The sequence below is a fragment of the Grampus griseus genome, assembly GCF_964374135.1.
Source record: "Grampus griseus genome assembly, chromosome: 5".
In the NCBI taxonomy this organism is placed as follows: domain Eukaryota; kingdom Metazoa; phylum Chordata; class Mammalia; order Artiodactyla; family Delphinidae; genus Grampus; species Grampus griseus.
This window is the reverse complement of record NC_138998.1, coordinates 19,040,800-19,184,978: the sequence shown is the minus strand read 5'-3', so window position 1 is coordinate 19,184,978 and position 144,179 is coordinate 19,040,800. Positions and strand designations below refer to the sequence as shown.

The window sequence follows — 144,179 nt, the reverse complement described above, 5'->3', positions numbered from 1 at the left end:
AGATGATAGTTCCAGCTCTCCCTTTGAGCCATTCCTGGCTCACAGATCAGTAATTCATTTCTAAGGGGAGATGCAAATGAGAAGATAGGACACCAGCTAAGGTATCTGGGTCCATAAAAATGCATGTGCGAAATACGTGCTGAGAAAGACTCAGCACACCCACCCACACCTCCAGCCATAGCTCAGCATCTGCATTTAGCAAAGTAGTCTAGGGCTGAAATAGCCACATAAATGAGCTGGTCTTGATAACAATACTATGTGCTGCAGGAATCAGTGTTTTCATTTTGCATGAGATCATACTCCAACACATAAAATCTTGGTAACTTCGGTAGACAGCTCTAATGTTGTGCATTTTGTTGGCTTAAATATTGTTCTCCTGTGTTCCAAGTGCTATTGGAATCTGATTCCTCAAGTTAATTTGATACTGAAGTTAAATAAAATGCACCTTCGGAAGCCTCGTTCAATGTGCTGGGTGACTAATATATGCAAACAAAGCTCAAGGCTGATGAAAACAAGGATCTAAGGACTTCAACCATTCCTCTCTCTTTGTTAATGTCAATGACAAAATAGATTCACAACTAGACGTGAAGTTAAGGTTCATTCAACAAATATATTGGAGCACCTGGTACTCTTAAAATTTTTGGATATATAGCACTTAAGAAACATTAAAAAAAATAACCTCTGCAATCCTAGAAATTACATTCTAGAAGAAGGAAGAATATAATGAATGGGATAGATAATTAAAATAAGTAAAATATAAGTAATAAATAAAATATATAGACTATAAAGGTGGTAAGTGTTTAGGAGAAGAATAAAGCAGGAAAAAGGACAGTGATTTTCAGGTTTAGGGAAGGGGGCAGGGATTCAGTTGAAAATAGGGTAGTATCAGAGAAGACCTCAATGTGACGGGTGACCTTGAGCAAAGGTGATGAGAAGTCAGCCACAGTAATATCTCGGAGAAAAGCATTACAGGCAGAGGGAATGGCAAACACAAAGTGGGGAGGATGTGCAGGTTTTGCAGTGATTAGATAGGTTATTGTAAGACTTTGTTAATGTAATGAATGAGACAAATAGTCTGTGAACAAATAAAACTGGCCTCCTAGATAGGCTAAGGGAATTGATTCAGAGACAAGACTTACACTTGTCTGGATTCATTCAGAGACAAGATTTATGCTTCTACACAAATAAGAAAAATCCTATAGACAATACATCCGTTTCCATGTCTCTTATCTTCACAGAATATTAGAAATAGCAGTGAGTTTGGGATGCTCACCAAACTCCCCTATTTTTAAGTCAGAGAAATTAGATGGTTTCTCAAGGTCACAGCCTTATCTGGTGGCAGAGCCAGGGCTAGGTCCAGAGCACCAGTGCTCGTCATACCAGAATTTTTTCTTACTTGAATTTTCATAGTAGACACTCAGTATTCATTCTGAATTGTGGTAGGAAATCATTGAAGTATTTTAGGGAGAAGAGTTCATGATTTGCTTTACTTTTACAAAGGCTCGTTTTGGCTACCATGTGGAGAATAAACGTTAAGGAGGGCACAGGTGGACACAGAAAGACCAGTTAGGAAGCCACTGAGGTGTCCTCCACACCTAGAAAAACATCTGTCAAATGAACGGATGAGTGCAGATAAGTGCCTCACAAGAGATCAAATATTGTTTCCTAAAAAGTGCTTGGTACTTTGTATACGCATTTGGAACAGTTAGAGATACCAAAGGAATAATAAAAATAGAGCCCCTGGGGATTTCCACTTCTGTAAAGAGAGAGCAGAGGCACTTTTTCATATTCCCCCCACTGAGTACAACTAAAACCCTGAACATTATATATAAAATAAAAATAAGAAGACTCTGAAAGATGGTGAGAAGGTGGCAAACTAGCTAGGGACCTTAGGACCCTAGGACAGACAATAGTGAGTTTCTGGGTTTTCTTTCTGCTTCATACATACGCGACTCGGAGTTAAATAATATGACAACCCCAGGACTTCTCCAGCGGTCCAGTGGTTAGGGCTCCATTCTTCTGCTACAGGGGCACAGGTTCGATCCCTGGTCGGGGAACTAAGATCCTACATGCCACACGGCACGGTCAAAACATAAGAAGAATATGACAACCTAGAAACACCAATGGTCACAAACAAAACTAAGCCCCAACAGAAGTCTGCTCTCTCTAGCCAAAGGACAAGGGAAGGTGCAACCTAAAAAGACAGAATGCTTTTAGATAGTAACTGCTCCACTGTAGACAAATACCACAGAAAAAATTGTGGCCTCACCCATACGCACACCCACACCAGCAAAAGCCAAGAGTGGAGCCTAGATTTCTACCCTCATGAGGCTGTAATGAGGTGCCCCAACACCTCTGCCGGGGTGGTGCCAGACAGTATCAAGTAGTGAGCTGGGACTTTCATCTCCTCTGGCCGGGAAAAAGCTTCTCCTGCAGTGTCGATGAAGACCACTGGGTGCCTGGAATTCCACCCCCTCCCAGCAATAACGAGGCACCCCTCCTCCTTTCCACTGCAGTAATATCAGAGGGGGCCTGGTAGAAGGTCAGGAGTTTCACTATATCAAGACCGCCCCTACTGTGGTCTCAATAGAGATGACACAGTAAGCCAAAACTCCCACCCCTGCCTAGCAATAAGAAAGAGTCTCCCCACTCAGGTGCCAAAAGAGGCTTAAGAGGAACCTGAACTTCTAACTCCATCTGGTAGCAATTGGTGCAATCCCTTCCCCTGCCACAGCAGTGTCAAAGAAAGCCAGATGAAACAGAAGGCTTAAATAAGAGCCAGAGTTTCATAATATAAAATGCAAAATGTCCAGATTCCAATCAAAAAAATCACTCATCACACAGAGAATAAAAACATTTGAAACTGAATTTTAAAAACTAGTTGCTAACACTGAGATGATAAAGATAACAGAATTATCTGACAATGGTTTTAAAGCAGCCTTGATAGAAATGCTTCAATGAGCAGTATTCAGAGGGAATGGCCAAGATGGTGGAGTAGGAAGATACTGAGCTCACCCTCTCCCATAAACACCAAAATTACAAATATTTACGAAGCAACTGTCAGTGAGGACAATCTGAAGACTAGCAGAAAAGACCTTCTATAACTAAAGATATAGAAAAAGGAACCACAAAGAGATGGGTAAGAGGGACAGAGATGTGATATAGTCAAGACCCATACTACAGGGTAAGCAACCTACAAATGGGAAAATGATTACAATTGCAAAGGTTCTCCCCAAAGAGCAAGTGGTCCAAGCCCCACATAGGGTACCCAGCCTAGGGGTCCTGCACCAGAAAGACAAGTCCCCAGAATGCTTGGCTTTGAAGGCCAGTGGGGTTTACTTTCAGGAGAGCCAGACGGCTGTGGGAAATGGAGATTTCACTCTTAACAGATGCACACAAAATTTCATACACTCCAGGACCCAGGGCAGATGCACACAAAATTTCACACACTCCATGACCCTGGCTCAGGCTCACTTGCTGATCTTCGAGATCCTCCCAGAAAGGCAGGAGGCAGCTGGGACTCAGAATGGGGATACAAACACAAGTAGCAGCCATTTTGGAAAGCTCATCTCATCAGGAGGACACAGAGGAAAGAACCAGAGAAATGGAAGGTAGAATAATAGAACTTGCCCAGTATGAAAAACAGTGAGAAGTTAGACTGAAAAAAATATTAAATAAACAGAACCTCAGGGGGCTGGGAGACTAGTACAAAAGATCTAACATCTGTGTCACCAGAGCCTCAGAAGGACACAGGAGAGAGAGGGCAGAGCTGAAAATGTACTCAAAGAAATCATGGCTGAAAACTTTCCATATTTGGCAAGAGTTATAAACTTATGGGTTCAAGAAGCTGAGCAAACCCTAAACAGGATAAACCTAAATAAATCTATGCCAAAAAGCATCATTAAACTTCTGAAAATTAAAGACAAAGAAAAATCCTTGGAAGTAGCCATAGGGGGGAAAAAAAACATACCTACGGGAAAAACAATTTGAATGACAGCAGATTTCTCATCAAAACCCACAGAGGCCAGAAGGAAGAGGTACAACATTTTTCAAGTGCTGACGGGAAAAAACTGTCAGCCTAGAACCCTATGCCTATTGAAAATATCCTTCAGAAATGAAAGGGAAATCAAGGCATTGCCAGGTGAAGGTAAACTAAGAGAATTTGTCACCAGCAAAAAACCTACTCTAAAAGAATGGCTACAGGAGTTTCTCTAAACATAGAGGAAACATAAAAGGAGGAAACTTTGGAACCTCATGATAGAAGAAAAGACACAATAAGCAAAAATATGGTAAATACAATAGCTTTTCTTTCTCCTCTTAAGTTTTCTAAATTATGATTGACTGTTTAACGTAAAAGTGTAACACTATCTGACGTGGTTCTAAATTTATGTAGAGGAAATATTTAAGACAATTATAAATGGAAGAGGGTAAAATGACAATAGCAGTAGACTGAGAAGTAAGGTATACATAGTAAAATGCTTAGAGCAATCACTAAAAATGGTTATCTAACGTGATACTCTCAAAAACACTTTATACAAATAAAATGCAATTCGTAAAAAGTATTCAAATAACCCACAGAAGTCAGGTAAAGAAAACAGAGAAATGAAAACAAAGAGAGCGAACAGAAGACAAAAAAAAAAAAAAAAAAATGAAACCATCCCTAATATACCAATAATAACAAGTAAGTGTTGGATTGGTTTTCCATTGCCACTGTAACAAATCATCACAAACTTGGCAACTTTAAAACACAAATTTATTACGTTACAGTTCTATAGACTAAAAGTCTGACACAGGTCTCACTGGGATAAAATCAAGGAGTTACCAAGTCTGAATTCTTTTATGAAGGCTATAGAGGATCTGTTTCCTTGCCTTTTCCAGCTTCTAGAGGCTGCTTGCATTTCTTGACTTGTGGCTCTTTCCTCCAACTTCTAAGCTAGCAAAGGTGAGTTGAATCTTCTGACATTATATCACTCTAACCTCCTCTTCTGCCTTTCTTTTCCACTTTTAAGGACCCATGTGATCACACTATGCGCACCCAGATAATTCAGGTATCCTCATGTCAAAGACAGCTGATTAACAACTTTAATTCCAGCTGCTACTGTAATTCCCCTTTGCCATATAAGATGACATATTCACAGGTTCAAGGGATTAGGATGTGGACATCTTTGTGGGCCATTATTCTGCCTACTGTAAATGTAAATGGTCTAAATACACCAATTAAAAGAAATAGCAGAGTGATTTTTTTTAAATATGACCCAACTATATACTGTGTACAAGAAACTCACTTCAAATGTGATATAGGCAAGTTGAAAGTAAAAGGACAGAAAAGGATCTATCATACAAACACTAATCAATAGAAAGCAAGAGTGGCTATGTTAATATCAAATAAAGTGGACTTCAGAGCATAGAAAATTACGAGACAGAGGGGGACATTATATAATGAGAAAAGGATCAATTCACCAAGAAGATGTAGCAATCCTAATTCTGTATACACCAAACAACAGAGCTACAAAATATGTAAAGCAAAAACTAATAGAACTGAAAGCAGAAATAGATAAGTTCATAATTATAATTGTAAACTCCAATACCCCTCTCTCAACAACTGATAGAAAAAATAGGCAGAAAATCAGTAAGGATAGAACTCAACACCATCAATCAAAAGAATCTGACATTTACAGAACACTCCACCCAACAGCACAAAGCACACATTCTTTTCAAGTGCCCACAGAATATTTATCAAGATAGACCATATCCTAGGCCAGAAAATAAAACTCAACAAATTTAGAAGAACTGAAATCATATACAGTATGTATTATGGACTGAAATGTATATCTAAAAATTCATATGTTGAAGTCCTAACCCCCAATGTGACTATATGTGGAGACGGGGCGTTTAAAAAAGAGGTAATTAAGGTTACATGAGTGGGGCCCTAATCCAGGTCATAAGAATGGGGCCCTAATCCAATATGACTGGTGTCCTTATGGAAAGAGGGAGAGATGCCAGGAATGTGTGTGCACAGAGGAAAAACCATGTGAGGGCACAGTAAGAGGTGGCCACCTGTAAGCCAAGGAGACAGGCCTTGGGAGAAACTAAATGTTCCAGGACCTTGATGTTGGACTTGTAGCCTCCAGAACTGTGAAACAATAAATTTCTGTTGTTTAAGCCCCCCAGCCTGTGGCAGTTTTTTTTAAGGCACTGCTAGTAAACCAATAGGGTGTGTTCTTTGACCACAATGGAACCACACTAGAAATCAATAACATTAAGATAACAGGAAAATCTCCAAATGCATGCAGGTTTGGAAACTAAATATACTTCTAAGTAATCTATGGGTCAAAGAGGAAGTCTCAAAGGAAAGTAAAAAACACACTGAACTGAGTGATAATGAAAATATAATATCAACAGGATATAGGTAGCATCAAGAGGGAAATGTATAGCACTAAATACATACATTAGTAAAAAGGAAAACTCTCAAATCAATAATCTAAGCTCCCATTTCAAGAACCTATAAAAAGAATAATTAAAAAAAGCAAATATAAGGAAGGAAACAGAAGTAACTAAAAAAATTACCCCAGCTTTCTAGAAGTTTATAGCTGATATTTAGAGATAACATTTATATACAACACAAAACAAGGAAGAACCAGAGCCTGTAAAATTCAAGAAGATCAAGGCCACTTCTATTTTTAAAAGTCCCAATGTACTAAAAAATAAAGAATGCCAAAACAGAGTTTTTTGGTATTGTGGTATATTTTAAAGCTCTACATTTAGTAAATGGATACTTATAAGACCAAAGAAATGCAGTAACTGTATTATTCACAAGATAATGACATAATCTATAAACATATGAATTTAGAGTGTACTTCAAAAGTCTAGTAATGGTACACAAGGTAAACCTGTATAATAAATGTATTCTTCATTAAGCCCGTCTTAGTACACATGACTATACCTATAGTCATATTAAGAAATAATATCACAAACCTGCATTAGAGAACTTACAGATCAGAAAACATAAGATGAACCACCAATTACTCTATTCTAATATTTCTGTGGAAGATGTCTCAACCAATAATAAGCCACTGAAGGTCACATTTTTTTTCCTTTGCTGCTAATTAAGTATTTGCAAAACTCTGCACACAGCCAAAAGGGCTTACCATTTGTGGTATTATCATAAAGCCATCTTCTGAAATTGCATCAGTCTTCTTGAGTATGACAGTCACGTCTGTTACACATAAAAATGTCAGGATGTCTATTATGCAAATTGAGCAGCTAAACACTCAATTACCCAATACACATGCACAAAATGCAGGCTCTGCATGTGAAAACAGTATCAAAAGTGTACTGTGGTAGAACCTAATAGAATTGTCCTGGAGGGAAACCCAAGGCATCTGAATATATAAATCAGGGATTTATAACCTCTACTTCTACTGTCTCATCTGCCACTGGTTACCTTGGAAACATGCAGCCCCCATGGAGACTTTTGCCAGTGGTCCAGTCTGTTCCAGAACCACATGGAAACAGTTTCTAAGTGGGTCAAGGTAAAAACCTGCCATCAGATCAGGGGTCTGCCTCTGCAAATCTGCCATCTTAGCTAAATACCCAAGATCACACGGCAGCAAGGCCAGAATTTAAACCAGGGCTTTGCTGATACTGTAACAGCAGCAATATTTCTGGGGAGTCTACCAGATGCCAGGCACTGAACTAGGTACCTGCTATCTCAGAACAACTAAACTGGTATAATTTTCTTATTTTCACAGATAAAATTTGAGTCGATAGTTATGGCAATTACATGAGGCCAGTTCACTAGTAAACTGGCAATTCAGGATTTGAATCCATGTCTTTCTGTCTCCAAAGTCCACGCTCTTTAGAAACACCCCAGATGATTCCCTTGAGCCTCCGTCTACTATTGTTCTCTTCACTATTCTATAGTTTCTTGCTTTTACCCAAGTAGAATATGTTTCCCAAGATCTCATTTCGCAACTGGAGTTTACAGATCTCAAGATGGAACAAAGACATTCCAAGGAACAAAAATTGTATCTAAGATTTTCTCCTTTATCCAAGTATATCTAGTATTACTTGTTGTAAGTTATTATATTTTTCCCTCGGAGAAAAATGCTCCCACAGATCTTAGAGTTTGTGAAATGCTCATGAAGAGCCAAAACCTTATATTAGGTGTTCTCTAGCTCGAAGAGGAACTATCTCACAAAAATGCAAATTTGGTGAGTATTTGTATTAAGATATAAGGAACTGGAGAAATGATTCTCAATTTGAAAGATGAGAAGAGAGAATTTTGAATATCTGGTAACTTTTTATAGTCTCACTATAAAGTAATAGAATATTCCTGCTCCAAAGGTACCTTCAAGATAATCTATTCCAGTCCTCATTGTATTTATTCAGGCTTGCTTATTCAGAAAAAAAGATTTGAAGGAACATTTAATTAAAAGACATATGAACTGGAACATTTAAAGTAAAAAGATAAATAACCATATAAAAGAAGGAAACAGATCATTCCATTTGGAAACTAAAGGGAGATCATAATTGTACTTGGGTATCAATTCCATTTGCAGCTTGTTGGCAGCAAAGGCAAAAATGGAAAATGTTATTTGTCTATAACAATTTATACTATGTAATAATGTTAATAGCTAATATATATAAGAAAGGATGAGGTAGTACCTAGCACAACGTAAGTTGCTCACTAAGTGTTCCTGCCTCCCCTTTTATAAAAGAGCCATTTTTCTTTATTTCACATAAATTCCAGTTAGAGAGTAGCATCCCTTTCTAAAATAACATGGTTTTGAAATTACTTTCTCCTGGGCACAGTTCTTTCCTTATTAAATAAATAAACAACTCCTATATTGTAAGATAAAATTCAACAAATAAGTGATAAATTCTTCATAACCTTAAATTGCTCAAAGGACTAGATTTGAAGAGAAAGAGGAAAGGAAGAGAAGGGAAGGGGAGGGGAGGGATGGGGGAGAAGAAGACTGGAGAGAGGCGAGGAGGGGGGAGGGGATAAAACCAGCATCTAATATGTATGCATGTTTATAAAAGTTTAAGTAAATTTCCTCTAGATCTCAAGATTCAGCTGACAATATTTTCCCTTAATCACTCAAGGCAACTCACCCACCAGCACCCAGTGATTCCAGGAAAGCCACACCCATTCATTTATAAATGTTGATGAGAACTACTGACAGGTAGGTGATGGCCATTCTTAAGAGCTATATGCATTTGAGGGTTTGCTTACTTAATCAAATAATTTTATCATTTTAAGTGTGGGTTCACTTATTCAAAAGTGTTAACTTTTAGTAAGTGCAAAAGTGGCTAAAGCATATGAGAACTTTGAGACCCCATAGACAAAATCCTAATAAAATAGAGACAACATGGAATAATCCAAGGCTTTCCAATTGGCAGGCCACTGCCAAGGGTACAGGTGTGCTAAGAGGAAACAGGTGATCTGAGATAGTGCTCTCTCTCTCTCTCTCTCTCTCTCTCAGCCTCGGGGGGCTCGGGAGCAAGTAACCTTGCCTGTTTACCCCAGTGTGTAAAAATAGTATCATTTTCTATGCGTAAAAAGAAGGGGAAAGCACCAAAAGAGACTATGAAACAACAGCAATGAATATGGAGAGAGAATGTTGATGAGAAGAATGATTTGAAACAGAAGAGGAAAATAAAGGCATTGAAAAACAGGTCACAAATGGTTATAGAGATGTAGTCAATTCAAAAGAATATAATAATTAGAAATAAGAGTTACAGTTGTGAGCATTTCCAGGCAAGATACTATGGTTAAGAGTTAAACAGGCAAAGAAATATATTAAATGCTCTAACGATGGTAGTGACTGAAACAACCACTTTATTATAAAGTCTGCTTCTGGGATACCACAGGAGAGTAAATAAATATTTTGTTTTGTTTTGTTGTATTTTTCTTAAAGCTATACAACTCAAAATTGCATTCCCTTCAGTGTACACTAAAATGAAATATCCCATTGAACACAGTCACTCAGGTTTTAAATACACAACTGGTTTTAAAATGCATAACTTTTCATTGGTAACTATAAAAATCTGAGTACAAATATATGTGCTATTCCACGAACTAATAATTAGTAGTATTTTCTGTTTCAGTGAGTTTAAAATTCAAAATTTAGTACTTGGTGCACTAAGAAAAACAAAGATTGGCTAAGTTACAAAGTTTTATTTAAACTTAACTTAGATAATCATATGAAGATTGTTTCTTATTAATATTCAATTCAAACTCAAGTGATAAAATCCCTTTGAGAATGCTCACAACGGTTTGAAATCAAAGTACCTTATTCACTCTCAAAACTTTTTATTCAATCCCAAATGTAGGGAAAATTACAACTAAACCTCCTAGAAATTATTTTTACTTTTAAGGCACAGCTAGTCAAGACATGTTGTTATTATAATTATTCGAGGAATTCTATGGTTTAGGAATGTTTGTCAAAGTTACTTTTCTGTTATCTCTACAGAAAATAAAATTAATTCAATAATAATCCCACAAACCAGAGACAATTACCCCTAACATTCTAATATATTCTTATAGACATTTTTCTTACACGTTATTTTTATTTTTTTACATAATCCTATAGTTTTGTATCACGCTTCCTAATCTAATATTATATTTTAAGCATTTCTTATCTACCTGATATTTCAATCACATTATTTGTAACAGTTACATACTACTCCATCGTATAACTACATTATAATTTATTCCAGCAGTGTTAACTATTGTTAAACATTTAAGTCATTTGCAAAATTTTATTACTAGAAACAATACAGACTTCCCTGGTCAAACATTAAAATGTGCAACAATGTACAACCAAAAAAATCAAAATAAAAAACGATTTTAATATATAGCCAAGTAAGAGAAAACTAAAAGTCTTAAGGATAAGTAAGAGATTAAACCACTCATCAGCAGTATTAGAATCAGATAGGCCATAGGTGCTGGAGGCTGCAATTTAACGAAGTTAGGAAACAGGAGACGAGATGTCATACCCATAAGAGTCAGTCTGCATAAAACTGGGAGTGTGAAGGACTGTGCATTCTATTTTACAAGCTCTGGTCGCCAGCCTTGGAAAGCTATAAAGAAACTGAGCATGTACATAGGGATAAGGTTGAAAAAGAATCACCTGTAGGAAAACAGAGCACCAAACCAGTGCCATGGGTTAGAGGGTCATATTCCCTGGGTATGGAAATCCCAACATGAGAAACTAATAGAACTGTTTGTCCAAATCAGTAAAACTCATAAATCCCTGGAAGAGGCAAGTACAAAATCATTCCACAGGAATGACTCCACAGAGACAATTCCAAAACCCAGGACACTGGGACTTCTGTGGTAAACAACCCCTACTGAAGAACTGCTCACAGTAAAAACTTGTAAGCCCTACAAAAAAGTGAGCTACACTGAAGCAGAGTGAGTAGATGCAACTAATGGAATCATTTGAACCCTAAGAACTGAAGATAACAGAGCAGTCCAAAAGAAACCTGCAAATAAATATGAAAGTAAATTTCAAATGATCAAAGAAATAAAGAACAGAATCGCAATGTCAAGAATAGAGAACAGAATCTCAATGTCAAGTTGAGATGTACAAATGTGATTTTAAAAGAAGAAATTCTATAAATAAAAATAAGTGATCAACATAATTTTTAAAATTTAAATGTTTTAATTCAAAAGCCATTAAGTGGAGTTGAGTATGATGGTGTCCATGCAAGCTCAATAAGTGGGGGACAAAGATGCAATGAGAAATGGGCCACATACAGGTAGGACTGATGCAATAAATATATCTAGAATAATGGAAGTCAGTTTCCTCATGTTAGAGAAAGGAGTGGCAAATACAAAAAGATCAAAAATAAAGTGGATTGGAATTGAAGGTATTAGGGGAACTCATGGGTGTCAATATAGATGGTTTGGGAAGTAAATACAGAAGTATATATATGTTTATGTATTTATGTGTATGTATCTAGATAGATACATACAGAAGGAGAGAGAGATAATGTGAGAGCGATTTGAGCATAACAGCAACGACTCCACCTAACACTCAGGTCTTACTTTCGAAATAACCACTCTCCGCTAAAAGGAACCACAGGGCTCCTTGGAGAAAGGCTGCTTCCTGAGCTAGGGTAAGGAAAGTATAAGGTGAGCCTGAAACATCTTTGGGCCAAAAAGTAATAAAATGCTCAGGGAATCATGGGTAAATATCAAAGACACAGACATCAGTGTAAAGGGATTCCCAGCCAATTTTTGGAAAATTTGAGCATCAAAATAAATAATTATTTCAGTGGATTATAATCCATTGAATAAAACAGAAAACAGAAATTCATGAGTCCATACTGACATAAATAAATAAGTGAATATCTAAACATGGAGAACAGAAAGCTTTTCCTTACAGCAGACTACAAGTGAATAAATGGAAACAGAATAAAGAAATCAGGAAATCACAATCTGACAACCATCAGAGAAATAATTAATTCAGCCAAGAAACACCAATGGATGCTAGAGCTACTTGGTGAAAGTTTAATGAGAAATGGCATATATAGTTAGTTTCAAAGTACTTCTTCTCAAAATCCTTATTAATTACAAAGGGACAAAGAGCACCTTTACTGTGGAGAATCCTAACAGATACCACTTTAATCATGGTTATGACAATCAGGGATGGGACAAATCAAAACCATGTGCCACCTGATAGGATGCAATGAGAAGAATATGGTATCACTTCTGTAATATTCCTATCAAAATACACAAGCTGAATCTAACCATGAGGAGATATCAGAGATATGAAAACTGAGGGACATTCTACCAAATAACTGGGCTGTAATCTTCAAAAGCTTCAACATAAAAGTCAATGAAGACTGAGGAACTGTTCCAGACCAAAGGAGCCTAAAGAGACAGCTACACACAAGGCATAATTCTGTGCTAAATCCTTTTACTAAAAAGGGCAATGTTGAGACAACTGGCAAAACCTAAATGGAGTCTAATTAGATGGTAATGTAATGTACCAATGTTAACTTCCTGATTCTGATGATTGTAGTTATGTAGGAGAATTTCTCTGTTTATAAGAATTACACACTAGAAGCAAGAAAAACTACAATCCTGCAGCCTGTGGAACAAAAAACACATTCACAGAAAGATAGACAAGAAAAGGCAGAGGGCTATGTACCAGATGAGGGAACAAATAAAACCCCAGAAAAACAACTAAATGAAGTGGAGATAGGCAACCTTCCAGAAAAAGAATTCAGACTAATGATAGTGAAGATGATCCAGGACCTCGGAAAAAGAATGGAAGCAAAGATCGAGAAGATGCAAGAAATGTTTAACAAAGACCTAGAAGAATTAGAGAACAAACAAACAGAGATGAACAATACAATAACTGAAATGAAAACTACACTAGAAGGAATCAATAGCAGAATAACTGAGTCAGAAGAACAGATAAGTGACCTGGAAGACAGAATGGTGGAATCCACAGCTGCGAAACGGAATAAAGAAAAAACAATGAAAAGAAATGAAGACAGCCCATATAGGATAAACCCAAGGAGAAACTTGCCGAGACACACAGTAATCAAACTGGCAAAAATTAAAGATACAGAATAGTTATTGAAAGCAGCAGAGGAAAAATGACAAATAATATACAAGGGAACTCCAAGGAGGCTAACAGCTGATTTCTCAGCAGAAACTGTACAAGCCAGAAGGGAGTGGCATGATATACTTAAAGTGATGAAAGGGAAGAACCTACAACCAAGATTACTCTACCCAGCAAGGATCTCATTCAGATTCGATGGAAAATCAAAAGCTTTACAGACAAGCAAAAGCTAAGAGAATTCAGCACCACCAAACCTGCTCTACAACAAATGCTAAAGGAACTTCTCTAAGTGGGAATAACAAAAGAAAAGGACCTACAAAAACAAACCCAAAACTATTAAGAAAATGGTAGAGGAACATACATATCAATAATTACCCTAAATGTGAATGGATTAAATGCTCCAACCAAAAGACACAGGCTTGCTGAATGGATACAAAAACAAGACCCATATATATGCTGTTTACAAGAGACCCACTTCAAACCCAGGGACACATTCAGACTGAAAGTGAGGGATTGGAAATCAAAAGAAAGCTGTAGTAGCAATACTCATATCAGATAAAATAGACTTTAAAATAAAGAATGTTACAAGAGACAAGGAAGGATACTATATAATGATCAGGGGATCTATCCAAGAAGAAAATATAACAATTATAAATATATATGCACCCAAAATAGGAGCACCTCAATACATAAGGCAACTGCTAAGAGCTATAAAAGAGAAAATCAACAGTAACACAATAATAGTGGGGTACTTTAACACCTCACTTTCACCAATGAACAGATCATACAAAATGAAAATAAATAAGGAAACAGAAGCTTTAAATGACACAATAGACCAGATAGATTTAACTGATATTTATAAGACATTCCATCCAAAAACAGCAGATTGCACTTTCTTCACAAGTGTGAATGAAACATTATCCAGGATAGATCACATCTTGGGTCACAAATCAAGCCTCAGTAAATTTAAGAAAATTGAAATCATATCAAGAATCTTTTCTGACCACAACGCTATGAGATTAGAAATCAATTACAGAGAAAAAAATGTAAAAGACACAAACACATGGAGGCTAAACAATACGTTACTAAATAACCAAGAGATCACTGAAGAAATCAAAGAGGAAATCAAAAATACCTAGAGACAAATGACAATGAAAACACGATGATCCAAAACCTATGGGATGCAGCAAAAGCAGTTCTAAGAGGGAAGTTTATAGCTATACAAGCCTACTTCAAGAAACAACAAAAATCTCAGATAAACAACCTAACCTTACACCTAAAGGAACTAGAGAAGGAAGAACAAATAAAACCCAAAGGTAGCAGAAGGAAAGAAATCATAAAGATCAGAGCAGAAATAAATGAAATAGAAACAAGGGAAACAATAGCAAAGATCAATAAAACTAAAAGTTGGTTCTTTGAGAAGATAAACAAAATTGGTAAACTATTAGCCAGACTCATCAAGAAAAAGAGAGGGCTCAAATCAATAAAATTAGAAATGAAAACGGAGAACTTACAACAGACATCGCAGAAATACAAAGCATTCTAAGAGACTACTATAAGCAACTGTATGCCAATAAAATGGACAACCTGGAAGAAATGGACAAATTCTTAGAAAGGTATAACCTTCCAAGACTGAACCAGGAAGAAATAGAAAATATGAATAGACCAATCACAAGTAATGATATTGGAACTGTGATTAAAAATCTTCCAACAGGGGCTTCCCTGGAGGCGCAGTGGTTGACAGTCTGCCTGCCGATGCAGGGGACACGGGTTCATTCCCCGGTCTGGGAAGATCCCACATGCCGTGGAGCGACTAGGCCCGTGAGCCATAGCCGCTGAGCCTGCGCATCCGGAGCCTGTGCTCCACAATGAGAGAGGCCACAACAGTGAGAGGCCCGCGTACCGCAAAAAAAAAATATTCCAACAAACAGAAGTCCAGGACCAGATGGCTTCACAGATGAATTCTATCAAACATTTAGAGAAGAGCTAACACCCATCCTTCTCAAACTCTTCCAAAAAACTGCGGAGGCAGGAACATTCCCAAACTCATTCTATAAGGCCACCATCACCCTGATACCAAAACCAGGCAAAGATACAACACAAAAAGAAAATTACAGACCAATATCACTGATGAACATAGATGCAAAAATCCTCAGCAAATTACTAGCAAACAGAATCCAACAACACATTAAAAGGATCTTACACCATGGACAAGTGGGATCTATCCCAGGGATGCAAGGATTCTTCAATATACGCAAATCAATCAATGTGATACACCATATTAACAAATTGAAGAATAAAAAACGTATGATCATCTCAATAGATGCAGAAAAAGCTTTTGACAAAATTCAACACCCATTTATGATAAAGACTCTCCAGAAAGTGGGCATAGAGGGAACCTACCTCAACATAATAAAGGCCATATATGACAAACCCACAGCAAACATCATTCTCAATGATGAAAAACTGAAAGCATTGCCTCTAAGATTTGGAACAAGACAAGGAAGTCCACTCTCACCGCTATTATTCAACATAGTTTTGGAAGTCCTAGCCTCAGCAATCAGAGAAGAAAAAGAAATAAAAGGAATTCAAATTGGAAAAGAAGATATAAAACCGTCACTGTTTGCAGATGACATGATACTATATAGGGAGAATCCTACAGATGTCACTAGGAAACTACTAGAGCTAATCAATGAATCTGGTAAGGTTTCAGGATACAAAACTAATGCACAGAAATCTCTTGCATTCCTATACACTAATGATGAAAAATCTGAAAGAGAAGTTAAGGAAACACTCCCATTTTCCATTGCAAAAAAAGATTAAAATACCTAGGAATAAACCTACCTAGGGAGACGAAAGACCTGTACACAGAAAACTGTAGGACGCTGGTGAAAGAAATTAAAGATGATAACAACAGATGGAGAGATATACCATGTTCTTGGATTGGAAGAATCAATATTGTGAAAATGACTATACTACCCAAAGCAATCTACAGATTCAATGCAATCCCTATCAAATTACCAATGGCATTTTTTACAGAACTAGAACAAAAAATCCTAAAATTTGTAAGGAGACACAAACGACCCCAAATAGCCAAAGCAGTCTTGAGGGAAAACAACGGAGCTAGAGGAATCAGACTCCCTGACTTCAGACTATACTATAAAGCTACAATAATCAAGACAATATGGTACTGGCACAAAAACAGAAACATAGATCAATGGAACAAGATAGAAAGTCCAGAGATAAACCCACACACCTGTGGTCAACTAATCTATGACAAAGGATGCAAGGATATACAATGGAGAGAAGACAGTCTCTTTAATAATTGGTGCTGGGAAAACCGGACAGCTACATCTAAAAGAATGAAATTAGAACACTCCCTAACACCATACATAAAAATAAACTCAAAATGGATTCGAGACCTAAATGTAAGACCAGACACTGTAAAACTCTTACAGGAAAATACAGGAAGAACACTCTTTGACATAAATCACAGCAACATCTTTTTTGATCCACCTCCTAGAGTAATGGAAATAAAAACAAAAATAAACAAATGGGACCTAATGAAACTCCAAAGCTTTTGCACAGCAAAGGAAACCATAAACAAGATGAAAAGACAACGCTCAGAATGGGAGAAAATGTTTGCAAATGAATCAACAGAGGAAGGGTAATCTTCAAAATATATAAACAGCTCATGCAGCTCAATATAAAAAAAACAAACAACCCAATCAAAAAATGGGCAGAAGACCTAAATAGACATTTCTCCAAAGAAGACATACAGATGGCCAAGAAGCACATGTAAAGCTGCTCAACATTAATCATTAGAGAAATGCAAATCAAAACTACCATGAGGTATCACCTCACAGCAGTTAGAATGGCCATCATCAAAAAATCTACAAACAAAAAATGCTAGAGAGGGTGTGGAGTAAAGGGAACCTTCTTGCACTGTTGGTGGGAATGTAAATTGATACAGCCACTATGGAGAACAGTATGGAGGTTCCTTAAAAAACTAAAAATAGAATTACCATATGATCCAGCAATACCACTACTGGGCATATACCCAGAGAAAACCATAATTCTAAAAGACACATGCACCCCAATGTTCACTGCAGCACTGTTTACAATAGCCAGGTCATGGAAGCAACCTAAATGCCCTTCGACTGACGAATGGATAAAGAAGATGTGGTACATATATACAATGGAATATTAGCCATAAAAAGGAATGAAACTGGGTCATTTGTTGAGACGTGGATAGATCTAGAGACTGTCATACGGAGTGAAGTAAGTCAGAAAGAGAAAAACAGATATTGTATATTAACGCATATATGTGGAACCTAGAAAAATGGTACAGATGAACCGGTTTGCAGGGCAGAAATTGAGACACAGATGTAGAGAACATGTATGGACACCAAGCGGGGAAAGCGGTGTGGTGGTGGTGGTGGTGTGATGAATTGGGCGATTGGGATTGCCAGGTATACACTGATGTGTATAAAATTGATGACTAATAAGAACCTGCTGTATAAAAAAATAAATAAAATTAAATTTTAAAAAAAAGAATTACACACTAGAGTAATCAGAAGTGATAGGGCATCACATCAGCCACTTACTCTTAAATATGTCAGGAAGAAAAGTTCTTCATCCTATTCTTACAAGTTTTCTCTAGGTTTGAAATTATTTCAATTTAAAAGAATAAAAATGTCAAGCAATAGAGCAGGCACAGCTAACAGTGAATTATTTAGAACCTAGAACAGAAATGATTTTAAAACAAGGGGACTGTCCAGTAGAAACTAACACAACATTGTAAAGCAACTATGCTCTGATCAAAAATAAATAAATAAAAATTTAAAAGATAAAACAAGGGAATTAAAATATGGGACAAAAACTAAGAAAATGAGTGGGAGAATTCAGAATTAAGGATTTGCAAGGGCCTTACATTGGTTCACAGGAAGATATAGATGTACTGTTTAACTTTAGAACTTAAGAAGGCACACAGAAATTTAAAGGTAACATAAGGTAGATATAGAATTAAAAATTTCCAAATTAAAAAAAAACAAAACAACAAAAAAAAAACTTCCAAATTAGTAGAGAAAAATATGAGAAAAACATGATCAATCTTATAGAAAGCTGGATAAAGAATAAAACCATAGAAACTGAGTAAGTATGATTAAAAGAAAGTTATCAATACTATAATAAACATTCTTGGATATAACCTTCTTTATATATATTTAATCATATCCTTAGAATTCCCTAGAAATGGAATCACTGTGTTAAAATTTATGTCCACAATTTTATTATAGATGCAATAAGTTTTGATACATCAACAAGTAAACTAAGGTTTTATTTTACAAACTACCAGTTTTTAATAAAAAGTTTTAACCGCATATCTCTTAAACTTCACTTTGCCATGATCCACCCTGTTGATGATGTCCCAGCCACACTATTCTTCTACCTGCTCCCAGAACATGGCACGCTCTTTCTCACCTTAGGGCCTTGCAGATGCTGTTCCCTCTGTCTGGATGGCCTCCCACTTTCCCTCACAGCCCACGATCAACACGTTCCCTTTGGTCTTCCCACCATTTCCACCTTCCCAGAGAAGTCTTCCCGTAATTCTCCTTTAGCCCTTCCTACGAGATCATCTCCCAGGGAATCCACAGACACATTCTGCAGAAAACTTTCCACAACTTTCTCTCCTAAAACTGAGGAGTGCAGTGTCACCTTCTTATATTAATTTTTCTAGAGCAGTCTTTCTCTTTTGACACACTATATTCAATTTTTTTCTTTCACAAATCAAGCTGCTAAGTGCTAATAAAACATGTAATAAAAAGGTAAATGGCCTCTATTAATCTTAAGTACTGCCGCCTGTAATATGATTTTTAAAGCTATATTCTCAAATTATATAAATCCCGTGGGGCTGATTGTCAATGTCTTTCATACATAAGAAAGCCTCATTGTGGCTGTCATGTAACTTATGCCAAATCTGTTTTCTTCTCAAAAAAAAACCTTGTTATAAGAGACTTCTGTGAACTTAATGCTAGTGAAAGGAGTCACACTAACAGCTCATGACCTTGGCTAAACCACAGGAGAAACACCCTCTTAGATCACTGATATGCCTCACCTGCACTTCAACAAATCCACAGTTTCCCTATTAACAATCATCAAATACTGGTGAAAGTTTTTGTCATTTTAGTTTTTTCCATTTCCATAAGGAAATGATTTGGACTACCGCAAGGCGACTGGCTTTAAGGGTCTGGTGATGGCCGCCAGGAATGAGCTGGTGAATTATTAACATTACTAGACCTGTCTGTAGCATTTAGGATTTTCAGAGTGTTTTGCAATCCCTTTTCTCAGTCATAACTCACAGATTTGTGAAAGAGGCAGCTCCTGTCATTTTTGCTTTGCAATTTGGATGCTGATCCATGGAAAGGTTAAATACCGTTTCCAAGGTCACCAAGAGCTCTCCTGACAGAGCCTACTTAAGCATTCATTGCTGCTGACATAGGGCTCTGGGGAGAAGGAAAGAGACGAGGTGAGGAAAAGCCCTAGGCTAAGATGAGAATGCTACACCATAAGCACATCCTGGAGATAGCCTTTCTCATAAACTACTAAAGACAACTACACCAGGAAATATCCGATTTTGTCCAATTCTTGTTAATATTAAATAACGTTATCCTTAGAATTCCTGGGAACAGCAAAGCTATAAACTGAAATAGAATGGGAAGGGGATGAGAGTACGTTAACTTTTTTAACACCTCCAAGATATACTATTTATTTTCTACTTATATCATGTTGATGCTAATACACGTAGCTTATATTTACAAAGACTAATGTAGTCTGTCATATGTGCTGAAAGCATTAATTTTTCTGTCTAAGGGTCACAATGGGATCTTAGTGTCAAAGGAACACTCTCATTACTGACAGTAGTACACTGTCTTCAGAAAAGTTAAACGGCTCCTCCAACATCACACACCCTGTCCCCAAGCCATGCTATCTCCCTCTGGCCTTCCTCTGATAGACACTACTGATACCCTCAAATATGTAGAAAACAACATCCGTGAGGACATTTTAATTGGGGGGAGGCCATGAGTGGAGGGAATCAATTAGCAACAAGAGCTACTAATCAACTGGATTTGGATGAAATACTGAAAATACTCCAAAATCACATGATCTGAAGTCCTTTAAGAAGAGGAACTCACCATTGCTCAGTAATCATCAATCCTTATTTACTGCTTATCCTAAGAACACGGACAAAGAGTTGGAAACCCAGATGAGCTCTGGAAGCAGGCTGTGCCTCCAATCCTAGCCTCCTACTCCCCATAATCACTAGTTTAATCAGACTACCTGCTGCACATAGAAGGGTGCCGTTACGGCTATTTCTCACAGAAAGCAAAGTAACAGTGTAAGAATCAAATCTCTAGTCTTTTCTCTGTTTATTCCAAATACGAATTTATTTCCGTCACGCTGTGGTTCATGAATACATTTGACCATAAAACCTTGGCAGCTCTTGGGAGCTGATGTTGTCTAACCTGGAGGAGAATGGATGCCAAGGCAGGGCCTAGAGCAACTAAACAGAACTGGACCTTCAACAGATTTCCTTCATTCACACCATCCTCTAAGCAGAGTCCAAGCATGGCCCTCTTACTCCTGCCTTCAGCAGCAAACCAAAGACTTTTCACTGTGGGATCGGGAGACTTGGTTTGTTTTCCCTTAGCCCCGTGACCATGACTTTTCTAGTGTGTGAGCGAGTGCACTGTCTCTCTGCCGAGCTCCCCAATTGGTCCCCACAGAACAGACTTGGCGCCCAAGGCAACATAGCTAGGCAGGCCACAAAGTCTCCAGAATGAGAAAATGTTGGAAGCTGATAATATATTCAGCTGAGCATTCTTCCTGGCAGTGTGAGCAAGAGCCTGATTTAGGACCTTAAAAGCTAAGTGGCAACAACAAATGAGCACTGGCCTGGAAAATCTACTTCCTTTTAGGCAAGATAAGGTTGGTAAGGGGAAAATAAGTTTAGGTATTTGCAGAATCTCCCTGTATTAAAAAAAAATGTTCACAGTCATATACAGGCTACTTTCATGGAATCATTCAGCCCTACATCCCTTGTGTGTAATCCAAACCTCTTTGCATCTCTGACTGCATCCCAGTACCTGAGGGTCAAGTATCCCACTGAGAGCTTGGAGAGAGAAGCCAAAAAGATCTGGAGCTGATACGGGTGACTGTAGAGCACAGATGGTCAGTTACCGATGTAATCTGTGTATCTGGGAGGCATGTGCTGTAAGGAGGCAGCTGCTAAACCAAATGAATTAAGCCACAGTTTTTAAGAAGAGCGGGTGGATTGGAAAAGGATAAAAGTTTTGAATGTATACAGCTGTGGATTTTCCCAAAGTGCAACCCTATGGAAGTCAGAGGGATGGTCCATTTTACTGTGTGGTCAGCGGAGCGGGGGAGGGGGAGGCGGGAGTAATCATTTTGCAAGCTCATCTTTAACTCTCTCAGTCCATTGTTTTCCTGGTATGCTAGATGTGTTATATTACCTTGGTTGTCTGTGCTCTGGGATAAGACAGTAGGTCCAAGTTTAAAAGAAGGTATTGGCCTGCCATTTTCCTATGGAGGGAGAGCAGGGAATGCTTTTACTCCATTTATTGGTCACTTAGACGTGTGGCTTAATCTGTACGGCTAGATAAATTCTGCATTTTCTATCCATGGTGTAACCCATAATGTTAGTGGAAAGTGAGCCACCATCACTTTGTTCTGGCAATGTGAGCAGCACTGAATTCTAATTTTGTTGCTCTATCTAAGCCCCAGAATGGAAACTGCCAAGGTCAATTCATTTTGATAAATCAACTGTTTCAGATGGCCCTCTACGCTGAACTACAGCTGCTGTTCTTTTTCTTTTTTCCCTAACAGAATGATTATGAAGCAAGCATGTTCCAACTATTACATTGTTTTACTGAACTAATGAATTGCTCTGGGAAGACTGCTATGAAGACTTTTGATCAATTATCGTATACAAACTAGTTAAAAGGAAATACATCATAATTAGGCCAACAAAGCTGCTGTGATGCCACCTCTCCTGACGAATGAATTCCTTTGAGACCAAGTGGGCACACAGGGGTACTAATGTGTGTTTTTTCTGTTTATGGATTTTCATACTTTATAATATGATAGATTAACCAACACTGGCTCACAACTGCTCTCTGTCCAGAGTTTAATGGAGGAAAAAAATACCTTTTGGTCTCTTTAAAAAATCTTCTCCTAGATGTGTGAGAGGAATAAGCATATGGTCTCCAGCAATACTACTGAGAACATGCACCTAGATCAAAACGAGGAAACACATTTCAGCTGTCACCACCATGTCATTACAGCCCCTCCTCAACTGCATTTATGTTGCCAACAAGAATCCTCACCAGATCAAAATGATTGGAATCAGGCCCAAGACAGCTGTAGCCTAGATAAAGAAAACCAAGTGATTTTCAGTCTCCTGGATACCAAGAAACGGAATATGTCACCGATGGCCAGTTAGTGATATTATTCTACACCTCAGTACTGCTCATCTGAGTGTGACACTTTCTGTATAGTCCTTGGACCATCACTGTTTGTTACAGTTTAAAAAGAAAAGGACTCCATTTACTTTGAAGCCTTTTACTGCAAAGTTGGGAACTCAGCAAGTGATGCAGAGAAAACTTCAGGAGTCCATGCAAAGAAGCAACCATCCAATCAACGACAATGCCCTTTATTCTAATAATTTTATTGTTCAAAAACTGAGGAGAAATTGGCATGTATACAGATTTTAGATTGGAGAGTACCAAATGACATATGGAGTATGACTCTGGATTTATTAGAATTTGACCTTATATATTACTTAAAAGGAAGAAAATGACTACATGAAGGAAAAGTCATCAGTCAAGTCCCAGGCATTGAGAAGTCTGGGCACTGAGGAGAAATTAATCCTTTTACAGCTACCCATATTTAAAGACACTGTTAGCATTATGCTCTATGAGATGAAATTTAATGAATTAAAATTTTGCAGGTCAGATATGAATGTGGGCAAGATCAAAGTCATTTGAACTTTATGCCCAAACAAATAGAAGAGAGTCTCTGGAACTCAGGGGTAGTACATTTCTTAGGAAGAATCCATGTACCATCTTCCCCTGTTCCACGGAAGAAGCCAAAAGGAGTCCCTTTAATGGGCCTCCATTTTCCCTGGTGAGTGACCTTGCTCTTGTCTGAGGGGTTCTCCCCCACAAACTCGAGCCTGCTAGTTCATAAAGCTTCTTGTTACTCTAAGCTCTTCCTCCCCTCTGTAATCAACCCTCACTTTCCCTGAAATAAGAGCATAAATATCTCAGATATACTGTAAGCTGTTCACGTGGGAAGCTTTACTGTTCAGCAGAGGATCTTAACCTTTTTTGTGCCACTGACCCCCTTAGTATCTGGTGACGCCTACGGATCCCTTCTCAGAATAATATTTTTAAATGCATAAAATAAAATTCGTAAGATTAAAAAGAAAACTGATTATACTGAAACAGTTTAAAATATTTAAAAACCAAATATAGTATATGTAGTATAGTATATGTGCTTTTTTTATTAAAGCATGAAATAAGAAGATCTAGTGGCAAGTCTAGTAATGACCATATTTCAAAGTAGTTGTGAGGATAGTTAATATTTCAAGATATCTGCAACAATTACACTGTAACATGAAAACATTTGTTATTTCTATTAAAGACAAAGTCATGGGTGTTGCTAATATGACAGTGGTTTGTAGCTTAAATTCATAGTTGAGGGATATGTCAACTTTTGGTTAGAAGTGAGAGGAAATAATCATGTAATTTTGTCAAATCCCAACTCACAAACTCCCTGGTTTTTCTCTGTGGATCTCACGCTGAGAAGCCTGCTTTAAGAGAAGAAAGCTACAGGAAAAAGAGTCTTCTCTGCTGCTTTGTATTCCTCCCTTTCCCCAGACTTGTCCTAAATCTCTTAACCCCTTTCCCGTCCCCTTTTCCTGCGGTTTCTCGCTATTTCTTCCTGTATCTGTCTTTCCTTCACTCTTTCCTTACTTCCTCCTCCCATTCTCTTCCTTCACTTCATTCTCTTTTCTCACTTTCCGGAATCCCCCTCTTGACAAACTGAGCACATGAGCAGGCCGATCAGGACAGGCCCTTGAATTGGTCCGTCCATGGCACACAGTGGAGGTTTGGGCACAGAGGGAAATGCATCATGAAGTGAGGCCAAGGTATGAGACGGATGCAGCTTGGTCCAGGCCAGGCTTCTCTGTCACAAGTGAAAGAAAGAAAGTAGTCTCCACAGCTCAGAATGAAAATGGGCAATTATTTGCTAACTTTAGTCAATATACAGTCACAAAAGTCATCCAATCTCCAAAGTAGAATATTTGACATAATTTTTATCATTTAAATATCAAGTTCTTCCTATAGAAACTAAGGTTACATTAGTTAATCCCATATTGTTACAGAAATTAGTATTAACAAAACCCTAAAAATATTTCTGGATACTCAAGAAGATTGTAAGGAAATTCAAGCATTTAAAATTGTTATTCACATACCTCAAATACACAGCACTCAAAAGTGTAACAATACTACACACACACACTTATCACCCTCCTCCTCAAATAATATTCTAGAAGCATCTTACATGATTATTCTCTTAGAGACCAATGAATTTTCTGGTTGGCCTTCTGGACCACGGCTGAGTAATCCAGAAGATGGTTAAATCCCCGAGGAATTAGTTAATAAAAGATACTGAATAAATATGGAAACAATAGGAAAACAAGAGACTCATAAATAAAATTTATTTTTAAATTGTGCCAGATAGATTAGACTTACCAGTGAGGAAAGGGAATTCATTAAATGTTAAATATTTCATTTCAGTAAAGCACATGTAACAACATTTAACATATTTTTGTGAGACCATGTGAACTAATTCTGCAACAAAAAACTCAGCCACCTGTGTAGAAAACTGTCTGAAAAAAATAATGATAATTTATAAGAATGCCAGTTGGGAGAAAGCACTTAATACTACGTTGTCTAGCCAAAGAAAATGAGATCTATTCCAATTACTTCAATATTCTGACATGAAGTTTTTGTGTTATTTTGTTCTTAATTCACCATGGAGAAGACTCAATCAAGAGGCAGGTGGAAGCATCTGTGTGAAAGTCACACCTGTTCACACTTTTTTTTTTTTCCAGATGACTCTCCCCTTTCCAGACTTACAAAGGTCTGCCTTCCTGTTCTTTCAAGTACAAATAAACATAATGTCTCTGATTCAGTTCTGGGCTCCCTGACCAATCGTGTGACCTTGAACAATTACTTTTTTCTAAGTCCCAGTTTCTTCAAATATAATATAGGTGTACTTCATAGAACAAATATGAAAACCAAAATAGACAATCTATGGTAAGTTGTTAGTACTGAGCCTGGCACAGAGTAAGGTCTTCATAAATAATACAGTGATGGTCTTTAACTGATCCATCCAACTGATCAGATAATATTTCAAACTAGGGGGAGGAAGAACAGTTGAATTTTGTATACTGTGGAATGCCTTTTACCTGTTTAGGAATCTATTTGTTCTCCTTATATTTTGTGAAACATATACCAATGTGTGCCAATGCTGTACCATTTTTTACACACCAAAGTTGTTAGAAGTATAATTTTAACTTCAAGTGTAAGCAGCTCATATTATGCCCGGGACTGAGTCTTCTGCCTTGATACAACATAAAGAAAACTCACATCTGCCTAGACAGAGAGAGAGGACAGCTATAGCATTGCTTCTATTTGGGAGAACAAATAAAAATTTTGTGATTTCTGTACTCTGATATCCAAAGTACACCGGCTTAGCCTGGGGATTTCCAAAATAATAATTTTTTTAAGTAATAATGATCTTTAAAACTAGGAAAATGATTACAAATCCATCTCCTTTATTCAGTCCATTCAAATATATCTATAAAAGCTTTGTGTTGTATTAATCCCTTACCATTTCCTCTCTCTGCTTGGTCTTTTCATTTATTCATTTCCCATTAATCGTAAAATTGAAATAAAAAGAGAATGAATTTTTTAAAGTCACTTTCCATTCTGGAGCTTGGCTAATTTCTTCTAAGTGCACTTTAGTGCTGTTTAATTTGTACCTAGGGGTAGCACACTGTTACTGCACTATTCGCTTGTTCCTCCAGATAAAAGCAATTAGTGGGGCTAGCCAAACCCTCCACCTGGCCACCATCCGCATATGCATAATACCAGGAGAAAACAGGAGGCTGAGTGTTCCTTAGGGCATGCTTCCTTGGATAGTCAAAATCCCCACTTTCTCCTGTGGGCCTGTGGTAGTGAAGGCATATTTATGGAACTCAGATCATCTCTGATCTAATCCCGGCAGACGACAAACATAGGTTGTATTCCTATTCTGATAGTTCAAAACCAAACACAGTTTTTTCTACTTAAAAGCTATTGCACTGGGCTTCCCTGGTGGCACAGTGGTTGAGAGCCCGCCTGCCGATGCAGGGGACACGGGTTCGTGCCCCGGTCCGGGAGGATCCCACATGCCGCGGGAGCAGCTGGGCCCGTGAGCCATGGCCGCTGAGCCTGCGCGTCCGGAGCCTGTGCTCCGCAACGGGAGAGGCCACAACAGTGAGAGGCCCGCGTACCGCAAAAAAAAAAAAAAAAAAGCTATTGCACTAACAAATAGAGAATCTTTAAATTGCACTTACTAATTTGGCACTGGTTGATACTTCTGGTGTGTGTGTGTGTGTGTGTGTGTGTGTGTGTGTGTGTGTGTGTGTGTGTGTGTGTGTGTGTGTGTGTGTGTGTGTGTGTTTAATACCACCAAGCAACTTTCTGCGACACCAGCAGAAATAACTCAATTCTAACACTATCTACCTGGAGATAGCATCAGATCCCACACGTTAAGGGTTCAGACCCACAAGGCTTGCTCACCCCACCTCCACTGCTTCAAGATGCCAATCACAAGTCCAGATTATCACCTGTGTTTCTGACTGCCCAGCTGTAGACCAGTGGTTCTCACCACCCAATTAATTTGCTAGAGTGGCTCAAAGAACTCAGAGAAACACTTTATTTACTAGATTACTGCTTTATTATAAAAGGATATAGCTCGGGAACAGCCAGATGGAAGAGATGCATAGGGCAAGCTATGTGGGAAGGGGCTGGAAGCTTCCATGTTCTCTGGGTGCAGCACTCTCCCTGAATCTTCGTGCTTTCACCAACCCAGAAACTCCAAACCCCGTCCTTTTGGAGTTTTGTGAAGACTTCATTACACAGGCACAATTGATTAAATCACTGGCCATCAGTGACTGATTCAACCTCCACTCCCTCTTCCCTCCCCAAAGGCAGGCAAGTGGGACTGAAAGTTCCAACCATCTAATTACACAGTTAGTTCTCCCGGGAACCAGCCCCCATACTTACGTGCTTTCCAAAAGTCACCTCATTAACATACACTCAGATGTGGTTGAAAGGGGTTTATTATGAAAATCAAGACGCCTTTATGGCTCTTATCACTTAGGAAATTCCAAGGGTTTTAGGAGCTCTGTGCTAGGAATGGGGACAAAAACCAAATATATATTTCTTATTATAAATCACAACGTCACAATACTGGAACTCAGTGTTTTGTTAATGTTATATAAGAAAAGTCTAGAGAGAAACAAGAGTGACCCCGGTATGACTCAACCAGTATTATGGATGTCCACACTTTGGAAAATGTAGTATAGATGTTGGACTACAGTGAGATTGTCTTTGTAGGGTCACTGGACAACTCCATATCCCTATGAATTAGAATTTAATAAATTTGAAGTGTAACTTGATACATGCCTGTGTTGAAAATGATTTTTCTCTTAGATGACAGCATCATTAGTTTCTAGGCTTTCTTCCCAAAACTTAGGATAGCATTTTCTCTAGTTTATAAGAAGTTTCACTCCCTAGATGTCACCTGATGAGTGCTCATTTTGATGCAGAAAAGTTTGAATTTAAAAATTAAATCATGCTTCATCTGGAAATTAATCTGGGAATCTGGTACCCAAGAGAGCAGTCATTTTTAACCAAGGATCTATTGTGTCATACTCAACTGAAGCAAACATTAAGCATCTTGTACAAGATCAACAGTGTAAAGAAATGTGCAAGAATTTTAGATGAACAGAACACAGCACATTTTTATTCTGTGTTGAGATGCCTGTAATTAATCTTGCATTTTTATTTTTGAACAATATTTATATCTTTCTCCTTGGGTTTCAACAAGAGACACAGGGTTCAGAAGGCCTCATCTTGGAGGTCTTGGAATTTTCAATTTAGAGAATGATTCTTCTTGTCCTTGGTCATGTCTTGCCTGATCTTAGAAGCTGCTCAGTACCAAATTCACAGGTGATTTAGGAAAAATGCCGACCAAGCTATTAAATCAAAGAGCTGAAGGGAAGCCCCAAGGATCTTTAAACCAAGTAACTCAAAGTTGCAAATTTCTTCTTCCAAAGCAAATTAACTCTTTTTTTAATTAGTTGGGAAAGCCATCTGCTAAATAGTTTCTTTCTTTACTATGTACAATTTAAACTGCTGTTCACAGTTGTAATCAGGGTGCCTAGCTCAGTGTCAAGCACTGGGAAGATGCTAAATAAATACGTGTAGAAATAATAAAAGTCTAGTTTAATGAATAGATGAATCAATGAATGAATGAATGACCATATTATAAGTCTTATTCTATCACTACCAACTTAGCTGAAATGTCCTGAGAAGTGTTATTGTTAACATTACTTTAACATTCATCATCATCACATTTTCCCTATTCATACTGTCAAAAATATGCAAATGTAGAACTGGACTCTAGATTGCTCTGCAGTTGTAAGAAGCCAGAGAACAGAGCAAATCAAGGTAGGGGAAATTTTCTAACCTCTTAAGTTCTCTGGCAAATTAATAAACTATCTTGCATGTTGTTCTGGATTTGAAAAGGTTTTAAAACAAATAACATTTTTCCTCTTAGCCCCTTTAAGAATCAATTAAATCCCAGTTGTCAAATGTAAAATGTCCTTCAAACATAAAGGGACAAAAAAGGGAGGAGGTGAAATGATACATTCAAGGACACAGTTTTAAAGAATTAGATTGCTACATTGCCTCAGAGCAGTCTGGAAATGAAAATTGCTAGGCTTTTTGGTGGTATTAGCAGAGTAGTAAATATAATGTATGTCATTTTTATTCCAGACAGGAAGACTGGAGGTAGTTACTAGTGAATGACAGTAAATTGTACCAGATGCCAAGTAAATTTTAACAGCCTTTTAGCTGCACTTCTCATATTCACATACTCATTAGTATTTTAATTTTTAGGTATATAACTCAAGATTTCAATACAACCCCATGTAAAAACGAAAATTGCAGGGGCTTCCCTGGTGGCACAGTGGTTGAGAGTCCACCTGCCGATGCAGGGGACACGGGTTCATGCCACGGTCTGGGAAGATCCCACATTGCCGCGGAGCGGCTGGGCCCGTGAGCCGTGGCCGCTGAGCCTGCGCGTCCGGAGGCTGTGCTCCGCAACGGGAGAGGCCACACACAAAAAAAACAAAAATTGCAAAGATGTCTATAGAATATCCTGCTCTTGAGACAAGAACACATAGTTTAATCAAGATATTATTCTGTATCTACCCAAGAGAAATGAAAACATATATCCACACAAAAACTTATATGTGAATGTTCTTATTATTATTCATAATACCAAAAACACCCATGAACTGGTAAATGGATAAACAAAATGTGGTCCATCTAGACAATGAAATATTATTCAGCAATAAAAAGGAATGAACTACTGATAAATACTACAACATGGATGAACCTCAAAAAACATTGTGCTAAATGAAATAATCCAGGTCATTCAATTTATATGAAATGCCCAGAAAAAAATCTATGGACATAGAGAGCAGATCAGTGATTGCTTGGAACCGGGGATGGGAGCAGTGATTAACTGCACAGGGGCCTGAGAGATCTATTTGGGGTGATCGAAAGATCCTAAAATTTGGATTTTGGTGATAGTTACACAGCTGTATAAATTTACATCCTCATTGGTTTCTCATCAATCCTCAGATTACATGATCTCTCGGGAGTGTGCTTTTCCGCCTTAGAGTTGATGCTGTAAAGGACTGAGACTTTGAGGAATGTTGGGATGGGTGAATGTATTTTGTACCTTCACCTTTCCAAAGGTCCAGACAATCACTTCCAACTGCCTACTGCACATTTCTACTTGGATAACACATTGGCAGTGTAGATTCATATATTGTATTTCATCAAATCTAAGTCACCATCAGTTACAAAATAAACCATTACTTTACATACCATTAAGAAAAAAAGTCACCAATTTGATTATGATATGCTATTCATTGTAAGAATCACAGCAAATTAGGACACATTAACACGGGGAGAGTTCCCTGGTGGTCCACTGGTTAGGATGTGGCGCTTTCACTGCCATGGCCTGCTTTCAATCCCTGGTCAGGGAATTGAGATCCCAAAAGCTGCGTGGCTAGGCTGAAATTAAAAAAAAAAAAAAAAAAAAATGGGGAGGGGGACACTGTGCCTTGGATTCAAAGAACTGTGGGAAGGAGGTGAAGAATTTTCTCAGCTTGGCTTCAGAAAGAAAGCTATTTCAAGCAGCTGGCAGAGCACAAGCAAACGCATGGGTGTCTGAAAATGCCTGGTGTGTTTGGGCAACTACGGCACCTGGAAAGACCAAAACTAACTTGAAACAGCCTGTTATCAAAAAGATCTGAGCAACTAAGCAGGCTTTCAACAATCACCCATAATCCCCTACCTCTGAAATGTACTCAGCATCCACATTCAAGCTCTCACTGAAGCACAATCTCACTTCAAAAGAAGATGCACCGTTCACTTCAGTCTTGAAACCACCCTCTTTTAAATCACCCAGTGGGCAGCTACACATTTTTAAGAATTCTATAACTTACAAATCAGCAAATTACACTGGTTCTTTAGAATTCTAAATAAACGGAATATACCTTTAAAACTTTAAAAATATGTGTTCAATGTAAAATTAAAAAACATAAGTAAGGAAGGATGTCTGGTGCTTACACAGATTTTAACTAACAGCATTAGGTAGGCTGAAGTTCAGAGTGTGCTATGGGGAAATGTCAAGGATAACAAACATCGTTTAATTGGATCATGGAGACAAGAATTAACAAGAAATGGGCCCCTCTTCTTTACTTCATTCTGGGGCGGCAGTATCATAACTAAAACAGAAAGAAATTAGAAGTACTCAGCTCCTAGTTGCCCCTGCCCCAGCTTGTCTTCACCTGCAAAGGGTAGAAGGAATCAAGCCCAAGAAATATGGGGAATAGTGAGAAAGCATCAGTCTGTTTACTGCGGTCACAGGCTCTAGGCCCAGCTGTACTGTGCATGGAACTCAAGTTCCTCTGGGGGACTCGAAGTGCTTGCAGATGTTCAGAAGAAACAAATGCCAAGGAACGTTAAAGAATTCAAGTTACCTCTAGTCAAGAAAAGCCTCCCACACTCAGTAACTGCCACCCTCTTTGTAGGCAACGGCTGCTGAGTTCCAACTTGTCACATCTGAGCTTCGACTCCTCAGGCCATGTTTCAAGGCTTCTTTTGCCCTGGGTACAGTTGTTCCACTTCACCTCACAAAACCGCAGCTGCCTACAAGGCCACCAACCTCTCTGCACTGCTCAGTTCCAGAAAATAATCTATTGGAGCAAGCATCGTTTTCATGCTGGCATGTAAGTACCGCACTGTCGCTGATGTTGTCTCGTGATGTAATGCTCTAATAGGTTCTTACGGATGATGATGGAGCCATAAAAGGCATGACTGACGTCTAATCTAAACATACTACACGAATACCTTCTTCCTGATTTGCCTCTCCATCTGGGTCTACAGTCTTACTAAAGTTCAGAAGCCTTAGCTTGACTTGGAAGCAAGCTAATCCTACCGGTGGAGCAGTGGTTCTCAACAGGACAGGTTTAGCCCCGAGGGAACATTGAGCAAAGTCTGAAGACACTTCTAGTCGTCACAACTCACAGGGCATAAGGGGGTTACTACTGGCATCTAATTGGTAGGGTCCAGGGATGCTGCTAAACAGACTAAAATGCACAGGACAACCCCCGAACAAAGAATTACCAGACCAAAATTTCTATAATGTTAAGATTAAGAAACCCTGCAGTAGCCTAACGAAATATCATTAATTCCATGACTTTAAGCTCATTTCTCATTTGTCATGTATTTTTGGAGTACAGAGTTACAGTACTTGCCTTCGAAGACTGAACTAGAATACGAAACTGTTCTGCATACCTACCATGCATCCATTTAAACCATATTCAGAGATCACCAGCATCAGATAAAATAATGCATGCCGAAAACATTGTTAACTCCTTTTTTTAATTTCCAAAATACATGAAGCTATTAATATGCATAAATCATTAACAATTCATTTAATAAGTGCATGAAAGAGCAAAGTCCTGACAGTTTCTATGCATCATTTTCACTTATGAACCTGTCTCTAGACTCTTCCTCATCCCCATTCAAGTCTTACCTGCCTTAAACATAATATCCCCTACTATAACCAGGAAGAATACATGGAGTCCATCTTTCATATCAGCAGATTTGAGCCACACACCTGACCCTGCAGGGCAGGAATGTACATTATATTCTGCATCTGCCTGATGCCATTATGATACTCTCACTGAGGTATCAATATATATAAACATTCCATTTGATGGACAAAATGCTAAGCAGAAATAAGCAAATGAATGAGTTTAAAAATGGGTATGAGTTAGAGAGTGAAAAAGAAAGAAGACTGGGAACAGAAAAAGAGAGTGAGAGAAAGAGCTTTTCAGAAAAAGGAATCATCAAGGCTTATGCCAGAGATGTTGGGGATAATTACTTCAGCTACATCCTTCTCTCAGCTTCTGAAGCACTGCCATTGTCCACAGTTTGTGACTTGGTCCTGTATTATTCTTGATCAACTTGTCCGTCTGTCGGTTAGAATTTGCCATCAAACTAAACTTTTACCAGCTGCTACCCTTATGCCCATTGGACTTAAACCAGCCACTCTTTCCCACATTTTATACTCTGAACTAAATTGTGTGTGAAAATTACCTTTTATTGACTTTAGTGAGAGCCTTATACAAACAACTGAGGGCAGATTTCAACTGCCCACTGCCAAAATAGCCCTCTGTCCCATCTGTTGGATACACATATCATTAAGACTTTTATTAGCCTCGGAAATGGAGAGCTCATTTTATGGTGTTAGCTAAAAATCTACAAAAGTCCTTGAAAAGCAGTTCTTAATGGTCCTGGTAACCACTGCAACTGAGCAGATGCTCTTAAAGAGCCAGACTGGGAACAGATATTGAAAGATAAGAATGCCTCTAAATGATAGCACCAAACTGTAATTTCATGTCTATAAACTCATACTTTACATTAAACTGCTCAAAGAAAATGTACCTATTGTCCTTCCAAAATGGAGACTTTTTATAATTTAAGTTTTGAAAGAAAATAAGAAAAATGCCTCAGAAACATTTGGGAAAACATGATTTCTTAAAGAAACCACTGTGAAGGAAAGACACAGCATAAGAGTCACCATCAGAAGAAATCAAGAACTTTCTTGGAAAAGTTATAAAAGGCTTAACCATGAGGGGCCCAGGGAGAAGTAATGATCTTTTACCAGAAGAGGAGAATAAAATCATGGAAGCCTAATACGGCTTTTTACAGTTCTGCTTACAATTACACATTAAACAATTTACCCCTTGTGGATGAGTTCCTGAAGCCTGCTGAGATGTGGCACTCAGAGAAACGAGTACATGCTGTTTTTCTTCTGTTGAGGTTTATTTTTATTAAAACAAAAAACTTACAACAACTAAAAAAAATTCATTTTTGCTGAATTTTACTCTTTCTAAGAAGACTGACAGCATGGGTGAACATTTATCCAATGTTTGTAGTAAGTCCAACAATAAAAGACAATGGCTTATACATTCATGCCCAGTCAATGTCCTATGGGCTGGAATTCATAAAATAAAGGCAGCAGATGGCATACCTAAATTTAATTTGCTATTTGACTCATCCTTGTGTTACCACTCTGAAATGCAGACACTGAATGTTTATCTAACACTGTTAGAAAACACAAGACCATGCTTTGAGCAAGTTTATCATGTAATCTGATGCTGGATCATCAATCCTGAGAATGAAAACAGTAGCCATCCACAGAGGCACTCTCTTCAGATTAAGAGGGACCAATATCAAGAGTAATTAACAGTATTATCAACAGCCAATACTCCATGTATCAGGGATGGCATTTCATACAGTGTGGAATCACTTCTCATGACAGTAAAGCAATACCAGAGACCATCAAGAAGAACGTGCTTTGATTCTGCTGTTCTAATTTGAAATTAAAGAGGATATTTTTGTGTGTTTCGGCCTTATCTCCCAACGTTCCATTAATGTTATTGCTTTTCCTTATGGGTTCTTCTCTTGAATACTGTGCTACTGTCTTTGCCCATTAGTATGTATACATCAGACCAATATTCTAGACCACCACACTCTAAAATGAATACTTTTTGAGACTTACGTTACTGCTTCTGGCAGCTGTCAAAATAATTCCTGCTGACATCATGTTTAACAGACTTGCCTCCCAGTCAGATCAATGCTGGGGAGCAGCATGCAGTGCTACAAAATTAGGTCATTAATTGTGAAGCAAGCTCACCCCTGCTTGCATTTGGAGACCAAAAAACTCTGAAGTTAAAAAAAAAAAACTGAACAATCCAAGATTCTGGAATCTTCTTTTAAATCTCAATAAAGGTGTCAATTTAGCTATTTAATTCTCAGAGTTCTTAGGAAGAATTTTATTATTTAAAAGTATGGTGATATAATACCTAGTCCTCCAAAGGGACCTGAAAACATTCCAACATTAAAATATACACCACTCCTAAAGGGTGAAAATCCAAGTGCTAACACCCATTGTACTGACCATCTTTCTGAGCACTCAAATGTTAACTTTTTCAAACAACTACAGAAGAATCTGTTGTTAACCTGTTACTCTCAAGTGTCAACCTGAGTGGGCGTCATAGTATTTGGCTATAAAATTACCTCATAATAATATAAAAGAAACACAAGAGTCTCAATGACTTAGAACCTGGGAAGAGAAAAAAACCAATCTGGTAGTTAGAACCAGATTGCCAAATGACAGCATCAGCTGCATTATCTGTGTGCCTGGAGGCTTCCCTTCCAAACCAATTTTAAGAATAAATTGAAATTGAACTGGAGCCATGCAAAGTAGAACACAGACCTTTCTGAAGATTCGTATCAGGTAAAGAGTAAACAGGTTGTCAGAGAATACTGACATTTTCTTTTCAGAATTGATTTTATGCTTTTATTTTTCTACCCATATGGCATTTTATATTATTAACATTTATTTATTAAAACACTGCCCTTTCCTCAAAAGGTTTTAAGGAGTTTGAATGTTCTGTTACAGCATTTTAAGATAAAAATAGCTCGCCATTATCTTACAAACTAGAATAAAACAAATATTTCTATTTGAATTAAAGGTGGAAATGTACACCTTCTTACAAGTTTGTTTCCAAAGCTGTTAAGATGGAAATACAAAAAAGGTCATTTATTAATTTAAAAATTCAAAATACCTCGAATCTTTCCCTAAAATCTATCATCCAATACACAAATCAAAGATCAAAATATTAAGATGGTCTATAAGAATTAACAAAGATAAATCTTTTGTAGATCCAAAAACAGGTTGATTTATTTGGCATCATTCCAATTTACCTCCCTACTCTTCTGTCCTGATTAATTGCCCTCAGCAAGGAGCTGTAACCTAGTTATGCTGTTTTCTTAATTCCTATTGATGGGGTGTTGATATAAGGATAAAACAAGAACCAAAAGCCTTTTAACTAACCCATTCTTCATGAGTTAATCAATCATAACTTGTCCATTTTAATTATGTTCCAAATTCCTAATAGAGATATGCTTGCAGTTTCCAAATATTTGCATGATTAAAGATGTTTTCCTTGTTTCAATAAGGAACCTCAAATTGATGAGTCAGGTGGCAAGATTTATGGGATGCAGTTGTCCTGTTTATCTCCCAGCTTTCAAAAATACTGGTCTGCAATTCAGTAACAAAACAACATTCCCACCAGAGATATGCAGACTATGCCCATTAATGATGATGACATGTTTAAAAAAATACATGCATGTACCAAAAGCAGTAGATGCCAGAGAGAAAAGCCTCCAAGAAAATGTTTACTAGCCTCCCTCTTCACATCCATAAAAAGGCAGTCTATCTGAATATTAAATATAATTACACAAAGCTAACAGGCCATTGGTACACCTGGATAACATTTTCAGGTCGTTTTTGCCCTCCTTGGAGGCATACCACAGACTGTGTCATCAATCAGTTATACCACTCAAATTACATGGAAATGCTGGCTGCCTCACAAACAACTGGACAGTTCAGTTATGACAAAACGTGAGCAGAATTTTCATTGCAGAAACAAAAGCTAACTTTTTTCAAAAATAACTTCCCATTTAGGAACTTCCCTCTTCTATCACCTAAAATCCTATCATGTTTTAAACATCAGAATTGAAGTAATACTGTTCCTCTTTCATAGTAAATGGTCTAGCAACTGATGATAGAATATGATGGTGATGACGACAACAATGATGATGATACTGGGTTTCTGAGAGAATAATTTTTATATAAAATGTTTCCTATTCAATATCCAATAGACACAAATATATGTATAAAGTAATTGAACGCCTCCAAGTCATTAGAACTGTTTTCTCTGACTTAACAGAAATTGCACATTCCCTGATTTATCTCTCTTCCCTTGAATCATCTGGTCCTTTAACAGTAAAGTGCCCTCTATTTACTTCTCACCCATCAGTTCTAGGTAGCACTCAAGTTGAGAGAATGGTTTGCCCAGAATCATCAATTGACCCAATTGTTAAACCCACACTCTACAAAAAATAAGAAAGATGTCAAGAAAACCACTTCCTTAAAATTTGTGTCTAACCACTAATATACCTGGCACAGCAGGGCTTGAAGAGCAGAAATCAAGCCCTTTTCATCTCTGAATACTCAGAGTCACTTTGAGTCACTCCTCCCAGGAGGGGTGATCAGTACTTGCCCCTCCTGAGAGGAGGAGTGACTTATCTGCCTAGTGAAACTTGGGAGAGCCTGACATCCATGACAACATCATCCTGGAGGCAGGGTACTGTTTAGAAACATAGAGAGTGCAGGTCCATCTCTCCTTCTCTTGGACCTGTCTATCCTTCAGTGAAGCTTTATTTATACAGCTCCAAAAACAAGTTATACTTCAGTATCATAAATCATATAATTAAATGTAATCAAATGTAACTATATATACATTTGTATATATTCATTGAACTTCCATCTAAACAGTATAACTTATAATCCAAGGTAGGTGTTCAAAACATGCCTGTAAACATTCTTCTGAATATATTTTTAGTATTTTACAATCACACTGATAGCACTTAGCCCACTGAACTTAACACTGAAGTCACAATAAACTTTTTGGCCTTGAACAAAACAGACCAAGAATCTACAAGTTAATGTCATTCCCTTTGTTAACTCAGTCTAGAGTTTCCCAAAATGTGTTCCCAAAATCACTGGTCCTAAGTGATGCTTTTGAGGAAAACGTTCCACAACCAAACACAATGATCTAGCAATAGTCCTAAACCTTCTAATTTAGCTGGACTTAACCAACCTGGCACTCTACTGTGAGATAAGTTTGGGAAATGCTGTATCAGAGCCCCTCTTTGATCATTTACGATACATATTAACAACTCTAAAAAGCCCTACACTAAATGAGTTTGTTTACTTTAGTTTAAAGCAAACATGTTTGACCTTAGAACCCTTTCCTATTTAACACCATGGAATATGCTTGGGGAAGTGCTCTTCCAGAAAGTGAGACATCACATAGGATGAATCATAACTCCATGGGGCAGTTTACAGCCTCTCCCAAATCTCATGCTGTTACATGAAACGCAAACAGACACAAAGGTGCCTCTTGGCTTATTAATCACCAAAGCTGTGCATAAAAAAGAAGAATTTAAATATATAAACATGAGATGGGAAGCAGCAATTTTAATATCTATGAAAAATTATTGCAACTAACAAAAACAAATGTTAATTACTAACTGAAAATCCTAATTGCCCTCCACTTGGATTCACAAAGCACCAATTGAAATAAATTCTCTAGCATGTTTACCATCCCAAGTACAATACCACAAGTCATCCACAAATGATTATGTCATTCTTTTTTTTAGCCATCCAGATCCGAACCCCTACTCTAAGTTATCACACATGACAGAGTTGCTCTAGACTCCCTTCTTTCAGGCGATGGTGGAGTTTATACAATAGCTAATATTTCCTGTTGTAACTGTATTGTTGTCTCAGTGGAACAGTCAATACTGAAATTTAAGAAAAAAGCTACCTGACTTTCTAAAGCAGACACTGATGTTTTATGGAATTTCTTCAGCTGGTTAGATCTGGTACCCTAGGGGAGGCATGGCTGAGGTCAATACTACAGATTAGTTTCCTCATACTGTTGGGAGCCCTGTTGATATTAACCTTAATTAAATGCCATATTAGGCAAATTGAATGGATTTGGTCCCAGTCCCTCTCAGTCAGATTAGTAAGAGCGACCAACAGAGTAGCACACTCACGGAAAAATTCACCAGAAGTCAAGAGTGTATAGAAAGAGGTAGGAACTGTTGAGAGACAAGTCTTCATGGATCCCTCTGTTTCTGCATGTCTTGGGACAGCTTTTATTTTGGACTATCTTTTCAAAGATGTTTGTACAGCAAACAACTTGAAAGACAGAAATGACATCCCCCTCTAGGGCAAAGGAAAGTTCTGTTTGCCATTCAGGATATTAAAGCTAATGTCTCCTCTGGGGTAAAAGTTGGGCAGATTGGCTAGCAGCTCCCTTATAAGATTGAGAGGTTCCTAAACTTGGTATACCTCAATTGTGACACGAACTTTTGCACCCAGCATCTACCTGGGCCCACCTCCACATCATCCTCATAGGACTGGGGAGTAAAAGGACTGAAACAAACATAAAGCTTATGCTGTCTGCTGTGCTTGCATAATAAAGTCCTTCAATTTTGATCCAGGAGTTTTGTCTTCTGCCAGCATCTATGAAACTGTGGCTGGATAACGTTTTATCTTGTATGTAGGATAGTATCTCAGACCCTTCATACTTTTTGACCAAGACCCAGATTAATGTACAGAGATAACAGGCTTATAAGTTGGCAGACTCAAAAGTATAATTATATCAATTCTCCCCAAACGGATCTATAGATCAGTGCAACACCAATCAAAATTCCAGCAGGATTTTTCTATTTTCATAGAAATTGACAAGTGGACACTGAAATATATATGGAAATGTAAAGTACTTAGAGTAGCCAAAGCAATCTTGGAAAAGAAGCTGAAGGATTTATATACTCTCTGACCTTAAGACTTACTATATAGTAATTAAGACATTGTGACAGTTGTATGAAATTAGAGAAACAGATCAATGGAACACAATATGAAATCCAGAAATTACCCCACACATATACGGCCAAATGAATTTGACACAGACATCGACTGTAATTCAATGGGGAAAGAAAAGCCTTCTCAACAAATAGTACTGGATCTACTGGATACCCATGTTTTTTTAAATGTGTTGATCCGTAACTTACATTGTGCATAATGACCTAAACTACAAAGCTCCCATAAGAAAACATAGGCAAGTATGTTTGAGGCCTTGGGATAGTCAAAGACTTCTTGGGAAAAAATGTAAAAGACCCAAATTATAAAAGAAAAACAATAATAAAAAGGCAAACAATTAACTTCTTTTAAAAGGCAAAAGACTTCAATAGATGCTTCACAAAAGAGGACTTACAAATGGCCAAAGAATTCATTACAAGATGTTTAATGTCATTGGCATCAGGGAAATATGAATTAAAACCACAATTAGATACCACTGCACACTCACTAAAATTACCAAAATTAAAGACTATAACACCAAAATGTTAGGGAGAATGCAGAGCAACTAGATACTGGGGGAAACTTAAAATGATACAACAACTGTGGAAAAATGTTTGGCAGAATCTTAATAGTGTGAAACCCTCCTACATTATTGTTTAGCAGTTCCATTCTTATATTGACCTCCCTCCAAAATGAAATCATGTATCTACAAAAGGTCTTGTATACAAGGTTTATTGCAGCTTTATTCATGATGACACAAAACTGGAAACAATCAAATATCCACCAACAGGAAAATAAACTGGGGTATACAATAGAATACCACTCGTTAATAAAAAGGAACAAACCAATAATACAAACAAACACTAATAAATCTCAAAAGTGTTATCTGGAATGAAAGAAGCCAGACACAAAGAACTATATACCATATGACCTCATTTATATGAAGTTTTAGTACAGACAAAATTAACGCATGCAGCTAGAAATGGGAATGGTGGTTGCCTGAGGGGAGTACAGAAATAGACTGGAGAGATGCTCAAAGGAACTTCTTAGGCTGATGAAAATGTTCTACACCTTGACTGGGATGTCAAATTCTGTAGACTTTGTTCTATATAATTCTCAAATCAAAAAAATGTTAAAGGCTATAAAATAGATTTTATTTAAAACTCCTTTACCTCCAGACTATTCTAGGTCTGACATCCAAATCAGACAGGCTGAACTTCAGATTATTTGCTGTTTCCACAGGTGTTAAGAGAGATATACTCGCAGACTTTACGCAGCTACCAGGGCAACAATGCCAGGAAAACCTTTAATCAAGACTTGATAGTGCCTATTTGCAATCCGGAGAAGTAAACAAAGAACACCCCAATTATAAAAGCAGGTGAAACCCACCAAAAGACCTAATCAGGCACAATGTTGGCGTTCTGGATTCTCGTGACTGTGACCCTAGCCTCTGCTCACAATTCTGGTGAGCACTTTGAAGGGTAAGTGACTGACACCTTAAATGAGAAGCACTTCTTTGCTAGCCAAAAAATTTGAACACATTACCCAATTTTAAATTTTCTCTCCTTCCTCTGTATTTCACCATTCAGGGAGAAGGTGTTCCGTGTCAGTGTTGAAAATGAAAATGACATCAACTTACTCCGTGAGTTGGCCAGCACCAGGCAGGTAAATAACAATTCTATGCTATAGGGTTTCCTTCACACTTATTTTAAAATCTTAGATTACACTATGATTCCATCAAAGGAAGAATGACATGAAATATTAACTATAGCGCTTTTGTAGCAAGAAATAAAAACTTGAAAAACATTTAGTGCCCCCATGCCTTCTTTTTCTGCCTAAATTAGATTGCCATAAGCCCTATTATAAATCCAGGGTAACTTTTAAACAGCTTCCAGAGCATGACAACTGAATGAGCTGAAACTGTTGCAAAGGTCATAGAACATTTAATGTACAGTAACTTCCCTTCTAAGGCAAAAGAGAAAAATGATGAGCTTGGATATTACAGAAAAACTGGGCTTTTGTCCAACTTGATATTCATTTCCACATCCCATGTATCATCTGTTCTCTTTGATTTTCTTTCATTCCAAATCAAACAGCTTGAGTTTTCATGACCTTGATTCAGGCCCTCTTAATGATATGGCATGAAGGAGGTAAAGAAGGTAAAAAGCCAGGAGTGATTTTCATATTTTACTTTCAAGAAACCAAAATCTCTAGGCTACTTTATTTTAAAAAATTCACTGTATATGGGATGAAAACTGACAGTTTTAATTTTATATATATAGTGTGTCAGGAAGCTATTGCTGACCACAATAGTTTACTTGATCTAATGCTGTCTTTTCATGAATACAGAAACCAAAATATTCTACTAGCTCCTAAGTATCTATCTATCCATCCAACCATCTATCTTTCTATAGTTATCTTTTTAGCTTTTAAGGTGTGGAGGAAAAAAGAAGGTAAAGAGTGTCATAATCTGAAACAAATTCAGAAGGTTAGAATTGAAAGATAATATAAAGTCATCTACTGCAGCCTTCCACTCAAATTTGAACTTCCTCAGTGGAAACAGCATCCCTGGTTACTAGCCCTGATAAAAACTGTTTGAGTATTTCCGAGAATAGTAGGAATACTGCTTTTTCAAGGTAGCAAATTTGCCTTACAAATCTTTTTTTTTTTTTTTTTTTTTTTTTTTTTGCGGTACGCGGGCCTCTCACTGTTGCGGCCTCTCCCGTTGCAGAGCACAGGCTCCAGACATGCAGGCTCAGCGGCCATGGCTCACGGGCCCAGCCGCTCCACGGCATGTGGAATCTTCCTGGACCGGGGCACAAACCCGTGTCCCCTGCATTGGCAGGCGGACTCTCAACCACTGCACCACCAGGGAAGCCCTTACAAATGATTTTAATCGTTATACTGAGCTGAAAGCTACCTTCTCTATCTTTGACCCATTGGACCTAGCTGAGTCAAATACTGTCTCACTTCTAAGATTTATCTTTTCCAGGCCTTCCATCATTTCTCTTAGCACTGATCATTCTGGTCACCTCTGAATATAGCTCAATCTTTCTGTCTATATTTCTTTTTTAAAATGCAGCTCTCAGAATTGACAATGGACCTCCAGGTGTGCTCTGATTAATACATACTGTAGGACCATTGCCTGCTTTCATTTGTAAAGCAGACACTTATTAATGGGGCCTAAGATTCTTTTCAGCACCTTGAACAGTTAGAATGCTCTTAGCTTACAGAACACCTATTGCCGATCAAAACTATTAGGCTATTTTTTTCTCACATGAATCACCCTCAAGCAAGGTATTTTCCTTCTATACTTGCCTAATTGATTTTTTAACCTAAATGCAGGACTTTAGATTTACTCTGTTAAAAATTATCTTGATAGCATATTGAGACAGTTTTAAAAATTAACTCACTCATCCAAATAATTCTTTGCCCTAAGTTTGTATCACCAGCAAGTTTGATAAACATGCCTTCTTGACTTTTATCTTTGTCACTGATAAAGGAAAAACATTAAGTAAGTCAGGGGTCAGCACAGAATTAGAGGCACCCTTCATGGTTCATTCATTTAATACCTATTTATCATGAGGCTCCAATATGCCAGACACAGTGTTAAGTAAGCACTGAAAGTGGTTCATTAACCAACTCTCCTTGGATTAGTTTGCTCTACTACCCAAGTTACTGTGGTGTTACCTACAGCTAACACTGTGCTTTCCAGCTTGTAAAGAAGAATATAAATGCACAGACTTGGTCAAAAGCTTTGCTAAGATCCAGATTCAGCATCCTATCAGGCTAGTGGTCTCTTTCAAGAATAACATGCAGTTAATTGGGCTTGACTTATTCTTTTTTTTTTTTCTTTTTTTTGGCTTGACTTATTCTTGCTTTAAACCGTGCTGGCTCCCAAGGATCATGGCTTCCTTTTCTGAATATTCACAGTCCATCTGCTTCCAGTTTACTTTGCCAGTATCCATGCCAGGCCCCTGGAGCTCCCGCTCCTGGTATTCACGTGTCTTCCTGTTCACAAAATCCAAGACATGCCCCCTCCACTCCTCAGTGATCCCTTCAAGCTCTGATTCCTCCAAGATTGCTGAGAAAGTTCTGCAATCACATCCTCAGTATTTTTTTAGTTACCTAAAATTCAGCATTTTCTGTTGGCCAAGAGCAGAGAATCCGGACTCAGACTTCCTGGGTTCGATTCCTGGCTCTACCACTTGCTAGCTGGACCTTGGATGCCTCTCCGGGTCTCAACTTTCTCATTTGTCAAATAAGGAGAATAAGAGCATTTACCTTACAGGATTGTTGTGAGATTTAAAAGAATTAATATAAGTACTCAGAAAGAACTTACACAGTAAAAACTATGTAAGCGTTTGTTATCATTACTGTCATTAGATCCAGGATTTTGAATGCAATTTACATTACCAGACTAATCCCCTCTCTGCTTATCTATCCTGGGCCTCAATGTTCTCTTTCCAAAGAAGGTTTTTCTGCTAAAATCATAATATTTGAAAATTTCTTTACTTATGGTAATTTCATCTCTCAGTAGAAGTAGAAAAAACAAGAGATAGTATAAAACTCCTTAGAAAAGACAAAAGCCAAACAAGAGGTCAATCTGGCTACTTCCTCTCTTCCAGCTGCAAACATACTTTAGCTCCAAGCAGTGAGACTGCGTGTTTCTTCTTTATTCATTTTATTTCCAACATGATTGAAAAAGAGATTTTTAATCGACAGATGAACGGATAAAGAAGGTGTGGCACATATATACAACGGAATATTACTCAGCCATAAAAAGAAACGAAATTGAGTTATTTGTAGTGAGGTGGATGGACTTAGAGTCTGTCATACAGAGTGAAGTAAGTCAGAAAGAGAAAAACAAATACCGTATGCTAACACATATATATGGAATTTAAAAAAAAAAAATGGTTCTGAAGAACTTAGCGGCAAGACAGGAATAAAGACGTAGAGGTGGAGAATGGACTTGAGGACACGGGGAGGGGGAAGGATAAGCTGGAAGGAAGTGAGAGAGTGGCGTGGACTAATATATACTACCAAATATAAAATAGATAGCTAGTGGGAAGCAGCCGCATAGCACAGGGAGATCAGCTCGGTGCTTTGTGACCACCTAGAGGGGTGGGATAGGGAGGGTGGGAGGGAGATGCAAGAGGGAGGACATATGGGAATATATGTACACATATAGCTGATTCACTTTGTTATAAAGCAGAAACTAACACAACATTGTAAAGCAATTATACTCCAATAAAGATGTTAAAAAAAAAAAGGAAGTTTTACTCTCCTTAGCAATCTTGCAAGTGCAGCATATTCTGGACTGTAGCCTTCCTGATAAGATCATTACAAGGGCATCTAGTCTTTGTATTCATCCTTGGCCGTGTGTCCTTCCTCCTTGCTTTTGAACATGTCCTTTTAAAAGTTGAATGTATTGGAGAGACCTGTGACCACAATGGACTCTAGCAGCCTCCCTCTTTCCATATGTAATTGTATAGGAAGGGTTTCATTTTTATCTCCTTGTTCCTTTATTGGAGACATTCCCCACAAAACCTATTCTCTTTTCTCAGTACTTTCTTGAACTCTGTTTCTGTAGTTTCAGGTGCATGCCCAAGGTAACTTGGTTACAGTCTTCCAATGTTCCCAACACTTCCATTATGATTGTAAGCTTCTCCCTGCTGTCTGGAACTAGGCCTAGAGTAGAAGTCATTTCCTCTTCCAACAAGAAAGGAAAATTCCATCAAGATAAAGGAAGAGTCTATCATATGCTCAACTCATAGTCAAACGTAACGTGAAGAAACAAATTTGTGTAAATTTGTGAAGAACCAAAATTCCCCAACACAAGTATTTATTCTTTTATGAATCCTTCTTTTTCCCAAAAGAATTTAAGGTGAATACACTACTTGCTTTTGTGCTGGTTTTGTAATATATTTTAGGAAAGACTCTTTAAATATTAGCCAGCTGGCTGATTAAGTTGACATTCCCACAGTGGTATCACTTAAAGATATTCCTTTATCTTCCAACAAATGGTTGTCACTCAGGTTCCTGGATTTATAATTTTATAACCTTAGTTTTATAAATCCTTTACATATAATAATTCAATTCCCCATATCTCATATCACATATTTTACTCCACTTCCATATTTTAAACATAGATCTCATTCACAAAGTGTTGGTAATTACCGAAATTTATATTTATCTCCCTGTACCAATATTTTAAGTTCATTATTTGTGACCATACTTAATGCACTGTAAACATCTATAAGGCTATAATGTTGCTCCTGATTTTTGGCTCTGTTTCTCCTAAGAACTGGGGACTAACTACAGGTTACTAAGTCTGCATCATATTTGCCGGACTCCATAGTGTTGGATGTTGGTATGTTTGCTGACCAATTTTCTCCTTGTCAAAGGAGAGTTTTTACAGGACCTCAGGTTAGGTCTGCAAGTCTTCTGTCAAACATGCTTATGAGATTTCTCTACCCCATTTAAAAATATATATATATATATTCTTAAATGGGGTTGAGAAATTACATATATATATATATATATATATATATATATATTTCTCCCAATATTTGGCAGAACCAGGACAAACGTTTGTACAAGAGGTTAGACGATTAGGGAAGGCAACTTTCAACTTAATATCAGAAGGAAAACCATCAAAAGGCAATTAGGCTGTTCTGAAGTAGTACTAGGTATACTCAGGATTGTATCAGAACCATCACCAAGGATATTGTGCAGGTATTTGTCACTCTAAGTGGGAAGCTACCATCTTAATGTAGGTTCTTCCAGAGCAGACCCTTAGACAAAGATTCAAGGGCAAAGATTTCATTTGGAAAGTACAGGGAGCCTGGGTAGACAAGTGAGGAGTGATACAAAGAAGGGAGGGCAGCAAACAAAAGGGGCACTATTAAGCCAGCTATCACAGAGGATGACTAGAGCTTAATCCTACAGAGAAATTCCAGGAAAGGGTGCAAACCACAGGCATCAAAATTATCCCACCTGGGCTTCCCTGGTGGCGCAGTGGTTGAGAGTCCGCCTGCCGATGCAGGGGACACGGGTTCGTGCCCCGGTCTGGGAAGATCCCACATGTCGCGGAGCGGCTGCCCCGTGAGCCATGGCCATTGAGCCTGCGCGTCCGGAGCCTGCGCTCCGCAACGGGAGAGGCCACAACAGTGAGAGGCCCGCATACCGCAAAAAAAAAAAAAAAAAAAAAATTATCCCACCTGAGAAATGACAGATTTGGAATATTTAGACATCAACTTGCTAGGGTCATTGGTTAAGCACTTCTCTGGAAAGAGTTATTTCTTTGGCACCTCCTGCCTGCTGCGAGCTGTTAGGCTTTTTCCAGTTTGGGGGAGTTTTCAAGCACAGAGATGCACATCTTGGCAGTGGGGAGTCTCCTGAGCACGCTAAAAGGCTCCAGTGTTAAGTATGAGTGGGGCGCTGTCAAGTTGCCTACAGATGCTTGGAGGACTTTATGTGCTTTACCAATTCTAAACCTCTGTGTCTGTAATAAAGATACACCTCCCTCTCCCATCCCACCGTGGAATGACAGGCATTTATTAAGAACACAAATTCAGAGTTAACTTTTAAAAATATGCTTTCTCCTATAATGTGCTTGTCTTCATGGCCCTTCTCTTTACAATGCTGGCTAACTAGAATTCATCACCAGCCCTTGCTTTCTCTGTCTTTATCATGATAAGCCTTTATACTTCCTCCACTCCTTTTTTTTTTTTTTAATATTTATCTATTTATTTATTTGGCTGTGTTGGGTCTTAGTTGCAGCACGCAGGATCTTCGCTGTGCTCACGGGCTCTTCACTGCAGCGTGCAGGCTTCTCTGTAGCTGAGGCATGCGGGCTTCTAGAGCATGCAGGTTTAGTTGCTCCTTGGCATGTGAGATCTTAGTTCCCCAACCAGGGATCAAACCCACGTGCCCTGCACTGGCAGGCAGATTCTCAACCGCTGGACCACCAGGGAAGTCCCCCTCCACTATCTTTTAACCTCTCACCTTTATCCTCTCATCTTTGACTCAATAGATCACATTCTGCAGCCAATCCTTGTCAAATTATCAGTACTCTCTCTTTCCAATACCTTAGTGACAACCATACTCACACTATTTCTTCTGGAATCCCTCCTGTGTAATCCTAATGTCCCTGCCTCCCATTCCCCTGACCTTCCCTATGACCCTGACTCATGATTCAGTACCCTCTAGACATCTACAGAGGTTTGAAGATTACCAGGACAGGATATAGGCACCTGGATTCTCCACAGGTATATCTAAAATTGAGTCATCTTATTATCTTACATCATCAGTTTCTATTTCACAACCTCTAAGTGTGCCCAAACTCCCTTCTAAGTTCCAAAGCAATGGTCCTAAGTACCACCACCTGTCATATCTCCATCCTGAGACTAGCTCATAAATATCTAAACAGGTATTGAGTGAGAAACAGGGCAGAGAAAGATCCAATGTCAGGGTCACCTCAGGTTTCTAGGCCTTTACTCAGCTCAAGCAAAGAACAGAAAAACAGAGACCTGTGAGAGGCGGAATGTCATTGGTTAATATTTTCCCAAGGAAAAAGGAGATCTGAAACCACACATCCACAAAGAAAAACATTAGAATTATCAAATATGTCATACTACTTTTGTGCACAATTTCCTCTAAAATCTCCCCATGTCTGATTTGCTCACTAGTGTATTCCTAGTCTCAGGCACAGAGCCTAGCACATAGTAGGTCCTCAGTAATAGCTGATGAATAATTGAACAAATGAAAATGTCAGCACATTATTGGATCCTCAAGAATATTTTGTTTCTGGCCATGGTTCCAACATAACCACTGTGGAAAGATACATTTTTCCTCCCTGATGGATCCCCCACAGGTCAGGGATGTTCTTGGCTCCACACATTACTATGACTTGTATAGCACTGAGTTCCAAGATAAACTGATAAAATGAGTCCATTAAAAAGTAAGAGAAAGCTCAATTTCTCGCTTTTAAATTTTGTGGCTCCAGTTAATTCAGCATCATTCATTCAGCACATGCATCCACTACCACAAACATTGCTATCACAATAAGCAACTGTTCTAGAAAATCAATAAATAGAAGAGAGCAGTTATAGAATACTGCCATTAACTAGCATTATGGGAGATAATTATATGCTCTTCATGCTTGTTCATAATCAATTAATGCTATGTATGTATGTGTAAACACTTTTATTGACATCTAACTGCTTGGTCGCAACTCTTATTCATTCAAGGGAGAGATTTTTAAGAGATTTCATGGATAATTTGAGTCTGAAAATAACTCCCTGGAGTACAGCAATAGTGTGCTTGCTGGTGATAATTCGCCCATTGAATTATAGGCGTCCAGTACAATACATCTTATTCCTTATTCAGATTGACTTCTGGAAACCAGATTCTGTCACACAAATCAAACCTCACAGTACAGCTGACTTCCGTGTTAAAGCAGAAGATACTTTCACTGTGGAAGACTTTCTGAAGCAGAATGAACTACAATACGAGTAAGTTTATGTTTTATAGTTATGAAAATTCTCTCTCATGTATGCTCTCATCCTGGTCTCCAAAAAAAGCCTGAGAAGATAAAAATAAGACCAAGATAATGGCTTCCCCAGGGCCCCACAAATAGGTCATGGCAGAGCTGGCCCTGAATTCCAAGTCTTAAGATGTCAAGTCTGGTAGATTTTGTGTTTAGTTATTGCTCTAATAAAAACAGGTTTGACTCTTGAATCCCAACTCTTTAGCCAGATATTTGACCTGCTACTGGTTTACAAGTGATATATAGACTAAAGTCCAAACCGATGGATATTCTATTATCAGCCCAACACAGTTTTAGTCCCAAATCATATCAAGTCTTCTTGCCAGGTGATCACCAGACCTATTGTGAGCCATGAGGGTTCTTCATGCTCCTTTAGATTAAGGACCAGACTAGAGTCAGACTGAGTGGTCCTTCTCTCCTTTTTCCTCCCAAAGTCCCCAACTATCTCTAATGGTAGGAGAAGGCATGGAGAGAAGGACTGAAAGAAAGGAAAGTGGTTCCCCAAAGGCCTAGAGTAGAGTTGGCTAAGCTGATCACTCCATGAATCTTCCCCAAATACCGCACTGATCCATCTAAGCCTTTTAAGATGAGAATGTCCTCTAAGTGGAGACAGTTGTCCATCTGTTGATGCAACAAATAGATAGTGAGCATCTACATATAACAAATGCTGAAAAAATAGATAGGGCCCATCCCCTTCAGAGGAAAATGAACAAAGAATTACAATATGTGTAACAGATGTCAAGATGAGTAAAGAGCTGGAATTGCAGGGGAATAGATCAAGTCTAGGGATCACGGAGGGCCATAGTAGGAAAGGAGGTTTCAGCTGAGAACTAAAAGACGAGGAGTTAGCCAAACAAAGACAATGAAAAATCATAGTCTAGGTAGAGAACAGACTACATGTTAAGGCTTAGAACCTCCCTCAATCTGCATTTGAGGGAGGGAGGAAATGAGGTCTTTAGTCTAAAGCAGAGTTTTTCCTCCAGAAAGTGGATCAGCAAGGAGCAAAGAGACAATCTCACACACCAGTCTTGAACATTCAAGTGTTTATCCAACAATCCCCTACCATAAGCTCAAGTCTCCATTATATTTTGAGAAACTGTGACCTACATAATTTTAACAGATATTTTCTCTTATTTTTCACATCCTAAAACTACAGAATAGTATTTATGCTAGTAAAGATATCAGAATTGTCACCTATAAAATCTGCATCTCCATTAGAAGAAGTGGTACAGCATAATGCAACAAGCAAATGCCTTGGGAAAAAACAGACAAGGCTTAAATCCTGACTCTGCAGCTTCCTGGCTGTCTGACCTTGGATAATTTGCTTAACCTTTCTGAGCTTCCTTTGTCTTTATAAGGAAAGAATCCTTCTAACCTTACCTTCGTAAAGTGAAGATATATATAATGCCACTCTCAAAGGGCTGTTGTGAAGATGAAATAAAACAATATGTAAATAAACTTCAACTGATACTTTTATTGCTGTGAATGCTGCTATAGTTTACTCTTGTACAAAGAGGTAGATTATACATCTTTCAAAGGTCAACAGAAACTGTTTTGTTTAACCCCATTATCATGCTTCACACAGCTTAGCTATCTGCTTCTGCTTGAGGGAAGTGTCAAAATGTGACCTTAAGAATTGACCGTCTTTTTAAAACAAAGATATAATACAGTAAGTTTCAAAATGTGATTAAGAGTCACGTCTGTGATATTTTGCTCTTTTTATTACACTAGGAAGGACTTCTAAAATCCTAGCCTATAGGAGCCCTTAATAATATTCAAAAAGATGAGTTTCCTTATAGTTCTTTAAGAAAAACAGAAGGAAGACCGGTGACCATAAGCTAACCCTAGCCACCTGAATTGACATCCTAATTCTACTCAGAACACAAAGTAGTAAAACAGCTTCTAATCAGGTAACAATCTCCTTTTACCGGGAGGAAAATTCATGTCTTTTTTTAATGCGTAAACGTTTAGGGAATTGTGTATGAATGCTGTCTCACGTAGAATATAGGATGTTCCCTGAAGGCTAAGATCTTGTTAATTTTTGCTTAGCACATTTGTGGCATATAATTTCCTAAATATTAAGTAATAATAACTCCCTAGAAATCCTGGAGCAGCACACCAGCAATATGCTTGCCGGGGCTGCAAGCAGTCCCTGTGCATCCCATTATTACCTCATGTGGTAACTAATATGTATTTAGATGGTTTCCTGCTGGCAAGAATTTGCAGTTGTTTTTTCTATGTAACAGGAACCATCTACTGTACAAGTTCTACCAAAATAGCTTTTCAGATTTTTCAGTGGTTCCAACCCTCTTCACTAAGACTTTCATCATTTGGTAGTTTTAATCAGATTCTGAATTACCATGGGAAAAAATTAAAAATGTGTGCACCAAGAAAAATAACAGAATTTTTAATAGATCTTTATTGGAGTGTAATTGCTTCACAATACTGTGTTAGTTTCTGTTGTACAACAAAGTGAATCAGCCATATGCATAAATATATCTCCATATCCCCTCCCTCTTGAGCCTCCCTCCCAACCCTCCCTATCCCACTCCTGTAGGTGGTCACAAAGCACCGAGCTGATCTCCCTGCGCTATGCGGCTGCTTCCCACTAGCTACCCATTTTACATTTGGTAGTGTATAAATGTCCATGCCACTCTCTCACTTCACCCCAGCTTCCCCCACCACCCCATGTCTGCAAGTCCATTATCTAAGTCTATGTCTTTATTCTGCCCCGACACTAGGTTCATCAGTACCATTTTCTTTTTTTTTTAGATTCCATATATATGTGTTAGAATACGGTATTTGTTTTTCTCTTTCTGACTTACTTCACTCTGTACGACAGACTCTAGGTCTATCCACCTCACTACAAATAACTCAGTTTCATTTCTTTTTATGGCTGAGTAATATTCCATTGTATATATGTGCCACATCTTCTTTATCCATTCATCTGTCGATGGATAGTTAGGTTGCTTCTATGTCCTGGCTATTGTAAATAGTACTGCAATGAACATTAGGGTCCATATGTCTTTTTGAATTATGGTTTTCTCTGCGTACATGCCCAGTAGTGGGATTGCTGGGTCATATGGTAATTCTATTTTTAGTTTTTTAAGGAACCTCCATACTGTTCTCCATAGTGGCTGTATAAATTTACATTCCCACCAACAGTGCAAGAGGGTTCCCTTTTCACCACACCCTTTCCACTATTTATTGTTTCTAGATTTTTTTATAATGGCCATTCTGACTGCTGTGAGGTGATACCTCACTGTATTTTTTTTTTTTGTTTTTTTTTTTTGCAATACACGGGCCTCTCACTGCTGTGGCCTCTCCCGCTGCAGAGCACAGGCCCCAGACGTGCAGGCCCAGCGGCCATAGCCCACAGGCCCAGCCGCTCCGCAGCATGTGGTATCCTCCCGGACCGGGACACGAACCCGTGCCCCCCGCGTCGGCAGGCGGACTCCCAACCACTGCGCCACCAGGGAAGCCCCTCACTGTAGTTTTGATTTGCATTTCTCTAGTAATTAGTGATGTTGAGCATCTTTTCATGTGCCTCTTGGCTATGTGTATGTTTTCTTCGGTGAAATGTCTATTTAGGTCTTCTGCCCATTTTTGGATTGGATTGTTTTTTTGATAGTGAGCTCCATGAGCTGTTTGTATATTTTGGAGATTAATCCTTTCTCTGTTATTTCATTTGCAAGTATTTTCTCCCGTTCTGATGGTTGTCTTTTCATCGTGTTTATGGTTTCCTTTGCTGTGCAAAAGCTTTGAAGTTTCATTAGGTCCCATTTGTTTATTTTTGTTTTTATTTCCATTACTCTAGGAGGTGGGTCAAAAAAGATCTTGCTGTGGTTTATGTCAAAGAGTGTTCTGCCTATGTTTTCCTCTAAGAGTTTTATACTGTCTGGTCTTATATTTATGTCTTTAATCCGCTTTGAGTTTATTTTTGTGTATGGTGTTAGGGAGTGTTCTAATTTCATTCTTTTCCATGTAGCTGTCCAGTTTTCCCAGCACCACTTATTGAAGAGACTGTCTTTTCTCCATTGTATATTCTTGCCTCCTTTGTCATAAATTAGGTTGACCATATGTGTGTGGGTTTATCTCTGGGCTTTCTATCCTGTTCCACTGATCTATATTTCTGTTTTTGTGCCAGTACCATACTGTCTTGATTACTGTAGCTTTGTAGTATAGTTTGAAGTCAGGGAGCCTGATTCCTCCAGCTCTGTTTTCATCCCTCAAGACTGCTTTGGCTATTCAGGGTCTTTTGTGTTTCCATACAAATTGTAAAATTTTTTGTTCTAATTCTGTGAAGAATGCCACTGGTAGTTTGAAAGGGATTGCATTGAATCTGTAGATTGCTTTGGGTACTACAGTCATTTTCACAATGTTGATTCTTCCTATCCAAGAACATGGCATATTTCTCCATCTGTTTATCTCATCTTTAATTTCTTTCATCAGTGTTTTATAGTTTTCTGAGTACAAGTCTTTTGTCTCCTTAGGTAGGTTTATTCCTAGGTATTTTATTCTTTTTGTTGCAGTGGTAGATGGGATTGTTTCCCTAATTTCTCTTTCTGATTTTTCGTTGTTAGTGTATAGGAATGCCAGAGATTTCTGTGCATTAATTTTGTATCTTGCAAGCTTACCAAATTCTCTGATTAGTTCTAGTTGTTTTCTGGTGGCATCTTTAGGATTTTCTATGTATAGTATCATGTCATCTGCAAACAGTGACAGTTTTACTTCTTCTTTTCCATTTTGTATCCCTTTTATTTCTTTTTTCTTCTCTGATTGCCATGACTAGGACTTCCAAAACTATGTTGAATAAGAGCAGCAAGAGGGTACAACCTTGTCTTCTTCCTGATCTTAGTGGAAATGCTTTCAGTTTTTCACCACTGAGTATAGTATTTGCTGTGGGTTTGTCATATATGGCCTTTATTATATTGTGGTAGGTTCCCTCTATGACCATTTTCTGAAGAGTTTTTAACATAAATTGGTGTTGAATTTTGACAAAAGCTTTTTCTGCATCTATTGAGATGATAATATGGTTTTTATCCTTCAATTTGTTAATATGGTGTATCACATTGATTGATTTGCATATATTGAAGAATCCCTGCATCCCTGGGATAAATCCCACTTGATCATGGTGTATGATCCTTTTAATATGTTGTTGGATTCTGTTTGCTAGTATTTTGTTGAGGATTTTTGCATCTATATTCATCTGTGATATTGTTCTATAGTTTTCTTTTTTTGTGATACCTCTCTGGTTTTGGTATCAGGGTGATGGTGGCTTCATAGAATGAATTTGAGAGTGTTCCTCCATCTGCAATGTTTTGGAAGAGTTTGAGAAGGATGGGTGCTAGCTCTTCTCTAAATATTTGATAGAATTTGCCTGTGAAGCCATCTGGTCCTGGACTTTTGTTTGTTGGAAGATTTTTAATTACACTTTCAATTTCATTACTTGTGATAGGTCTGTTTATATTTTCTAATTCTTCCTGGTTCAGTCTTGGAAAATTGTACCTTTCCAAGAATTTGTCCATTTCTTCATGGTTGTCCATTTTATTGGCATATAGTTGTTTGTAGTAGTCTCTTATAATCCTTTGTATTTCTGTAGTGTCAGTTGTGATTTTCCTTTATCATTTCTAATTTTATTGATTTGCATCCTCTCTCTTATTTTCTGAATGAGTCTGGCTAAGGGTTTGTCAGTTTTGTTTATTTTCTCAAAGAACCAACTTTTAGTTTTATTAATATTTGCTATTGTTTCCTTCATTTCTATTGCATTTATTTCTGCTCCGATCTTTATGATTTCTTTCCTTCTATACTGACATTGGTTTTCTTTGTGTTTCTTTCCCTAGCTGCTTTAGGTATAGGGTTAGATTGTTTATTTGAGATTTTTCTTGTTTCTTGAGGTGAGACTGAATTTCTATAAACTTCCCTCTTAGAAATGCTTTTGCTGCATCCCATAGGTTTTGGGTCATTATGTTTTTGTTGTCATTTGTTTCTATGTATTTTTTTCTTCTTTGATTTCTTCAGTGATCTCTTGGTTATTTAGTAGTACACTTCAGCCTCCATGTATTTGTGGGTTTTACAGGTTTTTCCCTGTAATTGATTTCCAGTCTCATAGCATTGTGGTCAGAAAAGATGCTTGATACGATTTTCAATTTTCTTAAATTTTCTGAGGCTTGATTTGTGACCCAAGATGTGATCTATCCTGGAGAATGTTCCATGTGCACTTGAGAAGAAAGTGTATTCTGCCACTTTCAGGTGGAACATCCTATAAATATCAATTAAATCTATCTGGTCTACTGTGTCATTTAAAGCTTGTGTTTCCTTATTTATTTTCTATTTGGATGATCTGTCAATTGGTGTAAGTGGGGTGTTAAAGTCCCCTATTTTTATTGTGTTACTGTTGATTTCCCATTTCATGGTTGTTAGCATTTGCCTTATGTATTGAGATGCTCCTATGTTGGGTGCATAAACATTTATAATTGTTATATCTTCTTCTTGCATTGATCCCTTGATCATTATGTAGTGTCCTTCCTTATCTCTTGTAACAGCCTTTATTTTAAAGTCTACTTCATCTGATATGAGTTTGCTACTCCAGCTTTCTTTTGATCTCCATTTGCATGGGATATCTTTTTCCATCCCTTCACTTTCAGTCTGTATGTGTCCCTAGGTCTGAAGTGGGTCTCTTGTAGACAGCATATATATGGGTCTTGTTTCTGTATCATTCAGCCAGTCTGTGTCTTTTGGTTGGAGCATTTAATCCATTTACATTCAAGGTTATTATTTTTTTTTCTTTTCACACACACACACTGTATTTTTTTTACAACAGATAAATTGACACCAAGCATTGTAAATGGATGACCACAACAAAAGCAACAATGATTGCAATTACCAAACACAAAACACACTCATACTATGTCATAATATTGACATTCAGTCCTGTAATCCTCCACTGTAACAGCTCCTTTACTTTGCAATGAAAACTGATTTGTATATTTTTGGCCTCTGAGTCCTTGTGGGATTTTTTTTTAATTCAAACAGAAAGTCACAAAAATTATAATCATCCTCATCAGTTCACTCAGTCCCATGTAATTAATTTTTTTAATCTTGATCTTTTGTTAGCACTTTTAAGAATTCATCAGTTTTCCATTAGAGTTCTGAAAATGCTTATTCATTCAGTTCAGCAGTATAGTTACCAGAAACCTGTACTTGTCAGAGTCTTTTCCATGAATTCCTTGAAGATGAAACCCTTTTATAGGAACATTTTTGCAAAAGCATCAGAGTATACCCAGAACTATCTGTAAATGACAAAAGACTTAAAAGTGACCACGGTAAAAGATTTGATGAAAGTTCGTAATAATGCAATTGACAAGGAAATTTAGTTATTTCTGAGATATACATTTCAAATAACTAGAATTATGACTTATAACATTATACCAGAACATATAAGATTTTTAGAAATTTCATGTAATGTCTGAAACATTTATATTAACATATTTCCATACAAATAACCCAAAGAAAGTTTAGTATTATTTGTTTTTTGTTTGTTTGTGTGTTTATACTGCAGGTTCTTATTAGTCATCAATTTTATACACATCAGTGTATACATGTCAATCCCAATTGCCCAATTCAGCACACCACCATCCCCACCCCCCGCAGCTTTCCCCCGCTTGGTGTCCATACGTTTGTTCTCTACATCTGTGTCTCAACTTCTGCCCTGCAAACTGGTTCATCTGTATCAAGGTTATTATTGATATGTATGTTCCTATTACCATTTTCTTAATTGTTTTGGGTTTGTTTTTGTGGGTCTTTCCTTCTCTTGTGTTTCCCACCTAGAGAAGTTTCTTTAGCATTTGTTGTAAAGCTGGTTTGGTGGTGATGAATTCTCTTAGCTTTTGTTTGTCTGAAAAGCTTTTGATTTCTCTGTTGAATCTGAATGAGATCATTGCTGGGTAGAGCAATCTTGGCTGTAGGTTCTTCTCTTTCATCACTTTAAGTATATCCTGCTACTCCCTTCTGGCCTGCAGAGTTTCTGCTGAAAAATCAGCTGATAACCTTATGGGGATTCCTTTGTATGTTATTTTTTGTTTTCCCTTGCTTCTTTTAATATTTTTTCTTTGAATTTAATTTTTGTTAGTTTGATTAATATGTGTCTTGGTGTGTTTTTCCTAGGGTTTATCCTGTATGGGATGCTCTGTGCTTCCTGGATTTGGGTGACTATTTCCTTTCCCATGTTTGGGAAGTTTTCCACTATAATCTCTTCAAATGTTTTCTCAGACCCATTATTTTTCTTTTTCTGGGACCCCTATAATTTGAATGTTGGTGAGTTTAGTGTTGTCCCAGAGTTCTCTGAGATTGTCTTCAACTCTTTTCATTCTTTTTTCTTTGTTCTGTTCCTCAGCAGTTATTTCCACCATTTTGTCTTCCCACTCACTTATTCGTTCTTCTGCCTCAGTTATTCTGTTATTGATTCCTTCTAGTGTATTTTCCATTTCAGTTACTGTGTTTTTCATCTCTGTTTGTTTGTTCTTTAGTACTTCTAGATCTTTGTTAAACATTTCTTGTATTTTCTCAATCTGTGCCTCCATTCTATTTCAGAGATTCTGGATCATCTTTACTATCATTACTTTGAATTCTTTTTCAGGTAGATTGCCTACTTCCTCTTCATTTATTTGGTCTTGTAGATTTTTACCTTGCTTCTTCATCTGTGACATTTTTATTTTGCCGTCTCAATTTTCTTTTTCCTTTTTTTTTATAAGTGACATTGTGTTCCTGTCTTACTGGTTGTTGGGCCTGAGGCTTCCAACACTGGAGTTTGTAGGCTGTTGGGTAGAGCTGGGTCTTGGTGCTGAGATGAGGACCTCCAGGAGACCTCACTCCAATGAATATTCCCTGGGGTGTGAGGCTCTCTGTTAGTCCAGTGGTTCGGACTCAGAGCTCCCACCACAGGAGCTTCGTCCCAACCCCTGGCTCATAAACCAAGATCCTGAAAGTCGTGCAGGATGGCCAAAAAAAAAAAAAAAGGACAATAACAAAGTAAAAAATAAAATCAGACTTAGAAACTAACAGCTATGTTAGAAAACATATAAAAATAAAAATATAGACGAAACAACAACTGGAAGGTAAAACAGAGCCACAATAGTAAAAAAGAGGAGAAGGAAGAAAAAAAAAGGTGGAAAAGGCCTTGGCTGTGGAGGGCAGGGCCTAAGCAGGGGTGAGGTTTGGGTGGTGGGCGGGGCCTCTGCTTAGGACCCACAGGCCTGGAAAAGTCCGAGGGTGGGGGAGCCTTAGGCTCAACAGAAGATGCCCAGGTATGCTTCCCACCTCTAGTCTCAGAGGGCAGAGGACCCCACCTGGGAGCCCAGCAGGCTTCCTCCACTCCTCTCCTGTTCCTCCTGGAGGTCCCCTCTCACCTGCCTCTCCTGATCTCCCTCCTATGCCCCCAGGGCCCACGTGGCCTAGAGGGGACTTTGGAGTGCAGGGGACTGGCTTGGGAGCTCAGCAGGCTCCCCCAGCCCAAGTGGGTGGAGCAAACGCCCTCTGCTCCTTTCTACTCCTCTGGTCCTGGAGGACCCCTCCCACCTACCTTTCCTGTTCTCTCCTGGGCTCCCTCCTATGCTCCCAGGACCAACCCGGCCTGGAGGGGACCTCTGAGGGCATAGGACCTGGCCTGAGAGCTGGGCAGACTTCCTTGGCCGATTGGGCAGGGGAAACGCTGGGCCCATTCCCCTCCTGATCTGAGTCCCCAAGGGTCCCTCTCAGCCACCCCTCAGGGGCGCCGGTCCTGTCCAGCCTCCGTATTCCCACGTCCTACCAGTTCGCTTGGGGGGTCTTCCCGTTTCCTTGGGCATCGGTGTCCCCCACCAGCATCCAGCAGGCACCCTAGTTATGGGGAGACGTGAACTCTGCATCTTCCCACACTGCCATCTTGACTTCACCCCCCCCCCAATAACTGTATTTTTAAATGCTTATGTCACACGCTAGGTACAGAAAGACTAGGAATTGGATGGTGTAAATCTCCCACTTATGGTTCTGAAGCCAAGTTGACAGAATCTTTCGGTGGGTGGGCCTTCACAGAATTCCTTCTTACAAATTTCAGTAAGGTGGTCTATGCCTTATCCAATGCAGGAAGAGACTGATGGTTGCTATCTGCCTATAACATTTTTCTGCATATTTCAGATTCGATCAGTAAAGTGTCCTTGGATAACAATGTGTACATAGTAATGTTCTTCAATAGCAACGGGTGCGTAGTCTGGGGACTGACCTAATACTCCTTTTTCAGGAATCTGAAAAGGGGAGAAAACTAACTCATGTCTCTACTCCTCAGACATTGTGTTTCTTGCTTTGTTGGGAGTCCCATTATCTAATTTGCCTGCATGCTAAAAAAAAAAAAAAAAAAAAAAAAAGAAGAAGTGGGATAGCACTATAAAAGGAACATATAAAAGTATAAAATAGTGTACATGCCTCTGTATTTTGGAGCTGTAATGCAGTCCCTATTACATTATGAGTCATTATTTTAATCTCCTAGAATAGAAGCTCATTATTTAGTAATCATATTTTGTAATGTGGCTAAAGTAGTACTTTGTTCTAAACCTAATAAAATCATAGGGCTGGAAAGGATCATTTAAGGCCAATTTCCCACCTTCAGGCAAAAGCACCACATTTCAACCTCATTCTGATACTCTTTTGCAAGTTACTAGAGGACACTTTTGGGTGTCATCTTAAATCTAACTGGTTTTATTATGCTTCCTTGTCCTGATTATTGATGAAAATGTTTAAATATTAACATAATAATAACTCTAACAGATTGTCTCTTCTTAGTACCAAACAAAACACTAACCTCCACATTGTCACTTATTCTCCCAAATAATTCGAATTTGAGGATTGTATGCAAAAGAAGGATATTGCAATATGCTGTGAAAGCCCTATTTCCCCCCTCTACTCAGAGCTGGTTCCTGGTAGGTCAGAGATCATTATGGTTACGGTCTTAGGGACAAATGTCTACTGAATGTCCTGAGGCTGTAGAATGCCTGGGAGCAATTAACTGATGATTTCTTTTCTCTGGGCAGCCACTAAGAAGCCATGTAACCTAGGTGATTATTTTACTCGCTGTCAATGGAAAATCTTGTTAAGGTGTCATTTACCATTTCCTCTTGGATTTTTAGTTTTGCCATTCTGTCAGAGAAGTTCATCCTTGTTAGGCAGGATTTGTTCTTTCGAACTGATAATCTTGGAATACAGTTGTTTTCTTAAAGGTTTCTGCCTGTTGATTTTCAGTTTTCAATGTTTTTGTTTTACTTGTTTCGGTTTTGTTTTTAGTTTTTAGCTATATTTGACAATCATTTACCTAAACTATCTCTATTCTAGATGTTTCCCTAGAGTTTATGAAGGTGGTAACTGGCAACTTTACTGTAGTTTAATTTTTTTTCTTCATAAACCTTGGAAGACATCTATGTAAATGACCAAGGCCTAGGAATTTGAGTCAAGTCATTGCATTTTAGAACTGAAAAGGACATTGAATACCAGCTAATAAATATCCCATTATACAAATTATGAAATAAGGCCCAGAGATTAAATGACTTTGCTGAAACTAATTTACATGTTAGGCAAAACTATGACCCTGATCTTTTGATTTCTAATTCTAGATTCTTTCTAATTCCCCCCTATTCCCTAACAATCCAATTTAGGTGTTGAATATAATTAATTATAGCACTTACTATAATCATTGTTCCTAAGTATAGTCCGCAGAATGACTGTCCCTCCTAAATGTCTACATCCCAACCCCTAGAACATCTGAATATATGCTAATGACAAAGAGAAGTTAGGATTGCAGATGGAATTAAGGTTTGCTAAGCAGCTGAACTTAAAATAGGTAGATTATCCTAAATTGTCCTGAGAAGTCCAAAGTAACCACAGGGTCCTTACAAGTGGAAGAAGGAGGCAGAAGAGGAAGTCAGAGTGATGAAACATGAGAAGGACTTGAGCTGCTATTGCTGGCTTTGAAGATGGAGAAGGGCAAACAGCCAAGGAATGTGGGCAGCCTTTAAAGGGCAAGGAATCAGACTCTCCCCTAGAGCTTCCAGAAAGCACTTCACTGTTCACATGTTGATCGTAGCCCAGTGAGACCTGTGTTGGATTTCTAAGCTGTAAAATAATAAATTCATATAGTTTTAAGCCACTTAGTTTGTGGTAACTTATAGCAGCCATAGAAATGAAAGCACTAACAAAGTACTGATGGCTGCTTAATGGGAAATGTTCTTTCCACAGAATAAATATTAAACTCTTCTCCTTTTCCTTTTTTTTTTTTTAATACTACCTTAAGATAGTTAAGCCCTTAAGACAGTATTTGCCTCTTGCTAGGAAACAAATATCATTTAGTATTAATTTATGGTATTTTCCATAAACAGACACAAGTTCATGCACAGTTAAACAAAAGAAGGAGACAGCAGGAGGGAGGTTCAGAGGATGTCCCTGACATACTTCATCAGAATGCCCTTGGGGCAGCCGGAGGAGAAGTAGACTTTTGATATGCGGCTACAATTCTCTGTGTGTCAGATAAAAACATTTCAAGGCTTGACTGTGGATAATAGAAGTTTCTGTAAACTAACTACTGCCCATGATATTTACAGTCTATGATCAAGGACATTAATGCTCATAAAATTTTGTCCCTTCAGAACACACTTTCCACTCAAAAGTAGCAAAGAGAAACAAAGTCATATATACCCACACCTTCACATGTGCCTCTTATAATAAGACCTTTCACCTGAATAATCATTTTTAGAAATAAGCAAGCCTCAAAGTTTCTGTCACCAATTGTCATATTACCTTACTACAGAACCATTCTTACATTACTTTAAACCAGCCAAAAGAAAGGCAAGCAGAAACAAATACTTTAAACTCAGTATTCTTTGGTCTAAAAAAATCTTTAGCTTGTCAATAATTCTGAATTTCCACCCAGCAAGATATTTTTCTCAAAACCTAGAGAAAGGCCTCAGGTGACTGGCTGTCCCAATCTACTACTACTGGGATTGAGTAGGTTCCTGGGACATGGGACTTTCAGTGCTAAAACAAGGAAAATCTTGAGGAAGAAAGACCACTGATAGGGCTTAAGGGCATGCTTCTGTGTTGAGCCGAAGGCCCTGATGCAGAATGCCCCAGGTACCAGGGAAATCATTTTCCAAGTTTAAGGTCCAAGGACCCCCAAACAGGTGAAGTTTGGGCCAAAGAAGAGCCTGCCTTGCTCATAGTCTCCAGTATCCTTCTCAATGATTTACTTACTTTGTGATGAGTAGCTCAAGTTGAAAGGCATAATCAGAGGACAGATCTGATGACTTCATGGAGAATGTACTGTACAATTGGCTAAAGCAGAAACTCTGGGTTTTTGCTGACTGGGAAACATGCTTATGTTTACAGGAGCACCCCCTTTGATTTATTACAGGGTATTAATAAGCAACCTCAGATCTGTGCTGGAGGCTCAGTTTGATAGCAAGGTCCGTGCAACTGGACACAGTTACGAGAAGTACAACAACTGGGAAACGGTATGATGCGCACGTGATTTAGACAGACATTGCTTTGGGAATTGAACCAAGAATGTCACATTAACCCACAAATGGTTCCATTTGGTAGATAGAGGCTTGGACTCAACAAGTCGCCAGCGAAAATCCAGACCTCATCTCTCGCAGTGCCATCGGAACTACATTTTTAGGAAACACTATGTACCTCCTCAAGGTAATCCTTTTTAACCATAACCTTCCCATGTCTGAGGGCTTTAAATCAATGAATTCTAACACATTAACATCTGTTTCACAGACATATTCATCCCAAACATAGTTATAACTCTTTCCCTGCCTCAAACAGATTCCCCAGATTGTTTCATCATATGTGAATTTTTAAATCATTATTTTGATTTATTCAAAAGAAAAAATGCAATAAAATAAGAGAAGTCCTATAAATTTAACCACATTCCTGTAAGCAATGTAAATGATCATCTACCTTGATGAAATTGTCCTCTCCCAGATGTTGTTTGCAAATCCATTTGCTAAAGAGGTTCATAAACTTCATATCTATCAGACAACGGTACACAGCGTATCAACAATTTGTTTCTGTCGTCCTCTAATGCCATTTTTATCATGAAATTCTAATGAAGAAAATAGAAAGACATGGAATAAATGGGAGAGAAGGAAAACTTCTTACAAGATTAGCAACAATCATGATTACTTCTAATTACTCATCCAGTTGTCTTGGTCACGTCTCCTAATAGCAGCAGCAGAAAATAACCTCCATGTGAGTACAATTAAGCAGGGTAATCAAGCATCTTCTGAAAAATATGAGCTTGTCAAGCTTAATAAAAATAATAAACAGCCATGTAAGCCTTCAGCTCAAATACTGTGAGTGTCTAGAGGCAAGAACATACCGTGCTAGTATTATGTTTTAATTTAATCATGGAATGTACCTCTTGCTGCTGTCAGGTTTCACCTGTTGAGTCCAAAGCCCAGATGGGTAGTGAATGTTCACCCCTGAATATGATGAATCACAGTTTCCCTTTTCCTTTTGTTTGTAATAGGTTGGCAGACCTGGACCAAATAAGCCTGCCATTTTCATGGACTGCGGTTTCCATGCCAGAGAGTGGATTTCCCCTGCATTTTGCCAGTGGTTTGTGAGAGAGGTCAGTATGTAGAATGATTACTGGCAGAGGAAAGTAGAAAGTATTTTTTTTTATTTCAATCAATCCCTTGTAAACTAACTATAATAAAAGAGAATAATACCATAGAAAAATTCATAATTCCAAGGTCCAAGCTATAAAGGTCACCAAGAAACTTGATAAGGCAAAATTTTTAAACAGCTAGCAAATGGTATTTATTTGTATTTCACTCATCTTAACTTTCTTACCCACCTTTGGTAGAAAGGCTAACAGGTAGTAAATATCGTGGATAGGTCATTTAAAAGTTAATGATTGTGGAAAAACCACTAACTTGATCATTATCTCCTAGATAATAATCAATGTATACTTCAGAGTAAAAGAAAACAATACGTAGTGGTCCCTATTCTAAATGATACTGTTTTCCACTCCTTTATAATTCTAATGGTAAGATATATGTAAAAACCCTTTTAAATATCCATGAGTCCATAATGATATAGATGATTCAATAAATTAAAAAAAGGGAGAGAAGGAACAACTCTTTCTTATAGAAGAATTACAACTAATAGGTGTACAAATGAGCAAAATAGAAAGTTACCATTAGAACACCACAGTAATAACTACTTCATGAAAATCTACAGGTGGATATAAGGATTAGTGGGTAAAAGTTTAAAGAGAACTAGGTTATTTGCAGCAGCAAAGTATCTCTTAAAAAATATGTATTACATTACAAAGGCAAAATTTACAGTGGAGAAGCCTAGCAGAAACTACCTTAACCAAGTGATCAAGGTTAACAACACCTGTGTCAAAGTCACAAAGGAAAGTCTGAGGAATTGTCACAGATAAGAGGAGACGTGATGACCAACTACAATGCGGGGAAGCTGGGTAAAAGGTATATGAGAACTCCCTGTATCTGCAACTCTTCTATAAGTCTAAAATTATTTCAAAAGTAAAGTTTAAAATATTGAAATACTTTAAAAATGTAAGACTATTATTATATACAAGATAATTTCTTTTGGGTAAAGCACTTCTGTATCTATTCTTTAGGCTCCTGGTTTCTAGACATGTTATGTGTCCAATTGGCACCATTTAATTTCAGTGAGTATCTCACTATCTGCCCTCTAGAAAGAAAGACTTTCATCATTACTTTGGTTACCTCTAATCACAGACCACTAACAGAACATGGTTCTATAGCTCTTCCAACATAAAAAGCACATGCTTTACCATGTGTTATTTTAATAAACATACATGTATAAAGCCATGAAGAATATATAAAAACTGTTACTACACAGAAACCATAAATACCTTAAAAATCTCTTCAAGCAAGCCTAGGGAAGAGTTGAATGTAAATTTAATATAATCCTGGGGCTGAAGAACTGTGACTAAGAGAACATAATAAATGGGTATGAGGTCCTTCATTCATAGATAGGTATCCACATCACTTAGCAGGGAGAGCTAGACCCTTAACAGAGTTCCCTTCTCAAGTAAGAGGAATAAGACGACTTCCATCATTATGCAACTTGAGACTTGGTGAAAGCCTCTCCAAAATCCATCAGTGTGATCTCACTTCCTAGTGGGAGCCTTTTTCATTCTTCTTCTTCTACTGAGACCATCTACAGGAGGTCTCACCAAAATTAAACAAATTTCTAGATGACAGTATTAGGAACATGCAGAGCCATCCACAGACATTCCTTACTTACTAGGAATACCCTCATAGCCTACTAACTTTGAAAAAAAGTTCTTACCCTCATATCCTACTAACTTTGAAAAAAAGTTATTACAGTTACCATTTCAAAGGAAATGAGTATTCACATTCTCTAAGTCTTTAATTTTATTGAATTTTCGTTCATCTTTAAAGTAAATAGTTAAAATAAAAAGTAATAATTATATGAGGTATATATGGATGAAATAGAGCAGGGGTCCCCAACGCCCGGGCTGTGGACTGGTACCCATCCACGGCCTGTCAGGAACTGGGCCGCACAGCAGGAGGCGAGTGGCGGGTGAGCGAGTGAAGCTTCATCTGCCGCTCCCCAGCACTCGCGTTACCGCGTGAACCATCACTCGCGTTACCGCCTGAACACCCCCCACCCCCATCCGTGGAAAAATTGTCTTCCACGAAACCAGTGCCTGGTGCCAAAAAGGTTGGGGACCACTGAAACAGAGTATCCTAGAAAAAGGGAAGAACTAGAAACTATTTTAAACAAAACTGTCAGTAATATTTTGCTATTTGCTTTTTAAATATTAATAATATCTACTTCAAAAGGGGATGCCACTTTTGTTACCAAAGTCAACATTCATCTCGTCTATGTAAATTTTAGCAGCATAATGCATTCCATTTTTCCATGAAATTCTGCTTTGTAATTTACACACAGGCTGCTCGCACCTATGGACATGACAGAAACATGACAGAATTTCTCAACAAGCTAGACTTTTATGTCTTGCCTGTGGTCAATATCGATGGCTACATCTATACCTGGACCAAGGTATATGAACCAATACTGAGAGGGGCTAATGAAATTAAAACCAACCACTTTCTACTATACTTGTCCTAACCATAAACTGCACTTTTCAGTACCGAATGTGGAGAAAGACCCGCTCCACCAACGCTGGATCCACCTGCATTGGCACAGACCCCAACAGAAATTTTGATGCTGGTTGGTGCAGTAAGTATCTGGCTGGCCATTTTGCATGCATCTTTTGAAAAGCATAGGAAGAAAGTAACAGGAAAACACAATAGTGTCTAAAATAAGAAAAAAATATAAAATTTTATATTTTAGAGTTCTAACTTTCTGAAAGCACAGACAATAAACAGCTTGTTTATTCAGTCAATAAAAATGTATTGCTTATTCTATTATGTTCCCAGCTGTGCTAGACGCTGGAAACATAAGACTGAACAAACCAGACATAATCCTGCTACTTGTGGAATGTAAAATCTAGAGGAGACCATCATTAAATAATTATTTAAACAATTATTTAAATAAAATTGTGATTATAATTTTGTGATTCAACTCTCAGTAAATGATTATACTAATATAGAAATTTCTCATGGATATTAGTTTATCCCTACTTATTAATCTTCTTACACTATATTGATCTCATTGTTTAGCACTACACAGGGACATATTGGTGATTTCACATGCAACTTTTTAGCCTGTTAGCTTAAAAACACCCTACTCTTGTGACTAAATGTATGCATACTTTATAATGTACACATGCATGAGGATGATTATAAAAATTCTTGTGAAAACAACTTATTTTTTAACTCTCTAATTTGAAATTTTGAAACATGACCTGTGGGAACGTCAGCAGATGACCATTTGCCATTAACAACAATACGTTTTTCCAGCTATCGGAGCCTCTAAAAACCCCTGTGATGAAACTTACTGTGGATCTGCTGCAGAGTCTGAAAAAGAGACCAAGGCCCTGGCTAATTTCATCCGCAATCACCTCTCTTCCATCAAAGCATATCTGACAATCCACTCATACTCCCAGATGATACTCTACCCTTACTCCTATGATTACAAACTCCCCAAGAACAATGCTGAGTTGGTAAGTAGTCATGGTAGTAGATATAGTATTTCACTGTTGAGATTTTTAAATTCTATTCCTGGAAAAAATATATATATATACAAAAAATTTCGGGAAGTTCCATTCTTGATTTTCGGTAATAGAAGCAAAAAACTTACCAACACAGATTTACAAGGCATCTGAAATTGGCTACATACATTGGCTAGAAGAAATGTGATTTTGATGTAGGGAATGATCGCCAAAATGCGGTTAATTCACTAATCTTCAAAATGACAACAGTTCCACTTCCTCCTGCTTCACCACAGCACTGACACACATGATGATTTCAGACGCATCTGAGGTAATCTACAAAGTTCCTTCACCTCATACATAATCTTAATCAGAAAGTCAATTTTATCAAGTTGCCTTGAGCTAGATTTGACATGCACAGGCAGAGTATGGCAGATGTCGTTAGGAATTTGCACATTTGGTTGATATATGGTTAAGTGATAAGATCCTAATATTGCTTATTTCTAAATTGTTGGATTAGGTGAGACACAGATGTAAATCAATCAATGAACAAATGATGTGAATGGGTCCTTACTACATATGAGAAATATTGCAAAGAAAATGAACTATCCCTGACTCAAAAAATTAGCAATCTTGTTGGAGAATCAAGATACAACCACATGAAAAGTTAAATAATATAAGAGTTTTATACTATTCAAATTAACAAATACGGTACATCAATGTATAATTTTTTAAAATAAGCAGGTTTGAATCCTTCAAACAACTTTTTTTTAAATTTATGAACATCTGGCTGCCAGAAGTTGGGACCAATGATCTGAAAGAACAAGTGTAAGATTTAAAGCATTTGAGTTATGCCAAAAAAAAAAAAAAGTATTCCACCTATACAACGACATAGATATTTGGCTTACCTAAATGCATAAATTCGAAGACCCAATAACTTTATCAACTGGAAACTGTTTTGTTTTCAGATTTAGTCTTTCAGAGACCAAATAAAACATGTAATGCTGTAAATACTTTGTGAAGAGCAAAATGGAAAAATAACTCAGCTTCTTAGAAAACTGATAGCTAATAGTTAGCCAGGTCCTGTTCTTTAAAAAAAAAAAAAAAACGCTATTTTTCATTTCATTTCATTTCAGGAAAATCTTCCCATTTTCCCTATCTGTAGCCAAAAAACAAAAGAGGACATCATTAGTTGGAACCATTCAATATTTCAGTTTTCCAATTAGGCTCAGTCTGTAAGTGTTCCCAGCAGTGGGCGCTCACAGGCCTGCTGTCCCAGAGATGGGTGTGGTCAGCTCCTCATTTCAGTCCTCGATTTCCAGGGCCACCAGAGGAGAGGAGGTGGGGGTATGTTGTTTGCTTAACTCATGTGAATATGCTTAAGCTGTACCACATCAAAAGAGAAAAAGACAAAGCCATACAAACTAAGCACGAATGAGTTAGTAAGTAAAATATTAAAACTAAAATTATAAACCATATTAAATGTAACAACCAATATATCCAATTTGCTTAATAACTAGTTTTAAACATAAACACTAAAAGATTAATGCTAACAGAAAAGCTTAAAGTGTTCTTTGGAATTGAGCTGCTGCACAAAGTTTCAATACTTTTTCTTACTTGGGGAATAAGTTTAAGCCCTTTTAGCGTTGAAAACTTTGTTGCCCCACTGGCTCCATACAATAACGTAGTATCTGACTGCTCTAGAAGTCTACAAACTTTCCTTTAAAAAAAAAGAATCAAGTAAGTTCTACCTTTAGAATCTCATGAATAATTCTTGCTACTTCCTGTGGTTTCTCCAGGAAAAGACCCAAGACTCAAAGTGAGTTTAGTGGGCCAATTCAATATGTGCCCCAAATGGTGTGAAACCATTCCAGAGAATGTGATCCACTGATACTTTCCTCTAAGAATCACTTCTTCATTTAAAATCAAGGAAAGAGAGGTAATAGTAAAATATATATATATATATATATTAGAAATTCCATCCTCCAAAATTGTTTTTAAATTCTAATTAACAAAGAAGTGAAACAGAACTATATCAAAGTAAAATATTCATAATCAATTCTCAAACAAGCATAAACCACAAAATAATCTTACCTTGTTTAAATTTATACCCGCAAATCTAATAAATTCAAGGAAAAGGACATGTTACTTCTTATGTTTTCTAGAGCAGAAGATAGGTGAATAAAATACAAAAATTCTTTGCACTTATATCACACACATTGATTTAAAAGTTACTTTAATTTCCAATAGTCTTTGGAATTTTGCCTAGTATCTTAAAAGAGACATTTAAATGCCATCAGTAAAATCTAAGATGCATATTATTTGATTATTTGATTCATTTGAGATCTGAATTTAGTTTGGCACCCCAAAACAATTTTAATCATTTGAATAGTTAACTAGAAATCCTTTCAGTCTTTTTCTTATTTTGTAGGAATCCAATTCACTGACTTCCTAAGAACATTTTGCTAGAACAACTCATAACTATAGTGTTATCACAAATACATGTATAGCCAAAAGAGAATTTGAGTCTCCCAAGAAGAAAGATATTGGCTTTTCCATGGTTTTTATTTGTAATGAGGATATCACTTTAAAAAACTAAAAGTCTTGACCTAGAAAGATGAATGTTCCACCCAAATCTAGTGCCTCCATATTAATTCTCAATTAGAAAACTGTGACCCCACTGTAGAAAACAAAAGATAGTAAAAGACTAATAAGATGAATTATTGGCACCATACCACATTATAGATAACTCAGAATTTTCTTACAGGACTACAAAGCAGACTTTGTCTTATACAGATTTTAGCATATATATATGCATGTATATAAGATCATATTTGTAGCTAAAAAAATGCTTCAGTGAAATAATTGGAAGGGAATTATTCTGTATAGAAACATTAGCACTCTCTCAGTTCAAATTTAGAACATACCGTAAGTACCAATCCTTTGACATTTGAGTCGTGATGAAAATGTGTACGGCTTCATTTCTGAAAGATCTTACATGTAGATTACCTGACAATTACTTATATCAGGAGACAACCTTCAGAGGGAAGAAAGGCAGAGATGGGAATGCAAAAGACCAATGAAGTAAAAGTACAGAAGTAATAGCCTGGATTACAAAGGCTACCAAAAAATACATCTTCAGCAGATGAGTAAAAAAAGTTTGAGGAAACATAAGAGTGTCTTACATGCATAATGCTTTCCTGACTGCAAACTGTTTTTACACGCATATATTATTTAAAGAAAGAATACAAAATGCACTGTGAGCTTCCAATGACTTCATAAACGTCCAGTCCCTCAGCGTTGACTTCTTCAGTATAAAGCTATCACTATCTTCAAAGGAAGTTTTAAGATCCAGAAAAAGAATATCTTTACATTTCCAAAATTCTAAAGGGTAATGAAATATTGAGTTATAATGACCTCTTCATCATCAGAGGAAATAAAAACTAGGAGACATAATTGAAAAGGCTCCCAAACCTATCCATATCTTTGCATTTATTGAGCATGGAAAAGCTCCCAATCTTTGGTCTATCTTCCCCCCAAAGAGGCACACACGGCTCTGTTAATAATAATTATTACTATAACACTACTTCTAAATTCAAAAGCAGAAACCCAGAATAATACCAATCAACTAAGTATCTTCACCCGTTTCCCAGACTGACCAAATGGAAAGCTGATGTATACCACACAAAGATGCCGATCCAGGGCATGCGTCTATGATTACATTTCCACATTAGAAGCACAGGATTTCACAGGTGGAAGTCTTGGAATTTCTCTGGTTCTGCTTTCTCATTTTCTAGCTCAGACAATGAAGGCTCGGTTAAGCCAACACCAGTAGTAGAGGCAGCCTTGAGCATGGAGCTAGTGGATGCTGAAGAATTTCCTAAGCTGCCCCAACTTCCAACACATATTTGTGTGGCCGTGTTCTATGGTGGTGCTCCATGCAGCCGGTTTGCAAAAGACCATTCATTAAATAAAGTCTTTTATCCCACAAATATATCATTATTACCTCTGACCCCGGACATTGCTAAGGATTTACACTGGTCAAGTAAGATCCCTGACTTCTCAGGGCCCAGTCTTCATGATTCTGGCCAGTACTTGCATGGGTATACGTACATTAACCAGGAGAAATATGACAGTCTAAATATTTCTGAAAAATTATTAAACTTGACCAAAAGATAGAAATCCATTTCTAAAATCTAACACCTTCTAGTCCAAAGACACCTCACTACCTCTTAATTAAAGCTTTAGTTAGTGAGCCGCCAAAACAGAAACCCACTGCTCCACTCAAGCACGTGAGCATAAGCCGGGACTATCATTAGAGATAAACACAAAAATCAGGGGGGAAGAAATATTGTGATTAGGAGGTGGACAATTGCAGGGTCATGCGCACACTCCATCACTGCTGTCACCACGTCCTTGCCTAATAACAAGAGCAACCGGGTCACAGTCCCTGTGTCAGGCAGGCTGCCAGCAGCTTAGGCAGGACTGGAGGCACAGAACATTTGCTTCAGGAATTTTCTCAGAATTTCTAATCTCACTTATAAGACCAAAGAAATTTTAAATGACAACTGCAGAATTTCTTTGATTAGAGAGACCGGGTGCTGATTTACCATTATATATTTTAAGTGGCTTTCTGGCCTGTTAAAATTCTCCTGCAGGGCCTGGTCAGTACATGACTCATCAGGCAATTACCAGAAATTCCACTGAGCACCTATTAAGTGCTCAGCATAAACCCTGGCTCCTGCCATGAGGAAGGGAGCAGAGGGGGTCAGCCTGTTGTGAATGTTCTCTCGAAGGAAGGGTGGGAGTGAGGTAACCAGGTTACCGAGGGACTTTAATGTCAGGATGACTCCTGTGTCACAGCGGGCCCTGGAGCCAGTAACCTGGTAAACAGAATGGCCACGTCAAATACAGAACTCCCAGTTAGATCTGATTTCAGATAAACAACAAATAATTTTTAGTGTTTAAGTATGCTCCAAATATCGCATGGGACAGACTTATACCGGAAAAGCATTCATTGTTTACCTGAAATTTAAATTTAACCGGGTATCCTGTATTTTTGGCTAAATCTGGCAACCCTGCAGGTAAAGTGTGATTTTGGCAGGTGTGACCTAGCAGCGGTGCTTCAGAGACACTTGTACTATCGTCAGCAGAGGAAAACAAGGCATTCAGAGCACCTTTAAAACCAGCTGTCTTCTTTTTCAGTTTTTCTCTCTAAAATACTTTCTTCTTTAACATAATTACATCTTTTATCTGACTTTCCTTTAAGCTAATTTTGCCTCCTTCCCTTCCCCCAGAGGACATCTGGCGGGGGTGGGGGTGGGGGGCCTTTTTGATTGTTGTCACTGTGGGAATGCTCCCGGCATGCCTTGGGTGGAGGCCAGGGGAGACTGATAAACACCCTACAAAGCTCAGGACAAGCCTCCACAGCAAAGGATTATCCAGCCCACGGGTCACAAGTGCCAAGGTGGAGAAACCCTGCTTTAAGCAAAGGTAAGAAAAGTCTCATTCCTGGCCAAAGGTCCCTGGCTTTCAGGATCCTACACCTCCTCACAAAGAGCTTACAATTTTCTGCAAATGTCAAGTGTGGGAGACTACATTCCCATCATATGGCATTTATTTTTTAACATTTATTTGGAAGAAGCACCACCGCCACGGGGGGGGGGGAATTCTGGACTTTGCAACTTCAGCTGACTCATGCTTCACATTTTACCTGAATTTTAAAGAGCTTAAAAATATGTATTCAGATCAGGCAAAGAAAGAATTTGGTTTCCATCAGTGAAAGCATTGCCCCGCTCCCCATGGAGTCTGCCAGAACAGACAGGCCCTGCTCTCTAAAGCAGGCCTTCCCACACTCCTTGCCTTTTCTTCATCTCAAGGCTTTGCAACCAGAGCCTGCGCTTGTTTACTCTCCTCCTTTTTCTCAGAAACATATTTGTTTCAAAGGCTTTCTCCTCAGTCCCTGCCTCAGTAGGCCTTGGAGGCTTCTCCTTTTGCACCAAACTTATAAAAGTTCAATTCCTCATTGGTCCCTTGGTGTAAGCTACCCATTATCACAGGACAGAAGGAAGGAAACTGCTGCTAAAGATCATTTTGACGCTTCCATTATCACATGTATTCACCCAGAGGGATGGTTAAACTCAGAACTTCAAGTTAGAAGCAAAGTTCTGAAGAAAATTCCCTTTGAATTGGTATATACCCCACCGTCAGTTTGGGGCTTTCGTTTTCTTGTACGGTAATGATGGACCAGTGGAAGATTAGAAGAGGCGAGATCCCACTGTCATGACACTTGGCGGTGTACGTAGAGGTTGCAATGACAACCATGAGCACAGTCACGAGATGGGGCTTCCTGATCACATGTTCCTAAGGAATGCAGGTCAGTGGAAAAGAACACCCTCGCCTTATTCATCTCACCAGCCCCCTGGAGCTCAGAGCCTGGGGAAACGTTACACTAGTTGGTCCTTTGTCTCTTGGGCTTTGAGTTAGATGTGACATTTTAGACTCTCTCTGTCTTTTGCTCTCTGACCAAGGCCTCTTTTTAAGAAAACAGGTGACAAAAGAGAACATGCATAAGACGTGGTAGGAAACTCATATCTAAGGATTAATAAAGGCTGGCCATGTTTGGCCTTGACTGAAAGCAAAGTTTTCTCTGAGGCTGATTTATATTTAGCTTCCTTCTGTTCTTTACAACTGGTAAAACCAGCTCTAGCAACACTTCTTTTGAAGTATTCCAAGGCCACAAGGAGAAGTGAAAAAGAGCACAGGATTTAAAGCAAGAAGAACCTAGCTCAAGTCAGCCACTTATGGGGCTGCATGCCCTTGGGCAAGTTCTTTTATCCTCTCTGAGTTTCAGTTCTTTTATCTGTAAAATGGGGATAAAAATATCTAGCTCTTATCAAGAGCTCTTTGTCAAAGTCTAAGGTTTTATGTAAATGTTAGTTCTTATTTTGAACCCACTGAGCAAGGATGTAAGATCTCCCTCAAATGACAGGTTATATAGAAAATGTCATTAATTAGAGTTTCAAGACATGGATCATGCTCTCTGATGTACTATTGTTTCTGCCAGTCTTTTGTCAGCTGTCTTAGTCCCTTTTCACAGAAACATACAAGGAAAAGGAGTTACCTCTCTAATATTTTAGCAAATTCAGGAATCACCCCTCTCTCTACCATTTCTGGCAGGGGTCAGTCACCCAGCTTGGTTGGAACATTCCCACCAAGCGTGCTGCCCCCATGGCATTCCATTCTGCTAGAAAATTCTGTGTTGATGAATGTGGACAGATAATGTTAGGAAGATAAATGAGCAACATTTGTAAAAGTATTTGAACTCTTAAAAAAAAAAGAAAAGACCCACACTGATTCCAGGGATTTTTGTTACAATACTTGGAACTTAAAATATGATATTTTGGTTGATTAACGTCTGCTCTGACTTTTTTGTCCCTTGGCCTCAGAGGGGCTGAGAGAAAGGGTCTACAGACTTCACTTTTTTTTATCAAAGGAAATAAGTTAAGTGCCCAGCAGAGGTCAATGTCTAAATGTGGTAACCCATCAACCATCACTGCGTGGTACCACCACTCTCCCCACAAGCATCCTCAATCTCCACTCAGGGGGGTCACAGTCCAGCCTTTGTAGAGCTCAGCACTCTGCACCCCCATCCAAATCAGGCTCACCTGAAGCCCTAGGAAGAGACTAAATCAACCAACCAACAATGTGCTAGGTGTTAATGCAATCCGCTGAGGATACTAGATGAATAGCCAAGAATCCTCCCCCCAACAAAAAGCTCACCTAGGGGACAAACAGATGCAAAAACAAATGATTACAGCACAGTGATAGGAACTCTGATAGAGACATGTGAGCCCTCACAAAGAAGGGGTGCTCATTGCTCCCTAAGAGAGTTGGGGCAGCTTTGCAAAGAAGATGACATTTAGACTGAATTTGGAAGAACAATAGCAAGCCTCCTTGTGAACAAAGAGGGAAAGAGATTTCCTACAAAGGGAGAACGACACCCAATGTCATGGAGGTAAGGAGAGGCGGGGAAGGGTACGGAAAGTAGTTCAGGGAAACCTGGCTCGGAAGGAACATGGGGATGCACGGCAAGTGATGCAGCCTGAGAGAGAAGAGAGGGACAAGCTCACAAAGGCTCTTTATGTCAAGAAAGGAGGCCAGACTTCAACAGAAGGTGAGAGAGCCATTGAAGGATGTGATGATGAGGTGATGGTCAGAGGACAAGTGATGAGGTAGACATCAAGATGAGAGAGCAACTTAGGACAAGGAGAACCAAGGCTGAGACACAGACTAGATGCTCCTTCAGTGGGTACCCGTGACAGGAACAAAATAACAGCCATTTTAAGTTAACATCAATCTTAGATATTGCCTCAGCATCACAGGCAGAGCAACTGTTTCCAAAAGATGCCTCTGAAGGCTTAGAAAGCACTTGGTTATTGCTCTAAGGAAAGGCAAACTAAACATTTTTGTGTGGCCCTAAGGGTAGTTACGACTAAATGGATAAGTTGATAAATCAGAAGCAATAACAGATCACAAGTAAGCCCCTTCAATTTTGCCAGATAACTCAATTCTTATGTTACACCAATAAAAATATTGAGAGACTTGAAGGTCATCTGACACACAGGAGGTCAAGAGATAAAGACAATGATCTTGTCTTAAATTGTCTATAGTCATCAAAACTTCTCACATTTGGAACTAATCCTGAAGAACTTCCTTTTTTTTACAGCTTTACTGGTATGTAATTGACATATAACACTGTGTAAATTTAAGGTGCACAATGTGATGATTTGATACACGTATATACTGTAAAATGTTTACCACATTAGTTTACACACCCTCTACCTCATATAATTGTCATTTTTTGTTACGGTGAGAACATTAAAGCTTTATTCTCATTAGCATCTTTAAGTATACGACGCAGTATTGTTAACTATAGTCACAGTGCTATACAGCATCGGTCCCCAACCTTTTTGGCACCAGGGACCGGTTTCATGGAAGACAATTTTTCCATGGACCGGGGGTGGGGCAGGGGGATGGTTCAGGCAGTAATACGAGCGATGGGGGGGCAGACGACAGAGCTTCGCTCACTCACCCACCACTCACCTCCTGCTGTGCGGCCCGGCTCCTAACAGGCCACGGACTAGTACTGGTCCACGGCCCAGGGGTTGGGGACCCCTGCTGTACATTACATGCCTGGAATTTATTAGAATCTTATTTCTACTAACTAAAAGTAAGAATTCAAGGTTTAAGGGGGAAAAAAAGCAGAACAGAAGAAAAGCCTGAGGAAGGTAGCTAGGGAAGGAATAAGAGTTCTTTAGGATTAGAGGTTCTGCCTTACAGAAAAATAAGTAACTAGAAATTTCCTTGGATGAATCGCAAGTTAAAGAAATTGTAGAACAGTAGGAAACATGTTGTTTGCCTACCAAAAGAACAAGTACCTCACCATGTTTCACATCTCTAAAAGATGGTTTTAAATGTATTCTGAGCATTGTGCAATGTTTACACATTATTTCTGACTTCAACTGGCAACAGGCCTTATACTAAAGGATGGAGAGAAGACCTAACTCTAGTATGTTGGTTAGAATAAGATTAAACAACAGAAACAATACCTTTAGATCACAACAGTAAAGATTCCATACAGTATGACAAAGCACATATTAGTTTACCAGTTTGGGAAAAAGGGAAATGAAACCCTAAAATGTTCAAATTACTGTCTCAAAACTCTAAGAATAATAAGTTAGTTCCAAGAAACTGATTGCATCATTTCAGACCAGAAAGTCATGATTTAAGTTTTATAATTCCTTTTAAATTTCCAAATTTACCACTTTTTTCGATGAAGCATTGATGCTTTGGGAGCTGAAATTCTTGAAGTCTTACAGCCATGCCCTCATCAATTTGACTTAAGACTTGACTGAACTGGTTTTAATATTAGAACAAGGATTAAGGGAAGCTGCTATTTTGTAGAAACAGAAATATTCTGATGTCATCACCAACTTCAACAGTTTTCCAGGCATATGTACAAGACAATTATGATGCCAAAGTAAGAAATATAGCTAGTTTCATAGCCAGAATGAGTTATGGCTAATTCTCCTGTAGTAACAATCAGATTCACAAATCTGTGTTCTCCAGACAGAAAAGTAAAGCTTGCTTTCAAAGTGATTCAGTTAAATAGACAATTTGTCAGTGGACACTGGAGAGTTTACTGAGCAGGGAGGAGCTGAGTGCACAGCCCTTCTCCCTGAGGGGCTGGGTGTAGGGGCGGGAGGGCAGTGGGTCTGATGAGAAGGTGATGCTGCTTCTAATAAAAAAAAAAAAAAAAAAAACATAAGTTAATACTTGCTACTTTTTTTAATTCTGGAATTCAAATGTTCTGCCTTTTGAAATAAAATAAATGTTCTCTCATTTTTCGGTCTAAAAAATCTTCCATGCTGGAACTACCACTCTTCCTTGGAACTGTCCATTCTTAAACATTTTTACACTATCACTGAAGGTTGCACCGACTATCCAATCATTCTTTTGAGTGGTTTTTAACACTCCTACCCCAACTCACATAATCCTGCCATGACTTAATCTTCACTTTATAACCTGCCCTATTTCCAGGTGGTTTTTGCATTGTTTTGTTTGGAATTATTTTGTACGTTTTTGATTTTTGTTTGCCTCTAATAGGTAGACAATCTCTTTGCACAACCACAAAGACCTCCTTGCCTCCTGCTTTTCTCTCACAAGCTCCAGAGACAAGATAGATTTGCCAGACTAATCCTTAGATATAACCTAATTCTTCATACACAGTGACATTTTACTATGTCAATAAATGTGGTATCTGGGACAGTTACAAATCACTATAGCCTCATTTCTCCAGCCTGAACTAAGGTTTAAAAAAAAATGTTTAACAAGCCTAAATAAGAATTCCAGGAAAAAAACAGAGCAACTAAATTCTATGTAAATAAAAAAGAAAACAAAGTAAAAGAATAAACTCTGAATACAACAGAGTTTACAGCTAGGACCCAGATTTTACTGCAACGATCATTTAAAATAAATGTAAGGACCTAATTCTCAAATAATAGGGTAAGAAGAGTGCTAACCATCTCAGAGCTTCAACAAACATTTACTGAGTAACCACTAAGTAACGAACCCTGGGCTAGGCCCTGGGGACACAGAGATAAAGGACAGAAAAAGTCACTGAGAACTCAGAGGGCAGCTAATGGTATTGACACAATATGACACAACTCTGTGTGTGACAAAGAGAAGCTCAGAGTGAGTGCTTGAGGAGGGCATTAGGGAAGACATTCTTCCACAAGAATCACTTGGATCATATGACAAAGTTCGCTGGAAAATGGGGATGCGCACTGAATAAGTTTAAAACACTAACCCGAACTGTGACTTACATGTCTTCAACGTCTTAAAAATAATGTACACATGTTTGGTTTTTTGTCGGTGTGTGCTTTTATTTCTTCACTCACTTACTGCTGGCTCTTTTGCAGAATAGCATGGCTAAACGTGCCATGGAAGAACTTGCCACACTGTACAGGACCAAGTACAAATATGGCCCAGGAGCTTCAACAATCTGTAAGTCTTGGCGTCAGAACTGTGCAAAGAACCCACGTGCTTCAGAGGCAACAAATGGTTCCCAGCGTCTTTCCTTTCTATCATTTAAAGCATGTGACTTTTGCCTGACAGTGAATTTTTTAAAAAAATATGTAATCAGTTTCCTGTTCAGAAAAAAGGGGGAGAAATATCCCTTTCAGCCCACGGAAACATTTGCTCTCCGTAAAGATCTATTGAGCGTCTACCACTTGCCAGGCCCTCAACAGATGCTAGGAGAGAAAGGAAAGAAGGATGGAGAGAAGGCAAGAGGGAAGGGGGAAGGAAGGAGGAGGGCTGGAGCAATCTTCAAAGAACCCACAGCAGGGAAGCGGGAAGAGTAAACATTAATTGTCATACAGGAGCTAAGTGCTGCGACAGAAGGATGTCTAAGAAAAGAGCACGCCCAAAGACTAACCACCCCACTCCACAGTATCAGGAATAAGTTCCCAGGATGATGACACAGAAGCTTTATCTGGAAGGACAATTGCTGGAGGAAAGCAGTAGAGGGAAGGTTTTCCTGGCTAAACAGATGGCAGTTTCGAAAGGCTACTTCAGGCTCAAGCTATTTGCAAGGGATGCAAGCAAGTGGCAAAAGCGTTAGATAGCGGCTAGACCCCAGAGCCTTGGGGCTGCAGTTCGGATCTGCTGGGAAGGCGCATTCTGCAGGCCCCATTTTCAATTTCTACATATATTTGCCTTTGCATGATTTCTTTCTGCCCCAGGTCTTAAAGGACCAGAAATACAAGGAAAAAAGGCCAGTCCCATCATCAAGGGGGCTTCAATGCAGTTGGAGAGGCTCCAATCCTGAGGGCTTTCTAAAAGCTTCATGTAGAATACAGTTTCCTGTATTCTTGTCCTTTATTAAACTTCTCTGTATCAGATGGGGTATACTATTTTCTTAAGGGGGTTCTATCAGAAATAACCCACAGTGACATTGCACCTATTCACATATGGTGAACTTCTTGTAGGTTTTCTTCAGGCAAGTTCAATGAGGTTTCTCTTTCCATTACAGTGTAAGTCCCTGGAGGGCAGGGGCCATGTCTTTCCTTTGTCCTAGCATCTCCAGAGCTGATCGAGCACATGGCCTACTACTAAGTGAGAGCTGTACAATTGTTGACTGAATGAACGAATGAACAAATGAGTGATTGAATAAATGAATGACATCATAACTGTCACCAAATGAATAACTGAAGGAATGCCTAATCTGTGCCAGGCCATATGCTAGACCCTGAAGAAACAAAAATGAAGGCACAGCCCTGCCCTCAACTGCTCCAGTTTCATCGCTCAGCACAGTTTCAGCAGGGTTTGGAGTCCTCTCCTCTTACCAGTCATCATGCAGTTTTCCTTATTTTTCTAGGAGATACACATCCTTTTCCCAGAAACTGTATATATTTTGTAAACAGATTACACACTACATAGCACAGTTTACCTCAGCATACAAGCACTCTGAGAAGTTTATATATTACAAATTACATACTTCCTGGGGTATTAAACACATCACTCCCACTAAGCAGACTTAGAGGTAAGACTGGACAAATTTTTAAAACAGCCCCCATAGCTTTTGTGATCCAGTTTACTAGAAAATTCGCCTACCTATACTGTTTTGTGCAGTAAAACATTTGTAATTATAAAAGAAAGCTGGTGGGTTTTTTAAAATCTCCTTCCTAGATTTAAAATTTTTCTTTCTCCTGTTTGCTCATTTCAGATCCTGCTGCTGGGGGCTCTGATGACTGGGCTTATGACCAAGGAATCAAATATTCCTTCACCTTTGAACTCCGGGATAAAGGCAGATATGGCTTTGCCCTCCCTGAATCCCAGATCCGGCCAACCTGTGAGGAGACAATGCTGGCGATCAAATACATTACCGGCTATGTCCTGGAACATCTGTACTAGCCCAGAGCACTAACAGCCTTATCTTTAAATGCGCACTCTTTGTTTCTTTTCTATCCTGAATTCTGACTTTTGTTTGCCTAGATGTTCTCCAGATCCTCCTCTTTCTTTTAAGATTCTGGGTCTATTAAACTACCTGGGTCTTTAATATTGATCATAATAAAAATGAACCATTACAATTGAAAAACCTGACAGACTGTCTACTTCTTTGGGGGGAAAAAGATGTGAACGAATGACTAAGGCAAGCCATGTACAACCAATGATGTAGGTCAGCCATACGGGAGTTAAAGTCCTTGGAGTGTTGCCAACCCTGGCAGACTGCAGACATGCACAGGTTATAGTGAGGTGCTGATGAGGAAGAAGACATGTAAGGGGAAATCCAGGACTGTAAAATGTGGTATAGGTGAAACGATCCAATCATGGTTTAGCTTTCATCTCGGCTCACTCAAGTTATTTTCTGAGCTGTGTACCACATGCCAAGCACTTTGCTAAGCAATTGAGGACAGAGCAATGAAAAAGAAAGAAAACATTTCTGCCCTCAATGGTTGTATAAGCCACTTGAGAAGATGGACATGAAACAAATAATTTAACTAATTATGTAATAATTAGTGATTTAATTTATATTACCTATCTGACGTAGAGGAGGAAGCTCTTCTCAGGAAGTGCTAAAGCCTGAAGAATGATTCCCAGTTAGTTCGAAGAAGGGAGCACCCCTTCCAGGCCCTGCAACTATGCAGAAGCTGTAAGAAGAAAGCAAGAGAGGGTGGAACTCAAAGAACTGAGGGAACACGGGCATGTGAAAGGGCCGAGGAGGGAGTTGGGGATCATATCAGGCAGGGTTAGAGGTCATGTTAAGGATCTGGAACAACTGATCTAAGAACAATGAGAAGCCTTAGGAGACGGATCCAAAAAAATATTGCTGCGATTTGTGCCACAGAGCGTCCTGCCTATGGTTTCCTCTAGGAGTTTTATAGTATCCGGTCTTACCTTTAGGTCTTTAAGCCATTTCGAGTTTATTTTTGTGTATGGTTTTAGAGAATGTTCTAATTTCATTCTTTTACAAGTGGCTGTCCAGTTTTCCCAGCACCACTTACTGAAGAGACTGTCTTTTCTCCATTGTATATTCTTGCCTCTTTTGTCACAGATTAATAAGTAAAGGAAACCAAAGCAAAAATAAACAAATGGGACCTAATTAAATTTAAAAGCTTTTGCACAGAAAAGAAAACCATTGACAAAACAAAAGGCAACCTACTGAATGGGAGAAGATATTTGCAAATGATTTGACCGATGAGGGGTTAATACCTGACTTATATAAACAGCTCATACAACTCAACATCAAAAAAATAAACAACATTTCCCCAAAGGGAAAATGCAGATGGCCAACAGGCACATGAAAAGATGCTCTACATCACTAATCATCAGGGAAATGCAAATCAAAATAACAACGAGATATCACCTCACACCTGTCAGAATGGCTATCATCAAAAAGAACACAAATAACAAGTGTTGGTGAGGGTGTGGAGAAAAGGGAACCCTCCTACACTGTTGGTGGGAATGTAAATTGGTGCAGCCACTGTGGAAAACAGTATGGAAGTTTCTCAAAAAACTAAAAGTGGAACTACCATATGACCCAGCAATTCCACTCCTAGGTATACATCCAAAAAAATATAAACACTAATTTTTTTTTTTTTTTTTTTTGTGGTACGCGGGCCTCTCACTGTTGTGGCCTCTCCCGTTGTGGAGCACGGGCTCTGGACACGCAGGCTCAGCGGCCATGGCTCACGGGCCCAGCCACTCCGCAGCATGTGAGATCTTCCCAGACCGGGGCATGAACCCGTGTCCCCTGCATCGGCAGGAGGATTCTCAACCACTGCGCCACCAGGGAAGCCCTAAACACTAATTTGAAATGATACATGCACCCCAATGTTCACAGCAGCATTATTTACAATTGCCAATATATGGAAGCAACATGTGTCCATCAACAGATGAATGGATGAAGAAGATGTGGTACATAGATACAATGGAATACTACTCATTCATAAAAAAGAATGAAATTTTGCCATTTGCAGCAACATGGATGGACTTAGAGGGCATTATGCTGAGTGAAATAAGTCAGACAGAGAAAGACAAATACTGTACAATATCATTATATATGGAATCTAAAAAATACAACAAACTAGTGAATAAAAAAAAAAAGCAGGCTGATTCACAGATATAGAGAACAAACTAGTGGTTACCAGTGGGGAGAGGGAATGTGGAAGGGGCAATATAGGGATGGGGGAAAAAGGGGTTATTATGTGATTATATGAAATCAAGTGTGTGAAACTTCTGAAAACTGTAAAGTACTATAGAATTTAAAGAATCTTTCATTCAATAAAAAAAGAGCAATGAGAAGCCAATGGAGATGTAAAATTGTAAATGACATGATAAGAGTTTGTTTTTTGTTTTTTTAAACACCAGCCAGGCTACGGTGTGGAATGCAGACTGGAAGTGAAATAAGAAGGTACCAGGGACTTGTATGTCAAACATGACTTGAAGTTTTCCAGAATTAAAACTGAACGTGCTAGTAATGTTGGAGAGTACTGTGCAAAGTTCAAATTTTAAAATATAATAATATGTATTTAGATTATAATTTGAGGGCATTGCTTACTTTAAAATCATAAAACAAAACATTACCTCATTGTTTTCCATGTAGATTCAAGGAAGAGAAGATTCCATATCTAGCATAATATGTTGAATTATCTATAACAGTGTTCCATTCAAAAACAGAATCCATTAACGTCACAATGATTTGTTTGGAAGCTGTCAAGCCAAAGAATGATTAATTGCATTAATTGTCCACTAGATGGTAGCAGTGCAGCTGCTACAATTTGTCAGGCAACCGTCTTCAAAATAATTTAGTAATATATCATTTAAATAGGCACAGAAAAAAAGAGACCCTTGAGTGCCAAAAAAGAAATTCCCATAAATTCTTAAGCAGTATTGATGCTAATTTTAAAAATAGATGTAATTTAGCGAAATTATTGTTTCTCTCTCCCATTCTGTTGCTGGGTTCCACAGGACACTCCCTTACCCTACCTCTAGCAGGTGCCATCGACTTCTAACTAAGGGATGCTGTGGCCCAAAGTTCAGTGCTTTAAAACAGAAATTAGGAATATACATGGGCTTTTCTAAAATTTCAAGGAATTTTTAAGAAGAATTAGAAATAGGAAAGCAAGTAAAATCCATGTACCTGAGATTTCCTGCACTGGAGACATTTTGGCTGTATCTCTTGCCAACTGAAAGTTAACAGCTAGCAGGCTAGCAGTGCCACTTGCCTGAGCTTCACCAAGAAAAAAGAGAAAAGAAGTTTCTGCTTTAGGCCTTCCTACTGCAATATAGTACTTTATGCCTTCCTGCCCGGCTGACCAGAGACTCTGCTGCCTTGCCAGGCCAGACATTGCCAAGCCTTGCCCACACAGGAGCCCCTGGCTGTGAGGGCACCTCTCTTCTCCCTTTCTTCGGCTAATTCCCACCATGAGAAGGACCTCGGACTGGCTCTAGGCTCCTTCAGTCCCTAACTCTCACCTCCCCAAAGCAGCAATTAACAAACAGCAGGGGCTCGGCCCCCTGGATCTTTCCTACCTCAAACAGTGTTGCTACAAAATAGCAAGACTGGTTTTCCAGTTTGGAATATGGGAGGTCTACATATCTAGAGTCACACCTCATGTGTTCACCTGCTTTGCCAGATAACCTATATGCATTGGTCAAAGAGAGAATTTCAGGAGTAGAAGGAAGACGGAGGAACCATGATAGTTAATGATTTGGGGGCCAAATGGGGTCTTGATGAGCCTTTTAGGTCATCTCATTTGAGCAGGTAGTCACTCCCCCTCTAGCCAGGTCTGACACTGCCTGAATCACTCACCCACGTCTCTGTCCAGAAATGCCACCTTTTCTGCAACTAATAAAAGACAAGTTTCTCTGCAGCATTTTCCAGGGCAGTTTCATTTCAATGTTAAAAAATCCAATATCCGTAACTAAAGGCAACACATTTTTCTTTCAACATATCCTTTATGAGATATCTAAAGGTATTCCAGAAGTTTACTATATTTGATTTGAAGATAGAGAATTATTTGAAAGATTGTAGTAAATCACAAGAGAACTTTCACTTCCATTTTCTAGGATATTTCTTTCATAGTGATAATGTTTGAAAAATATGCAGAAAAGCATAGTTTAAAAAGTACAGTGGTATTTTTAACTGTGTCTAGACATACAAAAATCCTAGGAGTGCGAACATCCAGAAAGATGGAAAATTACTGTCGTGTGAAGCATTCAACTTTAAATATTTTTAAAGAGATTAAATTAACCTATGAAACATCACACCATCTTACATAGTCCATCCTAAAATGATATGGTGTCTAACAACTATTCATCCTACTCCATACATATGCCAAGACCTTTCATAAATCTTGATTCAGTAATACAAGGTTGTACTGAACTATGCCTGCTAAGAAACCATACTTGTTCTGAGAAAGAGCTCCAAAATATTCTTGAAATCCATCTATTGTACTGTTTTTCAGAGGCTAAATAGATTGGGGAGGGGTGGGAGGTCTTAAAGCATCATATGTCTATGTCCTATTCCAGAAACAAGGAACTGTCAATATGCAACAGATATTAAGAAGTCAAAGATTTATCATCAAAGTCTTATCTTGAGAAATACCAGGATCCTTCAAACATTTACTTAGTTACCCAAATAAAAGTGTCCTTCCTAGCTGACCTGAAAAACAGACACACAAGCCTTCTCTATACAGTTTTAAAAGCAGTCACACAGAAAAAGGCTTTAACATAGAAAGTGTATCAGAATGCTAGAATTAAGAGTGACTTCTGTTTTCTTCCTTCAACTTTTCCATATTTTGCTAAATTATTTTCAATGGGCATTTATTACTTTTAGAATCCAAACAAAATTCCAAAAAGCAAAACTATAACACAAAATTGTTTTTTCTTTAAGCAGTCCACATTAAAACAAATACAGAGAGAGACTTTGGCCTTACAGGACACAGCTACCACTTTAACCTACCACATGATACATGCTGATACTCATCAGTTCTGCAGCCTGACAGTGGCCAGCAAGTGTGTTTACAGAACTTGACAATTGTATTAACTGCTTAGAGGACACAGGCATGTTTTTTGTACCTACCATCCACCAAGTTCCTTACATATGCATCTCATTTAGCCCTCACAGCCACTTGTTAAGAGTCCCATGCGCATCCCTATTTTACAGATGAGGAAACCAAGGCCTGGAATGACTAGGCAGCCTGCTCAAGGTAAAGTAGCTAGTGTCTGGGAGCCACCCTGAGGTTACATTTGTCTAACTCCAAAGTCAAGTTCTTCCTTTTCCTCTGTACTCCTGGCCAAGCGCCCCCTTATAATCAACAGAGCGAGAATTTGCCTTGGGATTTTCTAGTGCTGATAAGCTTGTCCAATGTCAAGAACATGAAGGAATTTGTAAACCCCTCCACTTCCTTACCTGCAGGGTTGCAGCAAGGGAACCCTCTTGGGGGACCCGTCACATTGCACATCTATCAGGTGGAGAGGAATGAAGCTATCGCTGCTATACATATAACAGGGGCATCTCCCCAAAAGCATTATTTTGATAATAAAAATATACAACCATGACTCTGAGAAGTTTCATGTATGACCATCTATACATGAAGAGGTAGTTTTAAAGGAAATTCTAATACGTTATCTGATTAAATTCACTCAGTATATTAGGTTACCTATAATTCTGGGTAAAAGTGTTGCCTTCTCCCAAATAATCCATAATTAACCGAGTTTTGTTCAAGATTAAAGACCTCCCCCCAAGACACTGTTTAAAATGGTTTATAAATGACTTTCAGTAATTCAACTTTCAAAAAGCATTTATTGAGCACCTACAGCATCTAGATCCTGAAGAGAGCAGCCCATGAACAAACATTTGAGCAACCATATTATCTTGCCCTCTAAATGTCCGCAAGTTGCTTTACGAATAGGGGTTCCCCCTGAGGACAGAGGGAGGGAAAAGGGAAAGGAGTGGGGAGTGAGTAATTTAGCCATTTCTGTAATGTTTACTTCTTTACCAAGAGAGGTACCGAGAAACGATGGCAAAAGTATAAAATCTAGACAGTGAACATATCAATGTTTTCCAGATTACTTACAGTACTTTTAGTATATTCAAAATAATTTGTAATCAAAAGTTCTTATTTTAACAATTTACAACGTAGCTTCAAAAACATCTGTTTTAGAGGGGTGGGAGAGGGAGGGGGTGGGAGGGAGACACAAGAGGGAAGAGATATGGGGATATATGTATACATATAGCTGATTCACTTTGTTATAAAGCAGAAACTAACACACCATTGTAAAGCAATTATACTCCAATAAAGATGTTAAAAAAAAAAGTTTTGCTATTAAGGACCACCCATCAGGGTTCTGTGGCCAGATACCCAAATTCATCTCGGGTTCCAAGTGCAAATTTAAACTGATTCCTTCCATCCTTCAATTCAAGCATATGGTAGAGTAGTATTTTAGAACAAAGAACTGGGTTCAAATCTCATCATACTAGCTCTGCTTCCTTGGGCAAGTTATTTGCTAAACAAGGAATTTGCCTCTCATCTCATCTGTAAAATGGGTATTCCCAACTGTAAAAGGTATATGAGTAGCATGGAATTCACCTGTCACCAAATGGGCATTTAGTATTAGTGTTGCCACCCTACTCCCCTCCCCAACTAGAAAATATGGTGGGGGGGGGCATTTTGTCCACCAGAACCCTAAGAGGAAATGAGCTGTTCCTCCAGATAAGAGCTGAGGCATAAAACTGGCAGAGGGGCTTGGGACAGACAAAGAAGAACCATGAGGTTCATCCTGCCTCTGGTTTGACCGCTATCACCCTTGCAATTGCTCCTGTCCGCTTTGACAGGTGAATCTTGCCACCCTGTGTTCCAGACTCCATGTGGGAAGAGGATTATGAAACGTCTCTTCACAGTTTACATGTTTCATCTTTTGTATTCTTAAAGGGAGAAGGTGTTACATGTGAAGCCCAGGATGAAAAACAAGCAAACATCATAAAGGACTTGGCCAAAACCAACCAGGTAAAGCAAATAGAGGGGTTTTTTAAATCTTTTCTTTCTGTTCCCTAAAACCTGCTTCTTTTGTCTTTTATTTTCAATGCCCACGGAGCTACCAAAGACAAAGATGGGGGAAGGGGGGCTTCCCTGGTGGCGCAGTGGTTGAGAGTCTGCCTGCCAATGCAGGGGAAACGGGTTCGAGCCCTGGTCTGGGAGGATCCCACATGTCGCGGAGCAACTGGGCCCGTGAGCCACAACTACTGAGCCTGCGTGTCTGGAGCCTGTGGTCCGCGACAAGAGAGGCCGCGACAATGAGAGGCCCACGCACCGCGATGAAGAGTGGCCCCCGCTCGCTACAACTAGAAAAAGCCCGCGCACAGAAACGAAGACCCAACACAGCCATAAATAAATAAATTAATTAATTAATTAAAAAAAAAAAGATGGGGGAAGGGACAGGAGCTACTTGGATAATTGAGCCAGTTGCCAGTACTTCCCTTTGTTTTTATTTATTTTTCCCCAAATTACCACTTCTGTTTTCCCACCCAAAAGCTTTGCAAACAACAGCTTTTTCTAGGTGAAAGTGTGAAATAGGGAGATGTTCCTGACACCTTTATCACGGCCTCTTCTCCCTCCCTGCTGATAGCGCCTTGCCTGCTCCATTCTCCTCACTCCCACACTGATCTGTACCACTGGCCTAATGTCTGTCAAAATTATGATAACATCAAGGTACTGGTTACCTGATAACAGCAATGCACTGGTTGATAATATCAAGATGTGACCCTTTCCAAGAGCAGGTCCATGGTGAAAGAAAACTCTTAAAGTTAGGTCAGTCTTTTAAAATCCAGTAGGCTAAAGTTATCATTTTCTCAGTTATTCAGCTGCTCCTATGCACAAGACACACTGTGCCAGCCACCTTACATACATCGTTTCAAATTCTCCATCAGACTTTCAATGTCAGTGTCAAAATGTAACTTGTTGAAAACAATAACTTAAGTTCAAAGACAGTAAATTAAATGACCAAGTTGACATATCAAATTTAAAGCCAGAATGGAATCTGAGATCTAGTCAGATACCCCCTTATCTCCACATCAAATCAATCAAAAGTTCTGCCTGTACTCATTCCCAAATGGTTTTCAAATCCATACTCTCCTCTTCCTTCCTCTGTCCCTGCCAAATTCACGTCTGCCCTACCTTTTACAGGGACAATTTCAATAGACAATTACAATTTGTCTCGTGTTCAGGGCCCTGCCTCCCACAAAGCCAAGTCCGCACGGCAAGTTGCTCTCTCTAAAGCCGGACAACTGCATTCCTCCACTTGAAGCTTTTTAGTGAGAGGCAGCCTCGTCTGGAAAGAGCATGGTCTTCAGAGGTTCAAACCCCAGCTCTACCCTAGCTCTGTGTCCTTATACAAGTTACTTAACCTCTCTGGGACTCAAATGCCTCCTCTGTAAAGTGGGGATAACAGTCACACCTACTTTCTAACGTTGTTGTAAAGACTAAATGAGCTAATATTTGGGTAATGCTCGGAAGTGGGCCTGGCCATACTAAGCACCATAGAAGCATCTTCTGTTGGGATCAGGGTGCTGTTCCAAGCACTTCATAATCTCCAACCTCTGCACTCCACCCTCTTTCTCACCCTTCAAGCACCATAAACACCAAAAACTCGCCCACTTTGGCCCTACACACCTTTTCTCAGGAGGAATGCACTTCCCTCTTTACTTGGCTCACTGCTATTTATTCTTCAAGACCCAGCTCAGGCAGTACCTCCTGGAGGAAGTCCTTCTCTGTTCATCAACTCTCATGACCCAGTTTGGGTTGCCTGTCGTGCTCCTAGAACACTTGTGCTTGCCTCTGGCATTGGTCAGCATGTTGGAAGTGCATACACGGCTCTGTCTCCCACACTGAACTTCTTGCTTCTCTTGTATTAACCTCTACAACCCTGGCACCCAGCTCTGGGCCTGGTGCTTAGTAAATGCTCATGATGGTTCACTGAGCCCTAACTCTTGTACTACATTACCCTGTTGGAACAGAGAGATTGCTATTGTGATTAGATGGCCCTACCATTACATCACACGTTACATCTCTCATGTGTCTAATTCAGGCTGTAGCTTCCTGATCCAAATAAGCCAATAAATATTGGTTGGTTCACTGCAGCCCCCTATTGGCACATAACTGACTGACCTAGAGGTAGAGAGGAAGTCAGTCACAAAACAGCCAGGTAGATTTAGACACGCCTGCAAGCTTAGCATGATGGGTAGAAAGTGAGCACTTTCTCTACACTTCCAAGGTTGGGAAATTATACTTTGTTGGGTTTCACAACTGAGTACGATTTTGAAGAACACGAATTGGAATCTTCTTAAATTACTTTAATCTGAATGCTATCTTTATAGTCCCATTCACCAAATTTCTGAAAGTCTCAGCTAGAGGAAGATAAAGAGAAGGGAATCAGGACTTGCTAAATGCCTGCATGGCCCACATGTCACAGCTGTTTCACAATCTTCACAACACTCCCAATGGAGGACTGTTAGCCCCTTTTTTAGGCGCGAGGACTGAAACTCAAAGAGTTTTAGTAATTTGCCCAAGGACATACTGCTAGAAAAATGACATGGCTAGAGATTATGCTTTCATTGGACACAAACCTTCCAGGAATTCCAGAGTTTACTGGGACATGTGGTTCTGAGGCCTGACTCAGGAGCAGGGGCAGGGGAGGGTGATGCCATATATTAGTCCATATTCCCAATTAGAGACAGATGCTGTGGCTAAATCAATTGTGAAACAACTCCAACTGGCCCCAAGATGGTAGAAGCAAATGGATTACCCAAAAGCTGCTCATTCTTTTTGCAACTCTATATATTATGTCCTAAAAAAGTGATCAGTACAATAGTTTTTTTCCCACTCCCTAATATTCAACAATTCTTAAATACATTTGCAAAAATCTCATAGGTTTATTAAGAGTCCATACTTCAGTCACGTTGAACCTCAAATTCCTTTCATTGTGTATGACACATAGTCATTTCTTAATAAATATGTGTCGGGTGAGCAAATAAACAACTGCGACTAACACTGAACTCATCTGCACAGCTTGACTTCTGGCATCCAGACATCACCCACCATGTAGCTGCTAACATGACAGTGGATTTCCGAATTAGTGAAAAGGAATTCCAGTCCATTCAGGCTGCCTTCGATCAAAATAGAATGCACTATGAGTAAGTCCTAGGCAAATATTCAAATGTGCTAGAGACTCAAAGTCTTGGAGTCTTGAAATTGAAAGGCAAGTGTAATTTTTAAATTGGGTGCCCCAAAATGAAAGCTCTATCTATGAGATAAAATTTATAGTTACTTCCAAACAGACTAGGGAGGCCTGCTTATAAAAGTGATGAGCTCAAAGTTGGCCACTCAACTTCTATCTTATGTTTGCTATGATCTGCAAGAACAACAATTACGATATCTGCCATCTCTAAAACTCAGCCCCTGGTAAGGACACAGTGCACGTGATCAGGCATGGACGGTTTGGTCACACTCGTCACCCCTGCCGGGTAATCAACCCAGAGCTCAGCACTACTAATGACTACCAGCACCACATTCTTGTATTTGAATTCTCCTGATACATAAAAGGAGACCCTAACAATGTTCATCCTTGAGTCAGAGATGTAGGAATGTAAAATACATAATAAATAAATAATTCTTTACACAAGAAATTCTTCCCCAGAGAAAGCAAAAACAATGCAGTAAAATAAGACAAATCTAAGAGGAGAGAATTCTCGAATGGCCAAAGATGCAGAAATGAGTCGCTGTGGTCCCACAGAGAAATAAAAGGAAATTGGAACTTAGCACTAACCATGGGTCATGCAGTCTAGGCCCTGGGGCAACAAATAAGAAGGGAGCCCAGAGATGAATATCACAAATCAATATACAGCATAGAAAACAAAATGTCTTTTTATACTTTAAAGTATTTAGCAATTTGATGTACTGAGGGATCCTGTACTCCCCCAGCCCTTGTCATTCCAGTATTCCCCTTTATTAAGAACCCCACCACTCAAAACTGCTAAACACCAGTTCTTTCTTTTTGACTTGCTATTTCATGCCTCTGCTACCTAACTTAGTGCTGTAACTCAAAAGGCCTTCTACTTCTGGCTCAGACAAAGATCCTATAATGTCATATGACAGAGCAGGATTTGATTGTATTTATTATATTGCTTCAATATTCCTAGTAAATATAAATACTACTGAAATGAAGGAAACACATACATAGACAAGTAAACAAAAAATATTCCTGTCTGTGGCTTAATGGCTTAAAGTCACAGGCTATTATGTGTGATTGTTTTTATCACTATCTTTGTTTTTGTTGTTGTTTCAAGAGGGCTGTAAAACAAATGTAGTAGTTAATATATGGGGAGAACATATTCAAAATTAATTTATACCAGCATTTAAACCTTTTTAATTAATATACTGATATATGTTTTTCTATGATTTTATAAATTGTACCATTAAAATTAGAAGTAGACAGTTTATAAATATACCTTCAAATCACAGAAATTAGTAGTGTGTTATGGACTGTATGCGTTTGCTGAGGTTGATATGACGTCTTGTTTCTTTCATCTAAAAGAAATCACCCCTCTACCCTATATACTCCCTGGTGACCGTGTCTCTTGAATCACTTCACAGCCAGACTTCTCAAATGTGTGCCTCAATTATTACAATCTTCACTTTACTTCATTAATATAAACCTGACCCAGATTCCTATGATCAACTAATTCTTACAAAGTATCTAGCCCAAGCTAAAATATATTTTAGTTGGCAAACTGTATAATTTGGTTTGAACAGCAGGGTAAAAATGAAGCAGTATGTTTCCTTAATATCCTGGTAATGTAGACAAGCAGCTAGTTGCTCAACACTGAGTGTCCACAGTGGAATAAATCACTGTCACAGAAGACACCCAGGCAGGGGGCTGCCATCTTTCCATTTTATCAAATAACTCACATCAGCCCTTTCTCCTCTTTGGTCCTCTCCTAGCCTGGAACAATTCTGACTCAAACAGAGGTCTAAATGCAGATCCTCGCGAGTACTGTGAAACGTTTTCACTTTGCCTTATGCCAAATACTTCCTTGCTGTCTACATCAAGAACCAAAGTGTTAAACTACCTATAAAAACGAGTTTTATCGGGGCTTCCCTGGTGGCGCAGTGGTTGAGAGTCTGCCTGCCGATGCAGGGGTGACAGGTTCGTGCCCCGGTCCAGGAGGATCCCACGTGCCGCGGAGCAGCTAGGCCCGTGAGCCATGGCCGCTGAGCCTGCGCGTCCGGAGCCTGTACTCCACAACGGGAGAGGCCACAGCAGTGAGAGGCCCACGTACCGCCAAAAAAAAAAAAAAAAAACTAGTTTTATCTAATTAGAAGATGATTTCTAGAAATTGGTCCAAATTAGCCACAGTTGTGAGAAAGCCACATAATTAGATAGTTACCTTCCTCAGAAATATAAATATGTAAAGTGATCTGTACAGACAAGAACTATTTAAAAGCTTGTCTCCAAGTACTAATTATATAGATAATTTTATCTGCATATTAATTACATGTGTTACGTGGTGTCAGTCAGTAACAGAAGAAGGTTCTAAGAACAGAAACATCTGGTTGGACCCAGACACCAGTCAGAATAAAACCACAATAAGAGGCTGGCTTGACACAATGATTTACTAAGACACCCTTCATTAGACAGTGCATATAAAACACTACTTAGTTTAAAGCAATCTGTGTGATATTTTTTTTTAATTTTCAGAAAATTAAATTACCAAGACAGATTTTATTTTAAAGCAGCATATTTGCTCCCTTTCTTTCCCTTTACATTCTTACAAAATCACAAAAGGCCAAGCCTAAAAATCAAATAATATGTATATACTAACAAACCTGAACAGACTGGTTCAATAATATCTAAAAGAATGCACATCCCTTGAACTGAGCCTTAAAGGACAGACACCATATTTAGAATCAGCAGTTGAAAACCCTAGTGTTTTTATTAATTTTTCTACATTTTAGATATTCGTATTTTAGATACATTTTAGATTATCTCTTCTTTGATCAAAAGTTAAAATTAGAAAATAAAGAGTTGTTAATGAAAGGTAATTCAGGAAACAACAACTAATATAATAGTAAAACTCAAATGATACAATTAAGTAAAATCTTATTAAGACCCACATAAGATTATGTGAGAAATGTGGAAGAGATCTATACCAAACTGATCATCAACACTTCATATTAATGTCTAATTACCTAATAATGTTCAGTCAGATAAAAATCCATATTCCAAGTATATGCATGGTTCTATCAAATAAGTATTTCAATCAAATAAATCATTCTAGTGTTTCATCCTATTCATTTTTCCTTCTGCTCCACATTTTTATATATTCCTTACCCAAGAATAAAATGGGTATTGTTAATACCTGATACAAATGTCAAAGAGATGTTGGTCATGGTGGAAAGCAGAAGAGTGTGGTAGATAAGAATGTAGATTCTGGAGTGAAGGTGTCTGAATCTAGTCCCATTTAAGCCATGCATTAGGTATTCAACATTGACAGTGCATTTAACTTCTCCATCTCATTTTCTTCATCTTTAAAATGATGTTTCATAGGGGTTTCATGAAGATTGGCTGGGACCATATAATGTTCTTTGGCTGGTTCCTTTACTACTTTTAGTAATGCAAGTGGAGGAAAGACCACTTATACATGTGCTTACATGAGCATGTGCACAGACATGCGCACACACTGTGCAACAGGGGATAACTAGAGACTATCATCAGCTGCACCTTTTCCCTCCTACTGAATAAATTAGTGTCTTAAAGTTTATTACCCAACACAGAGGTATGCCTCAAATGCTGGGGGAAATCCATGTTGATAAGTGCCAAGTATGATACAAAGTAACCCAATTAGGGAGTTACTGGAGACAAATGAGATCCTGTAGAAACCTGAAATCATGCTTTTTGAGTAGACCCTATCCTGCAGGAATGTGGGCATGGGGGAAACGCAGTCCAGACCAGCTTATAAGACACCATAACAATGACTCTGCCTCCCTGAAACATCCTTCCCCACTACAGTTACACACACACACACACACACACACATACCCCGAAGCTCATGGCAGTCACATATACTGGCACACAGTTCTCCATTCCTTCCTTTTTGTTATGGAAGTACACTTGAGTACAATATTATATTTGTTTCAGGTGGATACCATAGTGATTCAGTATTTTTACAGAAGACACTCCATTAAAAGTTACTATAAAATAATGGTTATAATTCCCTGTTCTGTACAATATATTCTTGCTGCTTATCTATTCTTATGTATATAGTAGTTTGCATCTCTTAATCCCATACCCCTATCTTTTCCCTCTCTACATCCCTCTCCCCACTATTTTGTTTTCTAAATCTGTGAGTCTGTTTCTGTTTTGCTATATATATATATTTGCTTGCTTTATTTTTTTAGATTCCACAAATAAGTGATATCATACAGTATTTCTCTTTCTCTGTTTGACTTATTTCACTAAGCATAATATTCTCTAGGTCCATCCATGTTTTTGCAAATGGCAGAATTTCATTCTTTTTTATGGCTGAGTAATATTCCATTGTATATGTATGTGTGTGTGTGTGTACACACACACACACACCACGTATTCTTTATCCATCTGTCTGTTGATGGACACCTGGGTTGCTTCCATATCTTGGCTATTGTAAATAGTGTTGCTATGAACATTCAGGTGCATGTATCTTTTCAAATTAGTGTTTTTGTTTTTTCTGGATATATACCCAGGAGTGGAATTGCTGGATCATATGGTAGTTTTATTTTCAGTTTTTTGAGGAACCTCCATACTGTTTTCCATAGTGGGGCTGCACCAATTTACATTCCCATCAACAGTGTAGGAGGGTTTCCTTTCCTCCACATTCTCGCCAACATCTGTTATTTGTAGACTTTCTGATGATGGCCATTCTGACAAGTGTGAGGTGATTTGCATTTCTCGTTGTTGTGATTTGCATTTCTCTAATAACTAGCAATGTTGAGCATCTTTTTCATGTGCCTGTTAGCCATCCATATTTCTTCTCTGAAAAAATGTCTTTTCAGGTCTTCTGTCCAATTTCTGATTGGGTTGGTTTTTTTTTTATAATTGAGTTGTATGAGCTGTTTATACATTTTGGGTATTAACCCCCTGTCGGTCATATAATTTGCAAATATTTTCTCCCATTCAGTAGGTTGTCTTTTTGTTTTCTCGATGGTTTCCTTTGCTGTGCAAAAGTTTTTAAGTTTAATTAGGTCCCATTTGTTTATTTTTGCTTCTTTTACCTAAGGAGACAGATCCAAAAAAATATTGCTACAATTTATGTCAACGACTGTTCTTCCTATGTTCTCTTGTAGGAGTTTTATGGTTTCAGGTCTTATATTTAGATCATTAATCTATTTTGAGTTTATTTTTGTATATAGAGTGAGGAAATGTTCTAATCTCACTATTTTAGATGTATCTGTCCTGTTTTCCCAGCACCACTTACTGAAGAGATGAGAATGTCTCTTCAATATATTCTTCCCTCCTTTCATATATTCTTCCCTCCTTTGTCACAGATTAATGACCATAGGTACATATATTTATTCCTGGGGTCTCTATTCTGTTCTATTGATCTATGTGTCTGTTTTTGTGCCAGTACTCTACTGTTTTGATTACTGTAGCTTTGTAGTATAGTCTGAAGTCAGAGAGAGTGATACCTCCAGCTAACCGAATCCAACAATATATATAAAGGATCATACACCATGATCAAGTGGGATTTATTCCAGAGATGCAAGGATGGTTCAATATTCACAAATCAATCAATATGATATACCACATTAACAAAAGGAAGAATAAAAAATCACATGATCATCTCAATAGATGCAGAAAAAGCATCTGACAAAATTCAACATCCATTCATGATAAAACCTCTCATCAAAGTAGGTATAAAGGGAATATATCTCAACATAAAAGCCATTTATTACAAGTCCAAGCTTGGGTTCAAGCTAGGTGAAAAGCTGAAAGCCCTTCCTCTAAATTGAGGAACAAGACACAGATGTCCACTCTTGCCACTTCTATTTAACATAGTATTGGAAGTCCTAGCCACAGCAATCAGACAAGAGTAAGAAATAAAAGTCATCCAAAGTGGAAGGGAAGAGGTAAAATTATCACTATTTGCAGATGACAAGATACTTTACATAGAAAACCCTAAAGTCTCTATCCAAAAACTATTAGAACTAATAAATGAATTCAACAAAGTTGCAGGATACAAGATTAACATGTAAAAATCTGTTGCTTTTCTATACACTAATAATGAACTATCAGAAAGAGAAAGTAAAAAAAAAAATTCTGTTTAAAATCTCATCAAAAAGAATAAAATACCAGAGAATAAACTTAACCAAGGAGGTGAAAAACCTGTATTATGAAAACTATAAAACACTGATGAAGGAAATTGAAGATGATACAAATCCCATGCTCTTGGATTAGAAGAATTAATATTGTTAAAATGGCCATACTACTCAAATCAACCTACATATTTAATGCAATCCCTATCAAAACACCCATGACATTTTTCACAGAACCTGAACAAATAATCCTAAAATTTATATGTACCCACAAAAGACCACATATTGCCAAAGCAATCTTCATTCCTTCTTTTTTACTCTCTAAAAGCAGCAGAAGGAGGGAGTCTTGAAATTGTCAACATAGGATTCATTTTGCCTCTTCTCTGAACTTACCAGCTCTCTGATCTTGGGACTCAGGCTTCCTGGAGAGCTGGTCAACTGGGCAAACCTTGCACAAGCCTCAGTAGACTAAGAAGACTATAGATCTGACAGCAATACCCAGGGATTTCACTCCTTGTGATGGAGGCACTGCTGTATGTGGTTTAGCTAGAGTACTGAAGTCATACATCTCTAAGCTCAAATCCCAACTTCTGTATTTTAGTTATATCCATGTTGGAAATCTACCTAACCTCTATAAAAATGGGAGTTATAATGGTACCCAATTAAGAGTGTTGATGTAAAGATTAAGTGAAAAATGTAAATAACATGCTGAACAGAGTGCCCGGTACATAAGAAAGACTCAGTAAACAGCCATTTCTATCATTAAATCCTCAGGGATAATTATTTATCCTTTCACCTATATTTAGGAACAATTTTTAACAAATTAAGCAAATCTTGGAGAGCTAAAATAATATCTGAGAGAAAGTAATTTGGTTTCATCTACTTCAACCTGGCTGCTGGTTAGTGGAAGGGCTCGTGAAAATAACATCTGGCCATAGTTCTTAATTTCCAGCCTTAGGCCTAATTTCTAGTCTTTATCAGCAACAATCTGTTACCATTCTGATGTCTTCATGCAGCTGCGCTTGTGGAAAGGTCTCACACGATTTTCTTTTGCTGCTGTTATCACAAGAGCTAAATTGATATGTGTAAGTCTAAAAATATTCTTAGATACAAGCTTCCTGTGACTAATTAATACTGCCGTATGCTACAAATCAACCTCTGAGACCATAAAATCTCTCTTTTCCCTGGTTCCTCTACTTCTATTAATGCAGGTGGAGCAAAAGCCACATACCCTCTTTAGAGCTTAAGACACTTAATTTTGTCTGTAGAGACAACCCAGAATATAACTTCCAAACTTCTCAGACTTCATGTGAGTTTTAGTGCAACATGCCCCACCTGATTCCAAATTTGTTGTCATAATTTTTTTCAAAGAAATCCCAGATTCATCCTAGGTCAAAAGCCAAGCATACAGTGAGTTAGATATAATATGCATAATAATGTGCTTGTCAGTGATGTTAATGGGAATCAATATTCATGAGCAGTACTTGGTCTCATGTGCTAAATAAACTCAAATTAAGAGTATACCTCATTTATGTTCTTCCTCTACACTCAATCAGTCAATCAGCAAGAACAGCACAACTCTAGATAAATGGGAAGATTGGAAGCCAGACACATGACAGATCTAAAAGACACGGTTACAGAATAAAGAAGAAACAAGGTAAACTTGATCTAAGATAGAGATGAAGGAAGAGAAAATTTCTGCGAATGAAAGATAACTGTTTTTCTTTCTCCAGTAAATGTGTATTTTATCATTCCCCCTGTCAAACAGAATCTTGATTCACGATGTACAAGAAGAGGTTGAGAAACAGTTTAATGTCAAAGAAGATATCCCAGGCAGGCACAGCTATGCAAAATACAATAACTGGGACAAGGTATAGTATAAAATGCCTGCACTTCCAAAAAGAAAAACGTCACCCTCAACATTTGTTGTCTTTTAGTTTTCTTTTATTCTAATCTCTCAAAATTGTTTTTGTTCTTAAGATTGTTGCTTGGACTGAAAAAATGGTACATAAGCATCCTAAAATGGTCTCTCGTATTAAAATTGGAACCACTGTTGAAGATAATCCACTGTATGTTCTCAAGGTAAAAGTAATTTAAGAACTACAGATTCTTACTATTGTTGAAAAATATGAATGTAAGAGTTACTTTGTGACACAACTAGCTAATTTTTAGACAATAAAAAGTCTTATTTCTTTGAAGAACATATAAGCTCTAGACATCCATTCAAGATTAGAAGTGCCAGGTGGTTTTACGTAGAACAAGAAAGTTGCTGGATAAACCACCTGACAGACACAGTGGACAAAACCAGACAAGTTTCTTATCCCATATCTTTATAACAAGAGTTTATGATGTCCCTGGTGTATAAAACAGTTTTCCATCCATTAAAATTCAGTGAAACTGTTGACTAAATGTCAGGAAGAAAATAAACTGAAGAATCATATAATCATAGGATCCCAGTACAGTAAGTGAGGCATTTCAACTCTGTGTTGATAGGGAATTCCCTTCTATGACCGAGTTGACAATTGCCATTCAGCTGCTACTGGATTTCTGTACATCCAAAGACATTGCTCCCTAAAGCATCCCCTTAATAAATGAGAAGCCCTTCCTTACCCTGATTTCCCATCCATTCATGCTCTCCAATCACTCAAAACAAATCTAAATTCTCTAAAATGACAGTTCTTCAAATATGCAGCCACTAACCCTCCTCCCCACTGCAAACACAACTACAAAATCTTTTCCACTCCAGGCTAAACATCATGTTTATGAAGTATGAAAAACAAAAGGAAATGGCAGAAACAGAAGCAACTTTAATCTTTTTCTCAGGCCAAACGATGTTAGCAACAAAATAACAATAGATTGTGATTTTTTTAAACCCTAAAAGCAACTCTGACACTAAGAAAATTTTTTGAAAAATATACTATGAAATAGATTATGAATTATGCATTTTAAGGATACATGCCATGGTCCTCCCTAAGAAAAATATGTGCATACACAGTTACTCATTCAACAGAAGACAGGTGAAAGAATCGCTCTGATACTATGAATGAGTATTTGGACAACAAGAGATCAGTGTGTAAGTTCATGTAAAATAATATATCAAATTTATTTTTTAAAAGATTGGGGAAAAGGATGAAAGAAGAAAGGCTATTTTTATGGATTGTGGCATTCATGCACGAGAATGGATCTCCCCAGCATTCTGCCAGTGGTTTGTCTATCAGGTAAATCAATTGGAACAGTCACACAATTCTCCTTTGATTGTCAAGTCTCCATCACTTCACTGAGTGGCAACACCCCTTTACAAATGAGTGCAGTTCCTCTTAACAAGAAGAGCCCACATTTGGTGCTGTCAGGAAATAAACGCTCTGGATCTTACTCATCATTGAGGTTTTTATAAAATTGACACCTTCCTTTAAACTTCTTGAACTCCAGCTGACAGTTTATAAAACTAAAAAAACAATTTTTGGCTACAATATGGTTTTTCCTATAGTTAAGTATGGGAAATCTGAAACTATCTTTATATTACAACCTACAAACTTGGCCTTTCTTCAGTGAGTTCAAAGCACAGAACATTAGTTCCTGTTTAGATATTGAATTGGCTATGCACACATTTGGAATTTTCATGCTTAAATTTCCTTTCCAAGTGAAAAATGACTCATTTTTTAAAAAAAGTAAATCCACTTTATAAGTTTGTTGTTCTTCTCATTCTATTTCTATTGTATTCTGACTCCTACTATCTTTTAACCTTCTCTTCTCTGCCAGCTTTTGCACACATCATGCTGCTGGAATATGACATCACAACTGCTTTCAGGGCAAGGATACTTTTCACTAGGAATGAATCTGCCAGTAGAACTCATTTATCCCTGCAGTTGTTTTAGTTCTTCCAGCTGAGGGCCGAGAGCTCAGCTTACTTAAGTAATAAGCTCGCTTACGTAAGCCATAAAGTAACACACAAGATAGGGCTACAAGAAATGTCTTGGCTCCAGTACAGATATACCTGGAAGAGATTTTCCAAGAATAATGAGAGATTTTAGGTAGCCATAGAAAGTCCAGATAATTAGAGAAATTTCCATCTGATGTGAGAAAACAAGTTGATTGGTCAATCTAAATGCTCTAATTTTTTTATTAACAAGGTGTTTTTCCTTTAATCCTACTTATAATTAATTCATGAATCCTCCCCAATATCTACATATTCTTATGCTTACAAATTCAATATATATTTACCGAAAGATGTGAGGAAAAGAATCTATTTGAAACAAGTTGCATTGCTAATTTTTCACTTGGCCTCTCTTCTTTCCATAAAACATATCTTGCATGCTACATTTGGAATGCTACAAGTCTTGATAATTAAATGATCCTTCAAAGAATATTTAGTTCAATTAATTTCACTAGTCTGAATAAGTGTCATTTTTTTCTGTCATATATATGGGTTATTTATCTTTATGCAGTTTAGGGGAAATACGTTTTAAATCATGTGACGGGCAAATGAACTTAAGGAGTGGTAGTCATTACAATTATAACCACAGCTTTCCACACGGTAGCTAAACTTTGTACCAATAGCTTAATTTTTTCCTACCCCTACAGGCAACCAAAACTTATGGTAAAAACAAAATTATGACCAAACTCCTGGACCGAATGAATTTTTATGTTCTTCCTGTGTTCAATGTTGATGGATATATTTGGTCATGGAGACAGGTACTGCTCTGTAGTCTCTTGTTTGCATTTAGGTAATATATTATTTACCGACTTTCATGCACATTGAGTGTTACGCATTAAGTTTAAGGTTTGGTTAATCAATTCCAGTTCAGAAAAGTATATTTTTAAAAACTCAGTTTCAACTAAGGAAAGCATGATTTCCTGGTTAAGCAGGAGTTCTTAAAATAATACGAAATTTCCGCTGCTGAAGCTAGTAATGCAGAAAAATGAAATAAAGCACTAATTATAAAGGAAATGTATATTATACAATATGGCAAAAGTATTTCTAGCTAAGAGTAAAAGTCATTTAGAGACATTCTGAACATAATGATTTCAAAACAAAATCATTGTATTCCATCAATTTGGGACAGAATCTGCAGTGGAATAATTGTATCAAAAAATAAATAAAAGAGTGACACAGATACCTGTCTTTTAAGAGAATTCTTTATACCCTGCTGTTGCTAAATAAGATTTTGAGATTTCAGACAGATACTATCACAAAAAGTTATTTTCTGAAAATTATGCTCCAACAATCACAATTTGGCCTGTATTATATCTGAATCTATAAATGGTGAAAGATGTAACGAAGGGTAAATTCAAATTATAGGTAATTTCAGAACAAAATTGATCATTTTTTAATACTCAGAATTAATCAACAGTTTTTAAAACTAACTGAATTTTTTATCAAGGCCTTAAACTATTAATATAAAAAACATTTCTGAAAATATTACAAGTTATAAGAAAATTTTTTTTTTCTTTATATAATGTGTCTCAGGTTAACTAGATAAATTTCAAATAAAGCTGTAGACACCTGCAGGGAGAATCTGAAATGATCAAATTGAAAAATGCTAACTGAGCTTGTGTAAACACTTTCATCATTCAATACTGCAGGACCGCATGTGGAGAAAAAATCGTTCCAAGAACCAACGTTCCAAATGCATTGGAACTGACCTCAATAGGAACTTTAATGTCTCATGGAACTGTGAGTAGCAGACAAGATCTCAAGGGAAATAGCTCTAAAGAGTGTTTAGACATCGAATTTAGTTAAACTACCTACTTATTCAGTAAAGATAGGTATTCCCTAAGTGTTAATTTTCTAATCTAAAAAATGAAAGATAATCATCACTACCATAGAAGTATTATGAATGTTTTGTTGAATGGGTGGAAGTAGGAGGTAGGGCTGTTTATCAAACAATCTCTTACTCAATATATCTAGCTTGCTAAAAATCAGGCACAATCCAGAAATTCTGATAATCTGAACAGAGATCTCAGGTCCCTCCTCTTCCTGACCTGATAAAATTTGAGAAATACCAGTGGTTAGAACCAACATATAGGTAGTTCTTCAGATGTGTAGTGAAAAGAAACATCTGGGGCAAAGAAAGTGAAAACGTTGCAGGAAAAAGCAATGATAAGCAGAGGCCTGCTACATCAGATGATGCTGCAGCTGCTACACAACTATTACTTTATCATTACATACATTCAAAGAGAAATTGCCACTATCCCAATTCATAAATTTCTTCTTCATCTAACTTTGTTGAAAATACCACCTCAGCATCTAATTCTATTCTGCCATAATGAATATGATAATAGCACGTATCCCTAAGTGAAAGCTGCCTACTGAAACAGGTTAAAGAAACTCAGGCTCAGGGAAGGTAACGTACAGCAGTCTCCAATGAGTTAGAGCTGAGGCTGAATTGGAACTGACTCCAGGCCCTGGGCTGCTTCTGATGCGTTATTCCTGTGACCCTGGGAAACGGAGGGAAAATAAACAAGGCTAAGAATAAGAATATTCAAGTGGGCTAACTCTGTTATACTCTTGAGTTATGCGTACAGAGTTAGTCTGCAGGGACACTGAGGCAGCCCTGTAAACCTGGGAGACTAAAATGTTAAAAACATTTTGTGAATCCCTGTCAAACGAAGTAAGGGCTGTACTGATGGGGAGCGGATTCTGATCTCATCCCTCCATGTCCTCTGCAGCTTTCCCTCACACCAAGGACCCATGTCGGGAGATCTATGGGGGCCCTGCACCAGAGTCTGAGAAAGAGACCAAAGCTGTCACTGACTTCATTCGAAGCCATCGAAAATCAATCAAGGCTTACCTTACCTTCCATTCCTACTCCCAGATGCTATTGTTTCCCTACGGATATACATCAGAACTGCCACCTAACCACGAGGAACTGGTATGTAGGAAAAGCCTGTGGTTTATGCACTGACACCACCATTGACTTTCAGTCTGTTCATCATTAACAACTTGGGTTATCTTGAAAAAATTTCACATTTGAATACCAAAGAAGAGAACTAATGAAGTCTACCTTAGAGTTAAAACCATAACCTTAGGTTAATTTTTTTCATGTGATAAAAGTACATAGGTAATAGAATCTTTTGATATGATTCTAAGATAAAGCCAGTACGAAGAAAGGTCTAGGCTACCAGAGTAGAATTCCATTACTACACAGATGTTGCCTAGTTAAATATTTACCATGGGTCATAACATAAAACCATACACAGCAAAAGCCTAAGACAATAGCAAAAACATCTGCTATTCCTGTCACCGAGACACCAGATTTAAGGAGAGCAATTGTATTTTTATCCTCCTGATCAACTTAGAAATTACATTAATTCTTTTATTAACCAAGGAAAGAAATTTTGAATGATTGTGAAGCTTCTGCACTAAAAACATACTCTCTCCAAAACTATGATCCACTAAGCATTCTTTTCCTTTCTGTGAAAACTATTTGATCATGTTAGCTTTAAAAAAAAAAATTCTGCATATGAGGGATAAATATTTTTAATTGCTCTAGAAAAAATAAAGCTGTGATTCAAATACTGCCTCACAAAATTTTTTTTAATTTTTTAGAGGCTACAATTGCCTTTCTGACTTGAATCAATTGTTTTCAGCATTCAATTCCGAGTGGGAGCAAAGATTTGAACCAGTCATTAAAACCTTCTGTTTATATACAACAAATATACAAGCAATATGTGGCCCAAAGAGCCATTTATTTAATCAATCTAGCTGAGAATTTGAACCCATGAGTTTTATTAATTTATGCAAAGGTACAGCAATGCAATTCAATCTACCCTTAGGAAAATGGTATTATGGATTAAAAAAATACAAGTATACAAAACAAACCATTCTGAGTAAAGTTAAGTGTTCTTACACAGCAACGAAATTGATTAAGAAAAAAACTTACTTTTTGGTTATATACATTATACATGTAGACTAAACAAAATCTTCACTGGAGTACAAAAATGTTAGTGACTAAACTCCATTAAAATGAATTCCAATAATCATTCCCATAGCACAAAACACTATTGTGTATTAAAGGTCATAAGCTGCCACTCAAGAAGAAAAACTCTAGTTTAAACAGAAGTACTTTAAAAAGGAGTCAAGCACCTTTCTTCCCTTGGCATACTAAAATCATATGCGGAGAAAGACATATGGTGGTACGGAACCTATGAAGACCGAGGAAGGAGGAACATGGGAGAAACTGACTTTGAGAGAGACAAATATCTGAAGCCAAAAAAAAAGAAGAATATGTTTTTTTAGAAGGAAGGTCAGAAGTCATAAGGAAGAAAAGGAGGGAGGGAGAGAGGAAAGAAGAGTGAGTATGAAGAAAGGACAGAAACACGAGCTATGATATTACTGTACATAACTGATTTCACATTTAGAAGGCCTCACAATGACAATACGTATAGCTTACTGAAAATAAATTTCTCACTCAATCATTTATTTTATTTTGATCTTCAAATGCCAAATAACCAGTAAAATCGACTTTTTTTAATCTCCAGTGAATTAACAGCATTCACATGGTATCCAGTTATCCCACTCCTACTTCCCTTTCTCTCCAGGCCAAAGTTGCAAAGATTGGCACTGATGTCCTATCAACTCAGTATGAACCCACTCCACACCTGTGGTCCAACAGCATCGACCATTTGTACATTTTTCCTATTATTTATTGTGTCACTTCCCCTAATTCTCTTTTAGAGACATTAAAGAAAGTTATACAATTTGTAAGTTAGGATTAAAACATCTTGGAACTGCTAATTTAAACTTTGGTTTTAACAGAAGATTCTGAATTATACATGAATCTAGAAGACAGATTCCACCCTTTTGGGGGGGATAAGATTTTTCTAGAAACAAGTTATACTGAACTTTTACAAGGCTACGAGGTCGACAGAAGTAATTACTACAACAAGACAAATTTACAGTTTAATTCCTTCATCATCCTATTCTCTACCACCACTACCACCACCATTTTATCCTCACAGGAACTAACAAGAATTAACTGCGGCAGAGTCAATTCTTTTTTTTTTAACCATTTAACTCAGACTGGACTCTTTCTTCCTTGGCCTTGTCCCTATGCAAGCACAGTCTTTTCCCTAGCTCCTAGGGGTAAAAGGAGTAGGCCCACAGTTTCAGCCACTCTGCTCGTGTAAAGCCAGTCTCCTGTCCCTCTCACCAGCACCTTCCTACTGTGTTCAACCAAAATCTATATGGCGGATTAAGAAAGGAGGTCACAAGGTCCTAGTTCTGCTGCTTTTGCTTTAGTGTCTGAGCACCACTTCTTAATCTTCACTATTTTTAGACTTTCTTTGTCTTTGCATTTTTTAATTATTGACATAGATTTCTTACAAGTCAGGCACTGTGCTCAGCCCTTGATTTTCACAATCTCAGTTACTCCTCACAATGTTCGATGAGGTGTGCAGTACTTGCAACTAGCTTAACTGGGATTCAATCCCAGGTTCTAACAAAACCGAGTCCGTCATCTTGACCACTGCGCATACTGCTTTCCCATTTGGTTTTTGCAGCTAAAATAACTAGGGATTTCTGTTTTCAAGCAATAGAAATAAATTCATTTAGTTTCCACCAAAGACCATTAATTCAGACCCTGGGAAGTGAGACTATTTCTCCTCAGATCCCACTGATCTTAGTTTGGAAATTCTTTAGTAAAACTCGCCTTTTCTCCAAACTGTTTCCAAGTTTAAGTTCTTAGCGCCAAACTTTACAGGAAATTCCAATGAAACTGCTCACAAAACCTTAACTTCCTAACAAAATTTAATTCCTCAAAAGCAAGGATTACACTTCAGAACTCCTCTCAGATCATACAATATCTAGTATGGGGCAGGGAACAATAACAGAATTAATTCTCATAAACTTGGCCAAAGAAAATGGTGTCCTGACTTGTCAAAAAGGTGTGAATGTGGATTGAAACCACAACAAAATTAGACTTGATTTAGCCTGTATCACTCTCTAGAGCCAAGATATCCAACATTTTTAGCATGAAGACTGCTGTTTAACTTTTAACATTTCATGCAACAACTCACCACCACCAAATACAACTGATTATTTCCATGATACTTTTAGAATGTGTGGATTGAAAAAATAAATATGTGCATCTGTGGATTCCACTCAATAACTCTACCTGGCCATACCTCATAAACCACTTCCCTAATCCAAGCTGAAAAAATAAACTGTAACTAGAAGTCTACACCCTCAACAACTGCTATGGAATTTGAAAATGCTTTAGTCATCACAAACAACTTCTAGAGCCTATTTACTGGAGGTTCCTTTGGTGGAATTAGAAAAATGACTTAAACAGACAAGTGGGCTTCCCTGGTGGTGCAGTAGTTGGGAGTCCGCCTGCCGATGCAGGGGACACGGGTTCATGCCCCAGTGTGGGAAGATCCCGCATGCCGTGGAGCGGCTGGGCCCGTGAGCCATGGCTGCTGAGCCTGCGCACCTGGAGCCTGTGCTCCGCAATGGGAGAGGCCACAGCAGTGAGAGGCCCGCGTACCGCAAAAAAAAAAAAAAAAAAAAAATCCATTCGTAGAGAACATTCATCAGCAATCACATATCAACCAGTTGTGTGCTTTAAAGGGCAGAAGAGAAAGTACAGTGACACAGCCGATCACCAGCATCCAGATAGATCTGCTGCAACATAGCCAGGCCAGGGATTCATTCCACATACAAGTGGATGACAAGATTTCAAAACAGGTGATATACCCAGCTACATAAGTGGACAAAAGTAAGTAAAGTAAAGGACCAAAGGACAGACTAGGACACCAGTTTAAAATGGCGGCCTACTTAGTGGATACTGAGAAATAGCAGGGCCAGATAAGCCACCCAGATATGATGTAAGAGGAATTCCTACATAGTAAGGAGGAAAAACACACAGATTTTCTTGGCAGCAAAGAACAAAGGGTTCCAAACAGGAGAAAACTTTGCAAATGGCAGCTAGGGCACCAAAGGATTATTACTCTCACTTTCTATATATATATATATATATATATATACACACACACACACACACACACACACACACACACGCGCACATGTATATACATGATGTATATTAGCATATATATGCAAATTATGAGCATATTAGAGCTATGCATTTGCACTGAATCACAATCATTTAATAAGCAAGAATTTATGGAGCACCCACCTAATAGCCCAGCACTTGGAGCTTTGAGAGATAGGTGAAAAGAGTGAAGACACAATGACTACTTTCAAAGAGTTACATTCTAACTGGGAGCAGGAAATCACTAAAGATAACATAGTTCCATGCTATCATGTGTCACTTTCAATATGGGAGGATAAAGAGGAATTACTATTCTATACAACTGTGTAGTAGTATTTTTAACTCTTTTATTTTATTTTATTTTATTTTATTTTATTATAAGTTTTTTTAAGCAATTCATATTTAGAAAGAATTGTCTCTTCCACATGGGGCTACAGCAGCTTGATAGATGTTCAAAACTTTTAGGAGTGACTGCTTTAATAAAGCACCTGATTAAATGTTAATCAAACATTCACACAAAGCAGGCAGTAACAAAGCACTTGGTAAGAAAAGAAAATAGGAGCACCCCACAATTAAAGTTTAGTCATTCCAATATCCTAATTGTCATTTAACAAAGTTCCAGGATTTGGGGGACGCATCTAACATTTACCAGTATTTTTCTCTCTTTGATTTGATGGAGACAGAAGAAAAGGACTGAGGGAGCATTTTTAAAACCCAAATTGTGTAGAGATCTCTGACCTCCAGAAAAATATGTTTGCACTTTGAACCAAATAAAAAATAAGTTAAAAGCATAAAACTTGAAACCAGGAGGAAACCTAGGAAATTATCTAATTCATGGTTCTCAAGCCTGACTTCCAATTAGCATTATCTGAGGAGCTTTTAAAATATGCAGATGATCAGGTCTTATACCCAGAGATTCGATTCCATTAGTCCCTGGTGGGGCCCAGGCACTTGAATTTTTTTAAGTGGTCAAAGTGATTCTAAGATGAAACGAGGGTTGAGAACCACTGATATAAGCTAAATCCCTCATTTATAGACTATGAAATTGAGATACAGAAAGATTTCATCACTTAGGGGCAGAACAGGGTCAAAAATCAGCATTCCAGACCAGAGTCAAATTGTATACCAACTATTTTGCCATGAAGCAGCAATATTTAGATGGCACAAAAATTGATATTGAAAGATTGTGAAATACTTATATCTGCATATTGACAGCATAGCCAATCCTTTACCATCTTAGAAATAACTGAAGATAGTTCCCAGTTAGCAAGAATAGTTCACTGAATTGATAGGAATCAAGTAGCTTGTATCATTAATATCATCCATCTATGAGTCACAGAGCTGGAGGAATTAGGCTCCCTGACTTCAGACTATACTACAAAGCTACAGTAATCAAGACAGTATGGTACTGGCACAAAAACAGAAAGATAGATCAATGGAACAGGATAGAAAGCCCAGAGATAAACCCACGTACATATGGTCACCTTATCTTTGATAAAGGAGGCAGGAATGTACAGTGGAGAAAGGACAGCCTCTTCAATAAGTGGTGCTGGGAAAACTGGACAGGTACATGTAAAAGTATGAGATTAGATCACTCCCTAACACCATACAGAAAAATAAGCTCAAAATGGATTAAAGACCTAAATGTAAGGCCAGAAACTATCAAACTCTTAGAGGAAAACATAGGCAGAACACTCTATGACATAAATCACAGCAAGATCCTTTTTGACCCACCTCCTAGAGAAATGGAAATAAAAACAAAAATAAACAAATGGGACCTAATGAAACTTCAAAGCTTTGCCGCAGCAAAGGAAACCATAAACAAGACCAAATGACAACCCTCAGAATGGGAGAAAATATTTGCAAATGAAGCAACTGACAAAGGATTAATCTCCGAAATTTACAAGCAGCTCATGCAGCTCAATAACAAAAAAAACAAACAACCCAATCCAAAAATGGGCAGAACACCTAAATAGACATTTCTCCAAAGAAGATATACAGATTGCCAACAAACACATGAAAGAATGCTCAACATCATCAATCATTAGAGAAATGCAAGTCAAAACTACAATGAGATATCATCTCACACAAGTCAGAATGGCCATCATCAAAAAATCTAGAAACAATAAATGCTGGAGAGGGTGTGGAGAAAAGGGAACACTCTTGCACTGCTGGTGGGAATGTGAATTGGTACAGCCACTATGGAAAACAGTATGGAGGTTCCTTAAAAAACTACAAATAGAACTACCATATGACCCAGCAATCCCACTACTGGGCATATACCCTGAGAAAACCATAATTCAAAAAAAGACATGTACCAAAATATTTATTGCAGCTCTATTTACAATAGCCAGGAAATGGAAACAACCTAAATGTGCATCATCGTATGAATGGATAAAGAAGATGTGGCACATATATACAATGGAATATTACTCAGCCATAAAAAGAAATGAAATTGAACTATTTGTAATGAGGTGAATAGACCCAGAGTCTGTCATACAGATTGAAGTAAGTCAGAAAGAGAAAGACAAATACCGTATGCTAACACATATATATGGAATTTAAGAAAAGAAAATGTCATGAAGAACTTAGGGGTAAGACAGGAATAAAGACACAGACCTACTAGAGAATGGACTTGAGGATATGGGGAGGGGGAAGGGTAAGCTGTGACAAAGTGAGAGAGTCGCATGGACATATATACACTACCAAACGTAAAACAGATAGCTAGTGGGAAGCAGCCGCATAGCACAGGGATATCAGCTTGGTGCTTTGTGACCACCTGGAGGGGTGGGATAGGGAGGGTGGGAGGGAGGGAGACACAAGAGGGAAGAGATATGGGAACATATGTATATGTATAACTGATTCACTTTGTTATAAAGTAGAAACTAACACATCATTGTAAAGCAATTATACTCCAATAAAGCTGTAAAAAAAAAAAGTTAATTTCAAAGTGCCTTTCTTGTTGCCTTCCCCACACATCAAAATCGCTAGAGCTGCTCGTTTCTCAACTCTGTACTGTTTTCTATACTCTTTACTACTCTACATTTTGAAAAGGAGAAAATCAAGACCCCGAATTTGTAGCTCAACACCCACTATCTATCCACTAAGACATTCAAGCTGAAATTATACTAAGGGCAACAGAAGTGCAAAGTAAATATTTCAGTTCATGCCCATGCATCTCTACTTCAGCTCTTGCTTCAAACAGAATTTCCACTCTTGTTGACATAAAAGTGCATGTTATTATGTTCAATGCCTATCAATAATATTTTTTTAAAAACATAGAAGTTAAGTCACCAGTGTCACTTTACGTGGATTTCTTTGGGATGAAACAAGAGTGTTAGCTCAGTTCGGTTTTATCTTGACTTGTTTTGACTGTATTACAGTCAGTTCCTTGCACTTCATGTACCTTGAAAGGAGTAGGAAATTTTTTTCTTATTGTCAACATTTTAAGAAAATGTTAACAAAAAAAATTATCTTGTAGAACTCAATTAAGACTTTTTATTGAGAGGACTATAGATTGACATATATGGTAGGTAGTACAGTACAATGGTTAGTCACGCAAACTCTGAAGACATGCAGCTTGGGTTTGATTCCTGACTCAATCACTTACTAGCTATGTATCTTTTTTTTTTAATTGATGTGTAGTTGATTTACAATATTATATTAGTTTCAGGTGTACAACATAGTGATTCGGTATTTTTGCAGATTATAGTTTATTTTAGGTTATTATAAGATAATGGCTACAATTCCCTGTGCTATACAGTATATCCTTGTCACCTATCTATTTTACACATCTAGCTATGTTGTCTTTGAGTAAATTGCTTCATCTCTCTGTGCCAAGATTTCCTCTTCTGTAAAACAGCAATTGGTACTTAAATCATAAGGTTGTGATAAGAATTAATGAAATGAGTTAGCGTACATAAAGCACTTAGAAGGGTGCCTGGTATTTAGCAAGTGATTGTTATTATATTCTATAAATATATACACATATTTTAGTGGGTATAGATGGAGATAAATAAAAAGCTAAGCAGCATGTTCAACAAATTAAGTTGTATAATAATATATTCTTACAAGTAAAAGTCTTTCAATGTTGTATTTATTTTATGTCTTAATATAGTTTTTGTTTGCAAATTTAAGGTTTCGAAGATACAGAAAGTGGTATCATAAAAGAAAATGTATTACACTCAATAACATCACACAATTATGAAAAATCACAAATTACATAAATTCTCAATCACCACTATTAATCTTAATGAGAAATTTCTCATAAAGTAAATTTTTCAAAATGAAATATCAATATTCTTTAACTCTTTGAAATTACAGCAGTTTACTTAACTGCAAATGGAGGGCTGGCACAGCTAGAAACTGGCCACATTTATTGAAATGTCTAGCACACTCTAAACCATCATGCAAGACACAATTCCTATTTATCCTACCTCCACTGTTACAGACCTCTTATGTTCTTTTTTACTAATGAACTTAAACTCAACTCTTGCTAAAAATGGCAGCCTTCTTGATCACTGAAGCCAGAATATTTATCTCAGCTCACATGCTCCACAAACTCCCTGCAACATTGGCCCTTGTTGATATACCTTCTTCTTGCCATTCCCTTGGCTTCCTTGACACCAAACTCACCTGGTTTGCCTCCTCCTCCTTCTTTTCCACTTCGTCTCTGCTGACTGCCTCTAAAAGCAGATATTTTCCCAAAAATAGGTATCACGCAGATATTCCACAAGGTTGTCTCTTCAGGCCCCTCCTCTTCCTTCTGCTTCTTTCCTCATCAGGGAAGTACTCTCTATCCTCACAGGCTGGAGCCTGCATTTGCCACCTAGAGGCGCCGGGGTGGCCCAGCTAGGAAATCACCTTTCACCCATGCAGCAGTTACCTGCAGGGATCAGTGGGAGCCCAGCAGCACCACGGGAACCAACTAGACGAAAACAGCAATGCAAAGGCTCTGAAAACTACCTTGACACTGGAACCAGAAGTCACTAAAGAAGACCAGGGCCTGCATGCTAAACCTGAACAGGGTGACTGCCTGCTAAAGTAGATTTCCGTTAAAATTTAAGATTTAACATAATAGCCAAAGTGTCTAGGATACAATCAAAAATCACTTATGCCAAAAGTAAAGAAAGGCACAGCTCGAATGAGAAAAGCCACTGACAGATGCCAACACTGAGATGATTTAGGTGTTGGAATTATCTGACAAGAATTCCAAAATCGTCATCATAAGAATGCTTCAACAAGCAATTACAGATAGGCTTGAAACAAATGATAATACAGAAAATCTCATCAAAGAAATGCAAGGTATCGGGCTTCCCTGGTGGCTCAGTGGTTGAGAGTCCGCCTGCCGATGCAGGGGACACGGGTTCGTGCCCCGGTCCGGGAGGATCCCACATGCCGCAGAGCGGCTGGGCCCGTGAACCATGGCTGCTGAGACTGCGCGTCCGGAGCCTGTGCTCGGCAACGGGAGAGGCCACAACAGTGAGAGGCCCACTTACCACAAAAAAAAACAAACAAAAAAGAAATGCAAGGTATCAAAAGGAAGCAAATGGAAATTATAGAACTGAAAAACACAGTAACTTAAATTTTAAAAACTCACTGGAGAGGATCAATAGCAGAATGAATAGATGGAGGGAAGAATCAGTTAACTTGAAGATAGAACAATAGAACTTATCCAGTCTGAAGAGAGAAAACAAATTGAAAAAATATATAAACAAAGCCTAAGGGACCTGTGGCATAATAACAAATGATCAAACATTCATATCATCAAAGTCTCAGAAGGAGAGGAGAAAGAGAATAATGCTGGAAAAAAAATTTGAAGAAATAAAGACTGAAATTTCCCAAATTTCCTAAAGACATAAACCAACATATTCAAGAAACCAAGTGAACCACAAACAGAATAAGTTCAAAGAAACTCACATCAAGCCACACCATAATTAAAGTTCTGAAAACTAAAGACAAAGTAAAAACTCTTGAAAGCAACGAGAGAGAAACAATCTAGAAGGGGCAAAACAATTCAAATGACAGCAGATTTCTCATTTGAAAACGTGGAAGGCCAAAAGGAAGGGATAACATTTTTCAAGGGCTAAAAGAACTATCAATCATTAATTCTATATTCAGCAAAAAATATCCTTCAGAAATGAAGAGGAAATAAAGATATTCTCAGACAAAGGAAAACTAAGAGAATCTGTCACCTACAGACCTACCCTTTAAAGATGGATAAGGAAAGCTCTCCAAATAAGAAAGAAATGGTAACAGAGGCTTGAAACTGGAAAGGAAGGAAAAACAATAGATTAGGGAATGAATGAATGAATAATGAATGGATGGGTGGATGAATGAAGGATAAATAGACTACCTTTCTCCTCATGATGACTGATTCAAAAAGTATAATTCCATCTGATGTGATGTTTAATATATGTAGAGAAGTAATCAAGACAACTGTATTTTAAAAGTGGGAAGGGGGGGCTTCCCTGGTGGTGCAGTGGTTGAGAGTCCGCCTACCGATGCAGGGGACACAGGTTCGTGCCCCAGTCCTGGAAGATCCCACATGCCGCAGAGCGGCTGGGCCCGTGAGCCATGGTCGCTGGGCCTGCGCGTCCGGAGCCTGTGCTCCGCAACGGGAGAGGCCACGGCAGTGAGAGGCCCACGTACTGCAAAAAAAAAAAAAAAAAAAGTGGGAAGGGGAAAAAAATCTAAATGAAAGTAAGATTTCTATATCTTACTTGACATGATAAAACACTGGTACCAGTAGACTGTGATAAGTCATGTATGTATATTGTAATACATAGAGCAACCACTAAGAAAACTAAACAAACTGATATACTCAAAAACATTATTATAAATAAATCAAAATGGAATCCTAAAAATGTTCATGTAACCAACAATAAGGCAATAAAAGAGAAATGGAGGAATGAAAAACAGAGGGAACAAACAAAAATCAAATAGTAAGATGGCAGATTTAAGGTATATCAATAATTTACCTAAATATATTAATTAAAAGACAGATATTGGCAGAGTGGATTAAGAAAAATATGATTCAACAATACACTGGCTACAAGAAACTCACTTCATATATAACACAGGTTGAAATTGAAAGGCTGGGAAAATGATACACCATGCAAACATTAATCAAAGTAGGAGTGGCTATATTAAACATCAGATAAAGTAAATTTCAGAACAAAGAAACTTACCAGAAACAAACAGGAACATTAATGATAAAGGATCAATCCACCAAGAAGACATAATAATCCTGAATGTGTGCAAGGCAGTTTCACCTATGATGCTTCTGCCAATAATTTTCAAATCCATTTTCCCAGGCTACTTCCTCCACAGCGCAGTAAATCAGAGAAAGGTGGCAGCGACCCCTGGCTTTTACCAGCCTCCCCACCCTCCAAACTCACGTTTCAATGCAGGACCCAGGCTTCACATATCCTTCTGCGCCAAACACTACGTATTTGGTAGGTGCTGTGCACAGGGCTGAGGGGAAAAGGCACACAGAGACCAACTATTGCCTCAAGGACCCTGCACAAGCCCCGCCCATGGAGTCCCCCCTGCCTTCTATCCCAGGGCTGGACATGACTCTTCCATTCTGCCAAGGCTGGACATCTGACCGTACTCATCTGACTGCTCCAGCCCAAACAGCCCTGCAATGTTCTGCCGCCAGTCCCCAGATTCCCAGCAGGAAGCACCCATCCCCTGCCTGAATGATGCTAAACATCTTTTTTCTTCCTTCCTTTACCCTTTCTTTTCCCCATCACTACTCTCTCTGAGTTCCTGTTTCTGTTAGTAACATGTGGATTTTTTCCAACTACCCAGATTGAAATCTCAATCATTTTCATCAAACTCTGTGACTCTTCCATTCCAACGTTTCTTACATAGAGTCCCACCTATTCTCTCCCCGGTGTGGTGACTCTACACTAGTTCAGGCTTTCACTTCACAATACCTCCTAACTGGTCTCTCTCCTGTGCTGCCAAACAAAACATCTTTCCTTTTTTAGCAGGTTTTCTGAGCTTTGCCCACGAACTCTTACTGCCCCATTTTCCAGTCCAACTATATCTCACTGGTCCCTAAAAATGCCTCCATGCTTTCCATGCTTGTAGTTCACTGGCCAGAATGCTTTTCTTCAATCTCCATCTGGAAAAATACTAGCCTTTCTTCAAGGCTCTCCCCAAATACAACCTCCATCATGAAGGTGGTATCTGAGCAGGTATTGAGCATGAACGCCATCCTCTTCACCAAGCATAATTGCTTTCTTCCTTTAAATCTTCACAAGATACTGTACCTTTCCTATGGTACTTTTATATTCTGCCCCATCTCTGTTGATTTGCATAGTTGACTTCTCTCCCAACTGTAAGTTCCAAAGACACCAGTAGCATCTTCTTCATCTTTGTACCCTTGCACCATCCACCCTCCACAGTGCCAAGTAAAGTGCACTGCACATATGAAAGGTTTTAATAAATATTTGTTGAATAATTTGAAAGCCAACCCTGTCTCTCTCTACCAAAATATTCCTTCTCTCTTTCTTCATCACAGCTTTGAATTTTTATCTTACAAATCTAAAATGTTTGTATCAAACTCATTACTTTTCCTAAAACATAAGTAATTTTATGTACAAAAAAATTAGTTTTTCAATTATGTAGATCAAAATATACATAAATGCTTTTACAGTATTTACATACACTGTATGTAAGGTATGTTGTATAAACCTTATATGTATATAACCTCTAGATGTTTATATTCTCAGTCTGTTTAACAAATAACATTCTTAGTAAAATTTCACAAAAGTTGACATGGAAAAGTTGGATTAGGGGATTAAATATATCCTTAAAATAATTGATTTAAACTTTCTTGGTCTTTTAACTATAAAATAGTTTATCCTAGCAACATGAATAGAAAGAGACCTGAACTACTAGAAAGAATGTAACTTTGCATAGCTTGTTTGTGTAGTTTTCCTTGGTGGGTTTTCAGTGGCCAGTGACCCCTTCTCAGCTGGTCTCCTCAACTGCTTGCATTTGCTCAGACCACCTCCATCTACGACAATGTGCACCCAGAAGACAAACTCAACTTAGACTCAAAATGATCCAAGCAAAATGTAATTTTGAAAATGCAGCACATATTTAAAACGTGTGATGGATTCCAAAGGCATGATTATTTTTTACTTGACACTATACTATGCAGACCACTACTCCCATTCATTACTGCAATTAACTGTACATGAAATTATTTTTATTGCTAATTTTACCCCAGTGAATTTCCATTTCAAGAAAAACATTAACATTTGTTTCTAATTAAATATTTATTGCTTATGTTTTACAGACCCGACATCAGGTTCTTCTTTAGACTGGGCTTACAACCTGGGCATCAAACACACATTTGCCTTTGAGCTCCGAGACAAAGGCAAATTTAGTTTTCTCCTTCCAGAATCTCAGATAAAGTCAACTTGTAAAGAGACCATGCTAGCCGTCGAATTTATTGTCAAGTATATCCTCAAGCATACTTCCTAAAGAACTGCCTTCTGTTTGGAATAAGCCAGTTAATTCTTCCCGTGCCTTTCACTAGAAAGTCAATCTTTGCTTATCCCTAAATGTGGTTTCCACATCACCTGAATAGGTCCTCTCTTGTTCACTTAAGTCCTATGTTATTTCTTTTTGCTTTTATTTACTCTCAACAGTATCTTAACAAATAGCCTTAGGTGAAAGTTTAACCAAGTTAAGTTAGAACCCAGCACAAAGTATTATTTTGAGTATTTTGAAAGGTGATATACAGTGGGTCACGGGAAGGAAATGAGAACCTTCACTTTCTCCAGAACCAGACTTTCACCATGTGGCTTCATCATTTCATGTGCCAATATAATAAAAATAAAACATATTCCAAAGTGCACCTTCTGTTTTTTATAAATTATGTTCTCTACATTCCTCTATTAGCATTAATAATCATGCATTAATGCTTCTTATGCATTCTGTTAATAAGAAAGAACACCTTCAATTTTTCAAAACATATTTTGCCTACATTTTTTTTTAATACAAGTTGATAATGTTTATATCTTCACACTAGCAAAAGGATGTTCTAGCAGGAAATAAAGTGGTTTATTTAGAGATGAATCTCAGTGCCTTAAACAACCAATCCAGTTCTCATCAACATAATGTACATAAAATTCAAAATAGTTTAAACTGCCATAATCGGAGGAAATTACCTGCCAAAACACATCTGGTCAGCTGTGAGCCCTGCCTAATAATGGATAGACAAAAAGCCTGGAAATAAAGTTGAAAAGGAAAAGAGAAAGTCATGTCGACCAAGGGCAATCGGAGTAACTTATTACCTTTATACTGTCTATAATAGTATCGCTTAAGATAGTGTTATAAAATACCTTTTCCCTAACTTTATTCTTCAATATTGCATCATGTGACAACAGTGGCATCTACACTGTAAAAATCCAGAACACAGATGCCTGACCAGAATTTGAGGGACAAGTAGAGAGTTCCTTGACTTCCTATAAACTTACTTCTCGGAACAATCTGGATAAAATTTTTGAGGATCTTAGAAGATCCTGAGAAACCAGGTTAACAAATAATCTGAGACATTCCTCACGACTCCTTTAAGGGCCCATAAAAGAAAGAGTGCCATCAAATCTACGAGGTGATGGTATTTCTGATAGTTACAAGGCAGGTAAAAGTTCCCCGTGCAGAGCTGTCTAGGGCAAACCAATATAAACTAACAAAAGTGCTTTACAGGTGGAGGAGGGAAAGGCGACAATGGCAAGAAAGTAAAACATAAAACTCTGATTATGAGGTGAAACTGTCCCTTATAAAAAATATAATATCTATACCTAAATATTTAGCATTTAAAATTGGCTCCGAACCCAGGAACGCAAATGTGTTCCATTAAACGTGCCATATGGGAATTATACACTCATTCACACTTACTCAACTGATAAAGGACTGAAAGAAACCGTAATCTTAACATTTACATAAATATTTCTAATTCCATTAGGGCTTTAGGTGGCGGAGGTAAAAGAGATAATCCCAATTATTGAATATCATCCAGTGCTCACCTAGTTTATAAAAGACACAAAAGTTCTACTCACCATTTTATTTGAGCCTTTATGTACCTTAATATTTCTTTTATTAAGAGAGAGAAAGCATTTGAGTGACTAAAAATCAAAAATCCTAACAAGATCATTCCTTATCTTAACTGAATACCTTTTGCATGACATCTCAGGGTATTTCGCTTGACTTCATATGAATTGTGAAAATAAACATGTGAAGAAAAATATCTATCACTATATTAAAATTTAAAAACTATAAAGCTTCATTTTATTTATGGAAAAGTTTAAGTAGTCAGTGCTTGATTCTTCCCTTGTCATATTTCTCATTTATCAGTAAAATGACTTGGTGCCCAAGTTACAAGTAGTGCTGTCTCTTAAAATATTCTTGACAATGTCTCACAAAAAAAATCTTCTAAGTCATCATTCCTCTTCTAGTTTTCATACCACCAAATTCACTCAAGAAACATTGCTGCATATTTTGAAAATTTTTATGGCCATGACCTAGTAGCTGAGACACAGACCTCCATTATATGAGAAAATGAAACATCTTACTGATTATTTTTTGCAATGCAAATAAATTTGAGTTTCCAATGGGTATTATGACTCCAAACTGATTTTAAAATGTCACATCAGAAGTACCCTCCCCATACCCTACACATTGGATACGTTCTATAACTACATAAGTGCTCACTGCCTAAGTAAACATTAGGCTTATTGACAAGAGTTTCCGTTTCTCATTTGAAACAAACATTTATGCCTCATTTTCTTTAGATGAAAAAACAAACAAGTAATTCCCAGAGAAACGTGCAAGAAATCACTGAAAATACTCAAGTTCTCTCTATTCTCAGGTTCTACCAACTTGTTCTCACAAAGTGTTTAAGTTATTTTGGTCATTTCAAATGTTGGGCTTTTGTGGACATGGGAAAAGATCAAAGACAGAGAACTTCTAACCTTTTACCTTTAACATACAAAATGTAAATGGGAGTTTTTCTAAAAGAGAACGTGCATTGGTTCCAAAACCTACAATGAAATATGGTAGTATTAAACTGATGTTGATTTCCCAGGATACAAATTATAAGAAGCAGTAGCAGAAAGCAATCTGAGTTGAACACTCATTTATATGAAGCAATGGCACCTAGAAACTGTGCCCAAGCTTATAAACTGCTAGTTGTCCCCTAAAATTTATTCTCCCCTCTTCCCTAGTAATAGGCCTCCCAATTTTGAAATGGGCACATGGCTACTCAAAGGCTCAATTTCCAAACTTCCCTTTCAAACAGAGTGGCTCTTGGACTGCTCTGGCCAGTGAGTTGCAAGAGGAAACACCATGTGGCAAAGTCTAGAAAGCTAACTTCATAGACCTCTGGCATATACACTTTGGTCCTTCCTTTCTGTTCTTTTCTCTTTCTTTTGGCTGGAATACAACTGTGATGACTGAGGCTGAGCAATGAGCTTGGACCATAAAATGTTCTTGAGAACTGAAGCTAAAAATATGATAGTAGGAGCTATCATAACAGTTCCAGATGTGATCTGGATGAAAATCCCCAGAGGGTGTTATACAAAATCACAGGACTAGAAATCAGGAGGTTGGCTTAGACTCCTGAATCCACTGAATGATATTCAGCAAGACACAATCACCCTTTGCCTGCCCTCCTTATCTCCTAGATTTTTGTTGGGATTTGAGATAATAGATGCTCAACAAGGTAAGCTACTTATTTCCATTTTGTTTATATTTGAGACAAGGAACACTCATCCTCAAGAGAGTTGGCTCAGGTGGCTCCTAATTGAGGTAGGTGTCAGGTGGTACAGAAACATGGCACCATGGCTGCCCTCAGGTGTGGTTTTCCCCCCAGGGCTCTGCTATAATGAGGTACAAAGGGATGTGTGCATATGACATTTCCCTGCATGCAAAGTTTTCATCAGATTATTACAATCTAAGGGTTATTGACGCTCAAAAGTTTACAAGCACAACTGAAAACAAAATCCAACATAATTTGAAAAATATCTGCACACATAAAAATGAACTCTAACCCTGGGAACTCAGAGTTTGTAGAGAAGTTTGTTTCTTTTTTGTTGTTGTTTATCAATACTGATTTTTTTCTTTGTTTTTTTAACAATATTCAGAAGAAATACATAATAAAGTGTCTACTAGATAGCTGGAAAATATAAAACATTTCCGATTATCAAAAACAAGTAAATTAGACGTCTTAAAATTTATAAAATAATTAAAGCATGACAATGTATTTGTTACAGTATGTGGCCTGAATGTTTCCCTGCTCTATAGTGCCACCTGCAGTCTCCCCAGTCATTCTGACCCTGAGCTGGTGCTTGTCCAAATGTAGTATATGGAGAGTGACATCACCAAGATGGCCAAATAAGATGTCCCTCACTAATATCCCCCCTCAACAACAACAATTTGGCATCCATCCATGGACAAAGGTGCCTCTGTGGGAGCAACAGAATCCAGCCCCATATGCCAAGGGTAATAAACATACAGACCTCAACCCTGGCTATGGACCCTGAAGTGGCCCATGAACTGGCTCTAGCCCCTCTTGGCCACAGTCTGGGAGCCCCTGGAGAATAATGACTTAAACAATCAGCCTTGGACTTCCCTGGTGGCACAGTGGTTAAGAATCTACCTGCCAAGGCAGGGGAGACGGGTTTGAGCCCTGGTCTGGGAAGATCCTACATGCCACAGAGCAACTAAGCCCATGTGCCACAACTACTGAGCCTATGCTCTAGAGCCCGCAAGCCACAACTACTGAGCCCATGTGCCACTACTACTGAAGCCTGTGCACCTAGAGCCCATGCTCTGCAACAAGAGAAGCCACCACAATGAGAAGCCTGCGCACCACAAGGAAGAGTAGCTCCTGCTTGCCGTGACTAGAGAAAGCCTGACAGCAGCAATGAACACCCAATGCAGCCAAAAATAAATAAATAAATAAACTTATTTTAAAAAAAAATCAGCCTCTTACCTTGTGAAAATCCAGGAGTTCAATGGAGAAGTTCTAGCCATTGAACCACTGGAGCAAAAAAACCCAAGACTGGACACATTGGAGAGGGTAAGAGGAATAGTTTGACTTTACTCTCATCACCTCTCCCCCAAGGTGGCACAACTCAGCCTAAGAGAGCCCTTCTTGGCCTGCAATTTCTCCCACAGAGGAAAAGGAGAGCATGTGAGTGAGCACCTGGCTTCCCCAGCTATGTGGGACACTAGCAAAGAGGCCCATTTCTCTCTCATCTCATCCAGAGTACTGAGTCATGAGCTGCATGACTGAGAGCAGTGAGCAGCTGGGAGAACAGGAGCCAGGGCTTGGAACATATCAAAGGGACATGAATGATACTAACCATATCACAGATTCCATCATAGAGACCTGCCTAAGAGTCACTGGGATGCCCTGCCTGCAGATTCCCCCCAACCAGCCCAGTCACTCCGAGCTCTTCACAAACACACACACACACACATACCCACACCCCATGGCCGGCTCCCTGTGTGTGCTTCCAATAGTTGTGAGAGCAACCTTTGGCAGACAGATAGTGAGCACATGCTCAAAGCAGGCCTGAATCTGTGGGCCAATGAGAAACCACAAACTTGAACTTTTAGCACTTCCCCTGGGAAAGTAAAAAAGGAGGCTGTCAGCACCCAGCCTGGTATATTGCAGGCTCAAGAGAAGGCATACAAGCTTAAGAATTCTGCCATCTTGCCGGCATATCTACAGAAAGTCTGAGAAAGTCTCAGAATTTCTAGAACGGCTGAAGGAAGGTTATTTCTCTCCTACTGTCAGTCAGTAAGGACTGGAGGAAGTGACTGCTACTTCAAATGTGAAGACAGCAACACAAAACTACAAGGAACATGGAAAATCAAGGAAACATGACACCACCAAAGAAAAACAATAATATTCCAGTAACTCACCCCAAAGACATAGAGATCTGGAATTTACCTGATAAAGAATTCAAAACAGCTGTTTAAAGGAAGCTCAATAAGCTACAAGAAAACACAGAAAAAATAATGCAATGAAATTAGGAAAACAATATACACAAAAAATGAGAAGTTTAATAGAGACAGAAATTGTTAAAAAAAAAGAACCCAACAGAAATTCTGGAGCTAAAGAATACAATGAATGAAATGAAAAAAATGCATTAGACAGCATCAACATCAGAATGGATCAAGGAGAAGAAAGAATCTGTGAAGCAGAAGATGACAACTTTGAAATTCTCCAGCCAGAGAAGAATTAAGAAGAAAAAATGAATGCCTACATGAATTATGAAATACCATCAGGAGGAGCAATCTGCAAATTACAGAGTCACAGAAGGAGAAGAGAGGGAGAAAGAGCCAGAAAGTTATTTAAAGAAATAATGGCTGAAAACTTCGAAATCTGGGGAGAGATTTGCTCACCCAACTTCATGAAGCTCACGGGTCCCCCAAAAACTTCAACTGAAAAAGATCTTCTCCAAGACACAATATATTAATAATAAAACTGTCAAATATCAAAGACAAACATAGAATCTTAAAAGCAGCAACAGGAAAGAAGCTTGTAATTTACAAGGGAATCCCCATAAGTCTATTAGTGAATTTCTTCCCAGAAAACTTACAGTCTGGGAGAGATCAGAATGATATAATCAATGTGCTGAAAGAAAAAAACTGCCAAGCACACATACTTTGTCCAGAGAAGTTTTCCTTCAGAAATGAAGGAGAGATAAAGACTTCCCCAGACAAACAAAAGCTGAGGGAGTTCATCACCACTGGACTTCACTTACAAGAAATGGTGAAATGAATTCTTCAAGTTAAAATAAAAGGAAACTATTAGTGACATGAAAACATATGAAAATATACAACACACTGGCAAAGGTAAGTATATAGTCAAATTCATAATACTCTCTGATATGGTGGCATATTAACCTACTTAACTCTAGTAAAAAAAGATTAAAGGACAAAAGTATTAAAAATAACTACAGCTACAATAATTTGTTAATAAATACACAATATAAAAGAGGTAAATTTTGACATCAAAAACATAAAATGTAGGGAATAAAAGGGTAGAGTTTTTGTATGCAACTGAAGTTGTCATCAATGTAAAACAGACTGTAAGGTAGTTTATGTAAGCCTCATGGTAACCACAAAGCAAAAACCTACAGTAGATACACAAAGGATAAAGAAAAGGGAATTAAACCATACCACTATGGAAAATCACCAGTTCACAAAGGAAGACAGAGAGTAAAAAGGAACAAGGGAAGTGCAACACAGCCAGAAAACCATAATTTGGCATTGTAAGCACTTATCTATTAATAATTACTCTAAATGTAAATGAATTAAATTCTACAATCAAAAGACAGAATGGATAATAAACCAAGACCCAACTACATGCTGCCTATAAGAGATTCATTTCAGCTGTAAGATCATCCACAGGTTCAAAGTGAAGGAAGGGAAAAAGATATTCCACTCAGATGGAAACCATTTAACTCAAAATGGATTAAAGATTGAAACATAAGATGTAAAACCATAAAACTCCTAGAAGAAAACTTAGAGAAAAGCCTTCTTGACATTGGTCTTGGCAATGATTTTTGGGATATGACACCAAAAACACAAACAATAAAAGCAAAAATAAATAAGTGGGACTACATCAAATTAAAAAGCTTCTGCATTTCACTTAGCATAGCAAAAGAAACAATCAACAAAATGAAAAGGCAACCTGTGGAAATGGAGAAAATATCTGCAAACCATCTATATGATAATGGGTTAATATCCAAAATATATAAGGAATTACACAACTCAATAGCAAGAAAAACAAAAACAAAAACAAACTCAAAAAATCGAATTAAAAAATGGGCAGAGGACCTGAATAGACATTGCCAAAGAACACATACAAATGGCCAACAGGTACATGAAAAAATGCCTAGCATCATTAATCATCAAGGGAAATGCAAATCAAAACCACAATGAGATATCACCTCCCACCTGTTACAATGGCCACTACAAAAAAGACAAGAGATAACAAGTGTTGGCGAGGATGTGAATAAAAGGGAACCCTTGGGCACTGTTGATAGGAATGTAATCAGTACAGCGACTATGGAAAGCAGTATGGAGGCTCCTCACTGTCTTAAAAATAGAACTACCATATGATCCCCCTTCTCTGTACATATCCAAAGAAAAAGAAATCAGGATCTCAAAGAGATATCTGCACTCCCATATTCATTACAGCATTATTCACAGTAGCCAAGAAATGGAAACAACCTAAGTGTCCAGCTATAGATGAATGGATAGAGAAGAATATTATTCATCCATGAGAAAGAAGAAAATCCTGCCATTTGTAACAACATGGATGGTCCTTGAGGGCATTATGTTAAGTGAAATGAAGTCAGATAGAGAAAGACAAATACTGTATATCACTTATATGGGGAATATAAAAAGCCAAACTCATAGAAACAGAGTAGAATAGTGAGAGGCTGCCGGCCACTGGGAGTTGGGGGAATGGGAAAATACTGATCAAAGAGTACAAACTTCCAGCTATAATATGAATAATTTCTAGGGATCTAATGTACAGCATGGTGATTACAGTTAACAATATTATATCACATACTTGAAAGTTGCTAAGAAAGTAAATCTTAAATGTTCTCATCACAAAAAAAAAACACGTAATTATGTGAGGTGATGAAGGTGTTAACTAACCTATTGTGGTAGTCATCTCACAATATATACACATATCAAATCAGCAGGTTGTACACCTTAAACATACACAGTGTTATGTCAATTATATCTCAATAAAACTAGGGGGAGAAAAAGAAAAAATATTTGGCCCTTATAGATGCTGTAATATTTTTAACTGCACATGTTACAATATTATGAGACAACTTTACAAACTTACCCTCAAAAAAAAGATAACCCATTGAAATGGGAAAAGAAGCAGTATTCTACCACTCAGGGAAGAGAGAACTATACAGAATTATAGGAAGTTCAGATTACCTCTGGTGGCAGAGGACACCTCCTTTTCATTCAACTAGTGACAAAGAGAAAATTATTTGTGAAACTCAAATTAGGAGTAACAAATATATTAGACCTTCTAAATTAGAAGGTTTTATTATGTAAAATCACAGCAAAAACAACAAAATTTACTAAATAGTGCAACTAATGAATACATGGCAATTTTTCAGACTATGCTTTATACTTCTTTCTCCTTTCAACACAATGGTATTTCACGATTAAAATACCAAGCCATCTTTCTATAATGAGTAGAAATGAGTCATAATAGCATCTTGAAAATTTCGGCAGCATATAGGCTACTGTCAGAAATTCCTTAGGCAAAGCTTTTGGGACACTCTCTTGCATTTCATTGTCACAAAATCCATTATACCAGGAGAGATCTCAGCCTGCCTGAGTAGCATCTATCTGAGGGTTATAATTTTGTCATAAAAATTTACTCGCACATGAACTTAGCATAAAAGGTCTCCGTCCAGAAAATAGGAATTGAAATGGATGTATTATCACTTGAACTGCTTTTTTGCTCACTTATCCTTCAATTACAAGCCTTAAGTTCACTGGTGTCAAGAGAGGTTAAACCAGCAAAATGTAAAACAATTTTTGAAATATGTGAGGGAAATTTGACACTTAATGTTCCAAATGCATTATTATTGCCATGGTATCACTGAAATGTGCTATTGATTCATTTTACATCATGGATTAGAGACTTAAAAGACTATTCATGAAACAAAGAAAAAATCCATATATGTATCATTTCATATATAAAAGAAATTGCAAGAACATTGGTTTCTCTTCTTATTTAAAAAGTCTCCAATTTCTTTTTTTTAATCTCTGCTTTGCAAAACAAATTTCAAGAGGAAATCAAATTTAATGGGACAAAGAGAGGGGAGGTGAGAAGGAAAAATTGGGGGAATTGTAATCATACTGGCAGTAATGATCATATGAAAAGTAACATCTGCATAGCACTGGATAATTTAAAAATTACTCTCACTTGTATGTCTGCATTTGATCACGACAACTCTGAGACTGAGTTGGGGGGAGGCTAGTATTATCTCCACTTTATGTATTAGAAACCATGGCTCTTAAATGACTTGCATATATAAAGTTGCAACTTGAAACTAGACCTTCACAATTAAAAATTCAAATTCTTTTCCTTACACCACACTGTCCAATGGTCATCACTTCCTAGAAGGAGAGAGCCAAAGAGGTTATATAATTTGTGAGTCATCAATTTAGGTTCTAATTCTCCAACCCTGCCAAAGGTATCAATGTATCTTCTTAACAACCCATCAGACACTCTTCTAAATGGTTTAGACTTGAACATGTATTGGAATCACCTGGGAAGCTTACTACAGTACAGATTGCTGGGCCCCTTCCCCAGAGTGTCTGAAACATTAGATTTGGGGTGGAGCACAATAATTTTCACTTTTAACAAGTTTTCAGATAATGCTGATGCTGCTGGTCCAGGAATCACACTTTGAGAAACACTGATATAGAATAATTCTAAATGTTCTAAAATAAAAATAACTATCTTTCAATGATTGTTTTTCTCAATAATTATGGTGATCTTTATTGAAGTATGCAGTTTATTTGCAAAAGTAATTTACTCATAGGTTTTATCTTCAATTAAAACTGTAGACATATCAAATAGATGAAATGGGGATAATATTTCCATTTCAATTTCTATCTTTCCATAAAAATGTTTGTAAATAAGTATTTGAACAAAGATTTATACATTTCAAATCCATTACATATTAAAACAGTTTAAAATATACATAAATAAATAAGAAAAGGTCCCTCCTTTGAAATTCTGTTGATTCTACAGATTTTAACTGGCATTAATTTATTTTTGACTATTTATATTTATAACGTATTTTTATTTATCAGTTTATTGAATTTTTAAATGTTTAAAGTTTTTAAGTTAAAGTCATATCCAAATCCATTTTTAGAACATAAAAATAACACTTCTGGGCTTCCCTGGTGGCGCAGTGGTTGAGAGTCCGCCTGCTGATGCAGGGAACACGGGATCGTGCCCCGGTCCGGGAGGATCCCACATGCCGTGGAGCGGCTGGGCCCGTGAGCCATGGCCGCTGAGCCTGCGCGTCCGGAGCCTGTGCTCCGCAATGGGAGAGGCCACAACAGTGAGAGGCCCGCGTACCGCAAAAAATAAATAAATAAATAACACTTCTGCCAAGGCCCAGGTTCACTATGGCTATATCCAAATGAGGAAACTCTGGTTTGTTTTGGCCTAAAAAATCCTTCAGCAATGAGCAGTAGCTTTCTTAATAGTAAAACTGAGCAAATTTTATGAGAAGTATCTGCAGAAGTCTTTCTGGAGTTAACAGCATTTGTTTCAGTGAAGACTTAAGGGGAGGATTCCAGCTGATATGGTTCTTTGGCTGTCACATAAAAAGCTCAGACAGGGTGATGGGATAATCTGAGGACTTTCTTATGTTCTGGCAACCCTTGATGTTGCCACTGGACAAAGCTCAATTGAATCTGCTGCAATTAATCTTTTTCAAAGACAGAGAAATGAAGAAAGGTAAAGAACACATGTCTAGTCGTTTTTGCAGAAGACTAGGAAAAAAGGGTCAGGAAGAAAAAAGTAATAAAATCAGATTCTTCCCTAGCCACTTCCCTGAACACCCACCTTCTCCCAGAATTATTTAAATATTCTGCCTCTAAGCGTCATCCTAACCCAACTGTCCATTTCATTTGGTCTACAAAAAGCAAGGCTTTGAGATGAGTCAACTTTCCTCACACTGTGGATCAGGGTAGCCTCATGATTCTGGTGTGTCTAGTATATTCCTATTTACTGCTTATTGATTTTTTTATTAAAATAACATTGTGGAAGTTAAAGATTTTTTATTCCCTTATCTTATTCTAAACCAAATATGCTTCTGATATACATTTTGAAAGACTAATAATACAGGAACAACATTTGAATGTACAGCAAATGTAAAGGAACACACAAGGACTCTGAAGTCACTCAAACACAGGTCTGAAGAGAGGCTTCACCACTTACTAGCTATGGTCCATCTGTGAAATTCAGGTAATGCTACCTATGTCACGAGGTTACTGTGAAAATTTTAAAATAACTATATAAAACATAAGGGTGACTAATTGTTCTAGTTTGCTCAGAAGTGAAAGGTTTCCCAGGATATGAGCCTTTCAGTGCTAAAACCAAGACAGTCCTGGGAAAACTGGGACAGTTGGTCACTGACTTCTACTGAAATGCTTCTCAAGCAAAAATAAACATTAGGACGCCTCCCCTTCCAATTCTTGAGAGACTACTTCACCAGATAAAATATATATCAATATTTATTAGTAGTTATCATTGTTATTAGATGTTAAATACTTTACATGAATTATACCAGTTATTCTTTAAATTACCCTTAGAGCTAAATGCCATTTTAATCACTCCCATTTTGACAGATGCCAAAATGGAGGCACGGAGCAGCGGAATGCCCTACTCAGGGTCACAGAGCTAATAAGTGGAACAACAGGCATTCAACTTCTAGCAGTTAAAATTTTAAATGTGCACACTGAACTCCTTCTACTCAGCATCACCTGGGAGCCTGACAGAAATGCAGACTCTCAGCACCACACCTACCCTAAACTAACTGACCCACAATCTGTACTAAAACACTATGCTATAGTGCCTGAGATGTTTATAGCTGGAAAGAATTTTAAATCGTGAGCTTTAGATAACATGAGCAAATTCTCAGACCATGCCCCTAATTTGAGAGGTCACAAATCTGAAGTCTAGAATTTCTAAAAGCCCCACAGAGACTTAGTGAAGGAAACTAAAGTTGAGCTAAAGTAGAACTTGCATCTCTGGAAGTAGACAAAAATACTAAGCACTCTTGAAACTGAAATAAACCCAAGCAGTGCTTTCTTAAAGCACAGGTTTGAGGGGGTTTCCCTGAAAATACATCTACTTTGAACATGACCAAAACTATACCTTTCTTATAATACAAATGCATCAGGAAGTGCGGACAGTAGAGACCAAAACATCAAAGCATTTTGAAAAGAAACTTTCAGCTGAGCTACTTTTTGTGCTGTGCAAGTTCTTGGCTTTCACATAAAACTGAAAATAGGAAGGAAATTCATAATTAGGAGACTTGTTTATGTTTAGCATGGATTTAGAGTTTTGAATATACATATAAATTAAGTATTGATAGCCTCATCCACCAGAGGGCAGACAGCAGAAGCAAGAAGAACTACAATCCTGTAGTTGTGGAATAAAAAACACATTCACAGAAAGACAGACAGGATGAAAAGGCAGAGGGCTATGTACCAGATGAAGGAACAAGATAAAACCCCAGAAAAACAACTAAATGAAGTGGAGATAGGCAACCTTCCAGAAAAAGAATTCAGAATAATGATAGTGAAGATGGTCCAGGACCTCGGAAAAAGAATGGAGGCAAAGATCGAGAAGATGCAAGAAATGTTTAACAAAGACCTAGAAGAATTAAAGAACAAACAAACAGAGATGAACAATACAATAACTGAAATGAAAACTACACTAGAAGGAATCAATAGCAGAATAACTGAGGCAGAAGAATGGATAAGTGACCTGGAAGACAGAATGGTGGAATTCACTGCCATGGAACAGAATAAAGATAAAAGAATGAAAAGAAATAAAGACAGCCTAAGAGACCTCTGGGACAACATTAAACACAACAACATTCGCATTATAGGGGTCCCAGAAGGAGACGAGAGAGAGAAAGGACCCAAGAAAATATCTGAAGAGATCATAGTCGAAAACTTCCCTAACATGGGAAAGGAAATAGCCACCCAAGTCCAGGAAGTGCAGAGAGTTCCATATAGGATAAACCCAAGGAGAAACATGCCGAGACACACAGTAATCAAACTGGCAAAAATTAAAGATAAAGAAAAATTATTGAAAGCAGCAGAGAAAAAATGACAAATAACATACAAGGGAACTCCAAGGAGGCTAACAGCTGACTTCTCAGCAGAAACTGTACAAGCCAGAAGGGAGTGACATGATATACTTAAAGTGATGAAAGGGAAGAACCTACAACCAAGATTACTCTACCCAGCAAGGATCCCATCCAGATTCGATGGAAAATCAAAAGCTTTACAGACAAGCAAAAGCTAAGAGAATTCAGCACCACCAAACCAGCTCTACAACAAATGCTAAAGGAACTTCTCTAAGTGGGAAACACAAGAGAAGAAAAGGACCTACAAAAACAAACCCAAAACAATTAAGAAAATGATCATAGGAACACACATATTGATAATTAGCTTAAACGTGAATGGATTAAATGCTCCAACCAAAAGACACAGGCTCACTGAATGGATACAAAAACAAGACCCATATTTATGCTGTCTACAACAGACCCACTTCAGACCTAGGGACACGTACAGACTGAAAGTGAGGGGTTGGAAAAAGGTATGCCATGCAAATGGAAATCAAAAGAAAGCTGGAGTAGCAATACTCATGTCAGATAAAATAGACTTTAAAATAAACAATGGTACAAGAGACAAGGAAGGACACTACATAATGATCAAGGGATCAAACCAAGAATAAGATATAACAATTATAAATATATATGCATCCAACATAGGAGCACCTCAATACATAAGGCAACTCCTAAGAGCTATAAAAGAGGAAATCAACAGTAACACAATAATAGTGGGGGAATTTAACATCTCACTTACAAAAATGGACAGATCATCCAAACAGAAAATTAATAAGGAAACACAACCTTTAAATGACACAACAGACCAGACAGATTTAATTGATATTTACAGGACATTCCACCCAAAAACAGCAGATTACACTTTCTTCTCAAGTGCGCACAGGACCTTCTCCAGGATAGATCACATCTTAGGTCACAAATCAAGCCTCAGTAAACTTAAGAATATTGAAATCATATCAAGCATCTTTTCTGACCACAACACTGTGAGATTAGAAAACAATTACAGGGGAAAAAAACGTAAAAAACACTAACACATGGAGGCTAAACAATACGTTACTAAATAACCAAGAGATCACTGAAGAAATCAAAGAGGAAACCAAAAAATACCTAGAGACAAAGGACAATGAAAACATGACAATCCACAACCTATGGTATGCAGCAAAAGCAGTTCTAAGAGGGAAGTTTATAGCTATACAAGCCTACCTCAAAAAAACAACAAAAATCTCAGATAAACAATCTAACCTTACACCTAAAGGAACTAGAGAAAGAAGAACAAACAAAACCCAAAGTTAGCAGAAGGAAAGAAATCATAAAGATCAGAGCAGAAATAAATGAAATAGAAACAAAGAAAACAATAGCAAAGATCAATAAAAATAAAAGATAGTTCTTTGAGAAGATAAACAAAATTGATAAACCATTAGCCAGACTCATCAAGAAAAAGACAGAGAGGACTCAAATCAATAAAACTAGAAATGAAAAAGGAGAGGTTACAACAGACACCACAGAAATACAGAGCATCCTAAGAGACTACTACAAGCAATTCTATGTCAATAAAATGGACACCCTGGAAGAAATGGACAAATGCTTAGAAAGGTATAACCTTCCAAGACTGAACCAGGAAGAAATAGAAAATATGAACAGACCAATCACAAGTAATGAAATTGAAACTGTGATAAAACATCTTCCAACAAACAAAAGTCCAGGACCAGATGGCTTCACAGGTAAATTCTATCAAACATTTAGAGAAGAGCTAACACCCATGCTTCTCACACTCTTCCAAAAAATTGCAGAGGAAGGAACACTCCCAAACTCATTCTATGAGGCCACCATCACCCTGACACCAAAACCAGACAAAGATACTACAAAAAAAGAAAATTACAGACCAACATCACTGATGAATATAGATGCAAAAATCCTCAATAAAATACTAGCAAACAGAATCCAACAACACATTAAAAGGATCATACACTATGAACAAGTGATATTTATCCCAGGGATGCAAGGATTCTTTAATATATGCAAATCAATGTGATACACCATATTAACAGACTGAAGAATAAAAACCATATGATCATCTCAATAGATGCAGAAAAAGCTTTCATCAAAATTCAACATCCATTTATGATAAAAGCTCTCCAGAAAGTGGGTACAGAGGGAACCTACCTCAACATAATAAAGGCCATATACGACAAACCCACAGCAAACATTGTTCTCAATGGTGAAAAACTGAAGGCATTTCCTCTAAGATCAGGAACAAGACAAGGATGCTCACTCGCACCACTATTATTCAACATAGCTTTGGACGTCCTAGCCACAGCAAACAGAGAAGAAAAAGAAATAAAAGGAATACAAATTGGAAAAGAAGAAGTAAAACTGTCACTGTTTGCAGATAACATGATGCTATACATAGAGAATCCTATAGATGCCACCAGAAAACTACCAGAGCTAATCAATGCATTTGGTAAAACTGCAGGATACAAAATTAATGCACAGAAATCTCTTGCATTCCTATACACTAACAATGAAAGATCAGAAGGAGAAATTAAGGAAACAATCCCATTCACCACTGCAACAAAAAGAATAAAATGCCGGGCTTCCCTGGTGGCGCAGTGGTTGAGAGTCCGCCTGCCAATGCAGGGGACACAGGTTCGTGCCCTGGTCCGGGAAGATCCCACATGCCGCAGAGTGAGCCATGGCCGCTGAGCCTGCGTGTCGGGAGCCTGTACTCCGCAACGGGAGAGGCCATAACAGTGAGAGGCCCGTGTACCGCAAGAAAAAAAAAAAAAAAAGAATAAAATACCTAGGAATAAACCTACCTAGGGAGACAAAAGACCTCTATGCAGAAAACTGTAAGACACTGATGAAAGAAATTAAAGATGATACCAACAACAGATGGAGAGATATACCATGTTCTTGGATTGAAACAATCAATACTGTGAAAATGACTATACTACTCAAAGCAATCTACAGATTCAATGCAATCCCTATCAAATTACCAGTGGCATTTTTTTACAGAACTAGAACAAAAAATCTTAAAATTTGTATAGAGACACAAAAGACCCCAAACAGCCAAAGCAGTCTTGAGGGAAAAAAACGGAGCTGGAGGAATCAGATTCCCTGACTTCAGAGTATACTACGAAGCTACAGTAATCAAGACAATATGGTACTGGCACAAAACCAGAATTATAGATCAATGGAACAGGATAGAAAGCCCAGAGATAAACCTATGGTCAATTAATCTATGACAAAGGCGGCAAGGATATACAATGGAGAAAAGACAGTCTCTTCAATAAGTGGTGCTGGGAAAACTGGACAGCTACATGGAAAAGAATGAAATTAGAACACTCCCTAACACCACACACAAAAATAAACTAAAAATGGATTAGAGACCTAAATGTAAGACCGGACACTATAAAACTCTTAGAGGAAAACACAGGCAGAACACTCTTTGACATAAATCACAGCAAGATCTTTTTTGATCCACCTCCTAGAGTAATGGAAATAAAAACAAAAATAAACAAATGGGACCTAATGAAACTTGAAAACTTTTGCAAAGCAAAGGAAACTACAAACAAGACAAAAAGGGACAACTCTCAGAATGGGAGAAAATATTTGCAAACAAATCAATGGACAAAGAATTAATCTCCAAAATATATAAACAGTTCATGCAGCTCAATATTAAAACAACAACCAACCCAATCCACAAATGGGCAGAAGACGTAAATAGACATTTCTCCAAAGAAGACATACAGGTGGCCAAGAAGCACATGAAAAGCTGCTCAACATCACTAAATATTAGAGAAATGCAAATCAAAACTACAACGAGGCCTCACACCAATTAGAATGGGCATCATCAGAAAGTCTACAAACAACAAATGCTGGAGAGGGTGTGGAGAAAAGGGAACCTTCTTGCACTGCTGGTGGGAATGTAAATTGATACAGCCACTATGGAGAACAGTATGGAGGTTCCTCAAAAAACTAAAAATAGAACTACCATACAACCCAGCAACCCCACTACTGGGCGTATACCCAGAGAAAACCATAATTCAAAAAGACACATGTACCGCAATCAATGTTCACTGCAGCACTATTTACAATAGCCAGGTCATGGAAGCAATCTAAATGTCCATCGACAGATGAATGGATAAAGAAGATGTGGCACATATATACAATGGAATATTACTCATCCATAAAAAGGAATGAAATTGGGTCATTTGTAGAGACATGGATGAATCTAGAGACTGTCATACAGAGTGAAGTAAGTCAGAAAGAGAAAAACAAATATCATATTAATGCATATATGTGGAACCTAGAAAAATGGTACAGATGAACCAGTTTGCAGGGCAGAAATTGAGACACAGATGTAGAGAACAAACGTATGGACGCCAACGGGGGAAAGTAGCGTGGGGGTGTTGGTGTGATGAATTGGGAGATTGGGATTGACATGTATACACTGATGTGTGTAAAATGGATGACTAATAAGAACCTGCTGTATAAACAAATAAAATAAAATTCAAAATATAAATAAATAAAAATTAAAAAAATAAAATAAGCTACAAGGATATATTGTAGAACACAGGGAACATAGCCAATATTTTATAATAACTATAAATGGAGTTTAATCAAAAAATTGTGAATTACTATACTGTATACCTGTAACTTACATCATATTGTATATCAACTGTACAGCAATAAAAAATAAATTAAAATTTTAAAAAAGATAAAAAGTATTTAATGTTCTTTTCAAAAACAGGAACTTAGCAGAGACAGTGTATCAAGCAATCTTACCAAAAGCTGAAAGCACAGCAATAAAATCTCATTCCAGGCTGAAACCAGACACACAAAGTCAGAAGTAATGAAGTCATTATCGTTTGCTAGATTAAAAACACTCAGTCCCAATAACAACTCAGACCCAGTTCAGAGTAACAGCTTCAGTCTATCAGAGCAAATATTTCATGTTGGGTGCACAGTCTGTACCAAATTATGTGTTTAATTAGCTGCACTTCATCAGATGCTCATACACCAAGGCTATCTCTTCTATAGGACATATTTTTTCCATATAAAGTGAATAAAACAGTCACTGAAAACAACTGCATTTAGGAAATAAGACTATAATTCCACCTTCAAAGTTCCTCAGCTTAAATCTAAAGATTTTCCTCACAGTGTATCTTTTTAAAATAATGCATAAATATCTTATTTTTTCATTAAATTTAAATTTGACTTTTAAGGCTTTAGCGTCAGGTATCACAACTGACCTATTAGGCTGTAGTAGAAGGGAGGTGACACTTCTGGAGCTCCATGCCAGGTACTTACAGCATTTTATTTAATCTCCCAACAATGCTATGAGCTAGGTATAATTAACCACCATATAAAGGAGGAAACCAAGACTCAAAGAATCTAAGAGAATCACCCGTGGTTTTCACTGGAGGGGCAGCATCAAGGTTTGAACCCATGTCTGAGCCCCAAACACAATGCCTTCCAAAAGTGACCATAAGTTCTTGTGGTACTTCATTCAAGTCCTCTGGAACTGAAAGCGAACCGTTTCCTAACAAGTGAGACTTTACAGACACCATAGGCTCACAAGGAATGAATAAACAAAAGGAAGGTTTAATGTTCCTCCCAGCCACCTTAGACCCCTGACTCCATCCTACCATAGCCCATGGAAAAGCAATGGTTACAGCTCTTCCGTAGTGATGAAGAAGAAGAGAGCATGGCTCCAGAAGGTGCAGGTCCACCCAGGAGCTGGTCAGTGTCACCCACCAGGTCAGGGACAGCAATTCCCCCAGCAATCCGGCCCAGGTGACACGACGGCTTGGACCCAAGTGTGTGGACTGTAGTACATCTGGCTGTCTCAAAGAGCAAGCTACCAGGTTCTCCCCTTTATGGGTCCCACTGCATCTATGGCTCTTATCCAGAGCTTCCAGGCATTCAGAAACTGAACTTCCCATACACAAGTAAGCCACCAAGCCTCTCGAAGGACATTGCTAAATGTCAGTCACCAACCTCCTCAGCAAACATAGCATTTGGACCTACATTAAAACCTCAATCCCACAATCAAGTTGCCTGCTCTTAGTGTCTACAGACTTCAGCTAATTTACTAGACAAGTTGGTAACCAGAGAGGAATAAGATCGAGTTTTAACATGGCATTTGCTCTGGAGGACCAGAATCTAAAAAGAACGTGTCCTAGGAGTCTTTATCAACATCACTCCCCCTATTCAAATTCACTGCTCAGACCAGCCCCTTCATGGGGCCCTTCCAAAAGGTTCCAGTCTATGGGAGCCTCCTCCCTTGCATTTGTTCCCAGAGTTTGAGTCACTGACTTTGATAAACTACCCCTTGTGTAGGGTTACTCCTGAGCATGCATCTATACTCCTGGAAATCAGCTACTACTGCATAAACTTCTTTTTTATTCCCCATAGCACCTACCACATCTATGACATGGTAAAAGATAAGACCAACGCTGGCAGGCTGCTTCAGCAGGGCCTCCTAGGATGGCAATGCCTAGGTGGAGGGACCACAGTTCAGAATCTGACGTGCAGAAGTGTGATGAGGAGTGAACAGCCTCTGCTAAATGAACGCATGTCAACCAGACTCACTAGGATTGACTTCTACAATGAGACTGCCAAATTATTAATGTACGGTGGGCTGATACGGGTTTGGAGTGAACCAGAGAACGCGGAGTAGACACACTTGGGATAGACAAGCAGCATCCATCCCCAGCAGTTGTTGAAGAAGCAGAAATGCAAACAGGCTGGGAGGATAAATGTCATAAGATCATGCTAAGTCTCAAGTTTATGCACTTTGGCCTAGCAAGTATCATGGAAAAAACAAAACTGGCTTAGCACCTCCCAGTAGCCATCACTCTGTCTTTATCATCATTCTTTCCCTTTATTCAAAACAATAAGGGTGTTTCTGCTTTCTACCGTAGAGAAGCCTGGAAATTGGGGGGCAAGGGACAGTAAATGCCCCCAGGGGTGACATTAATGCCCCTAGGAGGCCACCTGCCTCCAGAGATCACTTTCTAAATATGTTCTCTATGTACCCACATCCTTGTCTCAGGCTCTGCTTTTAGGGGAACCCAAACTAAAAGGGAAATGAAGGCAGGAGAAATGGCCAAATCATCCAGAAGAGATGAAAGAGAGGCTTATGTGAATAATTCACGTACCACCCAGGATTATCCTTAAGGCCCTAAGTATCAATTTGTCAGAAACTCTTGGCTGACTGTGAACAGAAGTTACTTAATTTCCAGCAACATGTGATTCAGTTGAGGAAATTAATAAAACTATTTGTTTATCAGTCAAATAAAAAATGCTAAAGAAACTCTAGTGATGATATCATCACTGATAAAGGTGCTAAAGAGATCGAGATCATGACACAGGTTATAAAAAGCAGCCGAAACCTGCAAAGCTATGCATAATTGCCAGTAACTGTTGTTGTTATATTTACTTTTCAACAGACTTTATTTACTCTTTACAGCTGTTTTAGGTGCACAGCAAAACTGAGCAGAAAGCACAGAGAGTTCCCATGTAACTCCAGCCCCCACGTGTGCAAAGCCTCCCTCAGTGACATCTTCCACCACGGTGTACATTTATTACAATCAGTGAACCAACACTGACACATCGCTGTCACTCAGTCCTGATTTACGGTAAGGTCCACTCTTGCTGTTGTACATTCCATGGGTTTTATATTTAATTTTAAACTGCAAAATGATATACAAAAATGAGATCTTCCCCCAAAATGTTATAGTATGTGCTCAAAAAACATAGATGGGTTGCCACTGAGCTAACTCAAAGTCCTCAGAATAGATATCCAGGAACCCTACACAACCCACCAGTTAGGTTAGCTCTTGATACATTGCAGAAATGTGTATTAAGATGGGTAAAGAATAAGCCCATTGAGAAGTGCAGAATCTCATGGTCATTCCCGGTGGCCTAACTGAACCATTGCAAATCCTCACATGTTGAACCCACAGACCATTTGAGTACTCCTTGAGAATGGAATATGAGTTGACATAAAATCAAGATAACTCCAACCAAACTGGCAGAACAGCTGTTCGCAGCTTGTAAGAAAAAAGACAGGAGATAATGATGGAACACTCTAAAGAAATGATCTGTTACCAATGCTCCTGATGCCTCCTGTTGAGTGGAAAAACACACACACTGAGGCCTCTAAGTGGAGAAAAATTATTCACAGGAGCAAAATTCTGGATATGAGGTTATTTCAGGAATAACAGCAAATTTACTGTGCTCATATTTGCATTTTTATGTATGTACAATTGTGATATATTTTTTATCACACATATTTTTGAGATCTGTCTAAGTAAGCCTAAAAGAGCCCTTTTTAAAAGTATGGAATAAAAATCCTAGGGATTAAATTTTTTTAATCTACTTGGTAGCTCTATTTTCTTTCATAGTGACACAACTGATGGGATCTTAACTTCAATAAAATATTATAAGTACTTACAAAGTCATGGAAAGGTCTGAGGGAGCAAAAGTCAGGGAAAGCATCACTGGCTTTCAGAGGTGAGAAGGCTTAAGAATCATGGAAAACCTCTGCTAACGATCCTTCTCAGCTGCCCCCAGCACCAAAGCAAGTGATTCAAAAACATGTCCAGAACTCAAAGTAAACTTCATGACTGCCATTTGCCCTTCACCTGCCCACCTGCTGGCAGAAAATAATGCCTTCTCCTAATTTTCCATTTTTCATATGTCAAGTAAATGTTTCTCATCAACAGAATCTGAGCCGGAACTCTGCTGGCTAGGGGTTCTGGGAAATGTTGCTCTTAGGTACTATGGACTGAATTGTGTTCGTCCCCCAATTCACATGTTGACAGCCTAACCCCCAATGTGATGGTATTTAGAGACAGTGCCTTTAGGATATAATGAGGTTTAAGTGAGGTCATTAGGGTGGGCCCCCCATGATGGAATTGGTGCTCCTATAAGGAGACACCAGAGAGCTTGTTCCCTCTCGCTACCCACCGCATAAGGGCACTGTGAGAAGGCAGCAAGCCAGGCAGAGAGCTCTCACCAGAACCCAACCGTGCTGGCACCCTCATCTCAGGTGCCCAGCCTCCAGAACTGTGAGGAATAAATGTCTGCTGTTTACGCCACCCAGCCTATGGTATTTTGTTATGGCAACCCAAGCTGACTAATACTCTAGGCATCCCCCATGAAATGCAGTGCAATCAGCACCTTTAACATAATATAAGGGATGGGGAAGATGGTGAGTTAACAACAGATCATCGACACTGTTGCTTTGAGGATTATGATATATAGGATTATTATTCTCACTTCCTCACTCACTCCCTAATAAAGTTACACATCCACAGTCTTTGCCATGTGACTTTTCAGTGTCTCCCAGTGGGGGCAGAGTATATACCCCAGCCTACTGCAGTTGGTCTTGGCCACGTGATTTGCGTGGGATGATGGAATTTTAGCAGATGTGATGCAAGCAGAAGTTTTAAATATGGTTGTGTGATTTGGCCTGCCGACTTACATTTCTGTGGTCTGCAATAAGAAGAGGATGCCCCAGAGAGCTGCTGGCACTGGTGAAGCAGACAGGAATCCAACCCACAGCCTGGAGCCAAGGATGGCCAATCCTGGAGCCCAGCTGAGCCACAGACAACCCACAGACCTGTGAAGGAGAAAATGAATATGTATTATTGTAAATCCCCAAGATTTTGACATTGTTATGCAGCAAAAATTAAAGAGAGGATTAAACATATAGTATCTAAAACAGTGTTTAGCACATATTGACCATAATTATTTCAGGAATCTTATAAATTATACTGAAAATAAAAATGTAAGCAATATATTCTGAGTCTTCGTGAAAGATAACAGCAGGTATGAATAGCAGACCTTCAATATGTACACAATGTTACCTTTTTGCAATTTTTCTAGATCAAATTAAATCTAGTTTGAATACCAGGCATTAGGGTTGGCAAGAAGCGTAACAGCTGTTCTTCTCAATCCCCATCCCCTTCTTACATAACAAAACCCCAGGACTAACATGGCTCCAAACAGAAGGGGAGGGTCACACTTTCAGACAACTTCCGGAGGTAACACTGATTTCAAAAAATATTTTGTACCTTTCTGGGACACTAAGACCTCAAACTATATAAATAATACATACTCTCTATACCGGTAGAATCTGAGGGAGTAAATGTCACCCATTGTCTCAATTTATATTTATATTCCTAATTACTTAAATTAGAATTAGAATTAAGAGAATTTTACAGGGCTATTTGGAAGTAATAGTGGTTTTAAAAAAGGGAAGATGGTTCATCGCCATTTAAATTTAATGTATCCTTAAAAAATGTAATCAGAGTAGTGTAAAAAGACAGAAGAGGAATTGTCTTAAGTGATATACAAGTTTGTGCATATGCAATTAAGTATACATCAAAATAAGTGTATGGAAAACCATTCAAAGAATAACATAATTCTTTGAAGGGCAGTTTGGCAATACTTATCAAGAGCCATAAAGTTTTTACATCCATGGACCCTGTAACCTCATTCTTGAAATAAATCTAAACCAATAAATCAAAAGAAAAAGATATATTTTTAAAGATGTTATAATCATCTCTAGTAGTGAGAAGTAAAAATAACCCAAACATAAGAGAGCTTACTAAATTTTAGTATGTAATTTTTTAGAATATTAGGCAATGTATTAAGAATAAACACTGGAACCATTAAAATAAACAAAAAGAACAAACCAAAAGAAGTACACTCAAAATAATAAGGTGAAAAAAACTTGCAGCATAAAAAAATGTGATTGTGTATGGCTAAAGATTGGAAATGGAACACAAAGAGCTTCAGGATAGTATTTTATATTCTACATTTATATTTCCATGCTAAACACTCTTTGTAAAAATAAAACCATGAGACAAAACTATATGTTAATTTGTGCTGAAAAAAAAAATGCTAGTCCCTAAAAACAGTAGCAAAGGGTGGTGGATCCATTTCCAGATCCTACTAGAAAGGTGAACAGGCACTATTATTGGCTCTCACACCCAAGATCAACCAAAGACACCAAGAAAGATATGAGAAATCCTTGAAATAAAGACAGAAGGTTGTTCTGAATTACTATAATAGAGAAAAAGTGGCTTCAACCTGCACAAGAGGCAGCCCAGTATAAAGTGGAAAAGGTACTGTTGGACTTAGCAAATGAACTTATGGTTACCAGGGGGAAGGATAGGGGAATGGGATGGTCAGGGAGTTTGGGATTGACATGTACACACTGCTGTATTTAAAATGGATAACCAACAAGGACCTACTGTATAGCACAGGAAACTCTGCTCAATGTTATGTGGCAGCCTAGATGGGAGGGGAGTTTGGGGGAGAAAGGATACACATATATGTATGGCTGAGTCCCTTTGTTGTGCACCTGAAACTATCACAACATTGTTAATCGGCTATACTCCAATATAAAATAAAAAGTTTTAAAAAAAAATAAAGCACTTAATGCAATGCTTGGCACATAGTCAAAACAAAACAAAACCAAAAAAAAAAAAAAAAAGAAAAGGTACTGTTGGGACAAAGAATACCCCACACCTACAGCAACTCAGACTTGGTATAAGTGATCTCAAAAAAAAAAGAAAATCAATGGCAGAAGCCACTGTGTTATGGTGTAGAAAAACAAGGTAATGACTTTCGCAAGTTGTTATGTTTAAGGAAGATCTCTAAAGCTAAGGGGCAAGCAAAGCCCTGCTTTCTTTTTTTAGAGTGAGGAGTGACTGGACCTCACTGCCTGGACCTCTCCACACTAGGACTCGTGCATACACGCCACTGTCACCCCTTGAGCTGGTTGTAATGACAAAGACAGGGGTCTGGCTTTCCCATATATGTATGGCTTGACAGAGTCAAACATACCTCCAGGAAAAACAAGCCCACAAACCAAGAGGATAAGATATTTGAGGAGTACAACTATCTGTATTTTAGATTCCATCAGAAGCAAAATATTTAAACTAATAATTTTAAATCACCTTAATGAAATATATTTTTAAAAAGGGAAGAATGTATCAATATGATAAAAGAAAAAATACATTATAAAGAGTCAAGCAGATACTTTAAAGATTATAATAGTTGAAACAAAGAACAGAAAGGTAAGATACATTTTAAAAAGGACAATTTTCTGAGAAAATAAAGAAAAGGCAAAGAAATGAGAAATATAAAAGAAAAGTCAATAGGTATAAAGAATAGAAACAGAAGTGCTAAAATCCAAATAATATAAATCACAGAAGGAAAAGAAAATTTTAAAAGAGGAGTAAATATTTGAAGAAATAATGTAGATACACATCCCAGATTTTTAAAAAGATAACAGGACTAAGACTGAAAACACCTATAGAGTACCAAAGAGAAGAAAGAAAAATCTACACATTATACTAAAATTTAAGAACAAGAAAGATAAAGAGAAAATTCTTAAAGCTAACAAAAAGAAAAAGCATATCCACATCAATCAAAGGAATAAGAAAAGCAACACTGGGCT

At 38.0% G+C, this 144,179-nt stretch overlaps 2 protein-coding genes across 2 annotated transcripts; both read left to right on the top strand.

Annotated features, from left to right (window-relative positions):
* Positions 1–41,504: 41,504 nt before the first annotated feature.
* Positions 41,505–81,356, top strand: CPB1 (carboxypeptidase B1; the record flags this gene model as incomplete). The annotated part of the gene is made up of 11 exons (XM_082654617.1): positions 41,505–41,575; positions 41,684–41,759; positions 49,488–49,612; positions 63,080–63,179; positions 63,268–63,369; positions 64,205–64,306; positions 66,652–66,762; positions 66,852–66,942; positions 67,626–67,828; positions 79,300–79,384; positions 81,108–81,356. The coding sequence occupies 11 exons, from the start codon at positions 41,505–41,507 to the stop codon at positions 81,293–81,295; spliced, it is 1,254 nt and encodes a 417-aa protein (XP_082510743.1). The 3' UTR covers positions 81,296–81,356.
* A 6,800-nt stretch (positions 81,357–88,156) lies between these two features.
* On the top strand, positions 88,157–118,232 carry CPA3 (carboxypeptidase A3; the record flags this gene model as incomplete). Its single annotated transcript, XM_082655537.1, is given in 14 exon segments — positions 88,157–88,172; positions 88,175–88,223; positions 88,321–88,340; positions 88,343–88,395; positions 91,453–91,577; positions 99,503–99,605; positions 99,715–99,816; positions 100,851–100,952; positions 102,316–102,426; positions 103,318–103,408; positions 104,404–104,606; positions 106,276–106,329; positions 106,331–106,361; positions 118,045–118,232. Coding segments are annotated over 14 exon segments (1,248 nt in total).
* Positions 118,233–144,179: the final 25,947 nt, after the last annotated feature.